This window comes from Oncorhynchus mykiss, chromosome 15 (assembly GCF_013265735.2).
Source record: "Oncorhynchus mykiss isolate Arlee chromosome 15, USDA_OmykA_1.1, whole genome shotgun sequence".
NCBI lineage: Eukaryota > Metazoa > Chordata > Actinopteri > Salmoniformes > Salmonidae > Oncorhynchus > Oncorhynchus mykiss.
The window spans coordinates 18,095,651-18,239,829 of NC_048579.1; the positions used below are offsets into that span (position 1 = coordinate 18,095,651).

The 144,179-nt window shown below is 42.4% G+C and overlaps 4 protein-coding genes and 1 pseudogene across 4 annotated transcripts in view; 2 read left to right on the forward strand and 3 right to left on the reverse strand.

The window, feature by feature from the left end:
* Nucleotides 1–1,073: 1,073 nt before the first annotated feature.
* Nucleotides 1,074–2,249, reverse strand: LOC118938947 (annotated as a pseudogene).
* A 3,787-nt stretch (nt 2,250–6,036) lies between these two features.
* Nucleotides 6,037–75,711, forward strand: dnah5l (dynein, axonemal, heavy chain 5 like). The gene is made up of 77 exons (XM_036943917.1): nt 6,037–6,126; nt 6,524–6,794; nt 10,042–10,142; nt 10,367–10,555; nt 10,688–10,762; nt 10,866–10,952; nt 11,412–11,483; nt 11,582–11,683; nt 12,946–13,132; nt 13,704–13,869; nt 14,181–14,274; nt 14,674–14,772; nt 17,033–17,214; nt 24,749–24,868; nt 25,040–25,241; nt 25,861–25,956; nt 26,082–26,255; nt 27,180–27,269; nt 27,594–27,749; nt 28,136–28,275; nt 28,487–28,638; nt 28,913–29,120; nt 29,398–29,485; nt 29,659–29,782; nt 29,988–30,157; nt 30,383–30,475; nt 30,872–31,075; nt 31,306–31,386; nt 31,476–31,880; nt 32,719–32,837; nt 32,923–33,059; nt 33,196–33,358; nt 33,498–33,609; nt 33,695–33,823; nt 33,910–34,109; nt 34,555–34,708; nt 34,845–35,111; nt 36,862–36,990; nt 37,229–37,444; nt 37,963–38,109; nt 38,429–38,601; nt 41,491–41,669; nt 41,879–42,066; nt 42,714–42,908; nt 44,436–44,570; nt 44,747–44,936; nt 45,442–45,659; nt 46,438–46,749; nt 46,920–47,009; nt 47,243–47,476; nt 47,565–47,732; nt 47,832–48,038; nt 48,275–48,604; nt 48,776–48,982; nt 49,293–49,535; nt 50,162–50,316; nt 50,702–51,366; nt 53,537–53,817; nt 54,135–54,350; nt 59,490–59,657; nt 60,951–61,169; nt 61,258–61,434; nt 61,634–61,828; nt 62,018–62,173; nt 62,498–62,680; nt 62,925–63,095; nt 63,292–63,670; nt 64,635–64,906; nt 68,021–68,185; nt 68,314–68,581; nt 68,705–68,826; nt 70,421–70,768; nt 70,948–71,136; nt 71,288–71,420; nt 71,658–71,866; nt 73,103–73,324; nt 73,609–75,711. The coding sequence occupies exons 2-77, from the start codon at nt 6,524–6,526 to the stop codon at nt 73,825–73,827; spliced, it is 14,082 nt and encodes a 4,693-aa protein (XP_036799812.1). The 5' UTR covers nt 6,037–6,126; the 3' UTR covers nt 73,828–75,711.
* cavin4b (caveolae associated protein 4b) lies at nt 74,072–83,164 on the reverse strand. The gene is made up of 2 exons (XM_021562516.2): nt 82,470–83,164; nt 74,072–76,505 (listed from the first exon to the last, which is right to left on the reverse strand). The coding sequence occupies exons 1-2, from the start codon at nt 82,824–82,826 to the stop codon at nt 75,927–75,929; spliced, it is 936 nt and encodes a 311-aa protein (XP_021418191.1). The 5' UTR covers nt 82,827–83,164; the 3' UTR covers nt 74,072–75,926.
* A 17,260-nt stretch (nt 83,165–100,424) lies between these two features.
* Nucleotides 100,425–112,850, reverse strand: LOC110489726 (tomoregulin-1). The gene is made up of 10 exons (XM_021562517.2): nt 112,127–112,850; nt 107,709–107,818; nt 107,176–107,305; nt 106,991–107,017; nt 106,705–106,801; nt 105,864–106,012; nt 102,590–102,646; nt 102,226–102,346; nt 101,937–102,098; nt 100,425–101,600 (listed from the first exon to the last, which is right to left on the reverse strand). The coding sequence occupies exons 1-10, from the start codon at nt 112,278–112,280 to the stop codon at nt 101,516–101,518; spliced, it is 1,092 nt and encodes a 363-aa protein (XP_021418192.1). The 5' UTR covers nt 112,281–112,850; the 3' UTR covers nt 100,425–101,515.
* A 19,328-nt stretch (nt 112,851–132,178) lies between these two features.
* Nucleotides 132,179–144,179, forward strand: part of LOC110489727 (melanoma receptor tyrosine-protein kinase) — a 47,766-nt gene continuing 35,765 nt past the window's right edge. The window contains exon 1 of the mRNA XM_021562519.2: nt 132,179–132,430. Within this exon, the coding sequence (XP_021418194.1) occupies nt 132,352–132,430 (79 nt within the window). The 5' untranslated portion in view covers nt 132,179–132,351. The remainder of the gene's footprint in view (nt 132,431–144,179) is intronic.

Sequence of the window (144,179 nt, forward strand, 5' to 3'; positions counted from 1 at the left end):
TGGAGGACCCATTTGCGACCAAGCGACCAGGCCTCTCTCATCTTTTTAAGTGGGAAAACTTGCACAATTGGTGGCTGACTATTGACAATTGATGCCCCACTGTACATTCACAGGTACACCTCCAAATGACTCAAATTATGTCAATTAGCCTATCAAAAGCTTCAAAAGCCATGACACAATTTTCTGGAATTTTCCAAGCTGTTTAAAGGCACAGTCAACTTAGTGTATGTAAACTTCTGACCCACGGGAATTGTGATACAGTGAATTATAAGTGAAATAATCTGTCTGTAAACAATTGTTGGAAAAATTAAATGTGTCATGCACAAAGTAGATGTCCTAACCGACTTGCCCAAACAATAGTTTGTTAACAAGAGACTTGTAGAGTGGTTGGAAAAACACGTTTTAGTGACTCCAACCTAAGTGTATGTAAACTTCTGATTTTAACTGTATGTACAATGCTACAGGAGTTTCCGTCAGCTGTTCAATTTTCTTAATTTGAAAATATCCCAGGTCTAGCCAGTGAGCATGGCAAGCTCATCACCATCATCTTCCTCCTGTGTGCTTTCCCTCAAGGCATTCTCAAGTCTGATCCAGAACACCTCCTGGTCACGCTCGTCTGTGGGCCAAAACAAGTATGTTTTCCGACACACCATCTTTCATAACCAAGTGTAAGGAGAGAGACAGTAGAGTGTAAGGAGAGAGACAGTAGAGTGTAAGGAGAGAGACAGTAGAGTGTAAGGAGAGAGACAGTAGAGTGTAAGGAGAGAGACAGTGGAGTGTAAGGAGAGAGACTGTAGAGTGTAAGGAGAGAGACCGGGATCTCTTCGAGAAACACCATCAGAAGAACATCGCTCCCCTCACACAGAAGTCTGACTGGCCACCTGGAACTCCAGGGCCACCACTCACTGCGGAGAAAGTCACGGGTCACCACTCAGTGTGCATCTGGCATTGTAGATGGCTGTTTCAATGTTCTCTAGGATAGCCTTGCCCGGACGGGCGTCGAGGTGTTGCAAGCACAGTCGGAACAGAGCTGATCCTAATCCTAGTCCTTTCTAGATGGGCTACCAGCTCACTCACGGCTCATCTCTGGAGCTGTAGCAACCTTTCCCCGCTGCCTTATGCCTTCGAAGGCGAGGCCGCGGAAGGAGCAGGTAATAGATGGCACATTTCTGATTGTGCCAGATTAGGCACATGGTCACAGTCACCAAGTCCAGAAGGAAGGTGGCCAAGAAAAGGCTGTGGAAGAACTGGTCATAAGAGCATGCTTTGTCATCTAATTCCCGCATGTAGTGAGCTGTCCCCATATTGTCACAGTGGCGGTCATAGATATGGGCTATGTGCACAGTAGGATAATTTAAAGCTTTTGAACCAGGCATTTGGGCGGGTACTGTACAGTGGGTTGTCGCTGATATCAATGAATAGCAACATAGGGAGGTTATCAAACAAAGATTTCTCCAAAACGTGTAAATGGTTGGACTGAATTAGTAAAACCTTCAAGGAATTCCCTGGAGGCAGTAAAATGTCGGGTAGAGGATCCAGGTCTGTTTTGTAAAAGGTCAGCATTTCCAGTGATTTAAGTGGATGAAGGACAGTACTAGATTGGTGTTACTGAAAGTGATGCCGGCCCCAAAATACCGTCTTAAGTTGACAAGGGGGACAAAGTTATTTGGATGGAAATTGCTCAAAATGGTGCTTCCTATGGATAAACATCTTACACGCACTTACTCCGTGAAGAAACCCGGTCCAAAATGTTCAACTCCATCTCCTCCAGGGCCTTGGTAGCGTAACTCCACATACTCTAGGGCGGAGTGTTGTCTTTATCAAAATAAAGGCAGTTGTTATACAACACTGGCTGTTTCAGTTTCACAAGACCTTGTAAGATGGCAGGAGTTAATCTTTTGATATGCTTCCCAGGTCCAGGTAATCAAGATTTTCCAGGTCTTGGAAGGATCCTTCCTCAATGTATTTGATAATGAGGCCGAGGTCCAGCTTCACAAGTCTGCTGAGTTTGCTGAAAGGTTGATTGGTGATGTATCTAATGACACTGTATAGCATGTAAAAGTCTTCAAGGTTCTCTAGGTCACTGAAAGTGTTTTTTATGAATTTAATGATTTCATTTCGATAATGGACAAGCATCTAAGGTTCCTTAGAGGGAGGAGCAAGCGAGGGTTGAGTTCTTGAATCTTGCTTCTATCTAGATTTACATGCTGACCAGACAAGCAGGCGTGTGTGCGTCTGCCATCACACATTGTTGATTTTGTCCCTCCACACCAGATGCAATCAGGACACGCAGGTTGAAATATCAAAACAAACTGAACCAATTATATTAATTTAGGGACAGGTCGAAAAGCATTAAACATTTATGGCAATTTAGCTAGCTAGCATGCTGTTGCTAACTAATTTGTCCTGGGATATAAACATTGGGTTGTTATTTTACATGAAATGTACAAGGTCCTCTACTCCGACAATTAATCCACAGACAAAACGGTCAACCAGATTCGTTTCTTGTCAACTCTCCTTCTTCCTTCAGGCTTCTTTTTCTTCTTTGGACTTGATAAGGCGGTTGGCAACCAAATTTACGGTGCATTACTACAACCGACTGGAGTATGTGTAACGGATGTGAAATGGCTAACTAGTTAGCGGTGCGCGCTAAATAGCGTTTCAATCGGTGACGTCACTTGCTCTGAGACCTTGAAGTAGTAGTTCCCCTTGCTCTGCAAGGGCCGCGGCTTTTGTGGAGCGATGGGTAACGATGCTTCGTGGGTGACTGTTGTTGATGTGTGCAGAGGGTCCCTGGTTCGCGCCCGGGTTTGGGCAAGGGGACGGTCTAAAGTTATACTGTTACATTGATGCTGTTGACCCGGGTCACTGGTTGCTGAGGAAAAGGAGGAGGTCAAAAGGGGGGTGAGTGTCTAAAGTTATACTGTTACATATGGACCTCAGTTCATCTTTCAATCACCCTTGTGGGTATATACTCCTAAAAACCAATGAGGAGATGGCACGTGGGTAATCACTCCTAAAAACCAAGGAGAAGATTTGAGAGGCAGGACTTGCAGCGCTTAGAGCGTCACAAATAGAACCAAGTTCTATTTTAGCACCCGGCTACGCAGACGCTCACGAGCTGTGTTGGTGTATTGATTGAATAACATGTATGTATACTTTTATTTTGCAATGCTCGCACACGTACGACATGAGCGCTGTGGTCAGCATGTTAGGAACGTCTCATTTCTGAGGCCAGTAAACGTATCCATTTGAATGTTCAGCTAGTTATCATTAAGTTGTAAAGTTTAAAGACCCTCAAGGCTTTGGAAGGTGGTGTGAGAGATTTCCTTTAAACCACAGTTAACTAGATAAAGTATTTTAATTTTGCTCCCATCCTGCACGAGCTGAGATTCTCCCAAATCCCTAAGATTTGCTTTTTCGAAGACTACCACATTTGGTGTGGACAATTCAAACAGGAAAGAGACATTTGGAGGTAATTTGGATTTTCCAAGATTGATCTCCACTCTTGAAAGGTTGTTCGTTACATCTAGGAGGCCCCAAATAGTGAAATTAGATATTTCAAGCGAGAAAGAGAATGCAACCATTGAAAGAGTTTTCTTTGTCTCCATTTGAATTCCAGCCAGGAATTCTGTTTCTATCCCCATAAGGAGCAGGAGCTTCAATCTGTGGTTGTGAGCAAAAATGCCTGACTTTGGATGTAATCCAGAGTTGTTTGTTTATGTAGGCAAGAGCAGGAAAGCCACTGAAGTTCAAATGGTCAATGTTGTTGCCCAAAAGACTAAGCCAGGACAAAGAGATGGAGTTGTACACCCCATTCTGTACACTTTGTAGTTTATTCATAGAAATGTCAGCCGATTCAATGTTAGGAAGGAACTAAAAAAATGTATAGGACATTTTGTTAATTAGGTTTTTTTTGACAAATCGAGGACCGTTAACTGTTTCAGGTTGTGGAATACGTCAACCTTGATCACTGAGTTGTTTCTGGAGATGTTTCGAAAATAGAGAATGTGTAGTCCTTTGAATTCACCTCCACTTAGAGATGCGAGTTTGTTCTGGTCCCGGATTAGTACACCCAAATGACGGAACTTGAGAAATGTCTCAGGCGGACTGTTTTGAATTTTGTTCTTGGACAGATTGATCTTGGTGGCATTTTGGGGGATGGTCTGTAGAGCATCCGACAACATTCACAATGGTTTGACTCCTACACCAGATAGTGGTGGGGTCATTATAGTTGGCTGACACCCCTTACATCCATAACCCCAGCAGAACCTGATGTTGATGAGAAGCATGAATAAAATAAAGGATCTTGACATCTTCTCTTCACAGCCAATTTAACCTGAAGTAAAGCAGGCTTTTAAATCGGAAATACAGAAAAGTAACACGAGCTAGTAAACTGAAGAAAAAAAATCACCACAGCTGTGATGGAAATATAAATATTATAAATGCCAACAGATCTTTGGTCGTTTCACATGGTGGGATATTTTTGTGTCGGTAAAATGTATTATGCAATAAATGGTGGTGGAAACGAATTTAAGCGCAAATATTGATATAATAGCCATCATATCGAAAGTACATTTGGAGTCACGCGATGATATGGTTTGTGGTCCACCCATTACGACTCGAGAAACCATGCAGTTTATTAGGCTACAGATTATTATTATTATTATGATGATGATGATCTTCACAGGGGGGTGAACGTGCACAGTGATCTTGTTGCTACTTTCCAATAAATATGAAGGGTCTTTTTCTGGTGACATGTTGATTGGTGCTTGACTGCCATTTGACAAATAAAAATATAATCCCATGTAGACTAGTCTACCTGCACAGCCTACCCCCACTGTATCTGCGAGCGCACATGACAAGACGAGAGTAGGCACATTTTCTATTAAACGCTAACCGTTTTTGTGACTAAACTATCAATGGAAACCCATTGAACATACATTTTGTGTGCTACGTAATCGCGCACTGACTTTTATACAGACCAGAGAATCTTCTTTCTCATGGTCTGAGAGTTGGTGCCTTTTGGAACATGATTCCATATGTGTTATTTCATAGTTTTGATGTCTTCACTATTATTCTACAATGTAGAAAATTTTTTAGAAAGTTTGACTGGTATAGTATCACGGCTAAGGGCTGTGTCCAGGCACTCAGTGTTGCGCCGTGCATAATAACAGCCCTTAGCTGTGCTATATTGGCCATATACAACACCTCATCGGGCCTTATTGCTTAATAATAAACCTTGCTGAAATGTATCCCCTGCATACAATGCTGCCTTCAATCATAATACTGCATAATAATAAGTTGAGACGTTTTAACCTAGCGGTTAAGAGCATTGGGCTAGTAACTGAAAGGTTACTGGTTCGAACCACCGAGCAGACTAGGTGAAAAATCTGTCTGTTCCGTAATTGCACCTGTAAATCGCTCTGGATAAGAGCGTCTGCTAAATGATGTACATTTAATTCGCTGTGGCTTTGTTTAAGCTGTAGCTAGTACCTAGAAATAGTCTACCCCCAGGTAGTTAGTTATATGATATGGATGTCATAACGGAAGTTACTAAGACAATGATTAGTCAATCATGGTAAATACACAAACGCACTGTGATTTAACGTACTTCTCACAATAGAAGATGATATCAACCACTTAATACCTTATTGCATTATCTATGTGTGTTTCTCTTACAAAACATCTATTAAGCCTCACCACACCTCAAAAATAAAATTTACCTGATTAATCAATAACATTATTTGATTTTATCTATTTTACAGTTACACACACACACACACACACACACACACACACACACACACACACACACAGACCGACCGACAGACAGACAGACATAATTCAAGTATCATTAGCGTTGCCAGACTTTAATGACCTCTCGTGTATTCATATGTGGACAGGCATTTGTTTGACTTATTCCTCTGCTGGTTTTCAGTGGATTAGTCATTCTGGCTAGGGCTAACGTGTTTAGGGTTGCCATGACAACAGTCAAACTTTGTCAGAGCAATTCACCCATTGATTGCCTTTAGCGTCAGCTAGCTGAGCTGACTCTAGAGGCTCTTTTACCACACATCCCGACAGGAGAGCAGCAAGAGACAAAGCAGAAAAACTGAGGGGAAGGTCTGGTATATTCAACATTTAATTTAGAAATTGTTGGATTATTTATCCAGTGTTCTTTTCCATTTGTGTGGATGCGCATAATGAATGTTATGGAAACACTTGAACTACAGTATCCATAGACAGTGCAGCGCATTGTTAGATTTCACATTATCATTATACCTGGCATAGACAATTGCACAATATAAGTTATTCTAATAATAATTTTCAATGGACAAATGGGTTTATTTGTTAAAACTATGTTGTTCAATACTGCAATAAAGTTATGCGTAGATCATGTAAAGGTGTAAGATAATTATAGAAAACTGGATCAAATTAAGATCCTATACTTGACTAGACCATGTCGTCTAATAGTTTAAAACCCAAAAGTGACTATTAACTAACTCCTCTGCGCTTTAAGATGTGTGACACTCAGAATCTCCAGCCAGTTGAAGTAGTGGACCCTGAGGTGGATGAGGGGTCCGGCATCCCCCCAGCGGAGAAGGTGGATCCAGAGGAGGAAGTGTCCAATCCTCCCACAGAGGAAAGCCTTGATGCTGGGGAGACGATGCAGGACAGCCCTGAGGAAGCAAAGAGGGAACAAGAGAACAAGGCCGAGGGAGAGCTAAGCCAGACAACTGCACCCGACCATTCAAATGAGTTAACACCTCCACTTGTTAGTATACGAAAAGGTACAGTGCAAGTGCAGTGTCTTGCGAAAGTATTCACCCCCCTTGGCATTTTTCCTATTTTGTTGTCTTACAACCTGGAATTAAAATAGATTTTTTGGGGGGGTTGTATCATTTGATTTACACAACATGCTTACCACTTTGAAGATGCAATATATTTTTTATTGTGAAACAAACAAGAAATAAGACAACAAAACAGAAAACTTGAGCGTGCATAACTATTCACCCCCGCAAAGTCAATACTTTGCAGAGCCACCTTTTGCCACAATTACAGCTGCAAGTCTTGGGGGTATGTCACTATAAGCTTGGAACATCTAGCTACTGGGATTTTTACCCATTCTTCAAGGAAAAACTGCTCCAGCTCCTTCAAGTTGGATGGGTTCCGGTGTACAAAATCTTAAAGTCATACCACATACCAATTACCTCAATTGGATTGAGGTCTGGGCTTTGACTAGGCCATTCCAAGACATTTAAATGTTTCCCCTTAAACCACTTGAGTGTTGCTTTAGCAATATGCTTAGGGTTATTGTCTTGCTGGAAGGTAAACCTCTGTCCCAGTCTCAAATCTCTGGAAGACTGAAACAGGTTTCCCTCAAGAATTTCCTTGTATTTAGCGCCATCCATTATTCCTTCAATTCTGACCAGTTTCCCAGTCCCTGCTGATGAAAATCCTCCCAACAGCATGATGCTGCCACCACCATGCTTCACTGGGGGGATGGTGTTTTCGAGGTGATGAGAGGTGTTGGGTTTGCGCCAGACATAGTGTTTTCCTTGATGGCCAAAAAGCTCAATTTTAGTCTCATCTGACCAGGGTACCTTCTTCCATATGTTTGGGGTGTCTCCCACATTTCTTTTGTCGAACACCAAACGTATTTGATTATTTTTTCTTTAAGCAATGGCTTTTTTTCTGGACACATTTCCGTAAAGCTCAGCTCTGTGGAGAGTATAGCTTAAACTGGTCCTATGGACAGATACTCCAATCTCCGCTGTGGAGCTTTGCAGCTACTTCGGGGTTATCCATGGTCTCTTTGGTGCCTCTCTGATTAATGCCCTTTTTGCCTGGTCTGTGAGTTTTGGTGGGCGGCCCTCTCTTGGCAGGTTTGTTGTGTTGCCATATTCTTTCCATTTTTAAATAATGGATTTAATGGTGGTCCATGGGATGTTCAACATTTAGGATATTTTTTATAACCCAACCCTGATCTGTACTTCTCCACAACTTTGTCCCTGACCTGTTTGGATAGCACCTTGGTCTTCATGGTGCCGCATGCTTGATGGTGCCCCTTGCTTAGTGGTGTTGCAGACGCGGGGGCCTTTCAGAACAGGTGTATATACAGCGGGGAGATCAAGTATTTGATTCACTGCCGATTTAGCAGGTTTTCCTACTTACAAAGCATGTAGAGGTCTGTAAAATCACATTGTATGATTTTTAAGTAATTAATTGGCATTTTCTTGCATGACATAAGTATTTGATACATCAGAAAAGCAGAACTTAATATTTGGTACAGAAACCTTTGTTTGCAATTACAGAGATCATACGTTTCCTGTAGTTCTTGACCAGGTTTGCAAACACTGCAGCAGGGATTTTGGCCCACTCCTCCATACAGACCTTCTCCACATCCTTCAGGTTTCGGGGCTATCGCTAGGCAATACGGACTTCCAGCTCCCTCCAAAGATGTTCTATGTTCTATTGGGTTCAGGTCTGGAGACTGGCTAGGCCACTCCAGGACATTGAGATGCTTCTTACGGAGCCACTCCTTAGTTGCCCGGGCTGTGTGTTTCGGGTCGTTGTCATGCTGGAAGACCCAGCAACAACCCATCTTCAATGCTCTTACTCTTACAAGATCTTGCGATACATGGCCCCATCCATCCTCCCCTCAATACGGTGCAGTCTTCCTGTCCCCTTTGCAGAAAAGCATCCCCAAAGAATCATGTTTCCACCTCCATGCTTCATGGTTGGGATGGTGTTCTTGGGGTTATATTCATCCTTCTTCTTCCTCCAAACACGGCGAGTGGAGTTTAGACCAAAAAGCTCTATTTTTGTCTCATCAGACCACATGACCTCCCATTCCTCCTCTGGATCATCCAAATGGTAATTGGAAAACTTCAGACAGGCCTGGACATGAGCTGGCTTGAGCAGGGGGACCTTGCGTGCAGTGCAGGATTTTAATCCATGACGGCGTAGTGTGTTACTAATGGTTTTCTTTGAGACTGTGGTCCCAGCTCTCTTCAGGTCATTGACCAGGTCCTGCCGTGTAGTTCTGGGCTGATCCCTCACCTTCCTCATGATCATTGATGCCCCACGAGGTGAGATCTTGCATGGAGCCCCAGACCGAGGGTGATTGACCGTCATCTTGAGCTTCTTCCATTTTCTAATAATTGTGCCAACAGTTGTTGCCTTCTCACCAAGCTGCTTGCCTATTGTCCTGTAGCCCATCCCAGCCTTGTGCAGGTCTACAATTTTATCCCTGATGACCTTACACAGCTCTCTGGTCTTGGCCATTGTGGAGAGGTTGGAGTCTGTTTGATTGAGTGTGTGGACAGGTGTTTTTTATACAGGTAACAAGTTCAAACAGGTGCAGTTAATACAGGTAATGAGTGGAAAACAGGAGGGCTTCTTAAAGTAAAAAAACAGGTATGTGAGAGCCGGAATTCTTACTGGTTGGTAGGTGATCACTTAAAAATCATACAATGTGATTTTCTGGATTTTGTTTTAGATTCCGTCTCTCACAGTTGAAATGTACCTATGATAAAAATTACAGACCTCTACATTCTTTGTAAGTAGGAAAACCTGCAAAATCGGCTGAGTATCAAATACTTGTTCTTCCCACTGTATACTGAGATCATGTGACAAATCATGTGACACTTAGTTTGCACACAGGTGGACTTTATTTAACCAATTATGTGACTTCTGAAGTGAATTGGTTGCAACAGGTCTTAGTTAGGGGCTTCATAGCATTTATTTAATTTCTTTTTTGAAACAAGTTATTTTTTTAATTTCACTTCATCAATTTGTATTATTTTGTGTATGTCCATTACATGAAAAAAAAAAATATTTAAATGACAGGTTATAATGCAACAAAATAGGAAAACTACAAAGGGGGATGAATACTTTTACAAGGCACTGTATATGGGTAGAACTATAGACATACAGGAAGTACAAACACAGACCATGCCATACAGTACATATAGACGTGAAGCTCTGATTTTATCGGCCACGAAAATAGACAGTCATGTTTTGCCATATCAACAGACGTGGGTGTGAGTGGACACAGGCGAATAGGAGGTCACAACCCTAAAAGCACCAATCACACGGCATCGGCAGCTCTTCCTTCCTCAACTGCCAGTACAACTGTGAGTATTTACGAAGTCAAGACAGCTGAAAGGGCACAAAGGGTGTTAACCCCTCAGTCATTTTAACTTTTGATGGGCATCAACTGATCAGTTAATCATATCTCACAATATGGGTGAAGTTTCTTAATGTGGAAAACCCTAAACCCTGTCTCCCTAAACGAATGTCACAGTAGCTCCGCCAGGTTGTGTTTTCTTTCACTCCCATTCTGTCTGGATGTGATTAGGTTTCAGGGAAACGGACAATGGTACTCTCCAACGAAGCCAGGAAAGAGATGGCTAAGCAGGCCAGGGCTGCCAAGGATGAGCGCCGGGCCATGCTAGATGCCCGCCACAAGTACCTCATAGCCAAGCTTGTGGACAGTGTGAGCCTGGGGGAGACTGAGGTGGAGGAGGCCTTTATATCGGATGACAAGGTAAGGGGGGGGGGGGGGGGAGACTGAGGTGGAGGAGGCCTTTATATCGGATGACAAAGTAAGGGGGAGGTCAGACATTCACAAAATGCATCCAGACTCCAATTATACTAACTGTCATAAACTCTGCTCTAGTTCAATTTGATGGAGGAGTTTTTTGCGCCTAATGGATCAAAGAGGTTGATATTCTTCTATCAAGACATAAAAGTGGTAAACTGACCTTTCTCTTCATTGTCATCATTTAAAAAATGGAGCGAAGAACATCAGTCCTATAATATTACATGATGGTACTTTCCCCATCTCCCTTTTTCAGCCTTCATCACACCACCCCACCTGGGCAGACACAGTCAGTTCTACCCCTGGGCAGAAAAAGCTCTTTCTCACCACTGGAACTTCAGAGGTAACGTTTTGCTGCAGAACTGATTGAAGTCGGTGTTGGTTCTACTTCTACTTGAAATCCTTGTCCGGAACTTCTTCCATTTAATAATTATCTCTGACAAAAGTTTCTAGCCCTAAAAGGGGACTTGAATGCCATCATGGCTTACAAGACACAGTCTGTAATTTTCACATTCTTTCTTTAAAGTATACAGTCCTGCACTCAACACCTTGCAGGCATAGTAATGGGGAAGAACACTCTCAGTGAAATATACCAGAGCCCCCTTCTTCAAACAAGCGTATCAGAATGACCTCATAATTACTAGTTTGGTAATGTTTGTATTACGTTGGTATTGGAGACAGAGCCTCTGCCACTTCTTAAGTATTGATTTCCATGGTATCAGTAAAAAACAAGAGTCTTTCTTTGTTTCTCTCATTCAGTCTCATCACCAGGCCGTGTGATGTGTTGGCTCTTATGTTTCAGGCCTTACTTGAAAAGTGTTTGTTTTTCTTGAGAACGACAGACAAGGCCATAACGACCGCCAATGTTTCCCAGGTCAGTAAGCCTAGCGTTTCTAGCCACCACTTTAGTGGCACTGTTTACGAATTGTTTCACTGTTTTGCTATTGCTCTTGTACTGCTTGTTTCTTCCAGGAAGTGAATTTCGGAATGCTAGACTGCACTAATGGGAGCATTTTGTACAGTATGGAGAAACTGTTCTCACAAATTATGCTGCCTGCACTCAAGTCTCAAGAGGTAATTCACTATTGAGTATAATGCCCCATCAACATGCATGCTAAGTTGTTCAAAGTAGACAGAATAATCAAACACAACATAACAGGGCGCTGTAGTGAAGCGGGTCGAGAGTTTCAAGTTCCTTGGTGTTCACATCACCAACAAACTATCATGGTCCAAACACACCAAGACATTCGTGAAGAGGGCACGACAACAGTTTCCCGCTCAGGAGACTGAAAAGATTTGGTATGGGTCCCCAGATTCTCAAAAAGTTCTGCAGCTGCACCATCGAGAGCATCTTGACTGGTTGCATCGCCACCTGGTATGGCAACTGAGGCCAAGCTTTCTGCCATCAAAGACCTACATACTAGGCGGTGTCAGAGGAAGGCTCCAAAAATTGTCACAGACTCCAGTCACCCAAGTCATAGACTGTTATCTCTGCTACTGCACGGCAAGCGGTACCGGAGCGCCTAAGTCTAGGTCCAAAAGGCTCCTTAACAGCTTCTACCCCCAAGTCATAAGACTCATGAACACTGTATCTGTCACGTCCTGACCATAGAGAGTCCTTATTTTCTATGGTGGAGTAGGTCAGGGCGTGACTGGGGGGTTAGTCTAGTTTATTATTTATATTTGGGTGTTCTAGTTTTCATGTTTCTATGTTGGTGATTTGTATGATTCCCAATTAGAGGCAGCTGGTAATCGTTGTCTCTAATTGGGGATCATATTTAAGTAGTGTTTGTTCCCACCTGTGTTTGTGGGATATTGTATTTTAAGTAAGTGCACCTCTGTAGTCACGGTTCATGTTAGTTTATTGTTTATTGTTTTTGCTAAGTTTCACTATTAATCAATTATGTGGAACTCAACATTCGCTGCGCCTTGGTCCGTTTCTACAAACGATCGTGACAGTATCCAATGACCACCCAGACTATTTACATGGACCCCCCCCCCCCCCCCCCCACCCCCCCACCCACACCTTTGTTTTTACACTACTGCTACTCTGTGTTTATCTATGCATAATCACTTTACCCCTACCTACATGTACAAATGACCTTGAATAACCTGTACCCCCGCACATTAACTGGGTACCAGTACCCCCTGTATATAGCCTCTATATTAAGTTATTGTGTTACTTTCTATTTAGTAAATATTTTCTTAACTCTGTTTCTTAAACTGCATTGTTTGTATGTAACTATTCAGCGCATGTGGCATATACAGTTTGATTTGAACTCTCCTAAATCTCCTCTACTTCAACCCCAATAAATGTTTTGTTCAATCCTCACCAGAATTGGGGCTCCATGAAGGATGGACTTCAGAATGCTCAGATTCAGGACTTCCTGAGTTCAGTGGACAAGTTCATTAGCAACCTCTCCTCTGCCAGACTGAATATGGAGGGAAGGTTCCATCTCCACAGAGTGGACACTGGACAGAACCTAAGCAGCCTGCTAGGCCCAGCAGACTACACAGCTGCAGGTATAGAAGTTACCTAAGTTATGGTTTTGGTGTTTTTTTGTGTGTGATTAGCGACTGTCCACTCTGTTGTATGTTGTGGGAAATGTATTCATTCTTACATATTTGCCTGTCATTGTTATGCCGAGCAATTATTCCCCCTTGGGGATTAATACAGTTGATTTAATTACATTTAATTGGTAGTCCTGTGCAAAGACCCACTGAAAAATCTATTTGAGTAGAATAGACGATGTATAGTACAGCACATGCACAGGAGGCTGCTGAGGGGAGAACGGCTGGAAATAATGGCTGGAATGGCACAAACGGAATGGCATCAAACACATGGAAACCATGCGTTTGATGTATTTGATACCATTCCCCTGATTCCGCTCCAGCCATTACCACAAGCCCGTCCTCCCCAATAAAGATGCCACCAACCTCCTGTGAGTGCATCCTTCCATTGGCAGATACTGGACATGAACAAGCATCATAGAGAAATGTCAACGTCAGCGGTACTGCTAAGCTCATACTGCACATGAGAAAATACATGCTCAAAGTAAGTCTGTAACATAGACAGTTTGTCTCTTCCCTCAAGCCAATAACTCCGAACTGGTGGAGGAGCTGGAGGGAGTTCTCCTTCACTGGGCCCACCAGATCGAACAGGTGCTGACAGAGGGCGAGCAAATGAGGAAGGAGGCCGATGACATAGGGCCCTCTGCTGAACTGGAGCATTGGAAAAGCCGCATGACCACTTTTAACAGGTACCCATACTCACTTGTCATGCCACCCACCAGAAAAATTCCCCCTTTTTCTGACACAAGTGTCAACTCCACACTCAGTCTGTGTCATTAAAAAACCTTAGAACATCTATTACATTTACGTAACTTAGCAGACATTAGGGTCAAGGCCCTTTCGATTACTGGCCCAATGCTCTTAACTGCTAGGTTTCCTGCCTTTTCCAATGAATTGTTCTGTTATGCTGGCCAATATTTTTTTGAATGCTGCATGTCTTGTTTGGTGTGTTGGTTGAGTGCACACTAGTCTATATTGATTGTGATCGATGTTTTCTCAGCCTAATGGATGAGATCAAACGACCTCATGTGAAGAAAGTTATTGGAGTGCTGCAGGTGGCCAAGTCAAAGACACTAAGGACCTGGAGAGAGCTGGTCAGTTTCACTCTCTCTATTTTCTACATACTCTATATGTAAAGGCCTCTATTTTCTATATACTCTATATGTAAAGGCAGGCATTTATTATCAGTTGCATTCAGTCATTTTGAACATGGATATTTTGAATTCAAGTGTTACTTTTTTGGACTAATGCTCATATATGCTTATAATATATATGCATATAATGCTTGAACTGCACCGTTGGTTAAGGGCCAGTAAGTAAGCATTTCTCAGTAAGGTCTACACTTCTTGTATTCGGCGCACGTGACAAATAAAGTTTGACTGACTTACAAAAGTCACAGTGATTTTTATTGTGCATTTCACACAGTTCAGTGGGGTTGTGTGGAAGTAAAATCAAGCCCTGTAGAAACATAACACAAATCTTATCTGCGGTAGGATGGAAACATCACTGTTGTGGCAAATGAAGCAAAAGACAATATGAAATACCTCTACACGTTGGAGAAGTTCTTTGGCCCGCTTGGAAAGTGCACTCCGGTAAGAACTTTGACATCAAACAACATTTTATTGGTTGCATTCACATATTCAGCAGATGTTATTGCAGGTGCAGCGTAGTGCTTGTGTTCCTAGCTCCAACAGTGCAGTAATATCGAACAATACACAACAACACACACAACCTAAAAGTTAAATAATGGAATTAATAAATATAGAAATATTAGGACGAGCAATGTCGGATTCCGGAGTGTGTGTGTGTGTGTGTGTGTGTGTGTGTATATATATATATATATATGTATATATATATATATATATATATATATATATATATATATATATATATATATATATATATATATATATATATATATATACAGTTAATTACATTATAAAACATACATATAGACTTTATATAGACAGTATGTGATGGGACGAACAGACATTATGGACAGTATGTGATGGGATGTACATACAGTATGTAACGGGATGAACAGACATTATGGACAGTATGTGATGGGATGAACAGACATTATGGACAGTATGTGGTGGGATGAACAGACATTATGGACAGTATGTGGTGGGATGCACATACAGTATGTGATGGAATGTACAGACATTATGGACAGTATGTGGTGGGATGTACATACAGTATGTGATGGGATGAACAGACATTATGGACAGTATGTGGTGGGATGAACAGACATTATGGACAGTATGTGGTGGGATGCACAGACATTATGGACAGTATGTGGTGGGATGCACATACAGTATGTGATGGGATGAACAGACATTATGGACAGTATGTGGTGGGATGAACAGACATTATGGACAGTATGTGGTGGGATGAACAGACATTATGGACAGTATGTGGTGGGATGCACATACAGTATGTGATGGAATGTACAGACATTATGGACAGTATGTGGTGGGATGTACATACAGTATGTGATGGAATGTACAGACATTATGTACATACAGTATGTGATGGGATGAACAGACATTATGGACAGTATATGGTGGGATGTACATACAGTATGTGGTGGGATGAACAGACATTATGGACAGTATGTGGTGGGATGTACAGACATTATGGACAGTATGTGGTGGGATGTACATACAGTATGTGATGGAATGTACAGACATTATGGACAGTATGTGGTGGGATGAACAGACATTATGGACAGTATGTGGTGGGATGCACAGACATTATGGACAGTATGTGGTGGGATGCACATACAGTATGTGATGGAATGTACAGACATTATGGACAGTATGTGGTGGGATGTACATACAGTATGTGATGGGATGAACAGACATTATGGACAATATGTGGTGGGATGAACAGACATTATGGACAGTATGTGGTGGGATGCACATACAGTATGTGATGGAATGTACAGACATTATGGACAGTATGTGGTGGGATGTACATACAGTATGTGATGGAATGTACAGACATTATGTACATACAGTATGTGATGGGATGAACAGACATTATGGACAGTATATGGTGGGATGTACATACAGTATGTGGTGGGATGAACAGACATCATGGACAGTATGTGGTGGGATGTACAGACATTATGGACAGTATGTGGTGGGATGTACATACAGTATGTGATGGAATGTACAGACATTATGGACAGTATGTGGTGGGATGTACATACAGTATGTGATGGAATGTACAGACATTATGGACAGTATGTGATGGGATGAACAGACATCATGGACAGTATGTGGTGGGATGTACAGACATTATGGACAGTATGTGGTGGGATGTACATACAGTATGTGATGGAATGTACAGACATTATGGACAGTATGTGGTGGGATGTACATACAGTATGTGATGGAATGTACAGACATTATGGACAGTATGTGGATAGAATGTGTAGTATATCTGAGGAATAGTATATGTACAGCAATAGTTAAATAGGGTGGCCTTGGGCAGGGTACCGTGTGGAGGCTGGTTAGTGATAGCTATTTAACAGTCGAATGGCTTTGGGATCAAATCTGTTTTTCAGTGATATCAGGGTGGGTGGAAATATGCAATAAGACTATATATTCTGAGAGCTTCTAAGGCTAGAAATTCTAATGCTTATGACTTTAACCATTCAGATGAATGCTTTTGAAAAGTGCAAACAGTCCTCACAGCCTTAGCTCATGTATGTTTATATGCAGATCCTTGGAACTGTGCATGCCACAAACAAACATAAGATATAAGACGACAATACTAAAACGCTGCACCTGTATGTGTACGAACAATTAGACAAGACATGTCACTGTTTATTACCTCTTCTAGACGACCATGTTGGAACACATTCCCAGACTGATGAACAGCATCCGTATGATCCACAGCATCTCCCAGTACTACAATACCTCAGAGAGAATGACCTCTCTCTTTGTCAAGGTCACCAACCAGATGATTACAACCTGCAAGGCCTACCTATGCCAGGACGTGGCCAAGGTCTGGGATCATGACAGGTATTTATCCGGATATAATCATATATGTGATCACTGAAGGAATTGAACCCACAGCCTAGGCATTGCTAGCAGCACACTCTTAGCAAATGAGACACACAGCTGGCTTTCATCCTCCCTGGTAGAAAATCAATGATGCTCTGCAATTTTTCTGTTGGCTGTCTAGGAGGCGTTTGAGTACTTGTCTGACATGCTTTGTGTGTTCTTGAAGGGAGCTCGAAAAGATGAGGATGTCATCCAAGTAAACAAACACGTATATGTTAAGCATATCCCTAAGCACATCGTTTATGAGCGCTTGGAACACAGCCGGGGCGTTGGTCAGGCCGAAGGGCATCACCAAGTATTCGTAGTGACCAGTAGGCGTGTTGAAAGCGGTCTTCCACTCGTCACCGGGTCTGATCCGCACAAGATGGTATGCGTTCCGCAGGTCAAGCCTAGTGAAGACAACTGCTTCCTGGAGCAGCTCAAAGGCTGTGGCCATAAGGGGTAGCGGGTAGCGGTTACGGACGGTTATGGCATTTAGTCCCCGGTAGTCGATGCAAGGACGTAATCCACCGTCTTTTTTGGCCACAAAGAAAAACCCTGCTCCCGCCGGCGAGGTGGATGGACGCATGAGGCCTGCTGCCAGAGCGTCCTTGATGTAGGTATCCATAGCAGCTCGTTCGGGAGGAGATAGGGAAAGATCCGACCCCTGGGGGGGCAGGTGCCCAGAAACATGGGGCAATCGTAAGGTCTATGGGGTGGTAGCATGGTGGCCCTCTGTTTGCTAAATACCGGTTTGAGGTCATGGTAACACTCGGGAACTCGGGACAGGTCGATGGATTCTAGAGACTCGGGAGGAGAACTCGGGGAACTCGGGAAGATACAAGTGGCTTGGCACGTAGGACCCCACTGCTTGATAGTGCCCACAGACCAGTCGATGTGAGGGTTATGGCTGTGAAGCCAGGGGTATCCAAGGACAAGAGGGAACTCGGAACAGGAGATCAGATGACAGTTCATCACTTCCTGGTGTTGAGAAACTGAAAGTCGCACGGGGGTAGTGACACGTGTGACAAGTCCAGATCCCAAAGGGCTTACATCCAATGTAGTAACCCTCATGGGGTCAATTAGAGGATTCAGCGGGAACGCCATTCTCCTTCACCAAGACACCATCCATGAAGTTACCTGCGGCTCCAGAGTCTACCAAGGCTTGAAGGGGAAGCTCGTGGTTGTCCCAGGAAAGGGTGACTGGAATGAGCAGGCGGGAGTTGGATGGATGGGAGAAGGTTATATTTCCCGTTACAATCCTCCCAGGCCTGCACGGGACAGTGAGTTTCCCTGGAGCCCGGGACACGTGGAGCGGAAATGGCCTGGTTTGCCGCAATATAGACAGCATCAAGAATGCTGAGTTGCATCCAAAGAACATCATACCTACTGTGAAGCATGGGGGTGGAAACATCATGCTTTGGGGCTGTTTTTCTGCAAAGGGACCAGGACGACTGATCTGTGTAAAGGAAAGAATGAATGGGGCCATGTATCGTGAGATTTTGAGGGAAAACCTCCTTCCATCAGCAAGGGCATTGAAGATGAAACGTGGCTGGGTCTTTCAGCATGACAATGATCCCAAACACACCGCCCGGGCAACGAAGGAGTGGCTTCGTAAGAAGCAGTTCAAGGTCCTGGAGTGGACTAGCCAGTCTCCAGATCTCAACCCCATAGAAAATCTTTGGAGGGAGTTGAAAGTCCATGTTGCCCAGCAACAGCCTGCTCAAGAGGAGACATGCATGGAGGAATGGGCCAAAATACCAGCAACAGTGTGTGAAAACCTTGTGAAGACTTACAGAAAACATTTGTCCTCTGTCATTACCAGCAAAGGGTATATAACAAAGTATTGAGACATTTTTGTTATTGACCAAATACGTATTTTCCACCGTAATTTGCAAATAAATTCATAAAAAATCCTACAATGTGATTTTCTGGATTTATTTTTCTCATTTTGTCTGTCATAGTTGAAGTGTACCTATGATGGAAATTACAGGCCTCTCTCATCTTTTTAAGTGGGAGAACTTGCACAATTGGTGGCTGACTAAATACTTTTTTGCCCCACTGTGTATATATATATATATATATATTTATTATGTTACGTTAGTCGTATTCTAAAATGGATTAAATAGTTTGTTCCCTCAACAATCTACACACAATACCCCACAATGACAAAGCAAAAACAGGTTTTAAGAATCGCAGATGTATTAAAAATAAAAAATGTAAATAAAATATTTACATAAATATTCATACGCTTTGCTCAGTACTTTGTTGAAGCACCTTTGGCAGCGATTACAGCTTCGAGACTTCTTGTGTATGACACTACATGCTTGGCACACCTGTATTTGGTGAGTTTCTCCCATTCTTCTCAGCAGATCCTCTCAAGCTCTGTCAGGTTGGATGGGGAGCGTTGCTGCACAGCTATTTTCAGGTCTCTCCAGAGATGTTAGATCGGGTTCAAGTCCGGGCTCTGGCTGGGTCACTCAAGGACATTCAGAGACTGTCCCAAAGCCACTCCTGCATTGTCTTAGCTGTGTGCTTAGGGTCCTTGTCCTGTTGGAAGGTGAACCGTCAACCCAGTCTGAGGTCCTGAGCGCTCTGGAGCAGGTTTTCATCAAGGATCTCTCTGTTCTTTTCTCTGTTCATCTTTCCCTCACTGGTCTCCCAGTCCCTACCGCTGAAAAACATCCCCACAGCATGATGCTGCCACCACCATGATTTACCATAGGGATGGTGTCAGGTTTCCTCCAGACGTGACGTTTGGCGTTCAGGCAAAATAGTTCAATCCTGGTTTCATCAGACCAGAGAATCTGGAATCCTTTGGAATCCTTTGGGTGCCTTTTGGCAAACTCCAAGCAGGCTGTCATTTACCTTTTACTGAGGAGTGGCTTCCGTCTGGCCACTCTACCATAAAGGCCTGATTGGTGGAGTGCTGCAGAGATGGTTGTCATTCTGGAAGGTTCTCCCATCTTCACAGAAGAACTCTGGAGCTCTGTCAGAGTGACCATCGGGTTCTTGGTCACCTCTCTGACCAAGGCCCTTCTCCCCCGCTTGCTCAGTTTGGCTGGGCGGTCAGCTCTAGGAAGAGTCTTGGTGGTTCCAGACTTCCATTTAAAAACGCTGAAGGCCACTGTGTTCTTGCGGACCTTCAATGCTGCAGACATTTTTTGGTACACTTCCCCAGATCTGTGCCTCGACACAATCCTGTCTCTGAGCTCTACGGACAATTCCTTCGACCTTATGGCTTGGTTTATGTTCTGACATGCATTGTCAACTGTGGAACCTTATATAGACAGGTGTGTGCCTTAATGGAAACAGGATGCACCTGAGCTCAATTTCGAGTCTCATAGCAAAGGGTCTGAACACTTAATAAGGTATTTCTGTTTTTTTATTTTTAATACATTTGCAGACATTTCTAAAAACCTGTTCTCGTTTTGTCATTGTGCAGTATTGTGTGTAGATAAATGAGGAAAAAATTAAATGTAATGCATTTTAGAATAAGGCTGTAACGTAACAAAATGTGGAAAAAGTGAAGGCGTCTAAATCCTTCCCAAATGCACTGTGTGTGTATGTATATATATTGGGGTCACTAAGAGGCCATTGTGGAGGCCAGGTCATCTGATGCAGCACTCCATCACTCTCCTTCTTGTTCAAATAGCCCGTACACAGCCTGGAGGTGGATGTGTGATGGTGTGGGAGTAATTTGCTGGTGACACAGTGAGTGATTTATTTAGAATTCAAGGCACACTTAACCAGCATGGCTACCACAGCATTCTGCAGTGATATACCATCCCATGTGGTTTACGCTTAGTGGGACTATAATTTGTTTTTCAACAGGACAATGACCCAACACACCTCCAGGCTGTGTTAAGGCTATTTGACCAACGTCTTTTTGAGGGCTATTTGAGTGCTGCACCAGATGACCTTGGCCTCCACAATCACCCGACCTCAACCCAATTGAGATGGTTTGGGATGAGTTGGACTGCAGAGGGAAGGAAAAGCAGCCAACAAGTGCTCAGCATATGTGGAAACTCCTTCAAGACTGTCGGAAAAGCATTCCTCATGAAGCTGGCTGAGAGACATCAAGGCAAAGGGTGGCTAATTTGAAGAATCTAAAATCTAAAATATATTCTGATTTGTTTAACTCTTTTTGATTACGAGATGATTCCATATGTGTGTGACTGACGGTTTCAAATCAGTCTTATGTAGCAAAATATGAAATTGTGTTTTTTGCATTGGATAAAAGTAGAGACGCAACGCTACAAAATGGTATATCATACACTACAGTTGAGGAACAATGGGGAAGAAATTTGGCTTTGGAAGTTGATAAACGTGATAAACTATAGCTAACCAAGCAAATAGCTCTTTCTGTCAAAATTAGAAAAGTGTAATATCTGAAAATGTATCTAGCTAGACTATCTTATACATCATTCATTGTTGGACGCGTCTCCTGTCAGATGCGATGATTGCCCTTAGTTTGAAGACGTAACCCAGAGACAGGTGTTTTATCCATCTCTTTAGCTATCATACATTCCACTGATTTCAAAACTCAGTCCTCCAGAAAGCGATACATTTAAAAAAGCAGTGTTAGACAGGATTACCTAGACATACTGACCAGCTGAAATTGACAGAAGCGTGCTATATGGCAGACCAATCCAAACTCATCTCTCGGCATGTCCAGCCCACTCATTATCTTAACCAATCATGGCTAGCGGGAAGGTTGCTCACTTTTTCCGTGTTTGAGAAGGCATTTCTGACAAAAAAAAACATTTTAAAAAATTTAAAAAGTTTACATTAGTAGTGACCCGTGTTTAAAGCTTGGGAAATCTTTTTGTATCCAAATCCGGCTTTAAACTTCTTCACAACAGTATCTCGGACCTGCCTGGTGTGTTCCTTGTTCTTCATGATGCTCTCTGCGCTTTAACGGACCTCTGAGACTATCACAGTGCAGGTGCATTTATACGCATTTAGACTTGATTACACACAGGTGGATTGTATTTATCATCATTAGTCATTTAGGTCAACATTGGATCATTCAGAGATCCTCACTGAACTTCTGGAGAGAGTTTGCTGCACTGAAAGTAAAGGGGCTGAATAATTTTGCACGCCCAATTTTTCAGTTTTTGATTTGTTAAAAAAGTTTGAAATATCCAATAAATGTCGTTCCACTTCATGATTGTGTCCCACTTGTTGTTGATTCTTCACAAAAAAATACAGTTTTATATCTTTATGTTTGAAGCCTGAAATGTGGCAAAAGGTCGCAAAGTTCAAGGGGGCCAAATACTTTCGCAAGGCACTGTATATACACACACACACACAGTGGCAAGAAAACTGTATGTGAAACCTTTGGAATTACCTGGATTTATGCATAGATTTGTCATAAAAGTTGATCTGATCTTCATCTAAGTCACAACAATAGACAAACACAGTCTGCTTAAACTAATAACACACAAACAATTATATGTTTTTATGTCTTTATTGAACGCACTGTGTAAACATTCACAGTGCAGGGTGGAAAATGTATGTGAACCCTTGGATTTAATAACTGGTTGACCCTCCCTTTTGCAGCAATAACCTCAACCAAACATTGTCTGTCGGAGCGGATCAGACCTGCACAACGGTCAGGAGGAATTTTGGACCATTTGTCTTTACAAAACCATGTCAGTTCAGAAATATTATTGGGATGTCTGCTGTGAACCGCTCTTTTGAGGTCATGCCACAGAATCTCAATCGGTTGAGGTCAGGACTCTGACTTGGCCACTCCAAAATGCATATTTTTTTCTGTTAAAGCCATTCTGTTGTTGATTTACTTCTGTGTTTTTTGTCGTTGTCCTGTTGCATCACTCAACTTGTTGAGTTTCAATTGGCAGACAGATAGCCTAACATTCTCCTGCAAAATGTCTTGATTAAGTTGGGAAACCCCGATGCTCCCTCCACTATACTTTACAGTGGGGAGGAAGTTTTGATGTTGGTGTGCTGTGCCTTTTTTTCTCCACACATAGTGTTATGTCTTCCTTCCAAATAACTCAACTGTAGTTTCATCTGTCCACAAAATATTTTGCCAGTAGCGCTGTGGAACATCCAGGTGCTCTTTTGCAAACCTCAGACGTGCAGCAATGCTTTTTTTTTTTGGACAGCAGTGGCTTCTTCCGTGGTGTCCTCCCATGAACACCATTCTTGTTTAGTGTTTTACGTATCGTAGACTCATCAACAGAGACGTTAGCATGTCCCAGAGATTTCTGTAAGTCTTTCGCTGATACTCTAGGATTCTTCTTATCCTCATTGAGTATTCTGCGATGTGTTCTTGCAGTCATCTTTGCAAGACAGCCACTCTTAGGGAGAGTAGCAACAGGGCTGAACTTTCTCCATTTATAGACAATTTGCCTTACCGTAGACTGATCAACATCTAGGCTTTCAGAGATACTTTTGTAACCATTTCCTGCTTTATGCAAGTCAACAATTCTTAATCTTAGGTATTTTGAGATCTCTTTCATTCCAGGGATGGTTCACATCAGGCAATGCTCCTTGTGAATAGCAAACTCACATTTTGTGAGTGTTTTTTCTAGGGCAAGGCAGCTCTAACCAACATCTCCAATCAATTGTCTCATTGATTGGACTTGAGGTTAGCTGACTCCTGACTCCAATTAGCTTTTGGAGAAGTCATTAGCCTAGGGGTTCACATACTTTTCCCAACCTACACTGTGCAAGTTTAAATTTTGTATTCAATATAGACAAGAAAAATACAATAATTTGTGTGTTATTAGTTTAAGCACACAGTGTTTGTCTATTGTTGTGACTTAGATGAAGATCAGATCAAATTTGATGACCAATTTATGCAGAAATCCAGGAAATTCCAAAGGGTTCACATACTTTTTCTTGCCACTGTATATATACTGTATGCCATAATTCTACCACATTATACACATAAATATACCCCATATGAATCAATCTCCATGTGTGACAAATTAAACCCTGAATGAAAAATATTGATTTATTTTGCAATTTAACAAACTGCAGCTATAAAACCGTTTCGACCTATTTCCGTAAAGTAAGTAAGCCTCTGAGATTGAAATAGGGATGCAGGCAATTTTTCAGCACAGTCATGGTATGCAAGCAATATTATAAGTCACCCAATAACTTCTTGCAGAAAGTGGCCCTGCTTTCCAACTCAAAGACTCTGTAAACTGCAGTACTATGCTCATATTTCAGGACAAATCTACTCTGAAAAATGTTGCTTCATTCATAAGTACATTTGTCTATTCTAGAGGACATTCAAATGAAAGCAGTTAATTTTACATTATAGCTTCCAACTAATCAACAATTATGGTGATGCATGTGAGGTCATGTTTAAAATTGTTTTTAAGTAAAGTAAACCTACGACTGTGCCAAGCAACTATTGCGAAATAAATATTATAGTATAATTATATTATTCACACTCTGGAAGGATTTCTATGCCTTATTTGTTAGCATATGGAACCGTGTTACTGAAGGACGTCTATGGCATGTCTCCTCTCAGAAACGAGATGTTGAGGAAGATCAGAGAATGCACACAGCTCAACCAGGAGTATCAGCTGTGCTTCCAGAGGGTGCGAGAGAAGCTTCGGGACAACCCCAACGACAAGCAGTTTGAGTTCAGGTAAACAAAACAAAAAAGTAGACGATTTGGAGAAATTAGACCCGGGTCAATTACCTATGCTTTTCTTTTCCTATTCTCAGTTACATGTAAAAACTGTTTTTTTAACCAATAAAATAGTTCAAAAACGAATTGAGCACACCTCAAATAAACACTTCATCTGTGTCACTGCAGTGAGAATTACATCTTCGGCAAATTCGACACATTCTGCAAGCGACTGGAGAAGATTGCAGACATGGCCTCCATTTTGGAGGACCTCGCATCTCTGCAACACATGAAAGTGGAGGGGATCGAGAAGATCTTTGTTCGCTATCAGACCATTGTGACCACCACCAAGTCCAAGACCTACAATGTGCTTGACCACCGCAAGTTGGAGGTGCTATTTTATTTTATTTATATATTTTACCTATATTTTACCAGGCAGGTCAATTAAGAAAAACATTGCATTTACAATGATTGCCTGGAGAGACATAAAGCCTACTGTGGGGCAGGGGGTGGGGATACAAATAAAACACAGACGGAAGACACTTGGCAACAGTACAGATACATCACCAGACACACAGTGGAAGCAAAGCACATCACGACAAGAAAGGCATCGCCGCATGACATGAAGAGAGTCCTATGGCAACAAGCACCATGGCACAAACAATGTTAAGGGCAGACAACAGAACAAGAGAAAACAACAAAGTGTCAGACCACAATACAAGTAGCATAGCACTACTGAATAGCCAAATGGATAGATAGAGGCAACAAATAATAGCAGCGCAAGCAGCCAGTCAGAAAACAGAGTGAGAGTGTCCATGATTGAGTCCTTAATATCAAATGTATGATGAAGTGCTGGTTGTAAAAACAGACGATAATCTGGCTATTACAACTGCCATAACTCCATGAAATTGTAATATAATGGTTTCTGTGAGGGTTTTAAATTGATCAAAAGCGTTGTATTGAATTGCCTCTGAATTGTGTGAGTGCTACAGATCCTGCTCTTTGCTCAGTTTGACAGTGACTACACAGAGTTCAAGTTCCAGATCCAAGGACTCTTCCAGTCTCTCCAATCATTGCTAGTGGCCTGGTTTGAGCAGTCACTAACCGTGAGTTCTCACTGATCCAAAAGTCTCTATGACATCTAAGGGTACCAGCTAATCTCGAATTGTAAAGCAAGTTTCTATGATGATTCGTCACCTTTCACCTCGCTGAATTCTTTCTCTACCATTAGACTGAGCGAATGCTTGACCTCCTCTCCAAGTTTGAGAATGGCGTCGGTAAGCAGCTGGACCTCACAGACAAATACATGGCAGTACTGCAGCGCTATAGCCGAGACCTGGAGCTTGTCAGGAAGCTCTATCAAAAGCAGAAGGACAACCCTCCCATTCCGCGAAACATGCCTCCTGTGAGTCCATGTAGTCCAACTTTTCGTAAATGTGCTGCACATAGCAAATTGGTAGCATTTCATGATAAAAGCATGATGAATTATGTGTTTTTCTTCCAGCATTCAACTAACACATTCACTGTTTTGTTATAGTATAATGTACTCAGACCTCTGTGGCCACTGCAAAATACATTTCACACATTTGCTGGCTGCCCACAGAGCTTTGCAGCACTTCCTCAGTAAATTTGATGTGCGGTGACTATGGTGTTAATGTCAAAGCCTGTATGAAAGAGGATCTAAAGCAGAGCTCTACAACCCTGTTCCTGGAGAGCAACCGTCCAGTATATTTTTCACATCTGATTATAATAATTAGCTGGTTGATGAGATGAATCCAGTTAGAACCAACCCGGGTTGGAGTGAAAACCTACAGGAGGGTAACTCTTCAGGAACAGGGTTGGAGTGAAAACCTATAGGAGGGTAACTCTTCAGGAACAGGGTTGGAGTGAAAACCTATAGGAGGGTAACTCTTCAGGAACAGGGTTGGAGTGAAAACCTACAGGAGGGTAGCTCTTCAGGAACAGGGTTGGAGTGAAAACCTACAGGAGGGTAACTCTTCAGGAACAGGGTTGGAGTGAAAACCTACAGGAGGGTAACTCTTCAGGAACAGGGTTGGAGTGAAAACCTACAGGAGGGTAGCTCTTCAGGAACAGGGTTGGAGTGAAAACCTACAGGAGGGTAGCTCTTCAGGAACAGGGTTGGAGTGAAAACCTACAGGAGGGTAGCTCTTCAGGAACAGGGTTGGAGAGCCCTGATATAATGCATTTATCCCTTTTCAGACATTTAAGGCATACTAAACATACAGTGTGAAGAACATGGACAGCACATACAGAATGTCAAGAGTCTTTTTGGTCTTCATAGGTTTTAAAATGCTTCTCTCTCTGGCAGGTTGCAGGGAAGATTATGTGGTCGCGGCAACTATTCCGAAAGATTGAGTTACCTATGTCTATCCTGAAAAACAAAATGGACATTCTAAAGGTAGTCTTTTACAATTTCAACAACATTTCCTCAATTGTTTTGTTTGATATGTAACCCTAAATGAGGTAGATGTGATACTTTGGGTTGACACTTTTCAAACTTTGTGTTTTCTGAATTCATACTTTTGTGTGGGAAGCAAAACAAAGGAAATTAATGAAATGTGATATCTACAGTACCTAATTTGTATGGTCCCCAAAGAAAAATATGGTTTCATTTATACTCTCATTATATTTAGAATGCATGCCCAGTACATTGCGTCATTCTGAGCAGTATGCTAGTGTAGATATTGTTACAGAGACTCGTGCTTCTCTTTTTGTCTGGCAGACCCCTGAGATGAGGAAGGTGATCAGAAGCTATAACAAGATGGCCGCCGTTCTCCTTGAGTTCGAGCTCCTGTACCACAGAGGCTGGAGCCAAGCCGTGGAGATGGGCCGTCACGGCCTGAATGCATCGCTGCTTGTCAGAGACCCAGAAACAAAGGTTCTGCCCATTCCAAAGTGCCGCTAATGTCGACATTATATTCAGATAATGGCCCTTTCCTTAGAGGCCAAAGCTATAGAACTAAGCAACACCTTGCATTATATTTGATAATGTTAACATTATTTAAGTGTGTGTTGTGCAAATTTGAGATTTACATAAAAAATGTTGTCATTTAGCAGACGCTCTTATTCTTAGCGACTTACAGGAGCAATTAGGGTTAAGTGCCTTGCTCAATGACACATCGGCAGATTTTTCACATAGTTGGCTCGTGGATTCGAACCTGCAACCTTTCCATTATTGGCCCAACGCTCTTAACCGCTAGGCCTACACTTTCCGATTTCACTCTGTTAACTCACCCTTCAATATTGTGATTCTTGCTTGCCCAGAAGATATATGTTAATCTTGACTCCTTGGTCCTGGAGGTTCTGCATGAGGCTAAGTGCATGCATAAGCTTGGCATCGCGGTCCCAACTGTGATCCTGAATATGTGTGCCAAAGAAGTCGAGCTGAAGGCCCAGCAAAACAGGTGAGATATTATTGATTGAATCAAGTGTTTCAGTAATCAGTAAAGTGTTGATCTAAACCAAAACACCCTGTATCTCCCAGGACCAGGTTTGGTGACCAGGTGTTGACTATGGGTCTAATGTACAATACATGTCTATTTTTTACAACAGTTGAAGCAAAAATGCACATGGTATCATAGAGGATGTTTTAATAGTGAAATTCCTTTGTCCCAGGCTACAGGAAATGCTGCAGGACTTTGAAGCAGTCTTATCCAGGATCCCTCCCATCCTCCTCCCCCTGATGCAGCCCTTCATCAGACACGTGGAGAACTCTCTCTCCCCAGGGCTCACTACTCTCTCCTGGACATCACTCAACACCGACAGATGTGAGAGCAGTTTACTGTAGTTTACTGGTAAAATTCGACAGGGTTCTCCTATTCCAGTCCTGGAGACGGTTGTACAGTATGTGTGCAGGCGTTAGTTCCAACCCTGTGGTAATACACCTGATTCAGCTAATCATAACTCATAAGGAGGATTATGATTGGGTTAAATATCTGAATCAGGTGTGTTACTGCAGGGCTGGATTTAAGCATTGAATCTGGGATTGTGTTCTTTCAGTAATATTCAGACTTAACCAAACAAACTGTCCTTTTCTTGTAGTCATAGAGAATGTATATGGAGTACTGCAAGAACTGGAGCAAGTTGCAAAGGTTGCCATGGATACACTGGAGTGTCGCATCGAGAGAATCCTACAGGCCATGTCGTCCACTGCCCTGCTGGTGCTGCCCGAGGATATGCCCGTTTCATCCCAAAACTTTCATAGCCAGGCTGAGGAAACTGTGAGGTCTGCTGGGAAGGCACTGAGCATGTGAGTGCTGACTGAGCTCTACAAATTATACAGAAAGGTCAATTATGCCTATGTTTGGTTAGTCCAATATGTGAAATCTTAGTGTCATTACATGGTTTGATATGAACTTGCAACAAGTGACCAACAGACAAAGGAAAATAAAGGATTGGTGTTTTCAGAGTAATCGTCTCTCTATTACCATTACCAAAAACAGCATCATTGATCAAATCATCAGGGTATCATTGTTTGAAACGTTTGCTCAGTTTCACTTCAGCTGTTTATCTTGATTTCACTGCAGCCAAAGTAAACAAGTGGAAATGTCTATGTACGAGATGACTGACGAGCTGAAAAAGAGGATGACGCCAGCGGAAGTAGTCAACCTAAAGGTGGGTTAGTGTGACTGACTCGTTGAACAGCGCAAGTTTTCAGGTCTCAGGACAGAGTTACTTTACACACAAGTGTGGTTCAAGAAACCACCTCTGTTACATTAGCAGTAAACGCACAACTACACCTGTCAACAATGAGCCTTTGTGTAACGCCTCAATGTTCTCTGATTCAGGGGTCTCTCCAGTGTCTACACCCGGATGCTAAACAGAAGACACGCTGCCAGTTGTGTCTAGCCTGTTGCTTTTACAACCTGATGGCTCAGCTGTGCCAGAGGAACACAGAGGCCCTGGTCAAAGGTGAGATTTCCAATTGTTCTTTTACCTATGTGAGGTCATCAGGGTTGGGATCAACTCTGTTTTAATCAAACCAAGACATTAATTCAAATGCAATAATTCAATGAAAACAATACACATTGGCAATAATAGTTAGTTGCTTTTGACTGAGTACCAAAACTGCCCTAAACTGACGTATGTTTTCCTATAATCATTTACATTTTCATAGCTACAAGGTCATCCCTTGATTCTCTGAGGCGAAGGCTTCATGTGGCGAGTTCCAAGTACCAGTCGTCCTCGTACCTGAGTCGACCACAGGTCCAGGTTCCTCTCTTCGAGGCCTCTATTCAGCTGGCCATTCCCAACATCGTCCTCAAGCCCAGTCTAGAGGACATCCAGGTGCTCCTTGACACATTTAAAGAAATAGTCCAAAGTCAAAGTTTATTGGCAAATTGGATAGAAAAGATTAATGGAAAATATATATATTTAAGTCTATTTTATGTTATGAATATACACATGAGTGTGTTTATTGCTATCTCTTCAATATTCAATTATTTTCCACTGATAAATCACATAGTATGGTGGCATTGTCCTCTGTCTTTGTCCCTTGCTTGTGTCTCACAGAGTACTGTCAACAAAGTTGTGAGCATTGTGCTGTCTATGGCTACAGACATCCCACTATGGACATTTTCCCATCTACATCACAAGCAGCTTCAGGTAGGCTTGCTATCTGGTCGATGTATCTGCTGCTTATTACGTCTGCTGTGTTGCCTTGGACTTTTCTGCTCTAACCCACTGTGAATATTTCTTATTGTTCTATATTTGATGAATTTGTACCTTTTCTCCATATAGTGTGTTTTATTTCTTTTTAGTGGTATTGTGTGTTGTCCTGTTCACTGTTGGCCAGGTCGTATTGTAAATGAGAATTGGTTCTCAATTGACTTATCTGGTTAAATAAAGGTGGAATAAATAAATCAAATAAATAAACTAAAGATTCCTGAATGGTATTACTATCATATTTTTTTCTTATAATTATTCCTACCTTAAATATTGTTGAGAAATTGAATGTAAGAAGTGATCCAAATTGGGGTCTTTCCCTGTGCCCCTCCCCAGGCAGAGCAGGCTGCAGTCAGGGACGCTGGGGATGACGGCCCCCTGACCAAACAGCTGGTCCTCAAGCCCCTGGACCGGCAGCTGGCCGAGCACAAGGACGTCACCAAGGCCGTCATCCAGCTGGGTTCCATCGTGTCCTCCCTCAGGACCGAGGCCGGGGATGTACTGCAGGAGTTCCATCACTTCTCCACCCTGTGGAATCAGGTCTGCTGGGCTGGAAATGTTAGCGATACATAAAACAATGCTGGTGGCATCATCTTTGAATGATCCATTAGTATTCAAGTTTTACCAGAGCCAGGATGTACTAAGCCAAGAATGAAAGAGAGAAAGACTCTATGTCGATGAATTGATGTACTGTATACAATGATTTGATATGATTTGATCATATTTGACCGTTCGGATCTATATAACATGACTCGTATTGTTCTCCCCAGGACCCAGAGGAAGAAGTGAAAACCTTCCTGGAGACCAGTCCATCCCTCCCAGCTTTCAGCACTCAGATTTCCTCCTACTCTGTTAGTGACATTCACTCATTGTTTTACATATTGGATGGTTGTCATTAGATTTTGATCTGTTTGATGTGTTACTTGCTCACCTCATGCAGAAAATGGAAGCTCAGATTGACAGCTTGCCAGCCTCCTGCACTGTGGGTTCAGTCCTGTTCCACACAGAACACCTTAAGCTCTCCCTGACCCAGGAGTGCCGTGCCTGGAAACGGGCCTTTGGAGCTGCGCTGAACAGCCAGGCCTCAGCCGACATGGCCGACATCTACTCCTTTGTGGACGGCCTGACCAAGAGGCTCCAGAGGCCTGTTGAAGACCTGGAGGACGTTAGGGGAGCCATGGCCTCTCTCCGAGAGGTCAGAGAGGCAGAGATCCGGATAGACGCCACCATCGGCCCCGTGGAGGAGTCGTTTGCCCTGCTCAACCGCCACGAGTTGATCTTCAGCGACGGGAACGCAGAGAAGGTGGACGGGCTGACGTACGCCTGGAGGAACCTCAATGCAATGGTGGGTGGAAAATGTTATGTATTTCACGTCACATTTTCTCACCTGACATTTTATTGTTCCTCTATTCACTTGTCCCGTGTGGAGTTTCTGATGCCAAACATTCTCTTGTCAATCACCTTGTAACCCACTGAGGCAAAATATAAGAAAAGGAATTTGGAATTTGATGAAGTTTAAGACTCACGTACATCGACTGTGGTAGTTGTTGCAGCCAACCAAGACATATATTCTGTACATGTGGCAGTAGAGGGCAGCAAACCACTGAGTATGTGACGAACATACCCTTCTTGCTCTCTCTCAAGTATGAGTCAAAGATGGTTCCTGTCTGCTTTAAAGCCCAGTGCATTCAAAAACATGATTTTCCTGTGTTTTATATATATATTTACACACCATGCGGTTGGAATAATACTGTGGAATTGTGAGAATTATGATAATGCTGTTTTAGTGTGAGAGCTGTTTGAAAAGCCCGCCTGAAATGTCCACCTCTTTTAGTGGGATGGATTTTTGGCCTGCCTGGTGACCCGGCAGTAAATTAGTTAGACTAAAAATAATGAGTTCCAAACCTCTCTGCCAGCTTGACCATTTTCATTGAAAACAATCACAGTAAGGTATTTCATTGTTACCCAGAAATGATTTGATATTGAGATATAAACAGCTGCATTGGACCTTTAAGGGCTGGCTCTTCCATAGGCACCAATGCTTTAGCAGCTTGATCTGGTCTGCTTAGTTCATTAACTGTAAATTAATCAGAAAAAAGGAGCAAGTGAGATGTCTCACTTCCTCTTCCATCTCTGTTTGAGCTGTGCTCTGTATCTGAAACCAAAACAATGTCCATCAAAAGGTGATGGAAACCCAAAACACCCTGGTGAAGATTCAACCTGCCATGAAGGCAGACCTACTGTCAGGGGTAGAGACCTTCCAGAACTCTGTCCAGACCTACTACTCAGATTATGACAAAAGGTAGAATACAGTTATATTTTTCATTCAGACATTTTGCTCAATAGTTGATAGATTCCTGTAATCCACATGCTTTATGTTCATCAAGTGGCCCTGGAGTGGAGGGGTTGACCCCAGATGAAGCCAGCGACAGACTGCAGAGCTTCCAGGCCCAGTTCAATGAGCTGTGGAGAAAATATGTTACCTACTCTGGAGGGGAGGAGCTATTCGGCCTTTCAGTTAACGGTGACTATTCTCACATTTATATCCACATTGAAATACACTGTTTCCTGGACCCATATTTTACATATCCTTGGACTTCAAAACACTTTCAATGGAGATTCAGGACTAGGCTAATATGGCTAATATCTCTCGTTAACAGAATATCCCGATCTTCAGAGAATTAAAAGAGAGCTGGGTCTTTTGTCAAAACTTTACACGCTCTACAACTCTGTCACTGAAAGTGTCACTAGTTACTATGATATCCAATGGGCCGACCTAAACATAGACAAGATCAACAATGAACTGCAGGATTTCCAGAACAGGTAGAATCCCATGGACTGTGATATATACATGTCAATATGCTGTATTGGAAAATAATCTAAACGATAGATAAGTTAAAGTTGAGTTGCTGACTAATCCTTGTGAACATTGTGATTACTCTATTTTTCCACTTTCCATAAGAATCCGGAAACTTCCCAAGGCGTTGAAGGAGTGGCAAGCCTTTAGTGACCTGAAGAAGACAATCGATGACTTCAACGAGACGTGCCCCCTACTTTACATGATGGCTAACAAGGTGAAACAATACCTTTAATTTAGTCATCTACAACTCATATTGCTTTTCCTGACGATTGTCCCTTTCAATCCCCTCTCCCTTTCAGGCGATGATGTCCAGGCATTGGAGCCGCCTGAGTGACCTCACAGGTCACATCTTCGAGGTGGAGTCGGAGAGCTTTGCCCTCAGAAACATCATGGAGGCACCACTGCTCAACTACAAAGAGGATATTGAGGTACTATGTCACCAAATCCCCTCACCAAAATGGGCAAACAATATACTTGTAAAATAAAATTAGGTGTGCTGTGTTTATCTGGACAGGATGTGTGCATCAGCGCCGTGAAGGAGAGGGACATTGAGGCCAAACTGAAAGACGTAGTGGCCGAGTGGAGCAGCCACACTCTCACCTTCGCCCCCTTCAGGAACCGGGGGGAACTGCTACTGAAGGGTACTGACACTGCAGAGAAGGTGGCCCTCATGGAGGACAGTCTGATGGTGCTGGCCTCACTCATGAGCAACCGGTAGGTACCACCACATCCTCATGTCTGATTTGATCGAATGGATTTCGAACCCAGGTACCACAATATTAGCAATCAGACATGAATTCAGAATTTAATTCAATGTTTACTGTATCTCTTCTAGGTGACCATACAGATAGTTGTCGATGGCGGCAGGTAGCCTAGAAGTTGAGATGCAGGTAGCGTAGCGGTTTGAGAATTGGGCCAGTAACCGAAAGGTCGCTATTTTGAATCCCTGACCCGACAAGGTGAAAAATCTATCTGTGCCCTTGAACAAGGCATTTAACCCTAATTGCGTCAAGGTCACTGTTGATAATGGCAGACTCTGGCTGTGACCCCACTCTCCAAGGGTGTCTCGGGGAGAGTGGGATATGCAACAAAAAAACACATTTCCCATTCACACGTGTATTAATACCCACTGTACATGTGTGAAATTATACTTTTCCAGGTATAATGCCCCATTCAAGCCTTCCATCCAGCAGTGGGTGCTGAAGCTGTCTAACACCACTGAGGTCATAGAGAAATGGTTGACGGTTCAGAACCTGTGGATCTACCTGGAGGCCGTATTTGTCGGAGGGGATATCGCTAAGCAGCTGCCCCAGGTCAGAACAAGCTGAACCATGCTCTGTTTACCTGTTGATTCACTATTGGTTCACTTGAATGTAGATTCAATTTGAACTTAGTGTGGATTCCAGGCTATTCAAGTAAGGATATGGCCACTAAATCTGTCCCATATAGGAAGCCAAGAGGTTCCAGAACATCGACAAGTCCTGGCAGAAGATCATGCAGCGTGCCCACGAGTTGACAGGTGTGGTGCAGTGCTGTGTGGGGGACGAGACCCTCAGCCAGCTGTTGCCCCATCTTCTGGAGCAGCTGGAGGTGTGTCAGAAGTCCCTGAGCGGGTACCTGGAGAAGAAGAGGCTTGTGTTCCCTCGGTTCTTCTTTGTCTCTGACCCTGCTCTACTGGAGATCCTGGGACAGGCCTCAGACTCCCACACCATACAGGTACTGGACTGGACAAACTAAAAACATTCTATGGCTGGGTTACGTTAGGGCATTTTCTTCTACTGTACTGTTTCTCCATGTCTGGTATGGCCATAGATACCATTGATACACGACCATGCCAAAGGTATGTGGACAGCTGCTCATTGAACAGCTCAATCCAAAATCATGGCCATTAATATGGAGTTGGTCTCCCCTTTGCTGCTATAACAGCCTCCACTCTTCTGGGAAGGCTTTCCACTATATGTTGGAACATTGCTGCAGGGTCTTGCTACCATTAATCCACAATAGCATTAGTGTGGTCGGGCACTGATTTTGGGTGATTAGGCCTGGCTCGCAGTCGGCGTTCCAATTAGTCTCAAAGATGTTCGATTGAGTTGAGGTCAAGGCTCTGTGCAGGCCAGACAATTTCTTCCACACCGATCTTGACAAACCATTTCTGTATGGACCTCACTTTGTGCACGGGGGCATTATCATGCTGAAACAAGAAAGGGCCTTCCCCAAACTGTTGCCGCAAAGTTAGAACCACAGAATCGTCTAGAATGTCATTGTATGCAGCGTTATATGTAGCGTTATGATTTCACTTCACTGGAGCTAAGGGGCCTAGCCCGATTCATGAAAAACAGCCCCAGACCATTATTCCTCCTCCATCAAACTTTACAGTTGGCACTATGCATTGGGGACTAGCGTTCTCCTGGCATCTGCCAAACCCAGATTTGTCCGTCGGGCTGCCAGATGGTGAAGCGTGATTAATCACTCCAGAGAATGCGTTTCCACTGCTCCAGAGTCCAATGGTGGCAAATCCCTCCCTCCCATTTTAGACACAATTGCTTAGTATGGCAAGTTTTCAGGTTATAAGATGCTCAGACATGGAAACCCATTTCATGAAGCTTTCGACAAACAGTTATTGTGTTGACGTTGCGTCTGGAGGCAGTTTGGAACTCGGTAATGAGTGTTGCAACAGAGGACAGATGATTTGTACACGCTTCAGCACTCAGTGGTCCCATACCACTTCGCGGCTGAGCTGTTGTTGCTCCTAGACATTTTCTCTTCACAATAACATCACTTACAGTAGATCGGGGCAGCTCTAGCAGGGCAGAAATGTAACTAACTGACTTGTTGAAAAGGTGGCATCCTTTGACGGTGCCACGTTGAATGTCACTGAGGGGCAGCAGGCAGCCTGGCCGTTAGGAGCGTTGGGCCAATAACCGAAAGGTAGCTGGATCGAATCCCTGAGCTGACATGGTAAACATCTTTCGTTCTGCCCCTGAGCAAAGCAGTTAACCCACTGTTCCACAGACGCTGATGACGTGGATGTTGAGTAAGGCAGCCCCCCCGCATCTCTCTGTTTGAGGGGTTGGGTTAAATGCGGAAGACACATTTCAGTTGAATTCATTCAGTTGTATAACTGACTAGGTATCCCCCTTTCCTTCTTCAGTAAGGCCATTCTTCTGCCAATATTTGTCTATGGAGATTGCATGGCTGTGTGCTCGATTTTATGCACCTGTCAGCAACGGGTGTGGCTGCTATAGCCGGAACCACTCATTTGAAGGGGTGTCCACATGTATTAATTGTTTGGTGTTTTAACTATTGTCTCAATGTGTAACTGTGCAGTCTACATTATGTTTTTTGACTGCATAAAATGAAATCAATCAAAATCAATGAAATGTAGTGCGGTTCTAGTTCTATCATTTGTCGTTATCACAAATTAAACCTCTCTCAAACTGTAACTTGTCATCTCCTTTGGGTACAGGCTCATCTGCTGAGTCTTTTCGACAATGTGAACTGTGTGGTTTTCCATGATAAGAACTATGACCAGATCCTAAGCTTCCAGTCCCAGGAAGGAGAGACAGTAGACTTGTCCGAACCTGTTTTGGCTCAGGTACACTTAACCTACTGTACACACTGCTGAGTTGAAGGCAATGCTCCTCAATGCATGACTCACATTTGGCATTGGTGTTCTGATACGTTTCAATACAAAATGGAAGTTTCTTATTCACATAATAAAAAGCCATTCTGCTTTGATTCCTGCTCATCCATCTACTTTATATGTTCAGTGGTAGACTAATCATGAGGCGCAGATCCATTACTGAACATTGTCCTCTGATGGTGTCCGATAGGGAAATGTAGAAGCCTGGCTGGGGCTCTTGCTGGACAGAGTGAGGAAGACCATCCATGGCATTATCCGGCAGGCTCACATGTCCATCAGTGACGCAGGACTAAAGCTGGTGGAGTTCCAGTCTGTGTTCCCAGCCCAGGTGGGTCTGCTGGGCATCCAGATGATCTGGACCAGGGATGCAGAGGAAGCACTGGGGTTCAGCAAGGGAGACAAAAAGGTAACAGTCTGGGCATTCAAATACTGTACATGTAAGATACTTGCAAGTATTTGAGGTGTGCTTGATTTTGCTTGGAGCTTCCACTTTTGGGACCATTCCATTGGTGCTATTATACTAGGTAAAGTATATGTTGTAGAATGTGGTTATACTGTACCTGAAAGGGAATTGTATTTTTTTTTTACCTTTATTTAACTAGGAAAGTCAGTTAAGAACTAATTCTTATTTACAATGACGGCCTACCCTGGCCGAACCTTAACCCGAACGACGCTGGGCCAATTGTGCACCGCCCTATGGGACTCCCAATCACGGCCGGTTGTAATACAACCTGGAATCAAACCAGGGTCTGTAGTGACGCCTCTAGCACTGAGATGCAGTGCCTTAGACCTCTGCACCACTCGGGAGCCGGAATCTTCACCTCTGGACAAGAAGTAGCTTTATTTCTAAAATGTGATTTTGTGGATACATTGTTGAATAAATTATTTTGTGTTTTCTTTTTACTTCTTGACTTGATTGCACAGGTCATGCAAACTACCAATCAAAAGTTTGGGGATATCCTGAATGAGCTGATTGATATGACCACTCGAGACTTGACCAGGAATGAACGCACCAAGTATGAGACTCTGATAACCATCCATGTGCATCAGAAAGACATATTCGACGACCTGGTGAGCATACCCTTTGCATTGTTTCAAAGACTTTTCCCCAACCACATACAAGTTGATGTATTAACTTTCTTAGAAGCCTTATAGTATTTTTAGCAAAAGTACAGCAATAGTAAGATATTGGAATGCCATCTTTTTTTTTCAATGCAACATTTATACAACCTATTTTTCAGTAAGAAAGGGGGCACATTTTTCATGAATAACCTCTAGAATATTCATTGGGCATTTCATAAGGTATCTTATAAAGCTTTGCATGACTCTCCATCAGGTTGTACTATATAAACGTAATCCATGACTAAATCCACATCCCAATATCACTCAGGTGCGAATGAACATCCGATCGACATTAGACTTTGAGTGGCAGAAGCAATCCCGCTTCTACTTCATCGAGGACAAGGACAGATGTATAATCCAGATCACTGACGTGGAGTTTAGCTACTGCAACGAGTATCTGGGCTGTACCGATAGACTGGTCATCACCCCTCTCACTGACAGGTCTTTAATAATTACACTAATGGTATTCTATCTACTCTGAAACTCCTGCTTGTATTATAGTGTTATTGTCTTACTGGGACATATTATGGGCAGATTTCCCAAGCACAGATTAAGCCTAGTGCTGGTCAAAAAAGCATATTCAGTGATGATTCAGGATAAATCTCTGGGAAACCAGCTCTGTGATATCTACTATAATGCATACCAGCGCAGACAATACGGCTGGCTGAAAATATCTTATCCAATTGCAAGAATGAGTTTGTTGCAACAATTAAGCAAACTTTTAAGCAAATTTTACCAAATTTTTACCAGCATGTCATGTGCAACCAGAGAAAAAAAAATCCTAGACCATCTTTATGCCACACACAGAGATGCATACAAAGCTCTCCCTCGCCCTCCATTTGGCAAATCTGACCATAATTCTATTCTCCCGATTCCTACTTACGAGCAAAAACTAAAGCAGGAAGTACCAGTGACTCGCTCAATAGGGAAATGGTCAGATGACGCGGATGCTCCACTACAGGACTGTTTTGCTAGCACAGACTGAAAAATATTCCGGGATTCATCCAATGGCATTGAGGAGGACACCACTTCAGTCTTCGGGTTCATCAATAAGTGCATCGACGACGTCGTCCCCACAGTGACTGTACGTACATATCCCAACCAGAAGCCATGGATTACAGGCAACATCCACATCGAGCTAAAGGCTAGAGCAGCCACTTTCAAAGGAGTGGGAGACTAATATGGACGCTTATAAGAAATCCCGCTATGCCCTCAGACAAACCATCAAACAAGCAAAGCGTCAATACAGGATTAAGATTGAATCCTACTACACCGGCTCTGACGCTCATCGGATGTGGCAGGGCTTGAAAACTATTGTGGATTACAAAGTGAAACCCAGACGTGAGCTGCCCAGTGACGCGAGCCTACCTGATTAGCTAAATGCCTTTTATGCTTGCTTCGAGGCAAGCAACACTGAAGCATCCATGAGAGCACCAGCTGTTCTGGATGACTGTGTGATAACGCTCTCGGTAGCCGATGTGAACAAAACCTTTGGTCAACATTCACAAAGCCGCTGGGCCAGACGGATAACCAGGATGTGTACTCAAAGCATGCGCAGACCAACTGTCAAGTGTCTTCACTGACATTTTCAACCTCTCCCTCACCGAGTCTGTAATACCTACATGTTTCAAGCTGACCACCATAGTCCCTGTGCCCAAGGAAGCGAAGGTAACATGCCTAAATGATTACCACCCCGTGACACTCAAGTCGGTAGCCATGAAGTGCTTTGAAAGGCTGGTCATGGCTCACATCAACAGCATCCTCCCGGACACCCTAGACCCACTCCAATTCGCATACCACCCCAACAGATTCGCAGATGACGCAATCTAAATCGCACTCCACACTGCCCTTTCTCACATGGACAAAAGGAACACATATGTGAGAAAGCTGTTCATTGACTACAGCTGAGCGTTCAACACCATAGTGCCTACGAAGCTCATCACTAAGCTAAGGACTCTGGAACTAAACACCTCCCTCTGCAACTGGATTCTGGACTTCCTGACGGGCCGCCCCCATGTGGTAAGAGTAGGCAACAACACGTCTGCCACGTTGATCCTTAACACTGTACTTTGTCCCCTCCTGTATTCCCCCTTCACCCATGACTGCGTAGCCAAACACGACTCCAACACCATCATTAAGTTTGCTGACGACACAACAGTGGTAGGCCTGATCACCGAAAATGATGAGATGGCCTATAGGGAGAAGGTCAGAGAACTGGCAGTGTGGTGCCAGGACAACAACCTCTCTCTCAATGTGAGCAAGACAAAGGAGCTGACCGTGGACTACAGGAAAAGGCGGGCCGAACAGGCCCCCAGTAACATCAATGGGGCTGTAGTGGAGCGGGTCGAGAGTTTCAAGTTCCTTGGTGTCCACATCACCAACAATCAATCATGGTCCAAACAATCATGGTCCCCCTCAGGAGACTGAAAATATTTGGAATGGGTCCCCAGATCCTCACTACAGCCCCGTTGATGTTAATGGGGACCTGTTTGGCCCGCCTTTTCCTGTAGTCCACGATCAGCTCCTTTGTCTTGCTCACATTGAGGGAGAGGTTGTTGTCCTGGCACCACACTGCCAGTTCGCTGACCTTCTCCCTATAGGGAGAAGTTCGGCTGCACCATCGAGAGCATCCTGACCGGTTACATCACTGCCTGGTATGGCAACTGCTCGGCATCTGACCGTAAGGCGCTACAGAGGGTAGTGCGTATGGCCCACTACATCACTGGGGCCAAGCTTCCTGCCATCCAGGACCTATACAATAGGCAGTGTCAGAGGAAAGCCCATAAAATTGTCAGAGACTCCAGTCACCCAAGTTACAGACTGTTTTCTCTGCTACCACATGGCAAGCGGTACCGGAGCACCAAGTCTAAGACCAAAAGGCTCCTCAACAGCTTCTACCCCAAAGCATTAGACTGCTGAACAATTAATAAAATCGCCACCGGACAATTTACATTGACCCCCCCCCCCCCCCTCCCTTTTGTACATTGCTGAAACTCGCTGTTTATAATCTATGCATAGTCACTTCACCCCCACCTACATGTACAAATTACCTCAACTAACCTGTACCCTCACACACTGACTCGGTACCGGTGCCCCCTATATATAGCCTCGTTATTCTTATTGTGTTACTTTTTATTATTACTTTTTATGTTAGTCTACTTGGTACATATTTTCGTAACTCTTCTTGAAATGCACTGTTGGGTTAAGGACTTATAAGTAAGCATTTCACAGTAAAGTCTACACTTGTAGTATTCTGCGCATGTGACTAATGAAGTTTGATTTGATTGGATCATCAGCACAATGATGACTGACATGTTCGGACTCCACTAGGTGTTACATCACCCTGTCCCAGGCCCTGGGTATGAGTATGGGTGGAGCCCCGGCAGGGCCGGCTGGTACAGGTAAGACCGAGACCACCAAAGACATGGGCCGTTGCCTGGGGAAGTACGTTGTCGTCTTCAACTGCTCTGACCAGATGGACTATAGAGGGCTAGGACGAATCTATAAAGGTACTAAAGCTTGTCCATGGGGAGATAACATGGAAAGGTCTCTGACTTGACAATTAATCAAAGCTAAATATGATCTGTCAATACTCATAAAACACTGCTATGAATGTTGCCCCTTTAAATGAAGCATTTCCTAAAAAATAACCACCATAGCATATGGAATTATGCAGAGTACATAAAGGGTATAAACGGAGAGCAAACATTATCTGCAGGTTTGGCTCAGTCAGGTGCATGGGGCTGCTTTGATGAGTTCAACCGCATCGAGCTCCCTGTCCTGTCAGTAGCAGCCCAGCAGATCTATATAGTGTTGCAGTGCAAAAAGAACAAGAAGACACAGTTTATCTTCACGGATGGCGACTTGGTGGAAATGGACAGAGAGTTTGGCATCTTCCTAACCATGGTGAGAGAATATCACATTTCACATTTTCACTAACATTGTGCTAAATTGCATGTAAGGTTCAAATACCAACTGTGAAAGGAAGATTTACTAGACATTATTTAGTGTGGTTTGCACACTCTTTTATAAAAAAAATAAAAAATTCACCCCAATTTCGATCTTGTCTCATCGCTGCAACTTCCCAACGTGCTCGGGAGGTGAAGGTCGAGTCATGCATCGTCCGAAACATGACCCGCCAAACCCCACTTCTTAATACCCGCCCGCTTAACCCGGACGCCAGCCGCACCAATGTGTAGGAGAAAACACTGTTCACCTGACGACCGAGGTCAGCCTGCAGGCCCCCGGCCCGCCACAAGGAGTTGCTAGAGCGCAATGAGCCAAGTAAAGGCCCCCCCTGCCAAACTCTCCCCTAACCCGGGCAACGCTGGGACAATTGTGAGGTGCCTTATGGGACTTCTGTTCACGACCGGTTGTGATACAGCCAGGGATTGAACCGGGGTCTGTAGTGATGCCTCGCGCACTGCCTTAGACAGTGCCTTAGACCACTGCACCACTCGGGAGGCCCCTTGGTTTACTTAATCCCTTCTTGAGTCAATTGTCAATGTTATGTTTCCTATTATCTCTGTTCTACTGGTCTTCGCAAATGGCAGAACCCTGGATATGCTGGCCGCCAGGAGCTTCCGGAGAACCTGAAGATCCAGTTCCGTACGGTGGCCATGATGGTTCCAGACAGAGCCATCATCATGAGGGTGAAGCTAGCCAGTGCTGGTTTCCGTGACAACCAAGTCCTCAGCCGCAAGTTCTACACCCTGTACAAGCTGTGTGAAGAGCAGCTCTCCAAGCAGGTAACATCAAGGTGGTTGGTTTCTCAAATGACTGCCTCGCCTGGTTCACCAACTACTTATCAGACAGAGTTCAGTGTGTCAAATTGGAGGGCATGTTGTCCGGACCTCTGGCAGTCTCTATGGGGGTGCCACAGGGTTCAATTCTCAGCCGACTCTCTTCTCTGTATACATCAAGGATGTCGCTCTTGCTGCTGGTGATTCTCTGATCCACCTCTACGCAGACGACACCATTCTGTATACTTCTTGCCCTTCTTTGGACACTGTGTTGACTAACCTCCAGACGAGCTTCAAAGCTATACAACTCTCCTTCCGTGGCCTCCAACTGCTCTTAAATGCTAGTAAAACTAAATGCATGCTCTTCAACCGATCGCTGCCCGCATCTGCCCGCCCGTCTAGCATCACTACTTTGGACGGTTCTGACTTAGAATATGTGGACAACTACAAATACCTAGGTTTCTGATTAGACTGTAAACTCTCCTTCCAGTCTCACATTAAGCAACTCCAATCCAAAATTACATCTAGAATCGGCTTCCTATTTCGCAACAAAGCATCCTTCACTGCCAACATACCCTTGTAAAACTGACTATCCTACCGATCTGCAATGTCATTTGCAAAATAGCCTCCAACACTCTACTCAGCAAATTGGATGCAGTCTATCACAGTGCCATCCGTTTTGTCACCAAAGCCCCATATACTACTCACCACTGCGACCTGTATGCTCTCGTTGGCTGGCCCTTGCTTCATATTCGTCGCCAAACCCACTGGCTCCAGGTCATCTATAAGTCTTTGCTAGGTAAAGCCCCGCCTTATCTCAGCTCACTGGTCACCATAGCAGCACCCACCCGTAGCATGCGCTCAAGCAGGTATATTTCACTGGTCACCCCCAAAGCCAATTCCTACTTTGGCCGCCTTTCCTTCCAGTTCTCTGCTGCCAATGACTGGAACGAACTGCAAAAATCACTGAAGCTGGAGACTCATATCTCCCTCATTAACTTTAAGCACCAGCATTCAGAGCAGCTCACAGATCACTGCACCTGTACATAGCCCATCTGTAAATAGCCCATCCAACTATCTCATCCCGATACTGTTACTTATTTATTTTTCTCCTTTGCACCCCAGTAACTCTACTTGCACATTCATCTTCTGCATATCTATTACTCCAGTGTGGAATTGCTATATTGTAATTATTTTGCCACTATGGCCTATTTATTGCCTTAACTCCCTTATCCTACCTTATTTGCACTCACTGTATATAGACTTTTTCTATTGTATTTTTGACTATGTTTGTTTATTCCATGTGTTGTTTGTGTCGCACTGTTTTACTTTATCTTGGCCAGGTCGCAGTTGTAAATGAGAACTTGCTCTCAACTAGCCTACCTGGTTAAATAAAGGTGAAATAAAAATAAAATAAAGGTCAAAAGGTCACAGTAGCACCATAGACAGTACACACTTGTAATCAATCCTCATCAAGAACTTTGGTCACCAGCCAGATTGATTATAATCGTCTCCTCTCACATGCTCTTCAAGGTCCACTATGACTTTGGGCTAAGGAACATATTGTCAGTGTTGAGGACACTGGGTTCAGTGAAGAGGTCCAACCCCACTGAGCCAGAGAAAACTGTAGTGATGCGGGTGCTGCGTGACATGAACCTCTCCAAACTGGTACAGTCAAGTTTTCTTCTACCCTACAATCCAAGTGGTACTTCACCTCTATCCTTCACACTGAAACTAGAAGTATCTGAATTTGTGTCATCCTCAATGATTTTATGAATTTACATGAATGATTTACATTTTTTATTGTTAAAAAAAATAAACAAAATCCCTGGGTCTCTGACCAGGTGGATGAGGACGAGCCTCTGTTCATGAGTCTGATCAACGACCTGTTCCCTGGGATCATTCTGGACAAAGCAGGCTACCCCGACCTGGAGGCTGCCATCCACGCCCAGACCCAGCAGGCTGGCCTCATACCTCACCAGCCCTGGGTCCTCAAACTGGTGCAGCTCTACGAGACCCAGCGGGTTCGCCACGGTCAGTCAACGTGCACTCAAACCTTCTGTTTTAAAGCTATAGTGGAGATGGTTTGGTGTTCGCCACGGTCAGTCAACGTGCACTGGAACCTTCTGTTTTAAAGCTGTAATGGAGCTAGTTTGGTGTTTGCCATGATCAGTGATTCTTCACTACAGGGTTTGGCAACTCCTGTCCTGGAGGGCCGAAACCATTCTGTTTTTTCTTCTTCTACAAGTTAGTTAATTGCACTCACCTGGTGTCCCAGGTCTAAATCCATCTCTGATTAGAAGGAAATAATAAAAACCTGCCATTTTATGGTCTTGGAGCTGGCTATCCCTGCTTTACCACAGCCCTATATTGTAAAGCATGCATTAGACTAATGCATGTCATAACACGTGCCATAAGCAGTTGTAACAGATAGTGCAAACTAGTGTGAACCGTTTGCTCTACACACTGATATTCCTCTGCAGACCACAGCCCCTTCTCTTCCTCTCATTCTATGTTGATCTCATTCTCTTGCCTGTAGGTATGATGACACTAGGCCCCAGTGGAGCTGGAAAAACCACCTGCATCCACACACTGATGAGGGCCATGTTGGATTGTGGCACCCCTCACCGAGAGATGAGGATGAACCCTAAGGCCATTACTGCCTCCCAGATGTTTGGTACCCTGGATGTAGCCACCAACGACTGGACTGATGGGGTCTTCTCAACCCTGTGGAGGAAAACGCTTAAAGCCAAGAAGGTCAGCAAGGTCAATAGAGTTGGGATGGAATGGTATTGCCTTCAGTATGCTGTTCTAGTTACAGTGTGCTCCAAAAGTATTGGGACAGTGACACATTGTTTGTCGTTTTGGCTCTGTACTCCAGCACTTTGGAAAAGTGCACACTGTCAGCTTTAATTTGAGGGTATTTTCATCCATATCAGATGAACCATTTAGAAATTACAGAACGTTTTGTACATAATCCCCCCATTTTAGGGGACCAAAAGTATTGGGACAAATTCACTTATGTGTATCAAAATAGTCAAAAATGAAGTATTTGATCCCATATTTATAGCACGCAATGACTACATCAAGCTTGTGACTCTACAAAATTGTTGGATGCATTTACTGTTTTTTGTTTTGGTTGTGTTTCAGATTATTTTGTGCCAATAGAAATGGATGGGACATAATGTATTGTCTCATTTAGGAGGCACTTTTATTGTAAATAGGAATATGTTTCTAAACACTTCTACATGAATGTGGATGCTACCATGATTATGATGAGTGAGAAAGTTAGACACACAAAAGTGTCACTGTCCGAATACCTTTGGCGTTCACTGTAGTTAGGTGTACTGGGAAGTTAAAGGGGCAGTGCAGTCCAAAAAAATTGGATCGCCCTCCTCTGCCAATAACAGCTATTCAGGTTACATATCCCTCCAATTAGGCCCCTCACAATTATTTATGAGTTATCACTATCTAAGCCAGATGGTTGTCGTACTAGTTCTCATTTTTATTATATTTAACTGTTTCTCTTCCCAAGGGGGAGCACATCTGGATCGTGCTGGATGGCCCTGTGGACGCCATCTGGATTGAAAACCTCAACTCAGTCCTGGACGACAACAAGACCCTGACCCTGGCTAATGGCGACCGCATCCCTATGGCGCCTAACTGTAAGGTGGTGTTTGAGCCCCACAACATCGACAACGCCTCCCCGGCCACAGTGTCCCGCAACGGCATGGTGTTCATGAGCTCCTCTGTGCTGGACTGGAAGCCTATCCTTCAGGCCTGGCTCCAGAGGGTGTCACCACAGCAGGCAGAGGTTCTCCTGGGCTGCTTCCATAGTGTTTTCCAGGTCTGTCTGAATATCATACTGTACATCCATTCTCTTTCCCTAACCCAAAAAGAGACACAAACACATGCAGTATGGAGGCATACACACACTTTGCTGACATGTGTTCCCATGAGAATAATCCTCTGTGGTCTTCCTGAATCTGCTGAGTCTCTACCTTATTCCCTGTACAGGATTTGATCAACTTTGTCTTCACTGCTGTGTCTCCCAAAATGCCCATCCTGGAGTGCATGTACATCAAGCAGACCATTGACCTTCTGCAGGTAAGCAGAATAGCCACACTAAAATCCTGTAAAAGACACTTGAAATTCAAATATTTTACCTATTTATTCTTAGAAATATGTAATTTTAATAAAACTGAACTAGTCATAATACCTCCCACATTCTATTATGACCATAACATTGAATCCAATAGACATGTCCACCCCAGTGGCTGAAGTGTTGAAAATATAAAACTTATTTAAAAGGCAAAGCTCAATGTGGAACCTTTTTCCAGGGTCTACTTCCTGCAGTGGAGGAAAAGCAGTCTCAGGGGGATGTATCAAGGCTCTTTGTGTTTGCTGTCATGTGGTCAGTGGGGGCTCTGCTGGAGCTGGAGGACAGATCCAAGATGGAGGCATTCTTAGAGGCACACCCTGCCACTCTGGACCTGCCCCAGACCCAAGGAGACCAGACCATCTTTGAGTTCATGGTCAATGAACGTGGCCAGTGGGAGCACTGGTCCAAGAAGGTATGGCTTGTGCTGTTGCTGTTAATTGATCAATCAGTCACTCCACTAATCCTTACTCTCTCTCTCTGCATGATGATGTCCCCTCCAGGTGCCAGAGTACAAGTATCCTACAGACTCTGTCCCGGACTACTCATCTATCCTGGTGCCCAACGTGGATAACGTGAGGACAGACTTCCTGATGCAGACCATCATGAAACAAGGCAAAGCCGTGTTGCTCATCGGGGAACAGGGGACTGCTAAGACTGTCATGATCAAGGTCTGAGATATAGATTTGTGAATGTAGATGGGAGTTTTATGACTATCTATGACCATAATACCTCTTTATAGGATCTCAATCCTAGTCATTCCATTGCAGGGCTATACCAGTAAGTTTGATCCTGAAACTCAGGTGAGCAAGAGCTTAAACTTCTCCTCGGCCACCCTGCCCAGTATGTTCCAGAGGACCATAGAGAGCTACATTGACAAGAGGATGGGCTCCACCTACGGGCCGCCGGCAGGCAAGAAGATGACTGTGTTTGTGGATGACATCAACATGCCCGTTATCAACGAGTGGGGTGACCAGGTTAGTGTCGTTTTGTAACATGAATCCAGATGTTAATTTTGATCGTAACTATCAACATGAACCTGGATTTATTTACACTTTACCAAAATATTGTATTATTTCTCTTAATAAATTGTAATCTCCCTGTCTCTTGCACACAGAAAACCAATGAGATTGTGCATCCGTCCAACAGATAATCAATGAGATTGTGCGTCCATCCAACAGATAACCAATGAGATTGTGTGTCCATCCAACAGATAACCAATGAGATAGTGCGTCAGCTGATGGAGCAGGGTGGTTTCTACAGCCTGGAGAGACCAGGGGAGTTCACCAGTGTGGTGGATGTCCAGCTAGTAGCGGCCATGATCCACCCCGGGGGCGGGCGCAACGACGTGCCTCAGCGCCTCAAGAGGCAGTTCAGCACCTTCAACTGCACTCTGCCCTCCAATTCCTCCATCGACAAGATCTTTCGTACTGTGGCACAGGGCTACTTCTGCCCCGAGAGGGGCTTCCCTGAGGAGGTGTGCACCCTGGCCAGCGCCCTGGTGCCCACCACTAGGAGGGTGTGGCAAGCTGTCAAAGCCAAGGTACAGTACTGTGACATACCTAACACAGCCAGAGGAGGATGGAGGGAGTCTGGTTCTTCTTGAGATGAGTTTTTCCTTGCAACTGTGCTGCTGCTTGTACTTCAGGGGTGTAGGCCGTGTTGCAAAAAAATGAATTATTAATTAATCCATCCATTTATGTGACCTCCTCAGATGCTGCCCTCCCCAGCCAAGTTCCACTACATCTTCAACCTGCGAGACCTCAGTCGTATCTGGCAGGGTATTCTAACGGTGAGGACCGAGGTGTGCCAGGGGCCAGAGGTGCTGGCGTCACTCTTCCACCACGAGTGTACCCGGGTCATTGCTGACCGTTTCGTTGACCACAAGGACAGACGGAGCTTTGACAGCATGCTGGAGAAGGTGGGTATGGAGTGTGGATTCTGTTCATATATCCTCTGTTATGCGGTTTGAATTGGTGTCCTGTTCTCAACAGGTGTAACTTTATAAAAGATGGACACATAGCTATGCATTTGAATATCACATTTTATAATTCTAGATTTTTTTAAATTGGCCTAGTTTCGTTATAGAATGACAAGTGTTTTGATTTCATATTTTACTTTTAATAACACTACATCTTTCTCACTATATTTCTGAAAGCATATTTATAAAGAAAGCATAGTTAAACACATTATCAAACTGGTTACCAACCACAGAGAGCTGTTTCCCTTAGGTTACAGTGGAGGAGCATGGAACAGCCATGATAGAGCACCCCCAGTGGGAGGCTTACTTTGTGGACTTCCTGAAGGATGCCCCCGAGACCACAGGGGAGGAGCCAGAGGACATGGAGCTGGAGGCCCCCAAGGTCTATGAGCCCATCCCGTCCTTCCAGGCCCTGTCGGAGCGCCTCGCCACGTTCCAACTGCAGTACAACGAGGCAGTCAGAGGCAGTGCCATGGACCTGGTCTTCTTCGAGGTAAAAGCAAACTACAGTATTAGCCCTTTCACACTACCGAAACGAGTGTGACCTACATCAGTGACCTGGTTACACTGTGCAGCACGGTTCTGGTTGGCTTGACATTGTGAAAAGGATAACAGTGAATTGAGCGTTCTATTCTAAATTATAAACTGGGTGGTTCGAGCACTGAATGCTGATTGGCTGACAGCCGTGGTGTATCAGACTGTATACCAAGGGTATGACAAAATATTTATTTTACTGCTATAATTGCATTGGTAACCAGTTTATAACAGCAATAAGGTACCCCTGGGGTTTGTGGTATATGGCCAATATACCATGGCTAAGGGCTGTATCCAGGCACTCCGCTTTGAGTTGTACATAAAACAAGCCCTTAGCCGTGGTATATTGGCCATCTACCACAAACCCCCGAGGTGCCTTATTGCTTAAGTATTCCACATCATGGGATTTACCAGTTGGCATACTCCCCTATCTTCTGGTAGCTTCTGGTAGCCATTGTCATTATTGACTGACACGTTAGTACACACAAGTACACAACCATGTTTTCACTCAACAACATGTAGTAGTATCCTGCTGTAGCTCTGTATTCCTATTGGCTGATGCTCCTTCTCTTTATCGCCGGGCAGGATGCCATGATCCACCTGATGAAGATCAGTCGTATCGTCCGCACCCCTCAAGGGAACGCCCTCTTGGTGGGGGTGGGTGGCTCAGGGAAGCAGAGTCTCACCCGCCTGGCCTCTTTCATCGCTGGATACCAGAGCTTTCAAATCATCCTGACCAGGTCGGCCTTCTAGATACTAGCCTAATCATCATCATAAAGACACCCAAACCCTAATCATCATCATAAAGACATACTAACCAGTGGTTCCCAACCCTGGTCTGGATCCTGTGGTCTGTACTCTGTATTCAGTTACAGAGAGATTGGGTTAATAATCACATAATTGATCATCACAGATCTAATTCATGGATAATCACAGGTAAATTAATTGATAATCACAGATCTAAATAGATCAGTGGAGCATGCGGTGAACCATGTACCTTTTTGATAGGCTAATGACAGTAGCATAGTAGATTTTAGAAGATTAAATAGTGGATTATCGTTTGATTGAATCTTGTTAACTGGAGTTGGTGTGAAGAAAATTCTGTTTACCTCTTTCATTCGACAGGACGTACAACACCAACAACCTCATGGAGGACCTGAAGTCGTTGTACCGCATCGCCGGACAACAGGGCAAAGGAGTCACCTTCATCTTCACCGACAATGACATCAAGGAGGAGTCCTTCCTGGAGTACATGAACAATGTGCTGGCCTCGGGCGAAGTCTCCAACCTGTTCGCCCGTGACGAAGTCGATGAAATCACCCAGGACCTCATCCCAGCCATGAAACGCGAGCACCCTCGCCACCCACCTACCGCCGAAAACCTCTACGACTACTTCCTGTCGCGTGTGAGGAGCAACCTGCACGTGGTGTTGTGCTTCTCGCCGGTGGGTGAGAAGTTCCGAACAAGAGCCCTCAAGTTCCCAGGTCTGATATCGGGCTGTACTATTGACTGGTTCCAGCGTTGGCCACGGGACGCACTAGTGGCAGTGGCACATCACTTTCTGTCCCAGTATACGTTCCAATGCTCTGAGGAAGTTAAGCAGAGTGTAGTCCACACCATGGGGACCTTTCAGGACCTGGTGGCCGAGAAGTGCACAGAGTACTTTGAACGGTTCCGCCGCCAGACCTACGTCACTCCCAGGTCCTACCTGTCCTTCATCGACGGCTATAAGATCATCTACTCAGAGAAGATCGCTCAAGTGGGCATGCTTGCTGAGCGCATGAAAACAGGTAAGGTAAAACTATTCAAAAACAAATATATGTGTTATGTTTTATTGTCACATACACCGGATAGGTGCAGGGAAATGTGTTGCTTTACAGGGTCATCCATAGTACTACGGCACCACTGGAGCAAAGCTGGAGACATTGTAACAAGTGCATTGTTACCCTTTTTGCACTGACAGACAGTATTAATTTATTATAAGTGAATGGCTATAACGTCTTGTTTATCGCCATTAATCAAATCAAATTTCAAATCAAATGTATTTATATAGCCCTTATTACATCAGCTGATATATCAAAGTGCTGTACAGAAACCCAGCCTAAAACCCCAAACAGCAAGCAATGCAGGTGTAGAGGCACGGTGGCTAGGAAAAACTCCCTAGAAAGGCCATAACCTAGGGAGAAACCTAGAGAGGAACCAGGCTATGAGGGGTGGCCAGTCCTCTTCTGGCTGTGCCGGGTGGAGATTATAACAGAACATGGCCAAGATGTTCAAATGTTCATAAATGACCAGCATGGTCAAATAATAGTAATCGCAGTGAACAGGTCAGGGTTCCATAGCCGCAGGCAGAACAGTTGAAACTGGAGCAGCAGCATGACCAGGTTGACTGGGGACAACAAGGAGTCATCATACAAGGTAGTCCTGAGGCATGGTCTTAGGGTTCAGGTCCTCTGAGAGACAGAGAGAAAGAAAGAAAGAAAGATAGAAAGAAAGAAAGAAAGAAAGAAAGAAAGAAAGAAAGAAAGAAAGAAAGAAAGAAAGAAAGAAAGAGAGAGAGAGAATTAATGAGAGCATACTTAAATTCACACAGGACACCGGATAAGACAGGATAAATACTCCAGATATAACAGACTGACCCTAGCCCCCTGACACATAAACTACTGCAGCATAAATACTGGAGGCTGAGACAGGAAGGGTCAGGAGACACTGTGGCCCCATCCGATGATACCCCCGGACAGGACCAAACAGGCAGGATATAACCCCATCCACTTTGCCAAAGCACAGCCCCCAAACCACGAGAGGGATATCTTCAACCACCAACTTACCATCCTGAGACAAGGCCGAGTATAGCCCACAAAGATCTCCGCCACGGCACAACCCAAGGGAGGGCACCAACCCAGACAGGAAGACCACGTCAGTGACTCAACCCACTCATGTGACGCACCCCTCCTAGGGACGGCATGGAAGAGCACCAGTAAGCAGTGACTCAGCCCCTGTAATAGGGTTAGAGGCAGAGAATCCCAGTGGAGAGAGGGGAACCGGCCAGACAGAGACAGCAAGGGCGGTTCGTTGCTCCAGTGCCTTTCCGTTCACCTTCACACTCCTGGGCCAGACTACACTCAATCATAGGACCTACTGAAGAGATGAGTCTTCAATGAAGACTTAAAGGTTGAGACCGAGTCTGTGTCTCTCATATGGGTAGGCAGACCATTCCATAAAAATGGATCTCTATAGGAGAAAGCCCTGCCTCCAGCTGTTTGCTTAGAAATTCTAGGGACAATTAGGAGGCCTGCGTCTTGTGACCGTAGCGTACGTGTAGGTATGTACGGCAGGACCAAATCGGAAAGATAGGTAGGAGCAAGCCATTGTAATGCTTTGTAGGTTAGCAGTAATAGTCAACAGGATTCTAGCAGCCGTATTTAACACTGACTGAAGTTTATTTAGTGCTTTATCCGGGTAGCCGGAAAGTAGAGCATTGCATTCGTCTAACCTAGAAGTAACAAAAGCATGGATTAATTTTTCTGCATCATTTTTGGACAGAAAAGAGAGATCAGGGTCCAGAGTAATACCGAGGTCCTTCACAGTTATATTTGAGACGACTGTACAACATCAACATCAAGATTAATTGTCAGATTCAACAGAAGATCTCTTTGTTTCTTGGTACCTAGAACAAGCATCTCTGTTTTGTCCGAGTTTAAAAGTAGAAAGTTTGCAGCCATCCACTTCCTTATTTCTGAAACACAGGCTTCCAGCGAGGGCAATTTTGGGGCTTCACCAAGTTTCATTGAAATGTACAGCTGTGTGTCATCCAGATAGCAATGAAAATTAACATTATGTTTTCGAATGACATCCCCAAGAGGCAAATGTAGTGAAAACAATTGTGGTCCTAAAACGGAACCTTGAGGAACACCGATTAAAGCTATTTTTCACCACCTGACACAATCTCACTCTCCCCAGGCCTGGCCAAGCTGATGGAGGCAGAGCAGTCTGTGAGCCAGCTGTCCAAGGAGCTGGCTGTTAAGGAACAGGAGCTGGAGGTGGCCTCCAAGAAGGCTGATGGCGTCTTGCAGGAGGTAACAGCCAAGGCCCAGGCGGCCGAGAAGGTCAAGATGCAGGTTCAGAAAGTGAAGGACAAGGCTCAGGCCATCGTGGACGAGATTGAAGCCGATAAGAAAGTGGCCGAGAGGAAGCTAGAGGCAGCCAAGCCTGCATTAGCAGCCGCGGAGACCGCATTGCAGGTGAGAATAGGATTTGTTACATTGTTGAGTTTGCTTTTTCTGTCCATCGTATCAGTCGAAGTACAGTAGTGATCCAGCACCATTAGTACAGTAATGATCTCGCACCATTAGTACAGTAGTGATCCCGCACCATTAGTACAGTAATGATTCTGCACCATTAGTACAGTAGTGATCCCTCACCATTTGTACAGTATAAATCCCGCATCATTATGTGGCCACCAACCCCAAGCTTATTGAGTGTTTCAAAAAGTTACTAAAATGAAAGCCATTTGAAAAGGGAAATCAGAATTATTTTTTCAGTGTCCTGTTTTCCCCAGACCATCAAGCCTGCGGATATCGCCACAGTGAGGAAACTGGGCAAGCCCCCACACCTGATCATGCGCATCATGGACGCCGTGCTGCTGCTGTTCCAGCGCAGGGTGGACCCTGTCACCCAGGACCCAGAGAGACCCTGCCCCCGGCCCTCGTGGAGCGAGGCCCTCAAACTAATGCAGCAGTCTGGCTTCGTCAGCATGCTGGTCAACTTTAGTAAGGTAAGCCATATTAATGGGTGAAGAGGTTCCAAGATGTATGGGCATATTTAATCCGTCTTAAATGATCAAATTCACCTTGTCCAAGTGCATTCTCGAGTGGTTATAAGTCTTAAGACACATAGACTTACACCAGTGGTCACCAACCTCAAGATCACTTTCGCAGTCACAAAGCAGCTGAGATCTACAGCTCATATGTTTTTTAACATTAGCCTCACACAAACAGTTTTGTAGGAATGAGGTTTGGACCGTAGGCCTAATACATTATCACAGCATATTGGCTATATGATTGTCCTGCCAATATTGTTAATCGGACCATATTATATTTCAAAACTCGAGGTTTGATAACAAAATAGATCAGTTGGTTTAGCACTGTTGAGGCAATGAATTTAAATCATTTGCTTTTTTATTTTACTGGACTGATGGTAACGACATCTGATGGTCAACAAGGTAAAATCAAAACATAATTATCTTCAGGTCAAAAAGTCAGAGCTCTAGAAAGATTCCAAAGTTTCCGACTTGGAATTCAGTTGGATGACCGTTCAAAACTATTTTTCCCAACCGTCTCTCACGGTCCCTGCTCTCTCCTTCCTTTCCTCCGGTGAGACTGACCTGAGAGAGGGGACACCGTCTTCCACCTGATTGCCAAACTTGAGTTGCACCGCATCTGCTTCATGCACAAATTCATGTTGTTCCTATGACCAGAGAAAGTTAAATATTCCTTCATATTAAAATCGACACCATGATACTTGGCTACTCATTCATTGCAGCTGCAGCCCGAGCGGAAGTACGGAGAAGCACGTTTTGTAATAGTGTTTAATAAAAACAGTGACAGTGCTGAATATCAACTTAAACATGAACTCACTCATACAAACACCAGCTCTTTTCTGTATTAATTGACTGTCTCTCTGTGGTCATGGTTTTAAAAGTTATTAAATCTTACGTAGGCTAGTAGCCAATTAAACTTGGCTGTGGCCAGTGTCATGAAGCTCTGTAGCCACGGTGATTTGAGCTAACCAATTGGGCAGCGCAGTAGGTTCACTCCATTTAGTCACAGATTTGCCGGTCCGCTGGGTAGGCGGAGTTTGTCTCATGGGAACACTTTGCTTATTCGGTGCGCAGAACTTTTGACTCAAGTGCACCAACTGGGATCAGCTCAACACAATTTTTAAAAAGGAGCGCCAGCCTTTATCGTTTGTTGGCTTTTCTACAGAAATATTTGGTGATCGACTAGGAATGCCTTGAAGATCGACCAGTAGATCGCAATCGACCCGATTGGCAACCACTGACTTACACCAACTATATAGGCTCGATATAAGCAGCCATTTTCCTTTCCATGCAAGGCTTTAACTAGGAATTTTCAGCCATGCGGCACAAGGACAAAATCTTTAACGTCTGCCTTGACCAGTATGGCCAGAGTCATATATACTGTATCTAGAGTATGGAGGATTTTTTGAGCCAGTTTGCTACAGCAGGAAAATAATCCTGCAGCAACAAGAATTGTGAATTTTTATTTGGATTATAATTAATGGACAGTTTTGTAGGGGTCAAAACATTTTTTGGGCAGGGCAAAATCAAGTTTGCAATGTCAAAGCGGAAATGACAAACTTCAGAAGCATTTTTAAACCTCAAACAATACAGGTGATCTTCAAATGAAGATCCGACATCTGAATATGGACTTAGGTATTTGTATTTTGTAACGCTTGTCGTCTGGGGAAGGAGAGGAGGACCAAGGTGCAGCGTGGTAAGTGTTCATATTTTAAATATTTTAATGAACACTGAAAACAAAACAATAAACAACCAACGAACAGTCCTGTAAGGTGCAACACAACACTAAACAGAAAATAACCACCCACCATAGTGTTTCTCCGCCTCCTTAACCACCTCCGTGGCCTCTTAAGAGCGGCGACCTTCGCCGCCGACCTCGGACTGGGGACCCTAGCCACGGGTCCCGAATGGACGGGAGATTCCGGCAGCGCCAGACAGGCGGGAGACTCCGGAAGCTCCGGAGTGAAGGGTGATTCTGGCATCGCCGGCGTGACAGGCGGCTCTGGCAGGTCCTAGCTGACTGACAGCTCTGGCAGCTCCTGGCTGACTGACGGCTCTGGTAGCACCTGGCTGACTGACGGCTCTGGCAGCTCCTGGCTGACTGACGGCTCTGGCAGCTCCTGGCTGACTGGCAGCTCAGGACAGACTGGCGGCTCTGGCAGCTCAGGACAGACGGGAGACTCTGGCAGCTCAGGACAGACGGGAGACTCTGGCAGCTCAGGACAGACGGGAGACTCTGGCAGCGCTGGGCAGGAGGAAGGCTCTGGCAGCGCTGGACAGGCGGGAGCACCTGCAGGGAGAAGACGGAGAGACAGCCTGGTGCAGGGGGCTGCCACCGGAGGGCTGTTGCGTGGAGGTGGCACCGGATAGACCGGACCGTGAAGGCGCACTGGAGCTCTTGAGCACCGAGCCTGCCCAACCTTACCTGGTTGAATGCTCCCCGTAGTCAGGCCAGTGCGACAAGGTGGAATAGCCCGCACTGGGCTGTGCTGGCGAACCGGGGACACCATGCGTAAGGCTGGTGCCATGTACACCGGCCCGAGGAGACGCACTGGAGACCAGATGCGCTGAGCCGGCTCGATGCCCACTCTAGCCCGGCCGATACGAGGCACTGAAATGTACCGCACCGGTCTATGCACACTCACCGGGGACACCGTGCACCTCACGGAATAACACGGTGCCTGCCCGGTCCCTCTCGCTCTCCGGTAAAGCACTGGGAGTTGGCTAAGGTCTCCTACCTGACTTAGCCACACTCCCCGTGTGCCCCCCCCAATACATTTTTGGGGCTGCCTCTCGGGCTTCCAACCTCGCTGCCACCGCCTCTCAGATTTCGCTGCCTCCAGCTCAGCCTTGGGGCGGTGATATTCTCCACCCTGTGCCCATGATCCCTTGCCGTCCAGAATCTCCTCCCATGTCCAGGAGTCCTGCGATTCCGGCCGCTGCTGCTGCTGCCCGTTACCACGCTGCTTGGTCCTTTCTTGGTGGGTGGTTCTGTAACGGCTGTCGTGGGAAGGAGGTGAGGACCCAAGCCGCAAAACCTGAACCTATAGGGGAGGGTCTGGGTGGGTGTCTGTCCGCGGTGGCGGCTCTGGCGCGGGACGTGGACCCCACTCCACCCACAAAACACAATGGAAAACAGGTTACCTAAATATGGTTCTCAATCAGGGACAACGATTGACAGCTGCGTCTGATTGAGAACCATACCAGGCCAAAAACAGAAATAGAAAATCATAGACAAACTAACATAGACAACCCACCCAACTCACGCCCTGACCATACTAAAACAAAAGACAAAACAAAGGAACTAAGGCCAGAACGTGACATATTTATTATGAATCCCCATTAGCTGCTACCAAGGCAGCAGCTACTCTTCCTTGGGTCCAGCAAAACTAAGGCGTTTTATACAATTTTAAAAACATTACATTACATTCACAGACTGTGTGCCCTCAGGCCCCTACTCCACCACTACCACATATATACAGTACAAAATCCATGTGTACATGTGTGTCCTGTTCTGAACTAATTGCAATTTTCTTTTTTGTGGCACCTGGCCACACGACTAACAGTAGTCCAAGTCTGACAAAACTAGGGCCTGTGGGACCTGCCCTGTTGACACTGCTGATAAGAAAGTAGAGCATCGCCTTATCAGGGACATACTTCTCCCCATCTTAGCTACTGTTGTATCAATATGTTTTGATCATGACAGTTTACAATCCAGGGTAACTCCAAGCAGTTTAGTCACCTCAACTTGCTCAATTCCACATTATTTATTACAAGGTTTAGTTGAGTTTTAGAGTTTAGTGAATGATTTGTCCCAAATACAAAGCTTTTAGTTTTAAAAACATTTAGAACTAACGTATTCCTTGCCACCCACTCTGAAACTAACTGCAACTCTTTGTTACGTGTTGCAGTCATTTCAGTTGATGTTGTAGCTGACATGTATAGTGTTGAGTCATCCGCATACATAGACACTCTGGCTTTCCTCAAAGCCAGTGGAAATTCATTAGTAAAAAGTGAAAGAAGTAAAGGGCCTACACAGATGCCTTGGGGAATTTCTGATTCTACCTGGATTATGTTGGATAGGCTTCCATTAAAGAACACCCTCTTTGTTCTGTTACACAGGTAACTCTTTATCCACAGTATAGCAGGGGGTGTAAAGCCAAAACACATAAGTTTTGCCAGCAGCAGACTATGATTGATAATGTCAAAGGCCAGACTGAAGTCTAACAAAACATCCCCCACAATCTTTTTATTATCAATTTCTGAGTGGGCAGCTTGATAAAAGCTGTCCGTCTGAGACGTGTTAACCCTATGGAGACTCTGTCTAAAATGTCTCACCTACAGTATAGTTAACAGGTTTCAAAGTAAAGCCCCTTCTCAGATCATCACTAGCCTAGGTTATAAATACAACTCTGTCATTCACTGTCTATCAGTATTTGTGGCTTCAATACAGCACTTTCATTCACTGTCTATAGCAGCTCTAGAGGTTTTTTTCCCCCAACTGTCTACACTCATCTGACTGACACACACACACACACACACACACACACACACACACACACACACACACACACACACACTCACTTACTTAGGAGGGGATTAGGAAAGCTGTCCAGGCAGTGAAATATGGACGCCAGGGGATAGCCCCCGCATAGTGACTGTGTGGCAGTGTGAAATAGAAACAGAGGTGCCAGTGAAGTCAAGGAACCTGATATCACAGCCCTTTGTCCCATAAATACTCAGACAAACATGGTGTTTTTGGAGTTGTGAAACAGCATGCCGTCTGAAATGACTGACTGACCTTCTTCTGTCCAATCTGTCATGAGCCTTTTAATAGATGTTTATCAAATGAACTAATTGGCCAGATAGCCCACTTACCTGGTGCCCCTGATTTAAAAGAGCGACTGAACATCAGAATTACAGTTTTCCAGTCTTCCTTCCCTGAAGTTGAATATCCCTGTAATAGAACATGTAATTACATGTAATTACAACATAACGGATGTCAGATTACAGTTTTCTGTACTTTCCATTACGACTTATGCCCCCACATCACTTCCAATGAATTTGTTTCCTCTTGCACTCTCACGTCACCAGGATTCTATCACTGAGGAGGTAGTGGAGCTGTTGGCACCATACCTGGACATGGAGGACTACAACCTGGAGGCAGCCAAGAGGATCTGTGGTAACGTGGCTGGCCTCTGCTCCTGGACTGAAGCTATGAAGGACTTCTTTTCCATTAACAAAGAGGTCCTCCCATTGAAGGTACACTACTCAACAACCATGGACCCTTCTTTGAAGGGAATATACTGTATACTTATGTACCAAAAGTAGGTTGAGAAAGATTTGACCCAGGTCTTTAACATTGTGTTGGCCCACTGACCCAAAGCCTAGGCATTAGTTCAGGGAGTTAACACAATTATGTACACTACCGTTCAGAAGTTTGGGGTCAACTAGAAATGTCCTTGTTTTTGAAAGAAAAGCAACAAAAAATTGTCAATTTTTTATTTTACCTTTATTTAACTAGGCAAGTCAGTTAAGAACAAATTCTTATTTTCAATGACGGCCTAGGAACAGTGGGTTAACTGCCTGTTCAGGGGCAGGACGACAGATTTGTACCTTGTCAGCTTTGGGATTTGAACTTGCAACCTTCTGGTTACTAGTCCACTTTAACCACTAGGCTACCCTGCCACCCCATTAAAATAACATCAAATTGATCAGAAATACAGTGTAGAAATGTTAAAACGGCAGATAAAAAAAAAAAAATGAATATCTACATAGGCGTACAGTTGTGCACCGGGGCCTCCCACTCCTCTTTATATTCTGGTTAGAGACAGTTTGCGCTGTTCTGTGAAGGGAGTAGTACACAGCATTGAACGAGATCTTCAGTTTCTAGGCAATTTCTCACAAGGAATAGCCTTCATTTCTCAGAACAAGAATAGACCGACGAGTTTCAGAAGAAAGATCTTTGTTTCTGGCCGTTTTGAGTCTGTGATCGAACCCACAAATGCTGATGCTCCAGATACTCAATTAGTCTAAAGCAGTTTTACTGCTTCTTTAATCAGAACAACAGTTTTCAGCTGTGCTAACATTTTTGCAAAATGTTTTTCTAATGATCAATTAGCCTTTTAAAATGATAAACTTGGATTAGCTAACACAACGTGACATTGAAACACAGGAGTGATGGTTGCTGATAATGGGCCTCTGTACGCCTATGTAGATATTCCATTAAAAATCAGCTGTTTCCAGCAACAATAGTCATTTACGACATTAACAATTATTTATTTACTGTATTTCTGATCAATTTGATGTTATTTGTATGGGGGAAAAATGTGCTTTTCTTTCGAAAACAAGGACATTTCTAAGTGACCTCACATTACACCTCACCCCCCCTTGACTGGCTGGGTAAAAACCCAGGTCTTCTGCACACTACTGTGCAAGTCTGTGTTAGCCCACTGAGTTACATACAGCCTAGTCATTAGCTCAGGGAGCTAACGCAAGTCCTCAGTTCTCAAACAAGGTTACTCACCAAACCAATTATTTTAAATATGTCCCCAGGCCAACCTGACCCTGCAGGAGGCCCGACTTGGTGTGGCCCAGGGGGAGTTGTCCCGGGCCCAGGAGCAGCTAGACGCTAAGCAGCGGGAGCTGGATGAAGTGCAGGCGCTCTATGACGCCGCCATGAGGGAGAAGCAGACCCTAATGGACGACGCCACGGTCTGCCGACGCAAGATGGCCAACGCCACCGCACTAATCGACGGGCTTGGTGGTGAGAAGGTGAGGAGCTTTAGCCAACTCCTCAAACTGTCATGCCATATTGTTGTTGACATCTCCATTCGTCTATCTTGTTGTGTTTGTCTGTCAGATCCGCTGGACCGAGAGCAGTGCCCTGTTCCAGACTCAGATCAGACACCTGGTTGGAGACGTGTTGCTGGCTACTGGCTTCCTGTCCTACGCTGGTCCCTTTAACCAGGAATACCGCAACCTACTGCTGCAGCTCTGGAGAAAGGAGATGAGCAGCCACCACATCCCCTACAGTGAAGTAAGACTCAGCTACACTCTTCACTGTTCTTGTCCCATTTGTCCATATAGATACAAGGTCTTAACTTTGTAACAATGATGTTAGTACATAGTCACTACATTTGATATTATCATTAGACAAAATTGTCACATTGAGCTGATTAGTTGTGCTGTTTGAGACCATACTGGAATTGACCTTGAATGGACCATAACTGCTGTAGGAGCTGAATGTGATCAGTATGCTGGTGGACAATGCCACTGTGGGGGAGTGGAACCTTCAGGGCCTACCCAATGACGACCTGTCCATCCAGAATGGCATTATCGTCACCAAGGCCTCACGCTACCCCCTCCTCATCGACCCACAAGGCCAGGGAAAGATCTGGATCAAGAACCGTGAGAAGGATAGGGAGCTAGAGGTAACGAGGGCAGAGTAGCTACAGTTATCTCACCCATAAAAAGTAAATCTGTATGAGATAAATGTCTGGAGAAACACATTTCTTTAATCCAAATTAACTTGACCCTACCTGTTTTGTATAAAACAATAAAAAATAAACCATGAAGTGAACATAGGTTTTTATTACCATCTCTGTTACTGACTGTTTCAGGTGACATGTTTGAACCACAAGTACTTCCGCTCCCACTTGGAGGACAGCATGTCTCTGGGCCGCCCCCTACTGATCGAGGACGTAGGAGAGGAGCTAGACCCTGCCCTGGACAACATTCTGGAGAAGAACTTCATCAAGTCTGGCTCCACGTATAAAGTAATATATTGCTTTTTGTATTCAATGTAGATGTATGGGGTTTGTGCTGTCTTGGAGTTAAACGTCTTCGAGTCATGTTTGTGCTTGCACAGCTGATAGTTTGCAAATACTATTTGATAGATAATTATAATAGTGCCTGGAAAACCGTAATTTTTGCTCTAGTTTCGACCCCCTTTTGTTTTATTAAGCTCTATGGGGGATATGAACTTAATCGTTTTTAATATTGGCAACAAGATGCCTGTGCTATGACAACAAGCCTCAGGCTCTCTGTTGCCATTTCATAGAGTATCTCTTCCAGCCCTCTGTTGCCTGTCCTGTCCCCAGGTGAAGGTAGGAGACAAAGAGGTGGATGTGATGAAGGAGTTCACCCTCTATATCACCACTAAGCTGGCTAACCCGGCCTACACCCCTGAGATCAGTGCTAAGACTGCTGTGGTGGACTTCACTGTCACTCTCAAAGGCCTGGAGGACCAGCTGCTTGGCCGGGTCATCCAAATAGAGAAACAGGTACAGGGATCCCATTTATGCAGTATACCTATAGAGTGCATAACTGGGGATGCCATTCATATTGTTTGGGTAAAGCTAGTCAAATACAGCTGTCAGTCACACAGAGTTTATACAGAGTTTCAAGAAATACAAGTACCTCCTTGCTCTTACAAGACATGCTTATTTCTCTCTGTCTGTGTCTCTCTCTCTCTCTCTCTCTCTCTCTCTCTCTCTCTCTCTCTCTCTCTCTCTCTCTCTCTCTCAGGAGCTGGAGTCGGAGCGTGTGAAGCTCTTAGAAGAAGTGACTTCTAACAAGAGGAAGATGCAGGAGCTGGAGGATAACCTCCTGTACAGACTGACCAGCACTGAGGGCTCTCTGGTGGAGGACGAGTCCCTTATAGAGGTCCTGAGAGTCACCAAGACCACAGCAGAGGAGGTATCTGTGTGTTTGGACTGGGTGCATGATTTCTTTCCAATGATGATGTATGAAAGAGATTAATGCATGCAAGAGCATCATTTTTTAAATACATTTTTAGACATACCTATATGTATTTCCCCTATATATATTGATTTAAATGTTCTCAGATTTGTGACACAGTAGTCCAACATTGTACTTGAAATGTTCCCAACAGGTGAGTGAGAAGCTGAAGGTGGCAGCCGATACGGAGGTGAAGATCAATCTGGCCAGGGAGGAGTACCGTCCGGTGGCCACACGGGGCAGCATCCTCTACTTCCTCATAGTGGAGATGAGCCTGGTCAACATCATGTACCAGACCTCCCTCCGCCAGTTCCTGGGCATCTTCGACTCGTCCATGGAGAAATCCACTAAGTCCCAAATCACCTCTAAAAGGATCCTCAGCATCATTGAGTTTCTGACCTACCAGGCGTTTCGATATACAGCTAGAGGCCTGTATGAGGATCACAAGTTCCTCTTCACCCTCCTGCTGGCCCTGAAGGTCGACCTGCAGGCCAGGAACATCTCCCACAGCGACTTTCAAACCTTCATCAAAGGTTTGGCCAGTTACATTCATATTTTCCATTGTAACTTTCAGACCTTTATCACATTAACATTGGATTGTTTCAGTACCTCCTGATTTGTTATGAATGTGGCTGATGTTTTGATTAGGTTATGATAAGACTGAACACATGACCTGGCCAGGATAAACTGTGAGGCCTAACTGTAGCCTAGAGCCTATATTTTCCTGGTCACCTATCTGCGATTTAAAAAAAGACCATTTCAACGTAACCCTTCAATTAATATCAGTCATTACCAATCACACATACCTATATCAATGTGTCTTTTCACAACGAAAAGAGTGACACCCATCACTTTGCTCTTATCACCCATGTAGGGTATCTCATAGTGTGTCTCACATGGCCCACCCACAAGGGGGGTAACTGAATACCCCAGCCCTAGTTCAGCTTACATCACACTGCTGACTGTATGCATCCAGATCTATTTTAGCCCCCTGAATTCCCCCTCTCACACACCAATGGTATTAGGACCTTCTTTGACTGCTATAATGTACATCAAGCTATGTATTTGGAAGAACTCTTTGTTTTCTCTTATTGTATTTGCATACAGTTCCTCTTAGGTCCAATATTGACTCGTTTTCAACCTTTACAGTAAAGAGAACTGTTATCTGTCAAGCATCCATCTTAAAATGAAGCCAGTATTCCCTAAGCAAACCCTCTGAGTTTAATGCTCTTCTTAACCCTCAACCCCACTTAGATTTGTGTAAATTGAGATGTGAGATTTGTTACAAATTGGCAGTGCGTCATCATATGGGAAGCTTAATAATTCTCACTTTCTCTCTCTTACATTTGTTGCCGTTATTCAATTCAATCATTATTGAACCATGAGTAGTAAGGATATTAACTGTGCACCATGCATTACAGAAGATCCTACACATATTTAGAACTTGAAATTATTGTGTAGTTATACACATATGGAATATATCTCCTTCTCTCCTAGGAGGTGCAGCCCTGGACCTGAACTCTGTGGAGCCCAAGCCGCGGCGCTGGATCCTGGACATAACGTGGCTGAACCTGGTTCAGCTGTCCAGCGTGCACCCCTTCACCCAGCTGCTGACCCAGGTCACCCACAACGACCGCTCCTGGAGGGCCTGGTTCGACGAGCCTGCCCCCGAGGAGGCCCCGGTGCCTGACGGATACGACAGCATGCTGGACACATTCAGGAAGTTATTGTTGATCAGGAGCTGGTGCCCCGACCGGACCATTGCGCAGGTGGGTGGGCCTATCTGTTGTTATTTAGACCTCACGTACGAATTGGGTCAGTGTCTGCTCAGTCAACATTTCCTGTGCTATTAGCAACAATATATTTTTGTTTCAACAGAAAAAATGCACATCAGTGTATTTTCAAGATACTAGTTTGTATTTACCCCTTGAAAAAAAATGTAATTTCCCACATACAGCAAAAGCTTTTGACCCAGAACAACCCAAACGTTATGAATCTTTCCTCGAGTCTGGATGGTACCTTTAATATTTTTATGCAGGCACAGTGCTCTAGAAATAAAGGTGGCAGGTAGCCTAGCAGTGAATAGCTTTGAGCCAGTGACAGAAAGGTCGCTGGTTCAAATCCCAGAGCCGACTCTGTGAAAAATCTGTCTGTTCCCTTGAGCAAGGCACTTCATCCTAATTGCTTCTGTAAGTCGCTCTGGATAGGAGCATCTGCTAAAAGACTCAAATAAATGTGCTGCCCTCAAACTTGTCATACCATTCAAGACTAAATTACCTTTTTTCAAATCTAAATTAAGACTTGCTGAGTGATGTAATTTGACAAGTTCATTTACTTAGTAACCGTGGAAACTCTGGGGAAGACGGTGAGAGAGAGAGAAAGGCACAGGTGTACTGTAATCATTTACAAATGCGCACGTTACAGACAAGCGTCTCCCCTTTCAGTTCTGACTTGTGAGGGAACTATAAAAAGCCTCTCTGAAATGAGCGAACAGCTGACAGTCCGCATAGCCAGCAATTACCCATTCAAATCCACCATCTCTCCTTCTCGACCAAACCATTGCCAAGTTACACAAACCAGACTGTGTAGGGTGGGTCCAAATCCTTCAAACACTGAGTAAATGTTATGTTTGTCTGAAGAAACAAGACAAAGAACTGTTGATGGTACGATGCCTAGTTTTACATCAGTTAACCAAAGTGAATACATTTTATCCTAATTTAATATCAGCGAAATATAATGGCTTTGAAAATATTTCAACAAGTTCCAAATTAATTTGGCACTAAGTATGCAGGAACTCTATTAAAATAGGCATAGAAGTAGGGTGTGTGGTACTTTCCCACTTTTGGACAGCCGGAGGAGCTAAGGCACTGAATTCCCTTGTCAAATCTGATCTGAGGTCTCCACTTTAGAAACGCTACCCACATGTACGTACTAAGGGGAGGCAGCTATTACATTTTGACACGCATGACAGGTGGAAACTGAGTTTGAGGCCCTTTGCCAAATATCTACTAAGCTAGGACCAGTGGTGTAAAGTACTTAAATAAAAATACTTTCAAGTACTACTTAAGTAGGTTTTTTGGGGATTTGTACTTTACTTTACTATTTTTTATTTTGGACAACTTTTGCTTCTGTCACTCCCTGACCTTAGAGATCCTTATTATTCTCTATGAATCGGGTGGGAAATTCTATTTTTTTTGTTTCTTTTATTTTTTGGCCAAGTGTGGTTCCCAGTCAGAGGCAGCTGTCTATCGTTGTCTCTGATTGGGAATCATACTTAGGCAGCCTGTTTTCCACCTGAGTTTGTGCGATCTTGTTTTCTGTTTAGTTACTGTTGCCTGACAGAACTGTGCGTGTTCGATTTTGTTATTTTGTTTGAGTGTTTTTTTAATTAAAATCATGAACACTTTCCACACTGCGCTTTGGTCTACTCTTTCTACCACCAACGAGAGCCGTTACAGCTTCACTACATTCCTAAAGAAAATAATGCACTATATACTCCATACATTTTCCCTGACACCTAAAAGTACTCCTTACATTTTGAATGCTTAGCAGGACAGGAAAATTGTCCAATTCCAGCACTTATCAAGAGAACATTCCTGTTCATCTACTGCCTCTGATCTGGTGGACTCACTAAAGTGTTGGAATGTGCCCCTGGCTATCTGTAATTTAGAAAACAAGAAAATGATGCAATCTGGTTTGCTTAATATAAGGATTTTGAAATGATTCATACTTTTATATACTTATACTTATACTTACTTACGTACATTTTAACAGTTACATTTACCTTTGATACTTAAGTATATTTAAAACCAAATACTTTTAGACTTTTACTTAAGTAGTATTTTACTGTGTGACTTTCACTTTAACTTGAGTCATTTTGTATTAACATATCTTTACTTTTACTCAAGTATGACAATTTGGTGCTTTTTCCACAACTGGCTGGGACTATTCCGCAAACCTTACAGGGTGATTCCATGCCAGCGTAGCCCCAAAATAGTGTTTGTATCTCAGATTGTTCTGGCAATTCTTACATAGAAACTTCATAGGGCGGAAGGATGTTTGACATGCTTTTTACATTTGTATCACAAACCATTTTTGAGAAAATCATGATGAAAGTGGCCATTTTAGGCCTTTTTAGACCTAAAATGCCCTCTTCAGATACCATATATATGTTTGACCTACGCTGGCGTGGAATCACCCTACATGCTCCTGGAAGTGGAGTGACAGTTGGTAAGACCGTGGCTGCGGTGATAGTAATGGCAAGGTTGTGGGTTGAAGGGATCACATACACTGAACACAAATGTATGAACTCAATGTACTATACATTGTGCTGTAAAGAAACATTTTCCACACTCAAATGAAGACAAACGTTTTCTTCTCCAGACATGTTTCTTCTCCTTTGGGCAGTGTGGTGTTGAATACTACCTGTCTATGTCTCTTCAGCCAACGCATTTCTAATCATCTCTATTAATAGAATGTGACTCACTTTTAAAGGAAGAACCACTGTACAGTACTGCTCTCTATGCTCCTAGGCTGCAGATCCTCTGTGCAACGTGTCAATGATTCTGCTTTACGTTATTGCTATGTGATCCGAATAAAATCATTTCCCCATTGGCCATATAATTATCACCCTGCAATAAAAACTTTTCACAGATAATAATAGGTGGATTCAAAAATGTAGGTTTTTATTTCATAGTTCTCTGTCATCTTTGAACCCAGGTTGATCCACCAAATGTTGCCTCTTCAATAATGACAAAATGAAAACCTCCAATAAAGCCATAGATTTATCCAAAGCTAATGAACCGTGTTGAAAATCCTCAGCGGCAGTGGTATAGCCTGTGTTCCCCACATTAGCTGGTGAATCCCTTTGGTTTTTGTTCCAGGCACGGCATTACATCGCTGAGTCGCTGGGGCCTAAGTACGCCGAGGGGGTCATTCTGGACATGGAGTCTATGTGGGCGGAGAGTGACAAGAGGACTCCCATGGTGTGCTTCCTGTCTATGGGCTCCGACCCGACAGAGAACATAGAGAGGCTTGCAAAAGCAAAGGTAACTTTAGTGGCAAGTTTTTCAGACCTAGATTAAGCCTAGTCCTAGACTAAAAAGCATGGTGCATCTGTTTTCTACTGTATGTATTTGACTGTTTTGCTGATGTTGTGTCCGGCGTGTACCTGTAGGGAGCACCATGCAGACCCATCTCCATGGGGCAGGGCCAGGAAGTGCATGCTCGCAGGTTATTGGCCAACAGCATGGCTGATGGAGGTTGGCTCCTCCTCCAGAATTGTCACCTGGGCCTGGACTTCCTGGACGAGCTGCTGGAGTCGGTCACCAACACCGAAAACATCCACAGTGGTTGTAGGGTGTGGCTGACCACCGAGGTCCACCCCAAGTTCCCCATCAACTTCCTGCAGTCGTCCATCAAGTTCACCAATGAGCCTCCTCAAGGTACATGTAAACCACTTCTTCTGTGTTAATTTTCATAATCTGGATTGATGAACATGGCATATGCAGTATCTTCGTATTATGAATTTGTGTCATACCAGATTTGTGGTCTTATGTTGTGTCCAGGTATGAAAGCAGGGTTGAAAAGGACCTACAACGGTGTGACTCAGGAGATGCTGGAGATTACTAACCTGCCCCAGTGGAGACCTCTGTTATACGCTGTGGCCTTCCTCCACACTACTGTTCAGGTCTGACTGAACAACATCATTTCAAACCTGATTCACCCCCGTATCATACCCCGTATCATAATCCCACATCCCCATATCACACCATCATATTAAATACCCATATCCCCAATGGCTGTTGTTTCTCTAACATTTTCAGCGTTCACATCAATAACAGTCTTTCCATCTACTATAACATGTTTTCCTTCCCTTTTCTCTAGTTATTACTAGTACTCTGCCTCTGTATTTCTCTGGTTCTTGCTAGTACTCTGCCTCTGTATTTCTCTGGTTATTACTAGTACTCTGCCTCTGTATTTCTCTGGTTCTTGCTAGTATTCTGCCTCTGTATTTCTCTGGTTATTACTAGTACTCTGCCTCAGTATTTCTCTGGTTCTTGCTAACACTCTGCCTCTGTATTTCTCTGGTTCTTGCTAACACTCTGCCTCTGTATTTCTCTGGTTCTTGCTAGTGCTCTGCCTCTGTATTTCTCTGGTTATTACTAGTGCTCTGCCTCAGTATTTCTCTGGTTATTACTAGTGCTCTGCCTCAGTCTTTCTCTAGTTATTACTAGTGCTCTGCCTCAGTCTTTCTCTAGTTATTACTAGTGCTCTGCCTCAGTATATCTCTGGTTATTACTAGTACTCTGCCTCTGTATTTCTCTGGTAATTACTAGTACTCTGCCTCTGTATTTCTCTGGTTATTACTAGTACTCTGCCTCTGTATTTCTCTGGTTATTACTAGTACTCTGCCTCTGTAATTCTCTGGTTATTACTAGTACTCTGCCTCTGTATTTCTCTGGTTATTAATTGTAATCTGCCTCTGTATTTCTCTGGTAATTACTAGTACTCTGCCTCTGTATTTCTCTGGTTATTACTAGTACTCTGCCTCTGTATTTCTCTGGTTATTACTAGTACTCTGCCTCTGTATTTCTCTGGTTATTACTAGTACTCTGCCTCTGTATTTCTCTGGTTATTACTAGTACTCTGCCTCTGTATTTCTCTAGTTATTACTAGTACTCTGCCTCTGGTTCTCTGGTTCTTGCTAGTGCTCTGCCTCAGTATTTCTCTGGTTCTTGCTAGTTCTCTGCCTCAGTATTTCACTGGGTCTTGCTAACACTCTGCCTCTGTATTTCTCTGGTTCTTGCTAACACTCTGCCTCTGTATTTCTCTGGTTCTTGCTAGTTCTCTGCCTCTGTATTTCTCTGGTTCTTGCTAGTGCTCTGCCTCAGTATTTCACTGGGTCTTACTAGTGCTCTGCCTCAGTATTTCACTGGGTCTTACTAGTGCTCTGCCTCAGTATTTCACTGGGTCTTACTAGTGCTCTGCCTCTGTATTTCACTGGGTCTTACTAGTGCTTTGCCTCTGTATTTCACTGGGTCTTACTAGTACTCTGCCTCTGTACCTCTCTCTTTCCCCTCTGCAGGACAGGGAACCTTTTGAAAATCAGTAGGTCTACTGTGAAACGCTCACATTCTTTACATTACAATCTATGATTTAACTCTACAGTTATTACTTATAATGATATTTTACCCAGTGAAAATAAATGAATGAATGGATGAACCAGTGATGTCCATCAATCTCTCTATCAATCTCATGTGTGTTGGTTTTTCTCCATCCAGGAGAGGCGTAAGTTTGGCCCCCTGGGCTGGAACATCCCGTACGAGTTCAACCAGGCAGACTTCACCTCCAGCATGCAGTTTGTCCAGAACCACCTGGACGAGTTGGATGTGAAGCGTGGCGTCAACTGGAGCTGCCTGCGCTATATGCTGGGTGAGGTCCAATATGGCGGCCGCGTAACAGACGACCTGGACAAACACCTTCTCAACACCTTCACCCGCGTGTGGTTCAGCGAGAGCACATTCGCCGACAAGTTCTGTTTCTACAAGGGTTATACTATACCCAAAGCCAAGAATGTGCCGGATTACCTGCTCCACATTGAGACCCTGCCACTGGTCGACTCGCCAGAGGTAAGAGGGGGGAGAGATGTTATTGGTGTGACATTAGTGCTACATCATTATTTTCTGCTTGCAGTTAGCAGACGGTTAATGTTAGACAGGTTTTGGTTATTTTTGAATAGGCTACTATCACACTGGAGCAACAAACTAATGTATACTGTGTATACTAATCACAGTTGTGTGACCAACAGGTGTTCGGTCTTCATCCTAATGCTGACATTACGTACCAGACAAACATGGCCAACAAGATCCTAAGCACCATCATCAATATCCAACCCAAGGACAGTGGAGGAGGGGGAGGGGAGACAAGAGAGGCCACTGTCCAGAAACTGGCCAACGAGATGCTGGACAAGCTGCCACCAGACTATGTTCCACATGAGGTAACCAACCAGACATGGACAAGGTTGATTGTGTCAATCAAGGGTTGGCGTCAACAATTGTTATATCTTGGCTCTGTAAAGATACCATATGTACCACAGATCAGCTGAACAACTACATCAATAATAAGGTCCCTTCTACTTTGTGCTTCAGGTGAGAGCTCATCTTCAGAAAATGGGCCTTTTCCAGCCCATGAACATCTTTCTGCGTCAGGAGCTTGACCGCATGCAGCGAATCATAGGCTGTGTACGGAGTACCCTCACCGATCTGAAACTGGCCATTGATGGTAAGTCTCTAAAAAACACATATTGTAAATGCATACAGAGGTACTATGAAAAAGATAATCTGTAATAAAAACAACTTTCACACTGTACAGTGTAAATAGCATGGAAATACAATACATAGCTAGTTAGCAACTTTTGATAAGAAATTAGACAACATTTTTCTCTACTCCGAAATCGAAGTGAGACCTTTGAGTCTGGTTATAGGTTTTGAGTCCCTGAACTAAACTATCTACCGTTAGGGACCATTATCATGTCAGAGGATTTGAGGGATGCCCTGGACAGCATGTATGACGCACGCATCCCCAAGCTGTGGCAGAAGATCAGCTGGGACTCTGCGACGCTGGGCTTCTGGTTCACGGAGCTACTGGAGAGGAACCAGCAGTTTTATACCTGGATCTCCAGTGGACGGCCCCACCAGTTCTGGCTCACTGGCTTCTTCAACCCACAGGTAGGATATACGTGACCGACCGCTTTGATTCGGTCTTATGTAGCAGAATTTGAAATTGTGTTTTTTTTACATTGGATAAAAGCAGAGACACAGAGCTACAAAATGGTATATCATACATTGCATTTAAAGGAACAATGGGAAAGTAATTCTGCTTTGAAAGTTGATAAACTTTGAGAAAATGGCCTTTGAATGTTTTGGTACCTACTGGAGAGCACTTCTTTGTCTACACCCCTTCAGCATCGTTCACACCCTCTTAAGTTTTAGCCCCACCCAACTCTTTAAGGGTTGATCTGAGTGTTCTATCCTAACAACGACAGTCAAGCACCCAAGCTAACTGGCAAACGTTGGCTAGCTACTTCAAGACACAAATGAGAGAACAGCTCACTGACTATTTTACTCGCCCTAGCATAGCTGGTTAGGCTGTTTACATGTTATCCAGAGCGTTGGTGACTGCAACTGTGCTGCTGGCAACAATTTATGCTTTTTTGCCAACATTTACTGACACTGGACATATTCAACTGGTGTTGAGCGTTCGTAAATTTGTCAGTTATTCTGCACTCTGTCATACTCAGACGAGAGTGCTCTGAAATCGGAGTAGTTAGCCAGAGTGAATTTACCAGCTGCATCTATCAACAGTTGTCGCTGTGACATTCCATTGAAATGGTTACTTGCATGGAGTCCTTTGTTAAGACATGTAGCTAGCTAGCTGGGTAAACAATTAACCATAATCGCAACTCATGACGTTACTACCCTGCATGAATCTGCAGCTAGCTAACCAACCAGGTTCAATGTTAGCTAGCTAACATTAGGCTATAACTAGCAAAGCAAATTGCTCTGAGATACAAATAATAAGATCATACACGTAATGTTAGCTAGCGAGCCAGCCAGCTAACGTAGTTAGCTAGCTAACAGTACACTTTTTAACTTAAAATGAAAACTACTTTACGTTCAAATGGCTCTCCTGTGAAGTAGTGACTCGCGACATATGCCTAGTTTCCTGACACGAGTCACATACTGCAAATGTAGAAGCTCAGAGGTGGAGCAGACAAGGCAGTCGCACCAATGAATATCTGGTTACAGTACTTCGTGTGGAACTTGTACTGTTTATGTATTACCTGGGAATAATGTATATTACGTTGTGATATAAATGTTAGGATTTTAAATAGTGTTCTTTTAAAGCACCCAGCAAAAAAAAATTCAAATTCATGTCATGATACACTGTGTGGTTTGTCATAGGGCTTTCTGACTGCCATGAGGCAGGAGACCACGAGGATGAACCTGGCCAAAGGCTGGGCTCTGGACACTGTCGTCCTGCACAACGATGTCACCCGGATGATGAGGGAGGATGTCACAGCGCCGCCGCCAGACGACATGGGCGGAGTCTACATCTACGGACTCTTCCTGGATGGCGCAGGGTGGGACAAGAGAAACGCCAAACTCACAGAGTCACCTCCAAAGGTTAGCATATAGCATTATCAATATTTATGCTCATTATTATTTGCTTCTCTAAGATCGATGGTAAAAACATTGAATGAACCAGACTTGGGTTCTGTCAACAACAACTAAATGTATATGATCATACCAATGAAATAGTCCCAAAAGTGAAAACTCTCAATTCAATTGCACCTTGATTAATTGTATTTGACATAATGTATTTGACCCAGGTCTGTAATGAATTTCCTTTGAGTCTGAAGTTGTTAGAAACCAGCCTTTTGAGTCTCACCCCCGTCTTTCACTTCCAGGTCCTTTTCACAGTCCTCCCTGTGGTCCACGTCTATGCTATCAGCACGTTGGCTTCCGATGCCAAGCGTCAGCAAGGGATAAGCCTGTACCCCTGTCCCGTCTATAAGAAACCCAGACGCACAGACCTCACCTTCATCTTCTCCCTGCTGCTGCGCACCTTCCAGTCCCCTGACCACTGGACTCTGAGGGGAGTGGCTCTGCTCTGTGACTGCAAATGAGTGGAAATTTCATTTCAAGTGGTAGCCATTTTAGTTTTGCAAAACATGTTTGTGTGGGCGGAGGCAGTGGATAGGTAGGGGTGCGTGTGTGAGTGTGAATGAGTGACTGTGTGTCTCAACCACATTCTGAATATGACAATGACGACAATGTGTGTGTTTATCTAATTCCAAGTGATTTCTCAGAATTACTATTTGTCTACGTAGTGCAAATTATTTGATTAATCAATAACGCTGGTATTTTGTGCAGCCAAATTACTATATTTGGAATTTTTATTAAACATATTTTCAAAGAATAACAGTAGATGTAAACAATGCACAAGTCATATAGAAATTCTTGTTTTTGAATAACTCATCATATCCTGGTATTTTATTTGTTGAAGTGCTGTAGAAAAGATAGTTGTTATGACATGTTTCCCCTATTCCAATTTATCCACTAAAATCAACCCCTCTAACACTTCACCCTGTCAAAAAGCATTTGAATAGCATCGTGTAGCATCATAGTAATAACCCTTTTATAAAATGTTAATAATTATGTAATAAATCAGAGCATAGCAAACAAGGACGCCAGTAATTTTTTTTCACAGTTCTATACCTCTTGACTGGGTTGTGCGTGTTGTAATACGAGTGTAGTTGTCATAAGCTGTTACGACACATTTTATGGGAAAAAACAAAAGCTTTCTACTACTATCTTGTCTACTATCTTAACATATGTTGGACGTGTAGCAAATGATTACCATAGCAACAGTTAGTGTAGTACTGCACTGAGTTTAGACCTTTTTCAACTGTGTTCATTGAATAGAAACAAAATCTACAGTTAACAAGAGTATTGGACAATTGAATAAGATAATGACATGCACAATGTGTTACCTCTCCTTAACAGCATAGAGGCTTAAAATCCATCCTATATATGTAAAGTGGCATAAACTCAAGAGAATTCCTCTCAACTTCATGAAATAATATCTATAGTCATGCCAAATCACTCACACTATAACAGAAAAAAATATCTAGAAATGGCTTCATATATTTAACAATACTAAATGAGCAGAAGATGCAAATATTCAGGAATCTGCTTATGTCCATAGGGAGTTAAATGATGTACTTACAATGTCTGTTCCTACTGGCCATTTGTATAGCAATTTTTTTTAAATTAAAAAAAATGTCATATCCATAGATATTTGACATAATGCACAGTAGTTTCCTCACCCACCGTTTCATATAATAATATATGCCATTTAGCAGAAGCTTTTATCTTAGTCATCCGTGCATACACTGTACGTATGTCTGGTTCCGGGAATCGAACCCACTACCCTGGTGTTAGAAGCGCCATACTCTACCAACTGAGCTACAAAGGACCAATTTAGAAATTAACAAATGTTTCTATGAAATTATATATACTTGTTATATATGTTTATATATGCATTACTCATCAGACAACAGCTGATTTTAGTTTTTCTCTGCAAAAACTGCACAAGAAATGTTATCTATTCACTGAATTCTGGTTCGGCGGGCATGAATTGACATCATTCAGTCCTAAAGCTCATCACATCACTCTTCACATACCTTCACACAAGACATTTCTCTGTCAAGTTATTGTTTTGCATATGTAACATTAACCTTAATTAAACCATTCATACCAAAACTCAATTTCAACTTCCATCATTTCACTAGTTTAGCCTTAACATCCCATATTCAGCCTTTCAACATGCAAATTAACGACAATTGAATGTCCGTTATGTTGTAAGTATGTTGATTATGAAGATGTTGATAGTCTGTAGAAAATGTCCAATCCCACAAACTTGCTGTAATTCTTTTCCGGTTATTTGTTTTGCACACTTACTTGAAAGTCCTTGTCTAATGTAAACAGGAAAAAATGAAGAAAAAAAATATATATATAAATCCTTGAATTCCCAAAACAAAGATGACTTCCAAATGTTACAGGAGTGTGTGGATTATATAAACTCATCGTGTTGACACCCTAACTGGCCTGTTTCTGGGACCAGGACTACTGGGACTATGGGTCACAGGCCAATCCTAAAAATAAAATAAAAAAGGAAAAATAATATGTATGTTGTTGTTTTTCAGTTTCCTTGACCGATGTTTTAGGAGAGCTGCTTGATATCATTTATCGGTACCTCATCCTCTCCATCCTCCGCCTCCTTGGTCACCTCCGTGTAGGCGAGGTCAGGGCTTGCAGATTTGCGTCCCTTGGGTGGTGGGATGGGTGCGGCACCCTCAGTGACCCCCTCGGCCCCCTCCTGGCCCTCCGCCACAGTCCTCTCCTTCTTCAGTTTGGCTGGCACATGGCTGGCAATAGATTCCTTGAGCCGCGAGCCGGACTGCTTGAGCCTCTCGCCGGACTGGCGGATCTTCTCCCGGCGCTCAGTTGATACGATGCGCTCACCCATCTGGCCAACCTTGCTGTTCATGTTCTCTTTCGTCTTGGTCATGTTCGCGCGGGAGAAGGTAGATTTGAAGCTCTCGATGCGGCTCAGGCCTGATTTCTTAATCGTGGCGGCCGTGGACGAGGCTTCCTCCACCACCATGTACTCCTCATCAGACTCAGGGGGGAGCTCAAAGTGGTCTGGCTCCACTTCGGCCGCCGACGGTTTGGGTGCCTTGGGTTGACTGGGTCCTTTGGGTTCCTTTCCGGCTGCCACAGCTGGCACCTCACTGTCACCCTATAATGAGATCAGAAACCAGGTTGAGTGTCTCAGAACCACCTCAAAACAACCAAAGGGATACACAAAAGTGCTTGTGTGTCTGCTTGCTAGTATACATCTGTATCCTGTAAAACCACACATTTCACTGCACCTCTCCAGTGTATGTGACAGTAAAACATTTCTTTTTTTTTGTCTGCCTGCTAGTATACATCTGTAATATCAAGTGGTAGCACTTTGTTTCAGGTTTAATGATATCGGAGCTCTGACAGAAGGATTGCAATAGTATTGAGGTTTAATCCGTAGAAAATAAAGACCGAAATTAAAAGTCTTGATGTTGGGAGGAGAATGACCACCATAATATTGACGTTTTTGCCTTAGTTGTTGAATGAAGAATCTGACATCTTGACGATCCTGAGAAGCATAGACCAACTGCTCTCGCTTAATGCTGCGTGTCCCATAACTCAGTTATTTATGGGTTCATGTTTCAGACAGTACTTCACTCATTAAAGTCAATGTTTGAAATGAGAGCAGCCACTCATGAAGACATTGCCAAGAACCATAAATAATTGTATGAATTACCATAGATGGCAGCTAAACTGGTATCTGCAACCCAACACTGTATCCAGCACACACTGTGCGTTTCAGTTAATCAGTGGATTTGGTTCAAACCATTATTTGTATATCTGTATATCTGTATATCTGTATATCTGTTAACCCAATGAGTCCCACTGTGATGACGGCGCAAATTGGAATTCTAAGCACTTTTAAACGTGGTGTTTGAGCTACAGACTTTTGAATGACTTGAGCTACAAACTATTTAAAGCTATCATTGAAAGTCTCTCACAAACACACAAACATGCACATGTAACATGTTCTGCTCTGTGATGCTCACAAGCTACACAAGGTCATTAGAAGGTGAGGGGTTCTTCTACATAGAAGATCACAGGAAATCCAAGGACATGGCGTATATAATACTGTAATAAGCTCACATTAGTTGCTGTCTTAAACACCAAACTCTGCACAGTTGCCTCTGACTAGTTGGATATTCATTTCCCAGTTAGCAAAAAATGTCTGTACTTACAGCATTCATATAAATAAATACAAAATGATAATGTTTTTGCTTTGGCTGACCTTTTCTTATTGACATTGGTCAATAAAACTTATGAATGCAACTGTTTATGTCAAATTGTTTTGAGTTGTACTTGTAGCCCTGGTTGTCCTGAAAAGAAAATGGTTAAACACAACTGTGAGGCTAAATATAAAGGCTGGACATGCAGATAAATGAAAGTCAATGAAAAGGAGATTTGGGGCCTCGGGACTAATAGGGTTAATAAGACAGGTCAACAAAATTTCACAGATTGACCCTAATTGGCTGTTTTTTCCCCACCTACAATCACTTAATAACAGTATGATTTCAGTATTACAAAGAAACACCCTCCGTTCTAAAATGTAAATTAACTATGTTCTACGTGCATCTCAGAATTAAGTTATTAGCCTCTAATATTCTATGAAAACACAAGACTTTAATGATATTTCAAAAATAATAATTTATTACATAATTTGAAATGTATGCACTTTATAGAATATGCCATAAAGGCCTACAGTATTTCACAACATGTCAAAAGTTGGGTAGAAAGACTAAGGTTTTGATACAACATTGTGTCACCTGAGAGTTCAGCACCATTCATTTAGATATGTGTTCATTAAATAACGCTTTTAATGAGAACTGGTTTGATAGTCTTTGGCATATATCAGATGTGTACTGGTTCACTTGGGTCTCTCGTTTCCCTCTCCTGCTTGAAGTTATTTGGGAATTGGAGATGCTTCAGTACGTTTTCCATGGGCCTCCAGCTCATTCATCCTTTCAAGAAATGTTCACAAGAGAAAAACCATGTCTTAACATCATATCTTAACATTATACATCAACTGTTTCATGTGTTTGAATTGCAGTTACATACAGTGCATTCGGAAAGTATTCAGAACCCTTCACTTTTTCTACATTTTGTTACATTACCGCCTCAATTCTAAACTGGATTAAGTAGTTTTTTCCCCTCATCAATCTACCCCATAATGACAAAGCAAAAACAGGTTTTTAGAAATGTTTGCAAGTCTATTAAAAATTTAAAACGGAAATATCCCATTTACACAAGGATTCAGACCCTTTACTCAGTACTTTGTTGAAGCACCTTTGGCAGCGATTACAGCCTCAAGTCTTCTTGGGTATGACGCTACAAGCTTGGCACACCTGTATTTGGGGAGTTTCTCCCTTTCTTCTCAGCAGATCCTCTCAAGCTCTGTCAGGTTGGTTGGGGAGCGTTGCTGCACTGCTATTTTCAGGGTCGTTGTCCTGTTGGAAGGTGAACCTTCGCCCCAGTCTGAGATACTGAGCGCTATGGAGCAGGTTTTCATCAAGGATCTCTCTGTACTTTGATCTGTGCATCTTTCCCTCGATCCTAGCCTCCCAGTCCCTGGTACTGAAAAACATCCCCACAGCATGATGCTGCCACCACCATTCTTCACAGTAGGGATGGTGCTAGGTTTCCTCCAGATGTGACGCTTGGCATTCCGATCAAAAAGTTTCATCAGACCAGAGAATCTTGTTTCTCATGGTCTGAGAGTCCTTTAGGTGCCTTTTGGCAAACTCCAAGCGGGCTGTCATGTGCCTTTTACTGAGGAGTGGCTTCCGTCTGGCCACTACCATGAAGGCCTGATTGGTGGAGTGCTGCAGAGATGGTTGTCCTTCTGGAAGGTTCTCCCATCTCCACAGAGGAACTCAGGAAACTCTATCAGAGTCACCATTGGGTTCTTAGTCACCTCCCTGACCAAGGCCCTTCTCCCCCGATTGCTCAGTTTGGCCGGGCGGTCAGCTCTAAGCATTAACTTACTAATTAAAAAAAAAAAAAAATAGCAAAAATTTATATAAACTTGTTTTCACTTTGTCATTATGGGGTATAGTGTGTAGATTGAAGAGGGAAAAAAAGTAATTTAATCAATTTTAGAATAAGGCTGTAACATAACAAAATGTGGAAAAAGTCAAGTGGTCTGAAAACTTTAGAATTTCAAAGTATCGTGCCAAAGCCTTACACGTATTCAAGTTCCATTTATGGGTGAGGAGGTTTGCTTCCAATGCTGAATTCAGAGTTGCAGTGCTGTTCCAATATACTCTAACGAGACATGTGCCATTTGGTACATGAAATATTACTACTATTAATGTACTGTATCATTGATATGCCTCTTACGTATTATAGAACACCTGATCTAAACACTTACACTAAAGGTTCAAACCTTTGACTTTATAAAACTACAGGATTAACATGGATTAAAGGATTAATCATAAGGATTATAACAACCTTTATGATAGGCCAAGCCCAATAAAACTCTGCCAAATGATGCCAAAGAAATTATGACTTTTGAAGTCTATTCAATACAATTTCAATATATAACTTAGCCCTATCACGAGGACATCATTCTGAGAATGTCCTCCCTCATTTTCTGTATAAACTATGTCATTTTGTACACAGTTATATATTTACTTACCTATTTACATACTGACTGACTGACTTACCTACTTGCTTACTAATTGGCCTTACTTATTTAATTACTAATGTGTCTTACTGCTTACTCTAAACTGCTTACTTACTAACTTGTCTTATTTACTCATTTGTTTTACCTACTTACTTACTCATTTGTCTTACCTACTTACTTACTCATTAATCTTACTTACTAATTTGTCTTACATACTAATTTGTCTTACTTAATTACTAATTTGTCTTACTTAATTACTAAATTGTCTTACTTACTAATTAGTCTTACTTAATAATATGTCTTACTTACTTATTCCCTTGCGTTCATATAATTCTAAGAGAGGTTTATTAAAAATCACAGCCTCATTCCTAATACTTTATTAGGAGGTGAGGGCCTTGACAGGAAAAGGCTCTCAGCGTAAAAACAGAAAGAGGACCCTGTGCACAGCAGGCTCTCAGAATAACCTTGTATAATAACTTTGAATAATGTTGTCAGCTGTCATTTAGACCCAGCAAATAACAGCAGACCCCTTTACAAAGACTGGAGGTGCTCTTCATTATTAGAGAGAGAGCGAGACTGTTCTATTCGTGGTATATTCTGACTTAAATTCCAAATAAGTATTTTTTTTTTTGCCATTTCAATGTTCTCTTGCCCAACTGCTTTACAGTACGATGAGCTGATTTCTGTCAAGAGTAACTTGTTTTACAGTTTATTTCTCTAAAAAAATTGGGAGATACTTTAATGTTTTGTCAACATTAGAGCCATCTCTTTTGCTGAGACCAAACATTGTCAATTATATTGACATTTTGACTCGGTACCGGTACACTTGTTGTTGTTATTTTATGTTACCACTGTATATCCTTCATCTTTCAAAAACATGTATTTTTTATTTATTTTTTACACATGTTCATACTTTTCGGCTTTGCATTGTTGGGAAAGGGCTCGTGAGTAAGCGCTTTACAGTAAAGTCTACACATGTTGTATTTGGCGCAGGTGACAAATAAGATTTGATTTGATAAATCTGTGCCACTGCAGGTTTAGGCTACAAGGGGAATCTAGGAAGATTAGTTCCATCCATTATCTTTTTCTTTCGATCCCCTTATACCAATCTAAACATAAGTGAATCATCACTAACCATGTACATGTTGGGTCTGTGCAGCTTATCCCAAAAAATTGCTAAATTTAAATTCTAATTTACATTTACCAATTTTCATTTAAACGATGACATAAAAAGAGCACCTAGTGGTCACTAAATGGCACAATCCCAGAATGGCAGACAGTGTGGTGAATTAGTCAATCCCAGTATACCAAGAGAATCAACCAACATTACTGTAACCATGCCACAGATGTCCCCACTCCTTGTTTGATTCCTAAACCTCCCTATCATGTTTCATTTTCACTTCCCCCTTTAGAGTAAAAATAGAATGGAACGGTCTTAACCATATGACCCATTCTGGACCAGGCAAACTGAGCAATTAGTAGAATTAAGTTGCTATCACTTTACTTTACAGCCCCTTTATTACCTGGTATTTACTTCAAGACTGTAGGGAAACAGCATAAGTACGTACCGTTACAAAAAATATTTGAAATAACTTCTAGAAATTACTTTTTGTAGTAATTTCACAATAAAAAAATTATAAACACCAGTGGTAATATTAATATAAAATAAAACATTTTCTGTAATGCATTTGAGTAAAAACTGGTGTTAAAATGTTTGAAAATTGATCTGGTTTTAGAGTCATCTTTAATTACAGCATCCATTTCATAGCAGGGAGAGTATGAATTAAATCAACTCATTGCATGCCTTCAAAGCAATAGTTTCTTATTCAACATTAGTACTGTATGTCACACACACACTTGCATGCCAAACTGCATATCGTTCATTGATTATGCGGCTGCCAGTGAATCCAGTTTGTTTATAGACAAAGCATGTTGTTCTTTGTTATTTGACCTCCCCCTTTCTTTCCTAGTCTGAAATAAAATGGCAGCCAAGATCCGCTCCGCCCCATCCGTGGCTGCTTAATCCAAATCATATCGTCACTGGCAATCTGCCACATAGATTTGTATTCTTGAGTGCAGCATCTAACCTTTTAATAGACTGCACTATATCTTACGTCCTGTCAAGGCAACTCAGGCCCTGAAATAATCAGGTCAACGGCAGGCCTGCAGCTGTTGGCTTTGAAGGCCAAAGTCAAATTAAGCCTGCACCATTCAACCATCTGAAAGAGTCCATGCGTTGATTTCACTTTTAACACGTTCAATTTTAACAGATTCTATCAGGCTCCATGTTGTTTCTGCAAGCAAAATCTCAACTAAAGTCTATGAGTTTGAACAATTTACCACATCCTTCTACAGCTCTTGAGAGTATGATCCTTAAATAACCAGTTAGAGGATGAAGATGACAATGGTGAGTACCCCTTGCTTCTGACAGCAATGACATTGGCTGAATGGGCTTACCTGGTAGATAACAACCCGGAACTTGTTCTTGGCCAACAGTTCCTCCTGGGTTATTTCCACCTTCTTGACGCGGATGTTCTGATTCTCCACCCGTACCCGAACGTCCTTGATGTGGCAGCTGACCTTCCGCGTCTTCTCCAGCAGCTTGTCCACTGTGCTGCTGGTGGCGGCGTGGTTTACCGTCAGCTTCACCACGTCCTCCTGGATGGTCTTGACGCTGTTCTCCAATTCTAGCTGCCTCTCCTCCATACGTGTCTGACACGTCTGCACGTTGTCAATGATGCCCGCCACACGCTCCAATAGTGCCATGATGGACGTCGTGTCGTCCCCCACAGCCAGACCCAGTTTATTAGCCATGGTTGGTGTCGTCAACCGCCTCGTCTCGGATCCAAAGGGAAAGGGTTGAGGATAGAAATCTTTGTTTTTCTTAGTGGTCAGTAGAAACCGCAGAAAGGGTAACCAGGCCTCTAGATAGCTTCGACCTGATACTTGTCAGACCAGCAGGTGTTAGGAAGGGTTTGGTTGCTGGATCATTGGGCCATGGAGGGCAGCAGACACCTCGGCCAAAGAGACTCACCGTGCTACTGGTCCCTCACCCAGGTCAAATGCAAAAGGACATGGAGGCTCCACCTCTCTAGGGTGTGGGCAGCTCAGGGGGATATGAGAGGGCAGATGCCGCCAGTCAGGGCTCAGAGAGAGAGACAAAGAGAGAGACATGGGGGCCAGACTTGACATGCGTTCGCCCTGGCTAAAAATACTGAGCGTTAAGTGACTCCTCTACATTTTTGGAAGATGTGTGGCTGGGATAATGGAAACCCCCCCCCCCCCTATCCATTCTACACTCATCTTCTATAAGCAAGTTTTTTTTTTTTTTCATTGCACCATTGGACAACTAGCTACAGTTGAAGTTGTAAGTTTACATACACTTAGGTTGGAGTCATTAAAACTCATTTTTCAACCTCTCCACAAATTTCTTGTTGACAAACTACAGTTTTGGCAAGTCGGTTAAATCACCTACTTTGTGCATGACACAAGTAATTTTTCCAACAATTGTTTACAAACAGATGATTTCACTTATAATTCACTGTATCATAATTCCAGTGGGTCAGAAGTTTACATACACCAAGTTGACTGTGCCTTTAAACAGCTTGGAAAATTCCAGAAAATGATGTCATGACTTTAGAAGCTTCTGATAGGCTAATTGACATCATTTGAGTCAATTGGAGGTGCACCTGTGGATGTATTTCAAGGCCTACCTTCAAACTCAGTGCCTCTTTGCTTGACATCATGGGAAAATTTAAAGAAATCAGCCAAGACCTCAGAAAAAAATTGTAGACCTCCACAAGTCTGGTTCATCCTTGGGAGCAATTTCCAAACACCTGAAGGTACCACATTCATCTGTACAAACAATAGTACGCAAGTATAAACACCATGGGACCACGCAGCCGTCATACCGCTCAGGAAGGAGATGTGTTCTGTCTCCTAGAGTTGAACGTACTTTGGTGCGAAAAGTGCAAAACAATCCCAGAACAACAGCAAAGGACCTTGTGAAGATGCTGGAGGAAACAGGTAAAAAGTATCTATATCCACAGTAAAACGAGTCCTATAATCAACATAACTTGAAAGTCCATTCAGCAAGAAAGTAGCCACTGCTCCAAAACCGCCATAAAAAAGCCAGACTACGGTTTGCAACTGCACATGGGAACAAAGATCGTACTGTTTGGACAAATGTCCTCTGATCTAATGAAACAAAAATAGAACTGTTTGGCCATAATGACCATTGTTATGTTTGGAGGAAAAAGGAGGAGGCTTGCAAGCTGATGAACATCATCCCAAACATGAATCACGGGGGTGGCAGCATCATGCTGTGGGGGTGCTTTGCAGCAGGAGGGATGGCATCATAAGGAAGAAAATTGTGTGGATATAATGAAGCAACATCTCAAGACATCAGTCAGGAAGTTAACGCTTGGTCAAAAATGAGTCTTCCAAACGGACAATGACCCCAAACATACTTCCAAAGTTGTGGCAAAATAAGGACAACAAAGTCCAGGTATTGGAGTGGCCATCACAAAGCCCTGACCTCAATCCTAAAGAAAATTTGTGGGCAGAACTGAAAAAGCATGTGCGTGCAAGGAGGCTGTAACAATGTGCTGGGTTCGTTGTCTGAGTCAGGCGCAGGACACAGGTTTGAGGAAAAAACACAAAAGTCTTTACTCAAAATATTAATTAAAAAAAAAACGGAATATCTCCAACAAGGAAACATCACGTATAGAGAAAACCCTCCAACACACACGGTAACACAACACAATCACGGACAAAACAGAAAGGTAGACGAGAGGTTAAATAAGGAACATAATAAGGGAATAGAAATCAGGTGTGCTTAATCAAGACAAAACAAAAGGGAAAAGGAAACATGGATCGGTGATGACTAGAAAGCCGGTGACGTCGACCGCCGAACGCCGCCCGAACAAGGAGAGGAGCCGACCTTAGCCGAAGTCATTACAGAGGCCTACAAATCTGACTCAGTTACACCAGCTCTGTCAGGAGGAATGGGCCAAAATTCAACAACTTCTTGTGGGAAGCTTGTGGAAGGCTACCTGAAACGTTTGACCCAAGTTAAACAATGTAAAGTCAATGCTACCAAATACTAATTGAGTGTATGTAAACTTCTGACCCACTGGGAATGTGATGAAAGAAATAAAAGCTGAAATAAATCATTCTCTCTACTATTATTCTGACATTTCACATTCTTAAAATAAAGTGGTGATCCTAACTGACCTAAGACAGGGAATTTTTACTAGGATTAAATGTCAGGAATTGTGGTCCCCTGGCAGACCCCTCGGAACAGAGGTTGGGCATGCGTTCCATGAAGTATATGCTAGTATGGAGTTTGGAACAGCCCAAGCCTCCTGCATACTATGGGAGTGACATCACACTTGTGACCTTGTGATACTGCATACATACTTAACACATGGGTCCAACAGGATTACAGGCCTAAGAGTTCAATAATTGTGTATTCCCTTGTGTAGTGTTGTGCCTTTTATGATATGAATGCTAAGCTTGTCTTCTACCCAAGCTTGTCTTCTACCCATTTAGGCTAGTCCAAGGGAACTTCCATGATTGGGTATCTCAGTATAGAATGGGTAATGTAATCTCTGTTAATCATAGGAAGATTATTATTGGACAAAGAATTTGACTCAATTCAGTATGTCAGTACTCAGTATCCTCAGTAGAAAATAAAGTAAACTAATCAGTTACTGATTGGTCCATTAAATTCTAAAAGGTGCATGGAAACCATTATACATTATCAGTAGAATCAGAAGCCCTTGCGAGTTGTGGATCCCTGCTGTAGATTGACTTTTTCTCTTGCCACATAAAAAAATAAAAATTATATTTCATGTGATAAGTTACAATTGAGTTGCAAGCAGGTTGTTCAGAGTGACACACGGAGCGACCCAGGCGCAACTTCGTTGGAAGAAAACAAAGGGCGTGTGTTGAATGGTTTTACTTTCATTTCAACAGGTACGTTGATTGAGAACAAATTCCCATTTACAACAATGAGCACATATTTTTCTAAATACCAAAAGGTCGGGCTGGATGAGTAGCCCTCCATCACTTAGCAATCTGTGCAATGCGATCCTTCCTGACAGGGAGGGGGCTAGGCACCTCCAGTGGGAACTAGGGAGGGAAAAGGGGACTCTCTAACTCCTAAAATGATGCCACCAGCTGTTGTCTATAATTAAACTCTTGCCATATCTATAATTATCCTTGTCCTGTCATAGCAGAGGGCAGGCTTACTTCATACAAATGAACTCTTCATCCATATTAAAAATACCCCTCACTCACATAACCCAATGTAGATAATATCCCCAAATACCATCACCCATCTCTGCCTCATCTCCCCATGTGTCCCTCCCAGAGAACTATAAACTATTTCACAGCCCTGACAGAATTGAACTCCTTACAGTCACAGGGTAGGATCAGAGGGCAATCCTAGAGAGAATTGGCTAAACCGATCAAGTCCTAATCATATATGCCATTTGATTTAAAAAAAAAAAAAAAATGATTTGAAAAAAAAAAAAAAAAAACAAGCATTTCGCTACACTCGCATTAACATCTGCTAACCATGTGTATGTGACAAATAAAAAATGTGATTTGATTTAGCAGACACTTACCCAAAGTGATAGTCATGCATGAATTCAATTTACATATGGGTGGTTGTGGGAATTGAACCCAGTACCCTGGCAGCAGCATGCTCTACCAACTGAGCTACAAAGTGTCTGTAAGTGTATTGAATGTTGAGAAGTGAAAGGGTCGGCTGCCAGACACTTCTGTACCCGTCAGCATCGTACACATCAGTGTTCTCTCCAGAAAATGACGTTCATCGTGTGAAAGGGGTGTTACACTTCATTTAATACTGTGTATAACATAAATAGGGGCGGCAGGTAGCCTAGTGGTTAGTGTTGGGCCAGTAGCCGAAAGGCAGCTGGATCAAATCCCTGAGCTGACAAGGTAAAAATCTGTAGTTCTACCCCTGAACAAGGCAGTTAACCTGCTGTCATTGTGAATAAGAATTTGTTCTTGACTGACTTGCCTAAATAAAGGTAAAACCCCCCCCTCTATTATTCAGTGATGCCTCTTCACTCTTTAAACTCTCCTCTTCTGACCCACATTTAGGTCTTATTTATCGTTATAAAAACACTGACCTGATGTGCCAAGTGAGAATTGACTGCATCTTTGATGAGTAAGGTTTACTGCCCTTTAGGTAATTGGCCCCTGTCAGTTGATAGCTTGAAGCTTCACTTGGGCTCATTGCAGCAGGTTTAGTTGTCTTTGTAATGAAAAACAAATCAAAAAGAAGGACATTTTGTCATTTCAATTCAACTCAAAGTCCTAATTTTGAAAAGCTAAAAAGCTCTAAGATTTCAGCACAGAACCTTTGAGTAGTCATTCACTCTGATCCTATTCACTGACATGGAATCTTCAGAGACATCTTGACAGTAATGGTCAGAGGTATAACAGACACTGTATGTGGCTTTATCTCCCTCTGCTGTAGCCTTGTGTCTACTGTAGTTCTAATGAGGACACCAATGTTATGGCTTTTTACCCCTACCCAAGTAAACCAAAAACATAGTTTTAATTCATTTTTATCAAATCACATTTTATTTGTCACATGCGCTGAATACAACAGTGAAATGCTTACTTACAAGCCCTTAACCAACAATGCAGTTAAGAAAAATACTTTAAAAATATATAATGTAATATAATATAAAAAATATATATAATAATAATAAAAGTAACAAATAATTAAGAGCAGCAGTAAAATAACGATGATGAGGCTATATACAGGGGGTAACGGTACAAAGTCGATGTGCGGGGGCACCGGTTAGTCGAGGTAATTGAGGTAATATACAGTATGCATGAAGGTAGAGTTATTTAAGCGACTTATGCATAGATAATAACAGAGAGTAACAGCAGTGTAAAAGAGTGAAGAGGGTGTGCAGGGGACAATGCAAATAGTCTGGTTAGCCATGTGATTAGATGTTCAGTAGTCTTATGGCTTGGGGGTAGAAGCTGCTTAGAAGCCTCTTGGATATAGACTTGGCGCTCCGGTACTGCTTGCCGTGCAGTAACAGAGAGAACAGTTTATAACTTGGGTGGCTGAAATCCAGTTGCAGAGGAAGGTGTTTAGGCCCAGGGTCCTGAGCTTAGTGATGAGCTTCGAGGGCACTATGGTGTTGAATGCTGAGCTGTAGCCAATGAATAGCATTCTCACATAGGTGTTCCTTTTGACCAGGTGGGAAAGGGCAGTGTGGAGTGCAATAGAGATAGCATCATCTGTGGATCTGTTGGGGCGGTATGCAAATTGGGGTGGGTCTAGGGTATGTGGGAAAATGGTGTTGATGTGAGCCATGACCAGCCTTTCAAAGCACTTCATGGCTACAGATGTGAGTGCTACGGGTCGGTAGTCATTTAGGCAAGTTACCTTAGTGTTCTTGGGCACAGGGACTTTTTAGTTAAACCCAGTGTAATTGTGTCTCTGAGTATTATTGTCACGTTCTGACCTTAGTTCCTTTATTATGTCGTTGTGTTAGTTTGGTCAGGGCGTGAGTTGGGGTGGGCAGTCTATGTTCTTTTTTGTTATTTCGTTTTTGGTGTTCAGTGTTAATAAATTATCAACATGAACACGTACCACGCTGCATATTGGCAACCTGCAAAAGAAACGTGATCTGTCAAATCTAGATCTTACAAAAACTCATACATAACGATAAAGTAGATGGTACTACAGAGGTCTCAAACTGTCAACCTTTCTTTATTATATCCACATTTCTAGAAAAGATGGATAAGTAAATACAACAGAATATTGTCTATCTCGTACACACTAAAAGCACTGACCTCAGTGTCTCCAATTTACACCAGGGATTTCTCCGTCCAGTAGAGAGCTGTTTCACTCCTGAATCCTGTAGGTTGTTGTAACTCAGGTCAAACTCTCTCAGATGTGGTGGCAGGTAGCCTAGTGGTTAGAGCCAGTAACCGAAAGTTAGCTAGATGGAATCCCACAGCTGACAAGCAAAAAACCTGTTGTTTTGCCCCTGAACAAGGCAGTTATCCCATTGTTCCTAGGCTGTCATTGTAAATAAGATTTTTTTCTTAACTGACTCGCCTAGATAAATAAAAGATGTGACCTGAGAACTGATGCCAACACCTCACAGCCTTTCTCTTTGAATTGACATTGATTCAATCTGGACAAGAGAAATGAATAAGAATTATACAATTTGGGCCATGTACAATCTACAGACAACTGAAAAGGTGTCTCCAGCCTACAGTGTGGATTCCCCAGTACAACGGAGAGCAGCTTCACCCCTGAATCCTGCAGATCATTGAATCCTGCAGATCAGGTTAAACTCTGTCAGGTGTGAAGAGTTTGAGCTGATTGCTAAAGCCAATAATTCACAGCCTCTCTATGATGTGGCATTAATTCACACTAAATAAGAAAATAATATTACTGGGTTACTCAATCTAGATGGAAATATTAGACCACTCAGAGGTATGTTAGGGATGGGTGTGAATTCTTCGAACTGAAACAAAATGTACATTTGATACAGAACTATAGCATTGTAATAGCCTATCTAAAGTCAGACATAATCTGACTGGTAGACAGAATTGTTCTGTGAATTGGTTTGTTCAAATACTCACAGTGCAGTTCTGGAGGCTTTGACTACAAACAAAAGCCTTAGAAGACCCTTCTCAGATCTGTAGTATTTCTTCAGGTCAAAGACTACCAGCACCTCTTCTGAAGTCAGCAATACAAAGACCATTGCTGACCACTGTGCAGGTGAGAGTTCAGCTTCGAAGATACTTCATGTAGCTTTGGACCTCCTCCTCCAGAGAATGGTTATTCAACAGGTTAATGCATTTTTCTGGGGAGGGATTCTCCCTGATCCTCTGCTTGATGTACTCTTGTATCTTCATTAGTCTGAGAGCTCTTTTTAGTTTTTGTTCGTAGGCCTATAATAGTCTGAATGGACTCTAGTAAGAGGCCGAGAAGGAAACAGAGGAGCAGGTCCAGGTGTCCATACATACTCTGTATGGACTCATCCACTACATTATTGTATACTGTATGTTGATTGATAGTTGACATTTCAACAATGTTGGACATTTGGAAACTCATCTCTAGCTGACTAGTGGATTCGTATTGCTGTCATTGAAGGTGAGAAACACATATAAAGCAGACAGAAACTCCTGGATGTTCAGATGCACAAAGCAGTAGACCTTTCCATGGTGCAGCCCATAATCCTCTCTGATGATCTGTGTACACACTCCTGAGCACAATGATGCATCTCTGACATCAATGCTGCACTCTCTCAGGTCTCCCGCATAGAAAATCACGTTGCCTTTCTCCAGCTGTTTGAAGGCCAGCTTTCCCGGTGCCACAAGGCTCTTTTTACACCAGAAAAGGTCCCCGTCATGGTCTCCGACATACTTCTGATTCCTCTGTTTGGTTTGAAATATCAGGAAATATATGTACATATGAGCAAGAGTGTTGGGGATCACTCCACTCTCCGCTTCACCTAACAGTACCTGTTAGAATAATTGAAGTAATCCCGTAGAAGACAGATATGTGGCACATGATGTGGAGGCTCCTTCACGTCTTTATGTGTGAGATTATTCTTCTGGCTAGGTTCTCATCAGGGTTCTCTTCCTGAAGTAGTACTCCTTCCGTGGGTCATTGAACTCTCGTACCTCTGTCACCTGGCCAACACACTCAGGAGGGATCTGATTGGCTGCTGCATGATGGGAGGTTATCCAGAGGAGAGCAGAGGGAAGCAGATTCCCCTTGATGAGGTTTGTCAGCACCATGTCCACTGAGGTTGGCTTTGTGACATCGTACAAGCTCCTTATGTTCTTGAAGTCTAGAGGATGTCGCACTCATCAAGACCATCAAGGACAACCAAAACCTTGTATTTGTTTGAATCAGATATTCCTGATTCTTTTATTTCAGGAAAGAAATATCAAAGAAGTTCAGAAAGGCTGTGTTTTGTCTCTGTCATCAAATTCAGCTCTTGAAAAGGAATTGGGAATATGAATTCGATATCCTGTTGGGCTTTTCCAATTCAGAATTAATTTCTGCACAGAGACTGTTTTTACCAGTGACACCCTTTGTCAGTACAGTTCTGATAGGTTTGTCTTTTCCAGGTAAAGGTCTGAAGAAGTTGTTGCATGTGATTGGTGTATATTGGATGGCTGGTCTCCAGGATACTGTCTCAATCTGTCTCATCTCATGTTCATCACGGACCTCTCCATTTCCACCGTCTGTGTGTATCTTATATTGACAAGTGTTGGGTTTCCTCATACTGCAGTCCCTTCAAATACACTTTAAAACTTCTTCAGGTTTGATTTTAGTTTATCTTGGCCCTCGTCAATAAACTCATTTGTATGACACACAAAATATACATTTTTATAGAACATTTGTTTGGCTGTTTGGTTTTACCACTTCCAACTGATTTGTCTCCAGTCATGCTACTTCTATGTGAAAATACAAAGTATTGTATCTCTTACTTTTCTCCAGCGTGTCAGCGAGCTCCATTTGATTCATGTTTCTCATAACATGTAGTGTGATGTTCAGAGCACCCTCTCTGGCACTGCTCGGCTACTTCTGATGTTCAGTGTCCATCACTTCCTGTCTGTCCACTCTTGGTATGCTTTCCTCTTCAGGTCGTTCCTTACAAAACAAATATGACATTTCCCTCAACCAATTGAAACAAACGATTAAAAATAAATGAAATAGAGAAGATAAGGTAATGACTTTGTGGGGAAATGTAGTTTGAGGCTCTGTGTATACGTTAAAGGCATAAATTGAAGACATACTGTATCAAGCATAAACAAATATGTCAGTCCAGATGATGTCAGGTGTTTATCATACAATCAAGACAAACAGAAAGATGTTCACTGTTTACTAAATGTCTGTTTTCTGACATATTTTTTAGCTTACACTGAATGTGGAGTCCAGGTCCGTTTGATGACTCTGTGCAGATTGACCACTGGAAATCTGATCTCTCCTGTTGGTCTCTATGTAATAACACAAATGTGCATTCATTTTGATCAATTCATTGCACTGCCAAAAATATCTTAACAGGGCCCAGTTCTCCCATGACCGCAAGGACGTACGTTGTTACCCTTGTTTCAGATAAGGGTCTCTGCTTGAATTCTATTGGCGCTATCATGGCGCTGTCACTCTTCATAGACAGACAGCTGGGTGCTGGTGAGTCTGGTCTCTCCTGATTGGTCCTTGCAGAATAAAGTTTAATTTCAAGTACTTCAATTGTATTTTTGCTAGGGCGTTGTTATTTCAAAGGTGATCTGAAGACAAACAAGACTTTCTTACCTTTGTTCATGGGTGAAGTGAAGGTGAAGTCTCCACCCTTGAATTATATTGTTGCTTTCATGGAGATGCCACTCTTTATGGACAAACAGCTGGGTGCAGATGAGTCTGATTTCTCCTGCTGAACCCTGTCAAACACAGACACCAGCATTCCTACATCTTCACCAAGAGATTTTGTCTGTTTTTATTTAGATTTCAAGATTTTACCATTTAAAAAACATGTAAAAGAGAAATGCATAAATAAAATGATTGAGGGTGACACAAATGTATCATAATAAAACTATTTGGTTAATGTGTCCCTATATAGTATAGTCTCTCTTCTCACCCCATAGCTTCATAGTGGGAGTCAGTCTCAGCTTCAAAGTGGGAGTCAGTCTCAGCTTCATAGTGGAAGTCAGTCTCAGCTTCATAGTGGGAGTCAGTCTCAGCTTCAAAGTGGGAGTCAGTCTCAGCTTCATAGTGGGAGTCAGTCTCAGCTTCATAGTGGGAGTCAGTCTCAGCTTCATAGTGGGAGTCAGTCTCAGCTTCATAATGGGAGTCAGTCTCAGCTTCATAGTAGGAGTCAGTCTCAGCTTCATAATGGGAGTCAGTCTCAGCTTCATAGTGAGAGTCAGTCTGAGCTTCATAGTGGGAGACAGTCTCAGCTTCATAGTGGGAGTCATTCTCATTCAGACTAATTTTAACTTTGTCCAGACAGACTCCTACTGAATGAATGAATGAATTAATGAAATTGGATTTTCGCGTCAAATCATCAATTGGCAAACCAACCATGGGATTAATTGACACATAAACAAACAGTACAATAATTCACTGTGGTAATTAAATGATAATTCTTCTTCTGCGGTTCTCTGCATTGCACATCACATAAAGAGTGAAAACAAATGTAAGGTAAAAATCTATACATAATTGTAAATAAGGTTATCCAAATAATAATGATATCTCTAGAGCAGTAAAATAATATACACATACATACATACATGCATACATGCATACATACATACATACATACATACATACATACATACATACATACACATACATACACACATACATACATACATACATACATACACATACATACATACATACACACATACATACATACATACATACATACATACATACATACATACATACATACATACATACATCTACATACATACATACATACATACATACATACATACATACATACATACATACATATACAGATAAATAAATACAGAAAAAAAGAAACAGAAGGCATTTGAACCCAGTCTGCAAAAAGAGAAGACACATATGGCAGACAAGCCTATACACAATCTATATACACACGTGCCATTTACAAAATAGAAGCTAAATATTTTTACAATTTAATTATAGGTAGCCCTTTTTGATTCATTCCAGGCTTTATAGGTATTCCGCAAATGGAAATACACAATGGACAAAAAAACATTTCAGTTTCTCCTCATCACTCAGTCACATAATGCCAACCACATAATGCCAGGGTATATCTGGTGTGCTTTCTGGAATAAGAGCAAGCATTATTCCATGTGGTAGAAAGGGCAATAGTGTCATGTATTGTCATGTTGTGTCTTTCTGTCCTTTCCTTTCACCCTGTCTCCCTCTGCTGGTCGTACTAGGTTACCGTTTCTGTCCCTCTTTCCCCCAGCTGTTCCTTGTCTTCTCTGACTACCTCATTCACCCCTTTTCCCACCTGTTCCCTTTTTCCCTCTGATTAGGTCCCTATATCTCTCTCTGTTTCTGCTCCTGTCTTTGTCGGATTCTCGTTTGTGTTACTCATGCCTGAACCAGACTATCGTCGTGTTTGCTGCAACCTTGTCCTGTCCTGTTGGAATCTGCCTGTTCATCTAACCTTGTCCTGTCCTGTCGGAATCTGCCTGTCCATCTGAGCCTACGTGTGTTTCGTCATTAAAGTAACTCTGTTTTGTTAATTCGCTTTTGGGTCCTCATTCACGCACCTTAACAAATAGAGGATAAAATGAGTTTCATTCTCTATTTCTTTGAGGTCACAATAGTTACATAGCTGTTCCTCTTCCATTTCACCTCAATACCGACCTGTTTCAATACGCAGAGGAAATATCTGATCTTACCTGTGCACATAGTGATCTCTTGCTTTTAGGTTGGTTCTACATAATGTCTCTCACATTCGAATTCAACACACAGCTCTCTGCGTCTTCCCCCAACATGCATTGTTTGTAGTTTTCCTCTGGACATGTAAGAGAATCTTACAGAACTCTGTATGCAGGGTGTGATTGGGGTGTTTTTCCCATTGGGGAATGGTGTTTTGCAAGTGGACCCCACACCTCGCTGCCATAAAGTACAATTGGTTCAATTACATTTTCAATTAGTTTTGGCTAAATGTATTTATCTGTCAGTCCATTCACTGTCTCATTTAGGTGTCCAGTTGAGCTTGTTTTTTAAACCTAAGTAATATTTGTGTGTGCAGTACTCTATATATTTAGGACCATTTGAGAACTTTGGTCTAGTTCCCTGAAATCTGGATATTCTTCAGAAAATCATTATTGTATTTTTGGGGTTTACTGCCAGGGTCCAGGGCTCTGCTGTAGGCCATGTGCTGTGGGTGACAGGCATTTAACCTTTGAACTGTGAACAGTCCTGTATGCCAAATAGAATCAAATGCTTTTTGGAAGTCGATAAAGCAAGCGTACATTTTGGTATTATTTTGGTGGAGATGTTAATACACTGCTCAAAAAAATAAAGGGAACACTAAAATAACATATCCTAGATCTGAATGAATGAAATATTCTTATTAAAACCTTTTTTATTTACATAGTTGAATGTGCTGACAACAAAATCACACAAAAATTATCAATGGAAATCAAATGTATCAACCCATGGATGTCTGGATTTGGAGTCTCACTCAAAATTAAAGTGGAAAACCACACTACAGGCTGATCCAACTTTGATGTAATGTCCTTAAAACAAATCAAAATGAGGCTCAGTAGTGTGTGTGGCCTCCACGTGCCTGTATGACCTCCCTACAATGCCTGGGCATGCTCCTGATGAGGTGGCGGATGGTCTCCTGAGGACTCTCCTCCCAGACCTGGACTAAAGCATCTGCCAACTCCTGGACAGTCTGTGGTGCAACGTGGCGTTGGTGGATGGAGCGAGACATGATGTCCCAGATGTGCTCAATTGAATTCAGGTCTGGGGAAAGGGCGGGCTAGTCCATAGCATCAATGCCTTCCTCTTGCAGGAACTGCTGACACACTCCAGCCACATGAGGTCTAGCATTGTCTTGCATTAGGAGGAACCCAGGGCCAACCGCACCAGCATATGGTCTCACAAGGGGTCTGAGGATCTCATCTCGGTACCTAATGGCAGTCAGGCTACCTCTGGCGAGCACATGGGGGGCTGTGCGGCCCCCCAAAGAAATGCCACCCCACATCATGACTGACCCACCGCCAAACCGGTCATGCTGGAGGATGTTGCAGGCAGCAGAACGTTCTCCACGGCATCTCCAGACTCTGTCACATCTGTCACGTGCTCAGTGTGAACCTGCTTTCATCTGTGAAGAGCACAGGGCGCCAGTGGCAAATTTGCCAATCTTGGTGTTCTTTGGCAAATGCCAAACGTCCTGCACGGTGTTGGGCTGTGAGCACAACCCCCACCTGTGGACGTCGGGCCCTCATACCACCCTCATGGAGTCTGTTTCTGACCGTTTGAGCAGACACATGCACATTTGTGGCCTGCTGGAGGTCATTTTGCAGGGCTCTGGCAGTGCTCCTCCTTGCACAAAGGCGGAGGTAGCGGTCCTGCTGCTGGGTTGTTGCCCTCCTACGGCCTCCTCCACGTCTCCTGATGTACTGGCCTGTCTCCTGGTAGCGCCTCCATGCTCTGGACACTACGCTGACAGACACAGCAAACCTTCTTGCCACAGCTCGCATTGATGTTCCATCCTGGATGAGCTGCACTACCTGAGCCACTTGTGTGGGTTGTAGACTCCGTCTCATGCTACCACTAGAGTGAAAGCACCGGCAGCATTCAAAAATGACCAAAACATCAGCCAGGACGCATAGGAACTGAGAAGTGGTCTGTGGTCCCCACCTGCAGAACCACTCCTTTATTGGAGGTGTCTTGCTAATTGCCTATAATTTCCACCTGCTGTCTATTCCATTTGCACAACAGCATGTGAAATTTATTGTCAATCAGTGTTGCTTCCTAAGTGGACAGTTTGATTTCACAGAAGTGTGATTGACTTGGAGTTACATTGTGTTGTTTAAGTGTTCCCTTTATTTTTTAGCAGTGTATATCAGGATGTGTGTGGGTGTAAATATGATCGGTCGTGCGATGTTTTGGTATAAATCCAATTTGGCATTGACACAGGACATTGTACTTATTAAGGAAGTGTCATGACGTTGGCCTGGGGGTAGGTTTATGACAGTCATAAATACCTCTTCCCCCCTTTTTCCTCTCTCTACCCTACTGATCTGACATTTGAAAATCCCTTGGTTAACATAGAGATTCTGGGAACATCAGAAGGTGGGGGGAAATGAACTATATTCTGGTAATCTGACCAATTGAACATATGCGGTGGTACTTAATGAATATGATGTCAGTTCGGTTGTCATCTGAGACATTCTCCTCAATGATAGGATGACATAAACTCTACAGTGGAAAGTCTACACATCAGAGTTATCGGATTCACATGGAATTGTTGTTCAATTTAAATGTTTGAATATAAAATTATTGTTGAAGAGATTAAATGTAATTTTACCTTCCAAATGAGAGATTTGGGTTTTCATCAGGTTAGGACTCTGCTCAATCAGTGGCCCGCCCCTGTGAAGGGACATGGGTTATAAAACTTTTCAAATACGCCCTCCTCTCCCTTCCTATATAAAGCCTTGACGACAATATAACTTCCTGTTCAAAGTATGTGAGGTCTGCAGCCTCTGCGTTAAAAGGACTAACATGTCAACTACAGAACTAAGCCATCCTCAGCGTGAGCTTTGGTTGCGAATGGTATGAACTTTGAAATTCACTACAGAAGTGATACCTCCTAGCCGTTGAGTTAGCCACAGCAGCTGCAAACGCGGGTTAGGAAAGAACAGACAAAGTATCCCGTCTACCACACAACAACGTTACTACAACGTATTCAATTGACCACCAGAGACATTTTTCAAAGGACAAAGGACTCGGTTTGGCAACACGGCCTTCCATCTACCACCAACCTACCGAAGCGCAGCTCAGAGTAAATATTTATTGCATTTTCCTTTTCCAAATGGGCGGTAATTTAGAATGCATAAGATACTGTATTTACGATAGCACAGCTTCTCCCTTTGTCCCTCAGTCTTCCCGCTCTTTCACTCTAACCCAGCCCCTTTTCTTTTGAGTAACCAGCTGTCATATCTGTTCCGCCCGCTAGGGACGTTTTCCTCTATGACGTCATTTGTAATCATGATGTATGATTCATTCTTTGTATATGTAATTCTGTGTGATTAGTTAGGTATTTAGTAAATAAATAATTAAACCCAAAGTTGTATTGCTGATTCAACTTGTTAGCCAGGGTTCGTGAAGATGTACAACTTTTAGATGAGACTGAATTAAGGTGACGATTAATATTGACTGCTATTGATGTAAAAAATTACTAGGTCTTTAAGAGTTTATTCAGAAGATAACAGCTCTATAAATATTATTTTGTTGTGCCCCGACTCTCTAGTCAACTTCTTGAGTGTAGGGGGCAGGATTTTCATTTTTGGCTAAAAAACGTACCCATTTGAAACTGCCTATTTCTCAGGCCCAGAAACTATAATATGCATATAATTGTCAGATTAGGATAGGAAACACTCTAAAGTTTCCAAAACTGTCAAAATATTGTCTGTGAGTATAACAGAACTGATATTGCAGGCGAAAACCTGAGGAAAATCAAACCAGGAAGTGCTGCCCGAAGATCACCAAAGGTAAGCGATTTAATCTATTGCTTTTCTGACTTTCGTGACCAATCTACTTGGCTGCTAGTGTTTGTAATATTTTGTCAACTGAGAGAGATGTTCTTACATAAATGCTTGTTATGCTTTCCCCGAAAAGCTGTATTGAAATCTGACACGCCAGGTGGATTAACAACAAGCTAAGCTGTGTTTTGCTATATTGCACTTGTGATTTCATGAAAATTAAATATTTTTAGTAATTTAATTTGAATTTGGCTCGCTGCAATTCAGCGGGTGGGGATGAAAATGATCCCGCTAAAGGGATGGGTGCGTCAAGAAGTGAATTACATTTACATGATTAGCTCAATCAGGTAATATTAATTACGGAGAAAGGATTTTATAGAATAGCATGTCATATCACTTCATCCGGCATAGCCAAAGACACGACAGAAGTTTAGAACTCTTACATTTATAATACTAGAGAAAACATTCCCCAGGTTAATGTTCACACAAATGCCTCAATAATTACTAGGGTCAAATTTGTTTCCGTTCTTAAAGATTGGGGTTATGAGTCCTTGATTCCAGATGTCAGGGAAATAACCTACACTCAGGATTAAATTAAACTGTTTTAATATAACCAATTGAAATTTTCCACTAGTACATTTTTTTGAGCGTATAATTTGGGATGCCATCAGGTCTGCATGCTTTTTTAAATTTGAGGGCATTTACTCCACACACAGAGATGCGTGATCACGCTCTCCGTAGCCGATGTGAGTAAGACCTTTAAACAGGTCAACATTCACAAGGCAGCAGGGCCAGACGGATGACCAGGATGTGTACTCCAAGCGTGCGCTGACCAACTGGCAAGTGTCTTCACTGACAATTTCAATAATAATGTAATACCTACAGTACATGTTTCAAGCAGACCACCATAGTCCCTGTGCCATACTGACCTGTAGCACTCACGTTTGTAGCCACTTCTGTAGCCATGAAGTGCTTTGAAAGCCTGGTCATGGCTCACATCAACACCATTATCCCAGAAACCCTAGACCCACTCCAATTTGCATACCGCCCCGACAGATCCACAGATGAAGCAATCTCTATTTCACTCCACACTGCCCTTTCCCACCTGGACAAAAGAAAGACCTATGTGAGATTGCTATTCATTGACTATAACTCAGCATTCAACACCATTAGTGCCCTCAAAGCTAAGGACCTTGGGATGAAATACCTCCCTCTGCAACTGGATCATGGACTTCCTGACGGGCTGCCACCAGGTGGTAAGGGTGGTAACAACACATCTGCCACGCCGATCCTCAACACGGATGACCCTCAGGGGTGTATGCTCAGTCCCCTCCTGCACTCCCTGTTTTAATAAATTATTTGGTGACGTGAATATATTTAGTATAGTTTTATCTAAAAAGGATAACTTGAAAATGTTTCACTATTTTTATGAAATTCGCTAAGATTGTCCTCCCCTTTTTCTAAGGAGCCTCCACTGCCATAACATGATTTAGCCACCACTATGTTTGAAAATATGGAGGACAAAAAAGTAAATTGCTTTGCCACATTTTTTGCGGTATTACATTTGTGCCTTGTTGCAAACAGGTTTGAGAATATATTTATTCTGTACAGGCTTCCTTCTTTTCACTCTGTCATTTAGGTTAATATTGTGGAGTAACTACAATGTTGTTGACCCATCTTCAGTTTTCTCCAATCACAGCCATTAAACTAACTGTTTAATGGTGAAATCCCTGAGCGGTTTCCTTCCTCTTCGGAAACTGAGTTAGGAAGGACGTCTGTATCTTTGTAGTGACTGGGTGTATTGATACACCATCCAAAGTGGAATTAATAACTCCACCATGCTCAAAGGGATATTCAATGTCTGCCTTTTTCTACCCATCTACCAATAGGTGCCCTTCTTTGTGAGGCATTAGAAAACCTCCCTGGTCTTTGTGGTTGCATTTATGTATGAAATGTACAACTCAACTGAGGGACCTTACAGATAATTGTATGTGTGGCATACAGAGATGAGGTAGTCATTCAAAAATCATATTAAACACTATTATTGCACAAAGAATCAGTCCATGCAACTTATTATTTGACATGTTAAACACATTACTCCTGAATTTATTTAGGCTTGCCATAACAAAGGGGTTGAATACTTATTGACTCAAGACATTTCAGTTTTTAATTTTTAATGAATTTGTAAAAATGTCTAAAAACATAATCCCACTTTGACATTACTGGGATATTGTGTGTCGGCCCGTGACAAATAATCTCAATTTGAATCCGTTTTAAATTCAGGATGTAACACAACAAAATGTGCAACAAGTCAAGGGATGTGAATACTTTCTGATAGGCACTGTACATGCAGTTTTATAACTAGGGCTCAGAGTCTTTCCCAACCATGTGACTTGTCCACATTCCAAATGTTATAGATTTTTTGATTTAACAAAGTAAATCAAGAACTGCATTAAAATCAGTGCATTTATTTTTTCAATAACATCATATGAATACGCCTTTTCTTCCATAACAATTTTAACATTGTGATAAATTATTTTCTGAAAATGATTTAGGCTCCGTCATTGATCTAGTCATAATAATATGAAGGCAACACGAGTGTTTGAAACACAGATCATTTAATATTACTAAAACTACATCACTAAACACATTCACAGCTCATGCTATATGCAACTATTTCATTAGCAATAATACAAACAACATTAGAACATAAAAAATAAAAATAAAAATATATAAAAACATTTAAATTAGTACCTAGTCAAAAAAATTGTTCCATCCCCGGAATGGTATATTGAAAAGTAACCAAAACAAACTGTACACATCAGCTTTTACCTCCTTTATAGAAAACTGCATTTGGTATTTAGTTGTGTTTCATAAAAATAAAAAAAAAGGTACTGAGAGAGGGTCAGAGACGCTGATAAATAGCATGACCCTAGATAGCATAAATAGCATGACCCTAGTCCAGACCCTAGGTATCCAAGGTTTGTGTGCCTAAAGATACCAATACCACCTTGCAAACAATGGACGATCAGAGGAGAATGGCTGTCCGTTTTCTGCCCGTAGGAAAAAATAAATAATGCAGCAGTCTGAAAAAAAGCAGCAAGAGCTGCATATGTCCAGAAGGGAGAGAAAACGAAGGCCCCATTAGAGAAAATAAATACATAAACATCCATTCAAAATAAAGGAGACAAAACAACAGATATCAAAAAATGTGATCCATATGGTGCAAAAATGCACACAAAAAACTGCTACATCATCCTGGATGAAGTCCCAGAGGGAAAGTGTCCAAGGTGTTGCTGTTGTCTTCGTCCCCTCTGGGTTTTGGGACACCTCCTATTCAACAAAAGACAATGGAATAACATCAAACTCTCAGTTTTGACTGCCTCACAAAACACATTACTCAGCACTTTAGAAACGAGTTTGAAAAATCTTAAATCAATTACGAATGTAAAAATGTGTATTGCTAAGTATACACCTTTTACAGAGTAACCACCTTTTGTCAAATGACACACATTGTCACATTTGGAATAGAATCTTCCATAAGACTTGCTCATTTATGCTACTGTATGTTGTTTACAAAACACGGCTTATAAAATGCAGAATATTTAAATCTGCTTATCAGAAATGTGCTAATAAGATCAGATAGGTCACTTTGGAGAGCACACCCACCTTGTGAAACACATGACAACAGCGACAATGATGGCGATCTGTACGGCTCCGATGACGGCTGCTATGAGAACGTAGTGGAGTTTCTGTCCACTGGGCACCACGTACAGGATGTTGAAGTCTTGGATTTCATCACACTGCTGGCCAGTGTAGCCCGAGTCACACCTGGGGAGACAACAAAACCGCTAGCACTTCATTTCATGACACAATAATTATCTATGAATTAGGTCAAAAAGAGATGAAACATAGCATACGCAGGTATGTAAGACAAAAGGACACCATGTTATCTTACCGGCAGGTGGGGATGCTATACTTCATTTCACATTGGCCGTGTTCACAGAAGTTTGCGTAGTCCTTTGTGCAGAGGGTGGGGATCCCTCCATAAGCTCTGTCCTCCCCTGTGTCTACCGTGTCTTTAAAGGTATACAGAAAATCACTAATATTAATATGGATGATATAAATATTAAAGAGCGAGCTAGGCCTGGTCCTCAGTTGCAATACAAATATAACTGACATGACAGAGCAGAAATATGCTTTGCAGATATGTAAAAGTACAACAGTATTATTTCCATATAGACAACATGAACCATGGTCTGAGGTAAATCAACGACCATAACAACATCATAACAGAGTGTGGTAAAAGGGAGCAGACATACCAAAAAGATCCGTCTTGCTGTTGCTACCATCGTCTTCGTTTTTCTTCTTCCCTTTTTCTGAAAAAACAAAACAAATATTTTTGAGTGCATGACAGAAATGTCCCAATATTGAAAATGGGTTAAAAAAAAAACATTTCTGAGCGAGCCTTCCTTTCAAAGCTATAGACAGAAGCAAATGTGAAATAATTCATAAGACTAGAGGTTGCTTAAAAATAGTTTTTCAACTGTAAGAAGTTGAAAATAAATCATATTGGAGGGACTCAGGGAAATAGTGTTCAAGCTCCATGTTCTAAGAGAGCCCTAATCACAAGGATTATAAGATTATCAGAGAGCCCTAATCACAAGGATTATACGATTATCAGAGAGCCCTAATCACAAGGATTATAAGATTATCAGAGAGCCCTAATCACAAGGATTATAAGATTATCAGAGAGCCCTAATCACAAGGATTATAAGATTATCAGAGAGCCCTAATCACAAGGATTATAAGATTATCAGAGAGCCCTAATCACAAGGATTATACGATTATCAGAGAGCCCTAATCACGAGGATTATACGATTATCAAAGAGCCCTAATCACAAGGATTATACGATTATCAGAGAGCCCTAATCACAAGGATTATACGATTATCAGAGAGCCCTAATCACAAGGATTATACGATTATCAGAGAGCCCTAATCACAAGGATTATACGATTATCAGAGAGCCCTAATCACAAGGATTATTCGATTATCAGAGAGCCCTAATCACAAGGATTATACGATTATCAGAGAGCGCACCATGGCTTGATTATCAGAGAGCGCACCATGACTTGATTATCAGAGAGCACTCCATGGCTTGATTATCAGAGAGCGCACCATGACTTGATTATCAGAGAGAGCAGCATGGCTTGATTATCAGAGAGCGAACAATGGCTTGATTATCAGAGAGAGCAGCATGGCTTGATTATTAGAGAGTGCAGCATGGCTTGATTATCAGAGAGCGCAGCATGGCTTGATTATCAGAGAGCGAACAATGGCTTGATTATCAGAGAGAGCAGCATGGCTTGATTATTAGAGAGCACCATGGCTTGATTATCAGAGAGCGCAGCATGGCTTGATTATCAGAGAGCGCAGCTTGGCTTGATTAACAGCGAGCGCATCATGGCTTGATTATCTGAGAGCGCACCATGGCTTGATAGTCAGTCAGAGAGCGCACCATGGCTTGATTATCAGAGAGCGCACCATGGCTTGATAGTCAGTCAGAGAGTGCACCATGACTTGATTTTCTGAGAGCGCACCATGGCTTGATTATCAGAGAGCGCACCATGGCTTGATAGTCAGTCAGAGAGCGCACCATGGCTTGATTATCAGAGAGCGCACCATGACTTGATTATCTGAGAGCGCACCATGACTTGATTAACAGAGAGTGCACCATGACTTGATTATCAGAGAGCGCAACATGGCTTGATTATCAGAGAGCACACCATGGCTTGATAGTCAGTCAGAGAGGGCACCATGGCTTGATTATCAGAGAGCGCACCATGGCTTGATTATCAGAGAGCGAACCATGACTTGATTAACAGAGTGCACCATGACTTGATTATCAGAGAGCGCAACATGGCTTGATAGTCAGTCAGAGAGCGCAACATGGCTTGATTAAGGACGGACTATAAATACTAAGTATGCCGTAATATAGTTAATATCCCAAGTAAAAATAGCAGTTAACTAGCATTCTGACATGGCCTCATTAAAATCCATTTGGTTAATCAACAAACCAGTTGAATGTTAGATATATGAAGTAGATTTTGTACAAGATACCTACCATTTTTTATTACAAACTAATAACCGATGGTGCTGTTTAGGATGCACATTTCTGATATATAACAATAAGATGACCATAGATACAATGTGAGAGGTATGGCGGGTTTCTATTTGGGCCAGTCGAAGCATGAGGCTGTTGGTAACATTACTCTGACAGACAGTTATTGTAATGTGTGCATGCCTTTGCAATGCTCATTTGCATTACCAAATGAAATAAATGACAGATAAGTGGCGAGTGACTGGGTTTAACTTGAGGGCAATTTGGCCTGTTGAGATGTAGGGTGACACACAGGCATGCTTCACTACAGTTAATGGCCCTCCTGCAAGAATTGGCCAACTGCACCATCAGCAGAAATGCCTCCAAACTGATTTAAGAGATAGACACGTACATAGGGTCACATGACAAATGTTGTTAAGAAACATCTCAGGACATGCAGAACAATTACTCTCTGAGAACAAATGTAATATCACTATGGTAACAAATAATATCACCATGGTGATTTAGCAGACGCTCTTATCCAGAGCGTAATGTGAAATGATAGGAATCCCATTGTAGGAATATTGGAACATCCATAACTAGTTCTCAGATTTCCAGGTTGGGATGTATTCTATTGCATTTTGAATAAGGTATGCAAGTTCATGTAATATTTAGGGTCAATGTATGCTCTGTGAAACATAAAATAGATAGATTATTTATGTAAATAGATATTTTAGCCCTACACTTTAGAACTAGATTGTGAGACGTTTTTAAAAACAGGGCCATATTTGGGGTAGTAAATCTTCGCCCTCAAATGGAGAATGACATTTTTTAAACAGCTTTAAACAGATGTTCTGGTAAGAAACATCTTTGTAGTTATCTGAACAGCTGGTTGCCCGATGCCCCTTGGTCATAATAATGTGGCCCAAATCCTAATTGTGTGCATCCAGATTGAGGTCATGTCTGCATTTGAAAGAAGAATCTTCAGTCTTTTGATGCGCTGAAGAAAGACGTATGTCGGGACAAACCTAATAGTCTCAGTCATCACCACACAGCATTGTCATAGTGGGGATCAATCAACCAATTGGGGTGGGCATCATAAACATCAGAGTTTGACAGGAACTAGCCATCATATAGGTCACTGGCAGTATAAAATGATAAAGATTTACAGGAAAGTCAAGACTGGTGGGTGGGACGCTTATATAAACACAGCACATATCAGGAATATCAGGACTGGCACCAGGAACCCATGCACGGGAGAATATCTAGGACATTGTATTCAACTATTAAGTAGGATGTCGCATTACAGCAGGATCCCCTCATCTCTACACCAAAAATCTCAGTCAAATATTAAATTGTGATTATTTTCCTTCCTTGAGATTGTGAATAATAAATCAAATCCTTCGAAAACCACAATCCATAGTTTTTTTTCCCACAATGCAGTGTAAAATGACATGTTTCTAAATGACGTTTTAATGTTAGAACATGGCATTACCTGGACAACTCCCTAGATGCTTCACGTCAATCTTCACCTGCTTCAAGCACGAAGCCTCTCTTACGTGACAGGGGGTAATGTAAGATTTTCCGTCTGTTCCACACACCGGGTTGTCATTATGGCCACTGCAGTCAATGTTGCACATGCACCTGGGTGTCGAAGAAAACATTTATATAAACATCTGTTTCATGAACAATGTATTAACACTGCGTTCACTAAAAGAGCTAAACATACATCATCAATCAATTTGAATCTAATGTGACAACCCAGGACCCCAGTATATGGCGAAAATAAGCAAAGATATCTATGAGGTACTAGTGGTCACTAGTCGTCTTCCAGATGAAGATGAGACCTCCTTTCAGAGACTGAGAGCACAACAGCTGATGAAGACGAGTCCTTTCAGAAACTACTGAGAGCACAATAGCTGATGAAGACGAGTCCTCAGAGACTACTGAGAGCACAATAGCTGATGAAGACGAGCTCTCCTTTCAGAAACTACTGAGAGCACAATAGCTGATGAAGACGAGTCCTCAGAGAATACTAAGAGCACAATAGCTGATGAAGACGAGTCCTCCTTTCAGAAACTACTGAGAGCACAATAGCTGATGAAGACGAGTCCTCAGAGACTACTGAGAGAACAATAGCTCATGAAGACGAGTCCTCCATTCAGAAACTACTGAGAGCACAACAGCTAATGAAGAAGAATCCTCAGAGACTGCTGAGAGCACAATAGCTGATGAAGACGAGTCCTCCTTAGACTACTGAGAGCACAATAGCTGATGAAGAGAAGTCCTCCTTAGAGACTACTGAGAGAACAATAGCTGCAGTGGAAAGTACTCACAATATATCCTCAGAGTCCACATCACATTCTGCTCCAAACTTGCAGTTGACACATTTTGTGGGCTTTTTTCCTCTGCCTGTGCCTGATCCTTCATCATCTGTAGGAAAGGAGAGTATTTAAAAAATGTTAGCTGTCAAACAGAGTTAATATTGTTCTATTAGTGGTTGGATCTGCAAAGCTTTTGTTTAAGCAGGCTATGTTTAACCAGCTTTCATTGTAACATTGTAACATGGGTTGTCAAGTCAAACGTATTAAAGTGAAGCAAGACCAAGTTACTACACTGTACCTCCGTCGCCAGATCCAGAACTGCCATCTGTGTGTTACAGCATAGAAAATTAGTTAGCTTCAGCTTGGTCTAAAATGATTTATAACAAAATGACAAGGTGATGAACCCAAGTGATGAAAAATGCGCTCCATAAAGGGGATTCTGTACTCTCCAGTGAAAGTGTGCAGCCTGCGACTAAGACTCACCTGTATAGCAGGCCACGTCAGAGACCTGCGATATGGACTTCTGCTGCTTGCATGCTGCTCTCCTCAAGAAGCACTCGTTCTGATAGGTGTCTCCGTTGGACCCACAAACAGGGATGTACTTCTTAGAGCACTAAAACACAACGGGCAATGAAAGGATGTTACTGAACCATCACAGCCTAGACCAGGGATCATCAAGTAGATTCAGCCATGGGACGATTTGTTTTCTTGAGTGGATAGTCAGGCGGCCAAAACAAAATGCCAAATCATTTGTAGACTGCAAATTTACTGCAAGAAGCCCAAACAGATATAACATCTGACTAACACCTTGTTTACATTTGTATATGATCACATACAGTAAATCTCTATATTATGTGTGGGAATACTATGGAACAGAGTTCCGAAATGAAGATCAATTGGAGCTGATTTGCTTTGGCAAAGCCATTCCTGCTTGCTTTCTTGCTCATGGCAATGGTAATGACAGTCTTACTTGACAACAGAGAACATGATAGCCTTTATTCCACTGTGTTACTTACATGGAACTGGCAGACACATTTCAGGTCAGCCCCATTCTCTTGACATGTCCCACCGTAACGACATGTTGCAGCGTCACACACTCTCAGGTCACTTTTCTTCTCAGACAAATCTGGTAAAAACAAGGTGTGAAATACCATTATTTTAGTGCTCCATTTGTAAAACCACATGAATATCTAGTATAGTCTATGTTGTGTATTAGTATTTACGTGACATTGCTTTTCTATCTGGGAAAAACTTTCTAACATGAAGATTGGAGCAAATAGTGTGTGAAAACGTTCAACTCAAAACACAATTCTTTCCCAAACTACAGTCTTTGAGAAAAAACTCCTCGGGTATAGCCTAGCTGGAAACACTCTTCTTTACCTAAAATACAGTTAGCCTTGAATGCAAAATGATATGCTCTGTTTCATCACAAAACAGAGTAAATCAGTCTGGATTCCAGGCTAAAATGCACTATGAACCAAAGCCGTGACAACTTAAGAGTTCACGGCCACTTGAATACATCTTCCAGTAATGACTTTCATCCATCCAACACGCAAAAGCCCATAGCTTCCCCTTTAGCCAGAAATACACTTGAACATCTCTCACTCTCTCACACTGGGCGGAATTTATCAGAGGAAGGAGAAGGACAAATCAATGGAAGAGAGGAGTCAATGTAGCGAAGACCCGGGTCATTAGCAACACGTAGCCATCCAACTCCTTTGCCACAAGACATCAATAGTCATCGCCTCATTTCTTCAATGGTTGGACTAATGAGAGATCCGGTACAGAGAGAGCTTAGCTACGCATCATTTGTACAACTTTATTGAGAGTCAGTGGAATGTGCAATGTACAACAGTCACTGCCCAGCACAACTGGACTGAGAAATGTAGTCACTACTGGTCATTCGGACAAGTTGGTCCTCATTTACACAGTAATGCCTTGGCATTGCATGATCATGGGAAAGCAAAGCCAAGAACAATCAAAAGGGACCCAGAAAGATGACTTGAAAAGATTGGAGAAGAGGGTCAAGTCCGATCTGATAATCTTTGGTCAGGAGCTCAAGCACATTATGCGTGAGAGGCATTCCTGATAGGAATGATAGGATTTCAGGTTGTCAAGGTGGGCTTACAAGGCACTTATAGTAAAGTATTCCATCACAATATTGTTTGAAAAAGTTCATCATTAGCCTGGTCATAAGTAGGGATAACATCATTGGATTGGATTACATCATCAGGATCAATGAATTTGGTCAAAACAACTCCTCCGTGCTGCAAGTCTTCAATATTAACTTTAACCAAACTGTCAAAAACATTACGGATGAAGTGAACTTAGAGGATTTTATTTCCCCTGCTGACAATCAGTTGTAGTATAATCTGTTTTTCACTAGCTTTGATAACTACAGTAGGTGTGCAAAATGACTGTTGTGCTACTGTGCTAGAACAACTCTAGGTTCATGGACACCCTGAGGGAGAGTGTTTGAATCTCACGGAGCTCTAATGGAGGAATGAGAAGACCATCCCAGCCTTCCAGGCAGGTTTGACAGCAGCCATTTACATCCTCCTGGGGTCAACAGCATTACCACCAAGCACTCCTATCAACTAGCAGAACATTGGAAAACCCCTGGTCTGTGAGATTTACAGGCAGGGGGAGACATAGGGGGGAGGGAGAGAAGGAGAGGGAATGAGAGAGAAATGAAGACATAAAAGGAGAGGAAGAGTTAAAAGAGGGAGCGAAGGAGAGAGAGAGAGGGAGAGAGAAAAAGAGAGAGTAGGAGAGGTGATGGGAATGGAAGAATCCTACCCCACTGAGGTTTGAACTGAAGTTCCCTCCTGCTCTCATCGCCAGTCCCCACGAGGGAAGACATATCTCAACATGCAGTAGGAGCTTTATGTTGTCTTATCCCCACTGTTAGAGAAGATTTCAGAAGAGGAACTAATCCATTGTCTTGAGACAGGTAAGCACGCCACAGGGACTAATAATAACCCAACCTTTCAACAAATGGGAGGCAAAGTAGTTCCAGGCCAAAGATTATAATCAGCCTCTCCTAACAATCCCCTCCTCTCCTAAATAGATCTGTGTGTTACTCAACCAATGGTCACAGTCTCGATATAAAGGGGCTAGCCCCGATTCTAGTCACCCTGTACTTAAAGGACTATTGACCAAACTGTTCATTTCCTCATTACAGTCACTGTCACCCTGGGATCCCGAAGCTAGCCCATTAAATACAGGCCATGACCTAAAACTCCTCTGTAATCAATCAATACCACCACTGTATAGGAACACTAGTCTTTAAAACACTGCAGTAGAAGTCATAGTGGGACCAGGGCTTTAATTAAATAAAACCCTAATGAAATAGCATTGAACCTGACCTGCAAAATAGGCGCATTGGTGCAGTAATGTAAGTACGGTAATTCCGGCTGTTTTACCGATGTTTGTTCTTTACAGCAGTGCAGGGTAACAACCACGCTTCCACTGAATTCAACCCAATCAATGCATGCCTTGAGAAATACAATCTGCATTTCTCAGTAACAGTGGGGAAACACTGCACTTCACTGTATTTAAAGGGACAGTTCACTCTCAAATTAAAATGTTGTCCGATATTTTCAGAAGTAGTCTAATGTCAGGTCAAGCTGAATCCACATCCCACATTATCATTTGGGTATCCTAGATCCAGCAACATGCCTCAACCTGAAAACCACGGGAAAGAAAAGCCCAGAATAAAGGCAAGAAATGATACAGTGATTATATTTTCCATTCATTTCTGAAATGAATCTTTATATCCAGAATACTTACGGTTGCTAAGGTCACATCTGCTATGTTGGGTTCCTAAGAGGTTTGGGATCAGCAACTAATTATAGGTTGTTTTTAGGAGCATTGAAGAGCAACCAGGACCATGGGGAAAAGGAATGGCCTGCTTATTGACGGAAGTTAATCAGGCAAGCAGCAAATGTAAACAAATAGCTTGACAAGAGGAAATCAACTGGCTTTATCAGGACAGCTCACTCTTCGTTTTAAATCGGACTGCCTTTAAATAAAAGGGGAAGCCTACTGAATGAACACAATACATAGACCTTCATGACATACAGTTATTATGGGAACGAGAGGACATCACTCATGGTTTATGGGATTATGGAGAGGGTGGAACTACATCCACAACGGGTTTACGTTTCCATTCATCTTAAATACCATCAAACATAGGCCAATCTGTCAAAGTCACACTGAATGTTGGCTTTGGGTGGAACCCCTTAGGAAACCACATAGCAGATGTGAACTTTTAGCAAGCACATTATATATTCCGGATATAAAGAGTAATATGAATTTACCCTCAATTTAACCCACGATGACACTGTATACCAGTGTTGTAAAGTACTTGTGTAAAACTAAAGTAATACTTAAGTCATTTGGGGGTGGAGTGGTATTTATAATTTTGATAACTTTTACTTCACTATATTCCTAAAGAAAATAATGTACTTTTTACTCCATACATTTTCCCTAACACCCAAAAGACATTCCTTACATTTTGAATGCTAAGCAGTACAGGATAATGTTCCATTTCACGCACTTATGCAGAGAACATCCCCGGTCATCCCTACTGCCTCTGATCTGGCGGACTCACTGAACACACATGCTTTGTTTGTAAATTATGTTGAAGGTTGCCCCTGGCTATCTGTAAATGAAAAAAAAACTAAGTGGTGCCGTCCGGTTAACATAAGGAATTTGAAATAATTTATACTTTTACTTTTGATACTTAATTAAGTATATTTTAGCAATTACATTTAATTTTGATACTTACGGATATTTAAAACAAAATACTTTTAGACTTTAACTCAAGTAGTATTTTACTGGGTGACTTTCACTTTTACTTGAGTCATTTTCTATTAAGGTATCTTTACTTTTACTCAATTAGGACAGTTGGGTACTTTTTCTACAACTGGTGTATATAAACAAAAGTCATTACTCCTAACCAGGAAACTGAGAAATTACTGTTTCCATTTAATAGTGAAACCCAAACAAAAACAGGAGGACAATCCAGGGTGGGGTTCAAATATGGAAATTTTCCCTGCATGCACCTCACCAACAAGAGGGGACAGATCGAGCCACCCCCCAATAAACATTCGCCTATGAAATCACATTTCCCAAATGTATACATATATTTTTAAACATGCATTGACTCAAAGTGATTCCTCTTATGAAGCAGTGACACTGCCAGCCTTACGTTTGTCTAATCTAGACCAATTGAGCATGATGTGCTTTGTCTGCTGGTCAAGGAGATTGCCCAATTACCGACCAGCGTTCATTCAGCAAGGACGATAAACACCTCAGGAGCGCCTGTGTTGCAAAAACACAGGATGTGTGTCTGATAAACACAAATTATTCCCATAGAAGTGCTTGCTTTGGAAAAGTTAATTGATAAAGAAAATGTATTGATACTCACCCAAGCAGTCCTTGCCTTTTCCTGAGATACATTCGCTGCTCTCAGGGTAAGAGGCTTGTGCTCCAGGCAGTGTAGAGACGGCCAAAAGGCAGAGGAGAGAGAAAAAACGGCCTGCTGAGGGTCCGTGAGATGAGAGGGGATATCCTATGGACATGATGCTTACAATGCTGTGTAGAGTGGACACCGTCTTTTCTCCAAATCACAACATATGCCTTTTTTCATTCAAATGGCAGAAATACATCAACGAATCCACCAGATGTGAATTGGTAGACGGAGAACAAAACGCGGTGTTGTTGGCAAACTGTTTCACCCACGGCTAAAAAAAGGTTTCATCTCCTTTGCAGAACGGGGATTATCTCCCAGCATAGCCATATAAAAAAACTGCATTATATCGGACTTTAGCTCACAAATTGCACAAACGAAATGTTGGCTTTGCTCTATTGATCGCTCGTCTGGCCGTCGTATGGGATAGGGTGTGCGATAATGAGCTGTTTTGACTGTCGCATTTACCTTTGACGCGTCTGCCTCTATTTTATCCCAGCGGCAAACAGCTGGTTTAAAATGTCCCTCCGAGAATCTCTCTGCATCATTCCACAACACAATCCCACAAAGGCGAAAATAAATGATTTTGTTGTAGCAATTTACCCAGACAATGTCTTGAGTGAGATTTTGTGAATCACCATCAACAAAGGGCTTCAGTGACGCTTGGGTATCACATGACGCGAGACCACCCCCAATCATTGAAGCACGCTTTGCGTTGGAGCGGCAAGATCACACCATAAAATGTGTGGGGAGGGGATTCCGGTTGTAGCCTAGTGGGATACGTTATAAAGCGACATTTGCTAAAACTGTACAAAGGCTACAGCCTAAGCCTACTAACTTTTTTTCGTAATCAAGGAGTAAGACAATTACATTAATTAAAGTATAAAAAATGCAAGCCTTATGTGCTCTTTCACATATATAAAAATAAGAGGGATAGGCCTATCTGGCAGATAGAAAATAGAGATTGACAGTTTACCAATCCATGTTAAATAGATTATTCCCAGGTTATTTACCAACTAGTATAAATTACAATTTCACAAATTGTGAATCATGACATTTCTAAATAATAATTATGTTCAAAACACTCAAACTGATTGTTCTGGCACTGTCAGTAGCAATTGACATCATGAGTAGCCTAACTAGAGTCTTATTACATGGTTTATTACCCGCTTATACATATTGGGAAGGGTTCGCAAGCAAGCATTTCACGGTAAAATATTCGGTACAATACATTTTGAATTGATTACATGGCTTACATTTTACATGACTTATTACATGGCTCGTATTGCTTCTCTATGGTTCGCTCAGTCCTTGCACTGCAGTGGCGCAGCATGCCATGTGGTGTTGGAGACCACAACATCAGTGGCATTATTGATCCTGATAACACAACCACTCTTTCCATTTCATGTTTGGGCGGCTGTTCAAAAGACACATTGATGAGTATTACCACATATAACAATGCAATCACAGGCAAGCCTTTGCCAGACACCTGAGGTTTCAGGATCACCGAAGAGATCACCAAAGATAAATCAGGACTAGTTTGACTAAAAGATGGATTCCTTTTTTCTGAGTGACATGTGCCTTGCGGGGCTGTTTTCCCAAACTGAGTCAACTCACAACTGCATCAATGAATTTGAGCATCTAGGACTGGTGCAATTTAAAGATGTGAGTGAAACAATCACATTTCCAGTCAAATCAGTGGAAATGTGGTACACTGTGTTAACTGTATCTACCACGTTTTTATTTTTCTCATGAATTTGTTGAAATATTAATTTAGTTAATATTTTTTTCATATTCAATGAATCAAATTAAAATCTTTTTGTAACGGTCACCACAGTTTAAATAGGTGTTAAACTGAGCACAATATGGCATGAAGGTTACATCCATTTATATGCACACCAGTCTATAACATATTGATTCAACCATGTACTCTGAATGCAATATCACTCTAAAATGTGTATTCGTATTCAAATGTTATTGTAAGTTGAAATCATACAGTCATTGAAGGAAAGAGCTGAAACTATCCAATGTATAATGCATTGTAATGTCAAGTAACATGCCAAACGTGGATGGTGTCACGACTTCCGCCGAAGTCGGCTCCTCTCCTTGTTCGGCGATCGACGTCACCGGCTTTCTAGCCACCGCCGCTCCATTTTTCATCTTTCCATTTGTTTTGTCTTGTTCCATACACACCTGGTTTTCATTCCCTAATCATACTGAATGTATTTAGTCCTCTGTTCCCCTACTTGTCTTTGTGTGTAATTGTTAGATGGTGTTTTGTCTGGCGCTATACTTTATTATTGTTTCCATTTTATTTTGACACATTGATTTTTCATGTATGTAATTTGTGGAACGGAATTAAAGTGCGCCTATTTATTTCACTCTGCTCTCCTGCACCTGACTTCGCATCCCTTATACACACCTAACAGAATTACAGCCAGTACCCCGGTTAGAAGAGTCGAGGAGTGCGTCCAGGAACATTTGGCAATATTAAATCATCTTGGTGCCATGATGGATCGCGTTGTTCAAACCATGGACCCCTGGGAGAGACAGGAAGTCTCTCCAGTGCCTCGACCAGCACAGCCGGTGTTGCCTCCACCTGTCCCGTCTGGAGCCTGTCCCAGTGGGATACGTCTCTCCCTTCCCAGGGAATATGATGGGACGGCCGCACAATGCCAGGGATTGCTGTTACAACTGGACCTCTAATTGTCCACTGTGTACCCAGCTCCCTCGGGAAGGGAGAGAGTGGCTGCCCTCCTCGCCTGCCTCAGAGGAAGAGTGCTGGATTGGGCAAACGTCGTGTGGAGAGAAGGAGACACAGCGTTGGACCACTTCGAGGAATTCACTGGTCGCTTCAGGGCCATCTTCGACAATCCGCCCGAAGGTAGAGTGGCGGGAGAAAGGCTCTTCCATTTAAGGCAGGAGGCGAGGAGAGCCCAGGAATTCGCACTGGAATTCCGGACCTTGGCCGCCGGAGCAGGCTGGAACGACAGTGTCCTCATCGACCACTATTGGTGCAGCCTGCGAGAGGATGTCCGACGTGAGCTGGCCTGCAGGGATACCACCATCTCCTTTGACCACTGGTGGATTTGTCAATCCGGTTGGATAAGCTGCTGGTCACCTGCGGACATCCAGAGGGGGCTCTGTCAGTGCCATCTTCCAGCACCCCCACTCCGGTGCCCATGGAGTTGGGAGGGGCTGCGCGTAGGGAGGCTGGAGAAGGGGCCATCACATGTACCATCTGTGGCCGCAGAGGTCACACCGCCGGTCGGTGCAGTGTCGGTGTGTAATTGGCAGGCAGGGCACTCTGGCGTCACCCCAGGTGAGTTTGCACCACACTCATCCAGAGTCCTCTGTTGACCAACTGTTTATATCTGTTTGTTTCCCTGAGTTTTCCCTACATTTCCAGCATAAAGCGCTCGTCGATTCAGGCACAGCTGGGAATTTTATCGACAGAGCGTTAGCCATTAGTTTAGGGATCCCCATTTTTCCTGTAGTTAGACCTTTCCCGGTACACGCTCTGGATAGTCAACCATTAGAGTCCAGGCTATCAGGGAGGCCACCATCGCCATGGCCATGGTGACACAGGGGGATCATGAGGAGATAATCAGCCTCTTCCTCATTGACTCTCCTGCCTTTCCTATGGTACTAGGCCTTCCCTGGTTGGCTCATCATAACCCTACCATTTCCTATCAACAGAGGGCTCTCACGGGGTGGTCGCAAGAGTGCTCGGGGAGGTGTGTAGGGGATGCCGTTGGTGCTACCACGGTGGAAAGTCCAGACCAGGTCTCCACCGTGCGCATCCCCCCAGAATATGCCAATTTGGCTCTCGCCTTCTGTAAAAAGAAGGTGACTCAATTACCACATCATCGACGGGGGGATTGTGCGATAAATCTCCTGGCAGACGCTGCGCTTCCCAGGAGTCACGTGTATCCCCTGTCGCAAGCGGAGACGGTGACATATGTCTCTGAATCCCTATGTCAGGGGTACATTCGGCCCTCTAATTCACCCGCCTCTTCAAGTTTATTTTTTGTGAAGAAGAAGGATGGAGGTTTATGTCCGTGCATTGACTATAGAGGTCTCAACCAAATCACGGTGAGGTACAGTTACCAGCTACCTCTTATCGCCACGGCGATAGAGTCAATGCATGGGGCGCGATTCTTCACGAAACTAGATCTCAGGAGTGCATATAACCTGGTGAGTATCCGGGAGGGAGACGAGTGGAAGACACCGTTTAGTACCACCACAGGGCATTATGAGTACCTCGTCATGCCGTACGGGTTGATGAATGCTCCATCAGTTTTCCAATCCTTTGTAGATGAGATTTTGAGGGACCTGCACGGGCAGGGTGTAGTGGTGTATATCGATGACATTCTGATATACTCCGCTACACGTGCCGAGCATGTGTCCTTGGTGCGCAGGGTACTTGGACGACTGTTGGAGCATGACTTGTACGTCAAGGCTGAGAAATGTCTGTTCATTCAGCAGGCCGTCTCCTTCCTAGGGTATCGCATTTCCACATCAGGGGTGGAGATGGCGAGTGACCGCATTGCAGCCGTACGTAATTGGCCGACTCCCACCACGGTAAAGGAGGTGCAGCGATTTTTAGGGTTTGCCAATTACTACTGGAGATTTATCTGGGGTTTTGACCAGGTTGCTGCTCCCATTACCTCACTGCTGAAGGGGGGTCCTGTAAGGTTGCATTGGTCGGCTGAGGCGGACAGGGCTGGCCCATCCGGGTCCCTCTTTGGCATTCATAGTGGAGGAGGACACGTCCGAAGCTGGGATTTGGGCTGTGCTCTCACAGCACTCGTGTACGCCACCTAAACTCTGCCCCTGTGCTTTCTTCTCGAAGAAGCTTAGCCCAGTGGAGCGTAACTATGAAAAGTGGATCGATGATGGCTAGAAGACTGGCGACGCCGTCCGAAAAAGGAGAGGAACCAACTTCGGGGGAGGTCGTGACAAGATGAGAACAAATGTCAACACGCGCATTGAAGAACTTTGAATGGTAAATGGTCTGTTGTATAACCCTTTCACGATATATGTTACTGAGGTATTGAAAATGTTGGGTCCAGACTATTGCTATACTGCCAATCGCTATGTATTTTCACGGTTGCACGGATCACCGGTTTCAGAATGGAAAGTGTACAAGAAGATATAAAATTAATTTACTTTTTTGTTACTTTGTTTCTTCTTTTCCCCTCCCTCCCTCCCTCCCTCCCTCCCTCCCTCCCTCCCTCCCTCCCTTTCTTCCACTTCTCCTTGCTTCTATCAGGTCATGAAGAGGACAGAACAGTTCCATGCGACTGCCCTCACTACAGCAGCAGCAGCAGCCAACCTCCCGGAGTGGACCACTAAAGAAGATGAAGACCATCTATTACACACTGAACCTGTGTAACATAGACATCACACAGAAGCTGCTTGTTGCTGAGATTTGGTGTCCAGTGTCAGACTTAAACCTGCTATGATAAAGGGATCAATAAGTACTCTGAACTTGATTTAATTACAAAGCATTCTGGGTGTACACAGACAGATTTAGGGTGCACATCAATGTAGATTTCTTAAAAATGAACTGTGTGCGTGTGCATGTGAATACAAACACATGCATGTGCACGCGTGCACACACAACCTGATATAGCCTTCGAATTCTGTAACACTCCATTCACATAACAGACCGGTAGCTAATTAACACAACTGAAGCAGCAATGGCCGCCAATACTGATGATTGAAATCACTACAACAATAAGACCAGAATTGAACTACAGTTTTATGATGTTTCCAAACGTTATGTTTTTATGTCTCATCTATCCTTTACCAGGTTCAATCCCAAAACAAGTTCTACAAAGAATCTGGGTACAAGTTCACACCACTTTACTTCGACAGGATGCTCAACATGCAGTGATTTCAGACAGAGAAACATGCTATTGCTATTGCTAAAAGTCCGTTCTCATTTGCATTTATTGTTTATGTAGATGTCTTTGTGTTAGTCATTGATCACATAAAGTTGAGCTCGATATGTGTATCCTATATGTAATCTATAACTGTTGTCATTGCATAAAAAAAGATGTGCAGGCAAGGTGTATCATTTGCCACAAGATGGCAGCACACAATCCTCAGTCAGTCATTGGTTCCAGAAGTAAATTCAGCAACAAGAATAACCAAAAGCAGTCAATATAGAGAGATGAAGATGAGCATCTACTCACTAAAAGATGTGTACACGTTCTGTAAAATAAAACAACAACATGTAAATAAAAAAGTTACATTCAACAAATCTGTGAAATGTCTTGGGATAGAATATGGAAAGATAAGTTATTCCGTTGTGATTGCCGGTAGGGATTCTTCTTGTGCGTGCTTATAAGTGCATTGAAAGTAAAACCCCAAACCAATCAGTGTATCTGTTGTCTTGCAATAGGATGCATATCAAGAGTCTAATGCAAAATAAATACTTTCTTGTATTAACTAATTGGTCCTAAGTGGCAAAATATTAAATTAGAGAGAAAAGCTTGATCTGTAGATTTGGCGGACAGATTAGTTATTTGTGGGTGTGATACACTGTTGTCCTCCCGAGGAAAGAAAAGTGCATCCTTACCTAAACATCGACATTAGAATGTTCCATTGAAGAAACCACCAAGGACTGTAGGCTATATCTGCAGAGTTATTTAGGCCAGTTGTTGTTCAAATCTAAAAACTGTCTAAAAAGCATTGTAAAAAAAAGAACTAAAAAGGCTCACCTAACTTAATTTGCTTTCAACCGCTTGAGGAAAAGAAAGGGGATTCCCACAGTTACATTCAAGCATAACAGTTGGTCTACATGACCATTCAGAATGACAATAACAATTATCAGCAACAAAAAACTGACTGTAGCATGTTTATATTCAGAGCTCAATTCGACAAGGATGGTCACAACCCTCTGAAGACTGACCAAGTGCATTCATATTTGAAAATGACCACGTCTATAACACAGCTGTGAAACCATACTGGTCACTGTGGGTATCCTGGCGCTAGTCCATCCTTATGTCTGCCACAGTTTATTCTAAGCATTGCAGTATATGTCTCTGTTCCTTTGTCTTTGTAAAAAAAAAAGAGGGAGGTTGGGACTTGACTATGATGGTAATCCCGGGGATTGACTGCACATGTGCTTCAGCCATTATTAGACATGGAATAGGTACATTTTTATGTCTTCTTTCATTTCGATGTGACACGATGCATCTTGTGTGCCAAGACCTTTTTGTCAACACACAACTCCTCCAAATGACTATAACACACAGCTCAGAAGACTTATTAATGCACAACATTCAAGTGTTGAGGTCAGTTCCATCCACTTACAGATATTCAATTTAATACTAATATATGTCAAATATGTCTACAACTTTGTTCTGTCTCTATGGCATATGCAATGGCCTGCCAAAAAAAAGGATGACTGGTGGCTTTGCCTAAATCAGTTTGCTTAATTCTGGAGATTTGGTTAAATCATAAATCTTTGCTAGCGAGAAGGGGAGGGCAATCAGTGCTTAAAGCTGGACTGTGCTTTTGCAGTAAATGCAAGTTGCGAGAGGCAGGTGAAAGCAGGTTAATTGAATTGGGCTTTAAAAAAAGTGGATTGAATATGAGAGCAAGTGTGTGGTCACCTCTTTGCCCTCATTCCTTATTCTCCTCTGAGGGCACTTTTCCCACTTGCTGAGCAGAATGTGCTTCATTCATGATCGAATCTCACTGAGGGGTCTCAACATAAATGTTTTATGCACAGGTTTCATTGTGTGTGTGTGGGGGGGGGGTTGGTTGGTTCTTCTATCTTTGTGGGGAAACAATGAAAATTCTCCCATTCTCACACATTTTCCACATCCACATGAGAACAAAGACTACTTTAGTTTATGGGTTAGGATTAGGGTTAGCATTAGAGTTAGGGTTAGAATTAGGGTTAGGGTAAGGGTTTAGTGGGTAGGTTTAGGGTTATGGGTTAGGTTTAAGGTATGGATTACGGTTGGGGTTAGGTTTAGGGGTTAGGGAAAATAAGATTTTAGGTCCACACAAGGATAGAAGAACATAATGCGTGTGTGCATGTGTGTGTGTGCACATAAAGGTTATTAATTATATTATAAAACTGAAATGATAACTAATGATGAAAAAACAATCATTTCATTATTTAGTCAACTGAAATGAAATTATTAACAAACCCATTTGAAAAACGAAAACTATACTGAAACTATTTGACTCCAAAACTAACTAAAATAACATAAAACAATCACAAATTATGTTTGGGCAAAAACCTAATGGGGTTTTCAAGCTACTGAATTTGGTGGGTAAATGCTACCAGGAGAAGCTGATGTTTTAAATAGACCTAGCTTGAACATCACTATTCCTAGCTATCACTAGCTGATTTTTTTTGCACCAATCTTCACGATATTCCTTTTAAATTCAAGTGACATTGAGATTTACTTTATATCTTAAACCTAACCTTCATTTGAACAACTGACCACAGCAAGGCCGAAGTGTACAACTTTTCCGACGGTCTGTCTAACCGTGAATAATCACTGCATGCAATACGGTTTTGTAAACCTCGGAAATTCTAAGCTTAATTGTTCTCAGATGGTCATACCATGGACCATTTAGCTATTTGGTTTAGAATTTTAGGACCCTTTTAGGTATATCCATTTTTTTTTATTTAAAAAATGTTTGATAAAATATTGAATTTGGCCTTTACTACTATAGCTCATAGAGACGCATTGAATATCACATTCATAAATGGCAAAAAAAGACAGTCAAAAGATTCATCATAAGGAATGAGGTTTTGAAATAAATAATCTCTGGAAATAAATACATATTTTTTATATTTTTAACCACTTTTTCTGTGAGCACAAAAAACTACCTCCATACTTCCATTAATTTGTATGGGTTACCTATAGATGAGTTCATCGTGTTCGTGAGTCTCCCCTTTCTATAGATTAGTCATATTATTTTGTAGGCCAAACTGTTCGGATGCTAGAGGTTTTCGTGAGAAGACCGATTTTCGGGATGTTTCCTGGTCTGACGAATAGCAATGGAGCACTGTCACTTCCCACCGCAGAGGCGGAAGGGCGACATAGGTGGATTGAGACACAACCCATACAAAAAACAGATCTCTACAGTCGTGGCCAAAAGTGTTGAGAATGACATTAATATTCATTTCCACAAAGTTTGCTGCTTCAGTGTATTTAGATATTTTTGTCAGATGTTACTATGGAATACTGAAGTATAATTACAAGCATTTCATGAGTGTCAAAGGCTTTTATTGACAATTACATGAAGTTGATGCAAAGAGTCAATATTTGCGGTGTTGACCCTTCTTTTTCAAGACCTCAGCAATCCGCTCTGGCATGCTGTCAATTAACTTCTGGGCCACATCCTGACTGATGGAAGCCCATTCTTGCATAATCAATGCTTGGAGTTTGTCAGAATTTGTGGGGTTTTGTTTGTCCACCTGCCTCTTGAGGATTGACCAAAAGTTCTCAATGGGAGTTAGGCCTGGGGAGTTTCCTGGCCATGGACCCAAAATATAGATGTTTTGTTCCCCGGGCCACTTAGTTATCACTTTTCCCTTATAGCAAGGTGCTCCACCATGCTGGAAAAGGCATAGTTCGTCACCAAACTGTTCCTGGGTGGTTGGGAGAAGTTGTTCTCAGAGGATGTGTTGGTACCATTCTTTATTCATGGCTGTGTTCTTAGGCAAAATTGTGAGTGAGCCCACACCCTTGGCTGAGAAGCAACCCCACACATGAATGGTCTCAGGATGCTTTACTGTTGGCATGACACAGGACTGATGGAGGCGCTTACCTTGTCTTCTCTGGACAAGCTTTTTTTCCGGATGCCCCAAACAATTGGAAAGGGGATTCATCAGAGAAAAGGACTTTAACCCAGTCCTCAGCAGTCCAATCCCTGTACCTTTTGCAGAATATCAGTCTGTCCCTGATGTTTTTCCTGTAGAGAAGTGGCTTCTTTGCTGCCCCCCTTGACACTAGGCCATCTCCAAAAGTCTTCACCTCACTGTGCGTGCAGATGCACTCACACCTGTCTGCTGCCCATTCCTGAGCAAGCTCTGTACTGGTGGTGCCCGATCCCGCAGCTGAATCAACTTTAGGAGACGGTCCTGGCGTTTGCTGGACTTTCTTGAGCGCCCTGAAGCCTTCTTCACAACAATTGAACCACTCTCCTTGAAGTTCTTGATGATCCAATAAATGGTTGATTTAGATGCAATCTTACTGGCAGCAATATCCTTGCCTGTGAAGCCCTTTTTGTGCAAAGCAATGATGACGGCACGTGTTTCCTTGCAGGTAACCATGGTTGACAGAGAAAGAACAATAATTCCAAGCTTCCAGTCTGTTATTCGAACTCAATCAGCATAACAGAGTGATCTCCAGCCTTGTCCTCATCAACACACACCTGTGCTAACGAGAGAATCCCTGACATGATGTCAGCTGGTCCTTTTGTGGCAAGGCTGAAATGCAGTGGCATTTCTTTTTTTGGATTCAATTCATTTGAATGGCATAGAGGGACTTTGCAATTAATTGCAATTAATCTGATCACTCTTCATAACATTCTGGAGTATATGCAAATTGCCATCATACAAACTGAGGCAGCAGACTTTGTGAAAATTAATATTTGTGTCATTCTCAAAACTTTTGGCCACGACTGTATTTTAAACTGAAGGATTTTTTAAACGTTGTTTTATTATGTTACTTAGATTAATGCACCTGGGTGTCAATAGACTCTAGGGGTTTAAACTAAATAAAAACCTACCAAATCTGTCACGACTTCCAACAAATGTGGCTCCTCTTTCTGTTCGGGCGGCGCTCTGCGGTCGTTGTCGCCGGTCTACTAGCTGCCACCGATTCCCTTTTTCTGTTGGTTATGTCTTTATTGGTTTCACCTGTTTCTTGTTTGGGGGTTATTGCAGGAATATTTAAGCCGTTTATGCCCTCCTGCTTTTGTGCCGGCTTGTTCTCTGTTTTGTCGTGGATGGTTATTGTTTGTGCATTTTTCCAGACTGTTTGGTGTCCTGTTTTGGGTCGGCCTTTTTCGCCTGTCTATTTTGGCGTGACCATTTTCAACCAAATAAATACGGTTTTCCCGAAACATCTGCTCTCTGCGTCTGATTCCACACCCACCACTCCTAGCTATGTGACAAAATCAGGTTTGAAGACAGACTGAAAGTTAGCTGCATTAAAAATTGAAATGGAAAAAGTCATAGAAACAAATATAAACACAAATCTATAATAACTTTGGTGCACATGTGCCAATGCCAGCGTGTCAGAGTCTCTGCATGTGAATCTCCTTATTATTGTAAAAATAAAGAGTATGTAGTCAGCCATATAAATTTAGGTGTGGATACACAGGGTTGGGTAGGTTACTTTCTAATTGTAATCCGTTACAGTTACTAGTTACCTATCTGAAATTGTAATCAGTAACGGTGCAAAGCTGTCATTAAGGCAAAGGGTGGATATATTTTGATTTGTTTAACACTTTGTTTGCATACTACATGATACCATATGTGTTATTTCATAGTTTTGATGTCTTCACTATTATTCTACAATGTAGAAAATACAAAAAACTAAGAAAAACCCTGGAATGAGTAGGTGTGTCCAAACTTTTGACTGGCACTGTATATTTAAGGACATGTTGTTTTGCATTGTCCACAAGAAGAACAACTTCTAAGATGTATAGTGTATTATATTGAAGCAGATCGCATACTGAAACACGTTTCAAACTTCACATCCTCAGTCAGAGTTAACCTGGGGTCTTTTCCCACTGAACTTTTCTCACCTTATCATAGACTGCAGGTTCTGATTTTAACACATTTGACAGAGCAATTCATTTATGTTGCTCACACAGTAGTCATCCCACTGGATGCTCACCCTGGTTAAGACATTTGGTGAACCTGTTAGCGTTATGATCCAGGTGACCTTTGTTGGACAGTTTCTGTTATTTAGCAATGTGGGATTATGTTTCCTTTACTGTAGTCTTTTCCCAGCAACCGTAAGACAAGTAAACAAAATGGAAGACAGAGATATTCAAATTAGTTATCCACACATTTCTTGGATAAATGCCGTTGTAATTGTGTTAAAAGTGGACATTTCAGTCAAGATTTTCGTTCTGCGGGTCTTGACTTAATGCTTCCGCTCAGTGGGTAAGAATGCACTTCCAAATTAATTTATTTCACTGTCGCCTAATGTACTTTAAAGAAAAAAGGTAACCCATTTGCCTTAAAGCTTTGTGTACTCAGAAATGCGTTGTTCGCAAAGTGATTCATTGTGCATGTTGAAAGCCTTTTTAAACTAGAAAAAGTATAATCGAAACAGTTTAATAATGCATGTTGCATTGAAGGGCCAGTGAGGGCCTCTCATGTTTACTCCTAATCAACACAGTAGACCTCAAACTGCATTTGATGTAAAGTGATTTATTGATAGTTTTAGTGATAACAAATTGAGTGGTTCCTACATTAAATTATGTGTCTCCCCACTGCATGGACGAAGATAGAAATTGTGTACGGGAAATATGTTTTTTGATTCAGTAGCGTTGTATTGAATGTTTTGATTCACTGTTCTGCATTGAGGGCGGTGTACATACTTGTTCCTTGGTTGCGCCATCAGCCTGCCATTACCTGAATCTTAAACAAATTGTTCAGACTTGTGGTGTGGTATTTTTTATTTCTTTCCAAAGAACAAGAGGCTGTTGACTATTCGTCTGATGCATACATTTTTTTGTGCCATCCTAATCAAGCAATCACTTGTTTGAGGTCGTTTCTTCATGGAGACTGGTTCTATGTGGGTTGATATCAAGACTGCCATCAGAATAATTGATAGCAAATAGAATACAGATGGGTAAAGGCAGCCTACAGTAGTTGAGCGGAGCATTGAACTAATCTTGCCTGCCTTGGGGTAGGAGGGTCACACACGCATTTGTGGTTTATTTGACATTTACATGCTCAGAGGAAGTGCATTAACCTGCTCAACAGACCCATCAACCTAGAAGGGCATGTTGCGATAGACATTTGATATGCATCAAATGCATGACTCAGGCTATCACATTGTAGCCGTTGCATCTACAAATGGTAGTAAAATGTGTCTCTTATCCCTCCACTGTGTCTGCATTGAAACCAGATTTATTGGTGCCTCCCTGTATGCAGCTTATTTACCAGATATTCTTTCAAAATTAATATTTATTTATTTTAAGACAATTATTGATGCCATAAGTCAATGGTGCTACATGTCAATGATTTTAGAGGCTGGTATAATGATGATTTAAATGGTTTGACCATAGAGATCTGTTTACGCTTGATTGATATCCAGGTACAATGGCTCCCTGACTACCTCCGGAGGTGGTCAGGAAGATCTGATCACAATCAGACCACAATGTGTCTTTAACCGTCTATACCTGTCTAAAAATTGGGGCATAATCAGATGGTGGACCAGATCTGGAAAAAAGACGTATACTAGAACCTGGTGGAAACAAGGCTTTTATGGAATCAGACAGTGTTTACTGACATTCCATTGCAGTGAGTGAGCTGAAATGCCTTAAGAAACCTAAGGCAACAAACAAAGTGGTGTCTTAGACAAGCGGTCTTCAACCTTTTCTTACTCAGGGAAACCGGCAACCCAGGGACCTCAATCATATTGTAATGACCTGGCTAGATCATGAAGGAGCAATTGTCCAGAAAAAGGACTGAGTTTACGAATTCACGGTTTATTAACCCAACTCCACACAAGTTACTGTTTGGCCGTAGCCCACACCAAATAAATGAAAGATATCTGTATAAAACAACCATGACCTTCTCTTGTGATAACCAGATGTAAGAAAGAGAACAAACATGGCTAAACATGGTCTTAACTTGCAATGCTCCCCCCCATGCATGTTGCATTGAAGGGCCAGTGAGGGCCTCTCATGTTTACTCCTAATCAACACAGTAGACCTCAAACTGCATTTGATGTAAAGTTATTTATTAATAGTTTTAGTGATAACAAATATATAAAATGATATCATGCCCTGGTAGGATGATGTATGTTGCCATAATGTACTTGTTTTTTGATTCAGTAGCGTTGTATTGAATGTTTTGATTCACTGTTCTGCATTGAGGGCGGTGTACATACTTGTTCCGTGGTTGTGCCATCAGCCTGCCATTACCTGAATCTTAAACAAATTGTTCAGAGTTGTGTTGTGTTTTTTTTCTTTCTTTCCAAAGAACAAGAGGACATTGACTATTTCCGTGATTGGCAGATCACAGGGTCTGATATGCCAATCAAACTGCTAACACTGGGTACTGGTAAGCACAACACAACCAACTAACAGCATAACACAAAACACACAGCTGTCTGTGCGGGTCGCTCGAATATGTTTGTAACAAAAATAGTTTTGACATGTCTTGTACATCAGGTAAAGACAAGGAAAAGTAATCAACATTTTAAAATGAATAGATTTGGTAAATAGTTGTTAATTATTTTTACCTCATCCCCATGTTATAATTGGAAGTTGAAGTGTAAACTCTAACATAACCTATTAGCTAGCAAGGTAACGCCAAACACATTTACGCTAATAACAGCTGTTAAACAAAGGTTAGCCATGTGTTGGCAAAAATGTATGTCCAAGTCAAGAAAGCTTACCAGCAGCCAGTGGCACTTGCGTCGACTGGTACTTACAGTTGCTTTTTCAAAGCCTATTTCAGTAGTTGCCAACCTGTGGTCTGTGGATATATGATATTATAAGCAATTCTACATTACTTTCACAATGCAAATTGTTTAACAAACATCCATCTGTAATATGTCTTAAAGGTAGACTCACACAGTCACACACCCGGTATCTACACATGTGTATGGGTTCGCTTCACGCTCTTACAGTGTGGGATCCACGGCACCAAAACAGTGGAGAAGTTGAGCCTCGTGCTTCAACGCTCTTAGTTGTTGCGGAAATTGACCCACTATGCTGTTTACTTTCTGCATTTACGTCATGTTGCTGAGTCTACCTTTAACTCCGTTACATTCACTGATAAAATGTACTCTAAATTTGACAGAAACGTGACTGTTTTTTTTTTTCATTTTTGTCACACTATGAGGTTGTAATCATACTGTGAAATTGTGAAAATTATGGTAATGCACTTTTAGTGCAGGAGCAGTTTGAAAAGATAAAAACAGATGAGTCTAAGTGTCACTCTCTGACCATAGAGAGCCCTTGGTTCTTTGTTGAGTGCTGATGTGCGCTCTGTTTGTTCACGGTCGGTGTTTGTTTATTGTTTTGTTTAGAAGTTTCACTTTAAATAAATATGTGGAACTCAAATCACGCTGTGCCTTGGTCCGTCTTTCCTCACGACCGTGACAGAATATCCCACCAAGCAAGGACCAAGCAGCGTGTTCATGAGGTAAAGGAGTTTTGGACATGGGAGGATGGGAGACCCTTCCTTGGCGGGAGTCGCAGAGGACTCAGGAAGGACAGTGATGACGCTGGGGCCCGCGGCCACAGAAACCCCAATACCTGTCGGCTGAGCAGCGGAGAGTACAAGAGCCCGAAAGGCAAACGGTGGAGGAATTCAATGAGGGTTACCGGAGAGAGCGTATCATCAGTCCGGTGCCATCTGGGCCGGCTCCATCTGCACCGGTACCCAGTCCAGGCAGGGTGACCAGTGCCGCTCCAAGGCCGGAGTCTTCCTCTGCGCCGGTGCCCAGTCCAGGCACGGCGTCCAACCCAGCTCCATGGCCGGAGCCCTCCTCTGCGCCGATGCCCAATCCAGGCACGGCATCCAGTACCACTCCAAGGCCGGAGCCTGCCTCTGCGCTGATGCCCAGTCCAGGCACGGAGTTCAGCCCGGCGCCATGGCCGGGTCCGGGGTCTGGGCGGAGGCTACGACCCGCACCGGAGCCGCCACCGACACTAGTCACCCACCCTACCCTCCCCATTTGGTTTCAGGTTTTGAAAGTCCGCACCTTTGGGGGGGAGGGGGGGGGGTACTGTCACACCCTGACCATAGAGAGCCCATAGAGGGCCCTATGGTGTTTAGGTCAGAGCGTGAGTAGGGGGGTGTTCTAGTCTTTTCATTTCTATGCTGGTGCTCTTAGTATGGTTCCCAATTAGAGGCAGCTGATGTTCGTTGTCTCTAATTGGGGATCATATGTAGGAAACCCTTTCGCCCACCTGCTTTGTGGGATATTTTTTTGTTGAGTGCTGATGTGCGCTCTGTTTGTTCATAGTTGGTGTTTGTTTATTGTTTTGTTTAGAAGTTTCACTTTAAATAAATATGTGGAACTCAAATCCCGTTGCGCCTTGGTCCGTCTTTTCTCACAACCGTGACACTAAGTTTGTAACAGTCGTAAAGTTGTCTATCAACTGTAGAATGTGAGCGCAACGGGAGGCGTCATGCCCAGATTTGTCCTCTTAAAAATAAAAATATTCTGTATTAAGTTTCAGAAGCACGACATGACCAAACTTGTGTGTGGATACTTGCTCGTCGAACATCTCATTCCAAAATCTTGGCCATTAATATGGAGTTAGTCCCTCCCTTTGCTGCTATAACAGCCTCCACTCTTCTGGGAAGGCTTTTCACTAGATGTTGGAACATTGCTGAGGGGAATTGCTTCCATTCAGCCACAAAATAATTAGTGAGTTTGGGCACTGATGTTGGGCGATTAGGCCTGGCTCGCAGTTGGCGTTCCAATTCATCCCAAAGCTGTTAGATGGGGTTGAGGTCAGGGCTCTGTGCAGGCCAGTCAAGTTCTTCTTGACAAACCATTTCTGTATGGACCTCGCTTTGTGCACAGGGGAATTTTCATGCTGAAACAGGAAAGGGTCTTGCCCAAACGGTTGCCACAAAGCTGGAAGCACAGAATCGTCTAGAATGTCATTGTATGCCGTAGTGTTAAGATTTCCCTTCAATTGGAACTAAGGGTCCTAGCCCGAACCATGAAAAACAGCCCCAGACCATTAATCCTCCACCAAACTTTACAGTTGGCACTATGCATTAGAGCAGGTAAAGTTCTCCTGGTATCTGCCAAATCCAGATTTGTCCGTCGGACTGCCAGATGGTGACGCGTGATTCATCACTCCAAAGACACTCCACGTTTCCACTGCTCCAGAGTCCAATGGCGGCGAGCTTTACACCACTCCTGCCGATGCTTGCCATTGCACATGGTGATCTTAGGCTTGTGTGCGGCTGCTTGGCCATGGAAACCCATTTCATGAAGCTCCCGACTAACAGTTCTTGTGCTGACATTGCTTCTAGAGGCAGTTTGGAACTCGGTAGTGAGTTTTGCAACCGAGGACAGACAATTTTTACGTGCTACGCGCTTCAGCACTCAGCAGTCCCATTCGCTGAACTTGTGTGGACTACCACTTCGCCGCTGAGCCGTTATTGCTCCTAGACGTATCCACTTCACAATAACATAACTTACAGGGGCAGACCGGGGCAGCTCTAGCAAGGCAGACATCTGAGTTGTTGGAATCCTTTGACGATGCCATGTTGAACGTTACTAAAGCTCTTCAGTAAGGCCATTCTACTGCTAATGTTTGTCTATGGAGATTGAATGGCTGTGTGCTCTATTTTATACACCTGTCAGCAATGAGTGTGGCTAAAATAGCCGAATCCACATACTTTTGCATATTTTTTTTTTTTTTTTTTTTACCTAGTAACTAGGCAAGTCAGTTAAGAACAAATTCTTGTTTTCAATGACGGCCTAGGAACAGTGGGTTAACTGCCTTGTTCAGGGGCAGAACGACGACGACCTTGTCAGCTCGGGGATTTGAACTTGCAACCTTTTGGTTACTAGTCCAACGCTCTAACCACTAGGCTACCCTGCCGTCCCTATATAGTGTAGGTTATAAGTAGGCCTGTCGTAAAATAAATAACATTAGCCTATTGATGTCATTTGTTGAGTACGGTAGGCACTAGCCTTTGTTGGTAATTAATGCAATATAGCCTGTTCAAAACGTTTGGGAAGGTTTAAACCAGATCGTAAGGGTTTTGTTTAATTCTATTTAGCCATTTTCTTTGGCCAAATTCAGTTCCAACTGTGATGCTGTTTCCCTCAGTATAACAGCCTTCTCATATTTCTCTAATGAACAATGGCTTGACTTACATCTGATATTACCCTAATACAGTTTAGAATGGTTTGGTGTGGTGTGGTGGGGATATTATTAAGATTTAGCTACTGCAGGCCTATGAAGGCTGTGCTCACTGGTGCTCCAACTGACAGATGAACTTGAGGTGAGAAAGAATGTTTTAGGCCTACCAGAGTTAATCCTATAATATAACAAAATAATGCTTATCTTTATCCAAAATATTCAGATAATTTACGAATTAGCCTCCTGTACGGCTATATCCGCATAGCAGACGCAGTAGCCATCTGACATAAAGAAATGTATGTTGGTGTCATGGCATGCCACTGGCATATCTCTATCTCTCTCGATTTCTCTCTGCAGCTGGGCCTAATCTTCTCTTCCTCATTTATTGATGGCGCTGACTGCGCCAAGTCGGATTTGAGGGATGTCCGGTAAACTTTTCAAATGTCTGGAAAATTAAAATCTTCCTGGTCAAATTTTCCCAAAAACCCAAAACCCTATACTACCAACCACCTACAGATGGAAATGTGAATTATTATTTGGAATCGAATTAATTGATATTTTTGTAGGGGTTGATACATTTTTCGTAAGGGAAAATAGTCTGTAATTTGAATGTGGAAATTACAAACTTCAGAAGCCTTTTTAAACCTCAAATACACTACAAGTTAAAAATGTCCTGTATTGCAGGAAAGTTCTCCTGCAACTGGGTAATCAAATTAAGATCCTACATCTGTAGCAATTTTTATGAAGTTGGCTTTAGCTAAGCCAGTTTCCCAATCTCCCAACTTTATAACTAGCTACCAAGCATTTTCAGGCTATCAATTAAGTTAGAGTAGCTAGGTTGGTAGACTTCAGAAATGCAAGCAATTGCTAAATGTACTGAATAAGACTCACATTCCTTTAAATCTTTTACCCAGATTTTAGCAGAAATGCAGAGAAGTATATCTAATTTCTTTTAAAAAAAAACGCCAGTCAGGAGGATACAGACAGCTCAAGAGGTATGCTTGGATATGCCCAAAAAAAAGCACAATGATTGCAGGAAAAAGCAGTTTCAGGTGTTTGAAAAGTGCTAAATTCTCCAACTTCCAGATGGGGGCATATCCCCCCTCCGACCCACCCCGCTGCCATCTTCACATACTTTGTGCCCGCTTAGATTTGTGTGGGGCATCGCGCCACTTAGTGCAACAGAGCCAGTTACAACTGAATTATCTGATCATCAATAGATTAGACAAAAAGCAAGTTGTTTTTAAACACAGTGGCCACATATCATCAGGGAGGTCCTTGTTTAATAGCCTATGACATGTTGAAATGTTGACGTTTCTTACGATAACCTACTTCCAAACCAAATGTTACATAGACACAAAGGTAGAAGGGGTGTTTGTTATATGATCTCTTAAACAAAAAATTAATGGAACGAATTTGGAGCAGCAGTTCATTTTTTCTATGAGCACTTCTATGAGCGATTTTTAGTGGAGTGGGGAACGGAGGTTGAGCACTGGAGCGGTGCGCAAAGACGTGGAGCGATGAGTGGGAGCTCACATACTCTGCTTCAGTGAGTGTAATTATCTCTAATGAGTGCAATTTTCGCAATATTAGGAGTTGAGAAATAAAGTTGACAATAGAAATAAGAGATTATCCTCTTTTCTAATGTAGGTAGCCTATGTAATTCAAAATACACCCCTGTTTAGACAATAGCTTGCAATAAGAATCCTAGGCATGCATCCTACTTGCAATATGAACATATCAACCTAATAAAATGTTATTTCAGCCAGGGATAGGCCTATTTGAGATAACGTATCCAATGGTCTATGCTTGTGAAAGACCATGCTTGATATAACTTTGCACTTGACTGCTTTGCTTTCGAACTATACTCCTTCCAAATGACGTCAAAACAATTGAAAGTTGCTCTGACTGCGATACTAGAGACGGAAGAGGACCAATCACCGGGAAAAGAGAGAGTGCCAGTTCAACGAAGTCCCACCCAAATAGACTACACCTCTTACCTCCCCTGGACGTAAAGTGGGGGTAGATACATCACATAAAGGGGTTCGCCCAAGACTATGGATACATTTATTCTCTAATTTCATTGAATATAACACATTTTGGAAACAATGCGACCTGAAACTGGAATAGTTATTGCTGCCTTGTTCTGCATGGGCTGCTGCGTGACACTGACAGCGCACAAGAAAGGTAGGTGTGAGACCGACTTTGCTTGTGGGGAATTTGGTAAAATGTGGGAATTAGTACTAGGTTAGCCTAGGCTACTTAAACGGAATGTTTGACACGGAATTCTAAATGACAATGCTTCTTCTACTGGATATAACACAGTAACCTGTTTATTGGTCGGGGGGAAAGTCTGCCAAACATTTTTTTTAAAGGAGACATCCACATCATGTAGCTTAATTCCGAAGACGTGTCACATGATTTCAATAGTATTTATCTCTATTGATCAGTAGACAAACTTATATAAACTTTAAACTTTAAAAAAATGCAAATTAATAGCCTACAATTGAGAGCTATTTAGCCTAATTTTCTGAACACCTGCTTAAGGACTTTATATATATACATAGAGCTCTGCAATGTTTGTCCCTGTCACTGCGTTAGTTTTAAGGCTATTTCTAACCAAAATAATACTTTTCATTTTCTGAACAGAAACACTATGACTATAGGCCTAAACTAAAGCTGCATCATCACTCCTTACACATGAAACATTACACATCAAACTTCAAATTAAATGCAATAGTCTATAGTTTATTTGTACCTAATTAACCCACAGGCGTTCCAGAACTGCTTTCAGACTGTCCATTGCCTGTTCCATGTCTAAACTGTCTTGGTACATTAGCCACCACTGGGAAAGAGGAGACCAAATCTGGTCCTGTGTTGTGCCAAAGTGGGTCTCCAGTCCAGATGGTGGTGATGACAGACGGGGTCCCCCATGGAGCAGGGACTGCCCCTTGTCCCCCTGGCTCCTCTGTGGACAACCACCTGCAGTAGGAGACCCTCTGATCTGGCCAGAGTGCTAGCTGTCTGGGACTCCCGCTAGTTTGAAAACACACCAGATTGTTAGCAGATTGTGGAAGTGTCTGATCTGGTTAGGCATTTGTCTGGGGTTGTTGGGCAGCCAGGTACACATTTCCATTCTAACCAAAATGGATGGACAATTCTGGTATCTATTTTATTCTGCTCTACATTTCTTGATTTTTAAGTGCAGTCAGAGAGATAGACAGTGTCTCTGGTTAAAACATTATAATATTAGACATATTTAGCAGTCGTTTCCTTTATAAACTGTGATTTAGAGGAAAGAACATGTTCCGCTTGCCAGATGAATTCAGTCATATTAGATGTAGGTGAAATGGAATTGGTGGTAACAATGTCTATTCCCTTTTTTCATTCACTACCTTCTACAGTGAGCCACTATAAAGTCTGACATGTTTTATCATTTATGATGAAGAATGATTTTTCCTTTTTGGGTAGCCTACTAAAATGGATGTAAATTGAACTATAAAATGCTGACATGATTTTCTTATATTTTGTTTCTGTAATGAACAGACGTCATCATACTAGACAATCATTTAGTTATTGTTCATCTTTGAGTAAGAATAGCTGACTGTTCCTTTTCTTTGACTGGCCTCACACAACAGCTTGAAGAAACGGTAGCTCCTGGAAGGACCCTTGCTTAAGGCTCACACCCCAATTATCCTGGTTTGTGTCTATGGCAATTAGTGTTCCTCTTCAGTACATTGTTTGAATTGAATTAATTTGTCATCATTGACTTCTTAGACATGTTCCCTCTGTTTCCACTATAACACAGACTTCTAAAAATACATATGGAATTACCACTGCAAATAACAAGTATCATTGGTTTATGAGTATAATTGTGATCCTCAATGTCTTAGAGAATTAAATAACTGAGTGTTAATAACAACGTAACAAGGTTCTTGATAAAATGAACGCAATTATTTAATGCAAGTAAATAGCTAATTTGATTGGAAGACCCATCTCAAATTGGTGAATGTATTGACCTTCTCATATGACAGTGGTTCAGTGACGTTTGCTGCTGTTTTGATTCAATGGAAGCTATTGTTCTCTAAAGCTCTTGCCAGGTTCTCAATTGCAGCCGTCTGCATTTCAGGGTAATTTTATTGTGTCAAGGGTCCATCATGGGTTTTGTTTTGCTGTGCAGCTGTTACATATTATTTCAATGCATTTGAGGAGAAAGCTTTTTCGGCTCCCATTTTCTGGAAGCATGTTATTCCTGGTTTGACATACTTAGCTGAAGAGATGCCAAGGTATTATTATTATTATTGTTCATGGATATTAATAGACCTTACCAGATAGCCTTAGCATTGAGATGATACTCTCAGTGAATGGTGTCCTCTTTCAATGCAGAGAAAAGCAAAAGAGGGAAATAAAACAGATTTGTTGTCCTGAAAAGTAGCACTGACCTCCACTCCACTAGGCACTTATAGGACTTGTTAGGGTAGCAGGGTAGCCTAGTGGTTAGAGTGTTGGACTAGTAACCGAAAGGTTGCAAGTTTGAATCCCTGAGCTGCCAAGGTACAAATCTGTTGTTCTGCCCCTGAACAAGGCAGTTAACCCACCCTAGGCCGTCATTGAAAATAAGAATTTGTTCTTAACTGACTTGCCTAGTTAAATAAAGGTTAAAAAAAATAAAAATAAATAAAGGTTAGGTGTGCATGATAAGTCCATCAAACTCAATTTGTGGCATCAGTCTAATGACCAGCCCTGTGTTTTAGCCTCTGGCACGTTTTCCTCTTTGAGAATCTGTTGACAGAGGACAACTAAAGCATTTGCCACTCTGAACCCTGTGAGTTTACCTAGTGATACCCTGCCTGTGGCCTCTAACAGACTGCATGTGTTGTAAAAACAGTGAAACCAGCCAGCCGCACAAGGCTCATCTGGCCTTTACCCATTAAGAGTGTCTGCTAAATGAATGCTCACTAAAAGGTCTCACTTGGTGTAGTGGGGAAGAACTACAACAGCAAACCAGATAGGTATAGGGCACACACATGACTGAAGGATTTTATAGTAGAAGCACCATAGACTACCAGGTGCATGATGAAATTGTTTTTTTTTTGTATCAACTCGGAGAAGGTACGGTGGAACTCGGAATTAGGTATCATAAGGTCTTCAAGTGGAAATCTTCTACATATTCTGTCTGTATGTCCTTTCTTTGTGTCTGGTTTATGCGGTATCTCAATTTGAATTGCAATGCCGAAACGGTAAACTCTTGGCTCGTGCTGCCGTTGCGTATTAAGAAGCAAAGAGAACAACACAAAGGTAACACACATTTTTTAACGGAAGCAATCTATTTGAGAAATGGAAACATTTCTTTCTTTCTCGAAACATGTGGAGTCAAGTTCTGGGCGGAATTTCCCTCGGCTCCATTTATGAGAGTGTTTTACCCATCAACCTGTGCACACTAACCCTACCTGGAATGCCTTTAACACCTCTGTTTCAAATGTTAAAAGGAAGTATCAATGTACATTGAAAAGAAGTTGGTCAAATGTCAAACACCTCCCCGTTTCTTGGAAGTGATTGAATATTTTGAAGGTTTTGTTTTGATATCACAATTATTCTGATTTTGGAAAGGTGTTCAGTTGGTTGGATGACCAGACCATGCCTTTATTACCGTTTTAGTTTTTCAATCTTTTATATGTTCTTTAGACCCCTGTCGAAAGAACACAGTGTCCGTTTGACTTGTGGAACCTTAAACCACCTTCCATCAGGTGTTACAACAAGAAGGTCCTGATATATGGCCTTATATGACAGTGAGCAGCATCCAAGCTGGTAAACAAATAACTTTGAGATTTGTTTCTCTTCTATCATGACTTGGATTTTGTTGATTTAGTGTTGTTTAGCGTATATTTTACTAATCTGCCTAAATAGCTCCGTGGCTGTGTCTACGGCATTAGTTCTAATCAGCTATGTCTATGGTACGACAAGGACACTGTCCAGCCTTGGCATTTGGCTCCAGAGTCTGTCAAAATGCTGGCCTCTCAAGCATAAATCGTCTATTCCCCGAATTATATGTCCTCTCCAACCAAGGAGGGCAGCTTTCTCATTGCTGTTTTCACAATCCCGTTTTCACTAGGCGAAATCGAACCTTTTGAGAATTAACCATAAATCAGTATTTGCTAGAAATGAATTAGAAATCAATTTGAACACTTTAACATTTGACACGTGGTGCCACATATGATTCAAGAACAATGTCAATACAGCACTTGTTAGCCATTTAGGCATCCTCTGTTATTGAATGTGTGGAGAGTAAATAATGCTCCATTGATTTTAGGCCTGAATATCCAATTATATCACCCAGGGGGAGGTCAGTTGTGTCTACTCTGTAACACTTATTGGTGTTAGTCCAATAACATCATATCTCACAAATCACGGCTGCTCTGTTGGTTGAATTGCAATCAACTTATTTAGCTCGAAAAATTCTGGCAAGCAAATGTTTTGGCAAGTATATGAGGGAATACTTTTTTTTAATGAACATAAAGATAAAACAAGGGTGAAAGACAGTTTAATGCAAGGTCAAGTTTAAATTAAGAGTTTTAGGATTAGGCTTTTTTCTGTGTGTTTTATTCCCAACTTAACAAAAACAAGTGCAAACTTGTTGGTTGGTGCAAACACTTCTAGATACTGTGGGTATAGGAAAATTGGCAATTCCAAGGTAATGGAATCTCACTTAAAATGTATGCCAAACAAAAACCATTGATTTCAAAGTTTAGCAAACCACACTACTCTATACACAAGGACTACTTTTAACAATTTACACATTTTGTTTTACAAAAACACATTTACTGGAAGAAATGTGAAGATGCAAAGTTGAGTAAAAAAAAAAAAATCCGTATTTTATGTGCCCAAGTTTTCCGAAAACAATGTTAAATATCTGCTCTGAATTAAGATTCAATGATGTCTGCAGAAACAATGGTGTCAGCTATGACATGACACATTGCCTTCACAATACAGTACAGTAGAGAACAGTATAGTACAGTTGAGTATAACTAATTGATAGGTCTACCTTTACTTGTTACATCTGTGAACATTCATTATCGTCCCTCATTAGGTAAAGGAATTTCAAGGCAGAATGCAATGTTTCTGAAAAACTTAGAGAAGGCAGAAAAAAAGATCAAAAAGTACATGATGAAATGAGTTGGCAGGGATTTTTCAACAGTATTGTTTTTTGATGTGTTTCTAATACCTTTTAAAAAAAACTTTTCCATATGTTTGACCAGAAATCAAAGCCTTTGCTTATTCCTAATTTTTGTGATGGGAAATGGTTGAAAATATAAATATGCCTTAATTAAAAAATATATATATTGACACTTTCATTTGACAACCATTTTTACATGAACCTGTGAACTTCACATGTTAGTGCTCATGGGTCCTTTTACATGGAAATGACTAAATCTCTAGTATTGTCACGGCCATTGAAAGAAGTGGACAAAGGTGCAGCGTGCTGAGCGTACATTTTCCTTTTATTATAAAAATGACGCCAACAAAACAACAAACGAGAAAACAACCGTGAAGCTTACAGGGCAAAATACCACAAACAAAGTTAACTACCCACCCTGAAGGAGGGAAAAAGGGCTACCAAAGTATGATTCCCAATCAGAGACAACGATAGACAGCTGTCCCTGATTGAGAACCATACCCGGCCAAAACATAGAAATAAAGAAACATAGAAAACAAAACATAGAATGCCCACCCCACATCACACCCTGACCTAACCAAATAGAGAAATAAAACGGCTTTCTGAGGTCAGGGCGTGAAAAGTATCTATTTTTACATGAGCAGACTTACAGATTTGTGTTTTCCCCTGGACTTAATCCCCTTATTTTCATTTAGCAAATCATAAAAGTAATTTATGGGACAGACCAGGCTAGATTAGTTTTGGCTGGAAAAGATTCCACCAAATCCCAGGATAAATAGCTGTAAATAAACTGTTAAAAGAGACCATTGTCAGGCTTAGATTCACTTTTTTTTCATGTTGTCCTTATGTCCAGTAATAACTACAGCAATTGGTGTGTTGAAGTAGAACAGGAGTGGTCAACCCTGCTCCTGGAGAGCTGCTGGGTGTGCAGGCTTTTGTTCCAGACCTTCCCTACACTCCTGATTTTTACTAATCAGCTGCTCTTTAGGTCTCGATAAAGAGCTGATACTGGTGTGTTAGGGCAGGGCTGGATCAATAACCTGCCTATCCAGTATCGATCCAGGAAGTGATGGCCACCCCTGGAGTAGAGATCCTCTCTTGTCTTGAGTTTTGAGTATACTATCTCAAACCTGGTGCTAGACAGTTGTTCTCTTCAAGTTGTCTGAGTCCTATCAGTGTCAAAACAGGTTTAACTCAGATATACGCCAACACATTTTCAATATATGGCCCTTTTTTAGATGTAATATAAGTCATGTGAATTTTAAGCAATGACCGCAACGTTTACTCTCCAATAACCCTTAGAAAACACACTGACAAACAAACCATTATGCTATTTTATTTCATCTGAGGCACTTCAGTGTTTCTATAGATACTACATATGTGCCTCCTCCTTGTTAACTGCACTATCTAATTTAAAGCAGCCTTAATGTAATTTGCTCAAATTCAATATAAAGCTGCTGTTACACATTTCTGTCTTTCTTGGCAACATTCTTGGACCTAAAGGGGGACTGCTCAGTGAATAATATTATTGTCTCTTGCTACATACGCTGTGAGAGACAGGGAGACCTTATCTGATATTCTCGAGTCCAAGGGTTGCGAAATTCCGGATTGGGGGCTGAAAAAACAACTTCCTGTCACTGGGTTGATTCTTCTTATGTGGTGTTCTTTTCATATGTAAAGTTTTCAGACCAGTCAGTCATGGTGATGGAATGCGAGACATTCACCTGGGAGAGAAGACTTTTCGTGATCCTATTGAGATAAGAAGCAAAAAAGCCCTTCTCCTATTCTTTCAGAGTGACAACTCCTCCTGTTGTTTCAGCTCAGGTGTCAGATTGCAGATGGCATTTTTTGGGGGTGAAAGATTCCACCTAGACCCAATGCTTCGAATTCATCTGGATCTAAGATTGTTATCACGTAGTGTACCACACCTTCTCATTCACAAAAGACAGGAAATTCATCCAAAATAGAGTCAAAAGAATGGCAGGATGAAATATTTAACAATGAATATGTGACAGAGTGAATCCAGTTGTGAGACTTACTGGATGTGTGACATGACTATATGTTACGTCTCTAATATGTCTCTAACGTCTCTACCCACTGGGCACACACTGGTTGAATCAATGTTGTTTCCACGTAATGTCATTGAACCAATGTGGAATAGACGTTGAATTGACATCTGTGCCAAGTGGGTAATATGTTTGAAGGTCTAAACAATTATGTTGATTTTTCTTTCCTCAATTTGAATCTTCCTCCCTGCTTTGACAAACAAGGCTTGTTTTTTTTTTTTAAATCCTCATTGCCATGACATGTTGAAACATCAGGGTCACCTGCCTCTGGCTCAGTTCAGTGTTAATTTTTGACGGATTTCACCTTTTTTAACTAGGGTCTGGTTTTCAGTGAGGTCTAGCGTAATTTCCAGATGAATAAATTAATCCCAACTCAAACATCCTTTATCTGCCATAGAGCACATCCTAATGTCGAAATACCAGGCGTTTGTTAAACAAGACATAGTGTACATAACAAGTGTTAGATGGGTCACTTGACTCGTGCTTGATGTGGGAGGACAGGACAAACACTTTTGAACGGCTGCTCTACATCAGGATCGATAATGCACTTGCGACACTAAGTGGTGGGCGTCAATGTTAATAATCTCCTGTAAATCTCATTGATTCGTCCCTAGCAAACCTATCGATTTCCCACCCAAAAAGGTTTGTTTGACCGACGTATGTCGGACTCCCGCAAATGCACACAAAGTGATATTCTGCATTCTAAAGTGATATGCCAAGTTGCTAATGTACATGTGTTATCCATCGTAGGGTCTGGCTGTAGAGATTTAGAGCAAAGACACCAATGCTGATGCTTTGTTATTTGACACTTATTGATTGTGAATGATGACCCACACTTGAGGTGAGGGATGTGCAAACAAGTGCCAAGTTGCCTCCTCTTGCAGGAAATGACCAACGTTCATGTGTGTTCATGCATGCCAAGGCAAGACAATGACTAGTTAGCTAAAGCCAAAACAGACTGGCACCCAAGCTAGTCAAACAAAACCCCACAATTCTACAGATGGTAAAACTCTAGAAAGAGATTCAGAATTGGTAACGCCCTCTATTCTTGATGATACCACGTTCCCACAGTAGACACATTAATGAGAGAAAAGCGTCGACTAGGGGGGGGGGGGGGGGAATAGAGAGAGTAGAGTCAAAAGGATGACTGGATGAAATATGACTTACTGGATGTGATGTGTGTGGTGGGGGGGACTGGAAAAAGAGCTGAGTGAGTGATAGAGAGTGAGAGTGAGAGTGAGAGTGAGAGTGAGAGTGAGAGAGAGAGAGAGAGAGAGAGACGAGAGTGCTTAGGGTTAAACGGCAAAGCACAGAGAACAGGGTCGCCGGTCATTTGGAAAAGGGTAAACAACAGAAAGTCCAAGTTCTCTGGCCTTGAGAGGGGAACACTGGGGATAAATATGTTGGCCAATTATCTGAACCATGTGCTTCTGCTGCTCCAAATGCAGTCTCCTGCCTACCGCTGAGATTTTCACGCTTTTCATTAGCAAGAATCAAGGGGGATACGGTTAGAGTTATCAGCCCACAGCATATTTACAGTATATTATTGCCTCAATGTGATTGGTTTATGCTAAAACACTTATCCCTACAACAACCTTCCTGCACTGTGCACACTGCATCAGAAAGACTTGTCTGTCAAATACTTAAGCTGTGATTGACAGTGTTACCCCTTTACTTTATTGTACCAGACACATACAAGCTATCTGCCCTTTTCAGCTTAGAATACCCACCGATTAAACTTCAGTAAGATTAGCACTTGGGAACTGATTAAATTGGTGTCAGCTGACCGGTCACAGTCAGTAATACCCAAGGATCAGGAAACCCTGTTATAGTAGAAGAATGTTGTAGAGATGGAATGCACATTAACTCTATTATTGAGTTAATGAGGGGTGGCTAATGGCTATCATGCGCTTTCCTCGTAATAAGTGTCTACCACCAATGGAATAGGCTCACTTTAATACATACAGATGTAGGATCTTAATTTGATCACCCTGTTGCAGAAGAACTTTCATGCAATGCAGGAAATGTAAAACTTGTAGTGTATATTTGAGGTTTAAAAAGGCTTCTGAAGTTTGTATTTTCCACCGACTTGATTTCCCTTACAAAAAAATGTATTAACCCCTACAAAAATGGCCATTAATTATAATTCACATAATAATTCATATTTCCTGTTGCTGCCTGATTATTTTCCTGCTCTAGCAAACTGTCTCAAATTAAGATCCTACACACATACTACATATAGTTACAGTGTCTTCAGAAAGCATTCATACCCCTGACTTATTCCAGATTTTGTTGTGTTACAGGCTGAATTAATTTTTTTTTTAAACATTTTTTTTACACACAATAGCCCATAATGACAACGTGAAAACATGTTTTTTAGAAGTTTTTCCAAATTTATTAAAAATGATTTCTTGAAATACAGAAATATCTCATTTACGTAAGTATTCACAACCCTGAGTGAATACTTACAGCTGTGAGTCATTCTGGGTAAGTCTCTAAGCGCTTTCCACACCTGGATTGTGCAACATTTGCACATTACTCTTTAAAAGATTATTCAAGCTCTGTCACATTGGTTGTTGATCATTGCTAGACAATCATAATCAGGTCTTGCCATAGATTTTCAAGTAGATTTAAGTCAAAACTGTAACTCGGCCACTCAGGAACATTCACTGTCTTCTTGGTAAGCTACTCCAGTGTAGATTTGGCCTTGTGATTTAGGTTATTGACCTGGTGAAAGGTGAATTAATCTCCCAGTGTCTGGTGGAAAGAAGACTGAACCAGGTTTTCCTCTTGGATTTTGCCTGTGCTTAGCTCTTTTTTTTATCCTGAAAAACTCCCCAGTTCTTAACAATTACAAGCATACCCATGACATGATGCAGCCACCACTATGCTTGAAAATATGAAGAGATTTTCCAGAAACATAACACTTTGTATTCAGGACAAAAAGTGAATTGCTTTGGCACATTTTTGCAGTATTACTTTAGTGCCTTAATGCAAACATGATGTATACTTGTATTCTGTACAGGCTTTCCATCTTTTCACTCTGTCAATTAGAGTAGTATTGTGGAGTATTTACAATGTTGTTGATCTATCCTCAGTTTTCTCCTATCACAGCCATTAAAGTCTGTAACTGTTTTAAAGTCACTGTTGGCCTCATGGTGAAATCCCTGAGTGTTCCTTCCTCTCTGGCAACTGAGTTAGGAAGGATGTACTTATCTTTGCAGTGACTGGGTGTATTGATACACCAGCCAAAGTTTAATTAATAACTTCAGCATGCTCAAAGGGATATTCAATGTATGCTTTTTTATGTTTACCCAATAGGTGCCCTTCTTTGCGAGGCATTGGAAAACCTCCCTAGTCTTTGTGGTTTAAACTGTGTTTGAAATGCACTGCTTGACTGAAGGACCTTACAGATATCAAATCAATCTTTATTTGTCACCTGCGCCAAATACAATAATTTGATTTGAGATAATTGTATGTGTAGGGTACAGAGATGAGATAGTCATTAAAAAATGATGTTAAACGCTATTACAGCACACAGATTCCATGCAACTGGTTATTTGGCTTGTTAAGCACATTTTTACTACTGAACTTATTTAGGCTTGCCATAACAAAGGGGTTGAAAACTTTTCATTTTTAATTAATTTGTAAAAATGTCTAAAAAGAAAGCTCAACTTTGACATTAAGAGGTATTGTGTGTAGGTCAGTGACAAACAAATCTAAATGCAATCATTTTTATATTCAGGCTGTAACACAACAAAATGTGGAAAAAGTCAAGGGGTGTGAATACTTTCTGAAGGCACTGTCCATTTGCATCAGCAATTGCTCCATAACCTGTCATCCAGGTTCACAATCCAGCATTAGCATCAAATATCCCCCGTGATATGCAACTTTTCAGGGATGTTAGGAACCAGTATACACAAGCAGTTAGGAAAGCTAAGGCTAATGTTTTCAAGCAGAAATTTGCATCCTGTAGCACATACTCAAAAAAGTTCTGGGACACTGTAAAGTCCATGGAGAATAAGAGCACCTCCTCCCAGCTGCCCACTGCACTGAGACTAGGAAACACTGTCACCACTGATAAATACACTATAACTGAGAATTTCAATAAGCATTTTTCTACAGCTGACCATGCTTTCCACCTGGCTACCCCTACCCCGATCAACAGCCCTGCACACCCCACAGCAACTCGCCCAAGCCTCCCCATTTCTCCTTCACCCAAATCCAGATAGCTGATGTTCTGAAAGAGCTGCAAAATCTGGACCCCTACAAATCAGCCGGGCTAGACAATCTGGACCCTCTATTACTAAAATGATCTGCCGAAATTGTTGCAACCCCGATTACTAGCCTGTTCAACTTCAGTTTTCATTGCAATTAAGAGCAGTTGGAAGCCACGGAAGGAGAGTTGTATGGCATTGAAGCTTGTCTGGAGGTTAGTTAAAACAGTGTCCAAAGAAGGGCCAGAAGTATACAGAATGATGTTGTCTGCGAAGAGGTGGATCAGAGAATCACCATCAGCAAAAGCGACATCATTGATGTATACAGAGAAGAGAGTCGGCCCGAGAATTGAACACCGTGGCATGCCCATAGAGACTGCCATAGGTCCGGACAACGATTTGCCACATTGATCTCTATCAGACAAGTAGTTGGTGAACCAGGCGAGGCAATCATTTGAGAAATACAGTGGGGTAAAAAA

What these genes read in the sequence shown, in the direction of transcription:
- dnah5l (XM_036943917.1), top strand. Translation starts at nt 6,524, where the DNA reads ATGTGTGACACTCAGAATCTCCAGCCAGTTGAAGTAGTGGACCCTGAG. An exon ending in CACCAATGAGCCTCCTCAAG is followed by an intron (nt 68,582 to 68,704) that starts GTACATGTAAAC and finishes TGTTGTGTCCAG; the next exon opens with GTATGAAAGCAGGGTTGAAA. An exon ending in CTGGCTTCTTCAACCCACAG is followed by an intron (nt 71,867 to 73,102) that starts GTAGGATATACG and finishes GGTTTGTCATAG; the next exon opens with GGCTTTCTGACTGCCATGAG.
- cavin4b (XM_021562516.2), bottom strand. Translation starts at nt 82,826, where the DNA reads ATGGCTAATAAACTGGGTCTGGCTGTGGGGGACGACACGACGTCCATC. An exon ending in TCCGGGTTGTTATCTACCAG is followed by an intron (nt 76,506 to 82,469) that starts GTAAGCCCATTC and finishes ATCTCATTATAG; the next exon opens with GGTGACAGTGAGGTGCCAGC.
- LOC110489726 (XM_021562517.2), bottom strand. Translation starts at nt 112,280, where the DNA reads ATGTCCATAGGATATCCCCTCTCATCTCACGGACCCTCAGCAGGCCGT. An exon ending in AAAAGGCAAGGACTGCTTGG is followed by an intron (nt 107,819 to 112,126) that starts GTGAGTATCAAT and finishes TGTTTTTACCAG; the next exon opens with ATTTGTCTGAGAAGAAAAGT. An exon ending in GTGGACTCTGAGGATATATT is followed by an intron (nt 106,013 to 106,704) that starts GTGAGTACTTTC and finishes TTCGACACCCAG; the next exon opens with GTGCATGTGCAACATTGACT.